Source organism: Arvicanthis niloticus, chromosome 30 (assembly GCF_011762505.2).
Source record: "Arvicanthis niloticus isolate mArvNil1 chromosome 30, mArvNil1.pat.X, whole genome shotgun sequence".
NCBI classification, from domain to species: Eukaryota; Metazoa; Chordata; class Mammalia; order Rodentia; family Muridae; genus Arvicanthis; species Arvicanthis niloticus.
Genome location: NC_133438.1, coordinates 23,237,657 through 23,381,835, shown reverse-complemented (window position 1 = coordinate 23,381,835; position 144,179 = coordinate 23,237,657). Strand labels below are relative to the sequence as shown.

Here is a 144,179-nt window from a genome sequence, read left to right as displayed (position 1 = left end):
ATCTCAAAACCCAGCTATACCACTCCTGGCGATATACCCAAAAGGTATATACCCTACTATACCACAAGGACACTTGCACAGCTATGTTTGTAGCAGCTTTATTCAAAAATAGCCAGAAATGGATAAAGAAAATGTGGTACATCTACACAGCGGAATACTATTCAGTTATTAAAAACAAAGATATTGGGCTGCAGAGATGGCACTGACTGCTTTTCCAGAGGTCCTGAGTTCAATTCTCAACAACCACATGGTGGCTCACAACCATCTGTAATGGGATCCAATGCCCTCTTCTGGTGTGTCTGAGGACTGCTACAGTGTACTCATATAAATGAAATAATCAAATCTTTAAAAAAAAAAAAAAAAAAAAAAAGCAAAGACATTATGAATTTTGTAGGCAAATGGATGGAACTGGAGAATATCATCTGGGTGAGGTAACACATTAACAAAAGGACATACATTGTATGTACTCACTTATACGTGGATAGTAGCTATAAAAGTATAGGATATCAATGATACACTCCACAGACCCAAAAAAGCTAAAGAAGAAGGAAGGCACAAGAAAGGCTTGAATCTCACTTAGAAGGGGGAATAGTCATAAGAGGCAGATGGAAGGAGGGAATTGGGAGGGAGAGGGGGTTGGGAGAGGAATGAGAAGGGCTCTGGATCTGGTATGGTGTGCTTGACCAACATGAATGCAGCCATGATCCAACATAGCATAAATGGTGGCACACTCCCACAATGCATTGTAACTACAACACCCAGGAGGTTGAAGCAGGAAGTATAAGGTTCTTGTCTATATCGTGAGTCCTAGACAGCCTGAGCTACATTCAACTCTAGCTCAACAATGACAAAAGCAAATTTGCGATTTTTTTTCAAAGAACACAAACCACATTTTTAAAAAGATTTATTTATTTACTTATTATTTATGTATGTGCCTATATGCCTTTGGAGGCCATAAGACAGTATTAAAACCACCGAAGATGGAGGTAGAGGTGTTTGTGAGCCACCTGACTTGGAGACTGAGAGCCAAACTCCAGTGCCTAAGATAGAGCAGTGAGTATTCCTAACCGCTGAGCCATCTACCCAAGCCCTTAAATCACGTTTTTCAAAATCATAACCTTAGTCTAAGATGAGCAAATTGCCTTTGACAGCTTTCCCCATTTGTCCCAGTTTTCTATGTTCTTCTCTCCTATGACCTTGAAGATTATGAAGGTATCAGTCTCTACATTTTTATTCCTCTAAGTTTTGTTTACATTTCTAAGAGTTCTCGGGTTAAACTATAGAAAAGAGTCAAGAAGCAAGAGACAAATGAAGTCAGGGTGGAGAAGATGTTGCTGTTTCAGACCGGTCCACGGAATGAAGATCCTGCTGTAGGACTGGTCATTTCTATTACATTGTTCTCATTCCTCCAGTGGGACTCAAGGTCTAACATAAAGCTTTGAAATGGGCATCTCTTTTCTGCTCAGTGGTCATTTTCCATTCTTGGAAGTTTTCTGGTTTTTTGTTTGTTTGTTTTGAGGCAGGTTTCTCTGTGTAGCCCTGGCTGTCTAGAACACAGGAGATGGGTGAGTTTGATGTCATCAGGTCTGCATATCAAGTGCCATTCTAGTCAATTGTACATAGTAAGACCTTGTCTCAAAAACCAAAACAAACGTGTTTGGCATGATGTCCAAGGGCTGTATTTTTAGAATTATATAACAAGATGATTTATAACTTAATATACCTTTTACTTTAATTTGTTAACAGGAGTTTAAGTTACAAGTGATCTTTTTTTTTCCATTGTGGCCATGCTCATATTTTCATATTTTATTTCCATTTTATTGGATATTTAATTTATTTACATTTCAGATGTCATCTCCTTTCCCCATTTCTCCTCCCTAGAAAACCCCCTATTCCATCCCCCCTCCTCCTTTTTGCTTTTATACCATTTTTATTACATGCAAGTATTAAGGTAGTTCTAGATTGAGGAACTAGCAATACAATAGATGCAAATAATCAAGGAACAAGCAGGACAATAAACACAAATAAAGAACAAGCAAGGCAATAAATAAAGTTCCAAGCTTTCTAAGGACTTATCAGGATGACCAAAGTATCTGAGCCAACTTCCCTGTCCTAGCCTAAAGTCATTTTTATGTCTGAAGCCTACTTCCTTGTTCTAGCCTAATATTTAGGTTCCTGCCTGAAATTACTTCTTTGTTCTAGCCTAACGTTACAAGTGATCTTAAAATATCACTGGGTTTCATGAGGTCCCACTTATTAATTTTTGGTCTTAGCGTCTGAGCTATTGGTATTCTGTTTAGGAAGTTGTCCAGTTGTCCCTCGTGCCAATGAGTTCAAGGCAGTTTCCCACTTTCTCTTCTATTAGATTTAGTGAAATCTGGTTTTATGTTGAGGTCTTTGATTCACTTGGACTTGAATTTTGTGCAGGATGGTAGCTATGGGTCTGATTTGCATTCTTCTGCATGCAGATATCCAGGTAGACCAGCACAGTTTGTTGAAAATGCTTTCTTTGTTTCCATTGTATGGTTTTGCCTTTTTTGTCAACTATCAAGTGCCAATAGGTATATGGACTTATTTCTGGGTCTTCAATTCTCCATTGATCACCTGTTTGTTTGTTTGTTTGTTTAGCCAATACCAGGCAGTTTTATTTCTATTGTTCTGTAATATAATATTCTGTAATATAATATTGTTCTGTAATGTTGTTTTTGAAATCAGGGATGGTGATACCTCCAGAAGTTCTTTTATTGTACAGGATTATTTTAGCTATCCTGGGTTTTTTGTTTGTTTGTTTATTTTTGTTTTTTTGTTCTTCCATGTGAAGCTGAGAATTGTTCTTTCAAAGTCTGTAAACGATTGTGTTGAAATTTCGATGGGAATTGTGTTGAATCTGTGGGTTGCTTTTGGTAAGATGGCCATTTTTATTATGTTAATCCCACTGATCCATGATCAGGGGAGGTCTTTTCATCTTTGGATGTCTTCCTCAATTTCTTTCTTCAGAAACTTGAAGTTCTTGTCATACAAATCTTTCACTTCCTTGGTTAGAGTTATACCAAGATATTTTATATTATTTGAGGCTATTGTAAAGGATGTGGAGCAAGGGGTACACTCCTTCATTGTTGATAGGAGTACAAACTTGTTCAGCTACTTTGGGAATCAATTTGGTGTTTTCTCAGAAAGTTAGAGATAGTTCTACCCCAGCTATATCACTCCTGGGCATATACACAAAAGACGCCCGACTATACCACAATTATACTTGCTCAACTATGTTCATAGCAGCTTTATTCACAATAGCCAGCAACTGGAAACAACCCAGATGTCCTTCAACTGAAGAATGGATAAAGAACGTTTGATTCATTTACACAATGGAATACTGGTCAGCTATTAAAAACAAAGATATCATGAAATTTGCAGCCAAATGTATGAAAGTTGAGAATATCATTCTTAATGAGGTAATGCAGACCCAGAAAGACACATATGGCAGGTACTCACTTATAATTGGACATTAGGTATAAAGTGCAGGATAATCGTAACAATCCATAGACCCAAAGAAATTGGGTAAGAAGGAGGGCTCAAGGGAGGGTGTATGAATCTCACTTAGAAGATGAAAACAGAATAGTCATCAAAGGTGGATAGAGAGAGGGAACTGAGTGGGGGAGGGAGTGAGGATCAGGATAGGGATCAGGTGGGCCAGGGGCAGAGGCAGGGGCAGGGTCAGGGGCAGGAGACAAGCCACTATTCTTTGTGTCCCCTGTCCTCCAGTTCTCTCTTCCAGGTCTCCTGATCCCAGTTCAATGCCCCGTGGGACTGGGGCACTTTTTTCTTTCAGTTTTAGTTTTCTATGTAGCCATGGCTGCCCTGGAACTCACTCTCTAGACCAGGCTGGCCTCAAACTCAGAAATCTGCCTCTTCCTCTGGGAGGGCCAGGATTAAGCATACATACAAACAAAAAGAGAACATTCAGGGAAGCTTGAATTTTAAACTGAAAAATCACGGCAATATCATGATCTCTTACTGGAGAAGTAAATTGAGATATCAAGATGTATTGTATTACTATTCAGAACTTTAAAAAAAAGATAAGATTATGTTATGTGCATTGCTGATGGATCTCATAGGAATAATATTGAATGGAAGAAGTCAGATAGAGAGATGGACCTTGGTAGTTGAAGTGTGTGCCACCACCACTTGGAAGTAAAGTATTGTACTTCCTAAAGTCAGTAAAGTACTGACTTCCTAAAAAGCTGTTAGATGATTTACAGGCCAAATGCTATCCCATGCTTCAAACAATTGACAGAGAGATAGCTTAGTTGATTTGTGTGTCCTAATTTACCTTTCCTGTAAAACATTATTTCTGCCTCTGATTGTTTTTTTTTTTTTTTTTTATGGGTACTTCATGTTGTTATTGAAAGAGTTAAAAATTTTTAAACCTTCCACAGATGGAGTCAAGAGTGCAGATCAGCTTGTTCTGCATTCTGGGTCCTAGGAAACTAGCTATCCACAAGACAAAATAGATGATAGATTGAATAGAGTTCAGAGCTGGGAGTTCAAGATAGCGTGACCAAGCGCTATGGGTACCAGAAACTAAAAACTGACCATAAGATAGATTGAATAGGGTTTGAGCTGAGAGTTCAAGTTAGCATGCCCATACACCCTGGATACCAGGAGAGTTTGAGTTGGGAGTTCTCAGCGTGCTCATACATCCTGGATACCAGGAACTTGGCTGAGTACGTATAGGCTCTTAGAGAATAGCCTGTTCCTTGTACCCTGTCACAAACTGAATAATGGGCTGAGACTTTCCACATGTGCTCTCCAATAGCCCTCCCTTACTCCCCCTGGGTTGTGGTTCCCCCCTGAGTTGTGATTTTGGGCTTTAAATTCTCTCTGTCTCCAAAGCCCCAGGGTCATACCCCATTGCCCCTGCGTGGGCTACAGGTCTTGACCTCAGTATACTGATTAAAATATGCCTCTTGCTGATTACATCAAGTTTGGTGTCTTGCAGTTATTGGGGTGGCCGCGAATTCCCGAGGCTTGGGTGAGGTCCTCCATTCGTGGAGGCCTTACAGTATAACCATCAAAAACACTAAGGTTTGAAGTCAATGAAGTTAATTAAAAGCGTATCATAAATGAATCATGGTGGCTTACACCTGTAATCCTAGCACTTGGAAGACAGAGTTTAAAAAATTGCTTTAAGAGTCTGAGCCCTGCTAGGCTGGGCTATAAAGTTAATTCCTGGCCAGCCTGGGCTATAGTTTTTTTTACCTCGTCTCAATCCAACTGTGTTACATTTGATGAAATGATTCTGTGTTTTCTAATAACATATCTGCACCTACAGTTGCCAAGATTTTTGTTTAATGTACAGAAACTGGACTATCCATAGAATAATACAGCTGAAAGGTCCAGCTTAACATTACAAAGCCCATTTTGTTTTCAGACTCCATTTTATGATTATCTTGCCTTTGGAATGAACCCAGCTACGAGAAAAACTCCATCTTGTTCCAGGAACCATGTCACCCTAGCAACAACCACAATTCCCCTAAACAGCCAGTCACTCCATCCCTAGCAACAACTAATCAGTTCTTAGAAGGTACCTAATGTCTCAAAATAGATTAAGCTAGCAGCCATTGTTCATACTAAGCTGAAATCATTACTAGTCATTAGAAATGTGCCAAGCAAATGTCAACCAATCATGTAACTGTCACGTTGGAAAATCCCTTACCTTGCTGCAACAGTGGGAAAAAAAAAAAAAAAGAAAAGAAAAGAAGGCAAGGCTTATACCAGCTTAGCACCTTCCACAGACCTTGAATTAAAGACTCTCTGCCTTTGCATATGGGTTGGATTCCTGGTGGCCTCTGTGATATGTGCATAACATTAGGAAAAATAGTAACTGCCACTTTATCAGCAAAGGGCTATCTGTTACAGATGTGTAATTTAAGGAACTGTTGCTTGCTCCGCTAGGGAGGAACACAGCTTCTAAGCCTACACATTTCAGTCCTGGGCCAGCCATGAATTTGTAGGTTGTGTGACCTTGGACAAACCACTTAACTTTCTCAACCTCATTCTCCTCATCTCTAAAGAAGAAATCATATCCCACAAGAGTGTTAAGAATTGGGAATATTTTTAAATTGTGGGGAAGTCTGCTGTGTAACTGTCAACAAACACATGGTTTTTTTTTTTTGTTTTTTTTTTTTTTGTTTTTTCGAGACAGGGTCTCTCTGTGTAGCCCTGGCTGTCCTGGAACTCACTTTGTAGACCAGGCTGGCCTCGAACTCAGAAATCCACCTGCCTCTGCCTCCCAAGTGCTGGGATTAAAGGCGTGCGCCACCACTGCCCGACAAACACATGGGTTTTTTTTTTTTTTTTCCCCACCTCATTTGAACTGTAGGCCACTAAGACATGGTTCCTTTTCAGGCAGCACACACCATCATTTGCACAGCCAGGCTTACTTCAGATCCTGTGATCAGATCAGACTCACGTGAGTTCCTGCACAGAGTATGTCTCTGCCACATCACTCTTTATGTGAAGTGTCACATGGATTCAACCTGTGTGTACAGCAAAGTGATTAAACCTTTGAAACTAATTTATTGTTTTAGACCTCATTGTTGCATAACTTAGTAGGAAAGGGAAAATGTAGAAATAAAGAAATCTATCTGTAGATAAAGAAGGATGGGTCTTTTAAATAATATACATGAAATAGATAAAAGCCACCTGACCCGTCAAAAGGTGTGACACTAATTTTGAAGAGGTCACCTTTGATTTTGGTAACTCATTCATGAATGAAAAGAAACTGGAGGTTATTTATGAACTTCTAGACACTTATCCTTGTATCTGAAGGCAAAGGGGAAAAGATTTTTTAAAAAAAAAAATTAACATTTACAATCTTTTTAAAATATTTATTTTATGTATTTGAGTATACTGCAGCTGTTTTCAGATAAACCAGCAGAGGGCATTGGATCCCATTACAGATGGTTGTGAGCCACCATGTGGTTGCTGGGAATTTAACTCAGGACCTCTGGAAGAGCAGTCAGTGTTCTTAACCACTGAGCCATCTCTCTGTCTGTCTGTCTGCCTGCCTGCCTGTCTGTCTGTCTGTCTGTCTGTCTATCAATCTACCATCCATCTATCTATCTACCATCTATCTACCTATAATCCATCTGTCTGCTATCTACCTACAGTCAGTATATATATATATATATATATATATATATATATATATATATATATATATTTGTGTGTATGTATGTATGTATATCTTCTATTTATTGTGGGATCACAGGTTTCCTCAACTTTACCTTGAGTCCCATTTAAAAAGATTTATACAGTTTTACTAACTACTTGGTATCCTCAGTGGCCACACCTGACCTTGACTCAGGTTGGTGGTCTTCACTCTCCTTCTGGTCTGCAACACCACTCTCTAGTCTTCTGGCCCTGTAGCAGACTGCACGCAGAGGTCTCTCCTCCCTCCATTCCCTGAGACTCTAAGAAATCCTTCAGAGGACCCAGACTTCCTCTCTCTGCCCAACCCTATGTGTCAGGCACCTAGAACCTGAAAATATTCTGCCCCAGTAGCCACACAGGGAAGAGACTTGGGTGAGTGAATCACACTGTCATCCTGTCTTCCTTTATAATCTCTCCGTTCTCACTCAATGTCCAACGATAATCTGCTTATAGGTGCCCCTTCTTCCACCTCAGCTCCATTCACTGGAAAATCCAGCTGATGTCTGCATGTAGACGAATACAAAAGTTCCTTACTTATCACCGTGCCCAAAACCCACCTCTAAACGGATCAAAAACCTTTACATAAGGCCAGACACACAAACCTGATAGAAAGAAAGTAGAGGACAGTCTTGAACTTCTTCAAGGACACAGGAAAAAACTTTCTGGACAGAACACCAATAGTACAGGCACGAAGATCAACACTTAATAAATGGGACCTCATGAAACTGAAAAGTTTCTGTATGACCATCAGACTACAGGACTAATATGTAAAGTATACATAAGAATAATAATAAAAAAAAAAAAAAAACTCTGGACACCAAGAAAACAAACAACCCAATTTTATTTATTTATTTATTTATTTATTTATTTATTTGTTTTTTTGAGACAGGGTTTCTCTGTGTCCTGCCTGTCCTGGAACTCACTCTGTAGACCAGGCTGGCCTCGAACTCAGAAATCCGCCTGCCTCTGCCTCCCAAGTGCTGGGATTAAAGGCGTGCGCCACCACCGCCCGGCTGCGCCACCACCGCCCGGCCCCAATTTTAAAAGTGGGATACAAAAACTAAAAAGAGAATTCACCAGTTATGAAACATGAATGACTGAGAAACACTTAAAGAAATGTTCAACACCTCTAGTCACCAGGGAAATACAAATCAAAACGACTCTGAGATTTCATCTCCCATGACAGAATGGTTATTAAAGTAAATGACATACTCTTTCCCGGTTGCTTTTGTTTATTTGTTAGTTTGTAGGCTTTGTTTTATTCTGGTTTGTCTGTCTTTTTTTTTTTTTTTTTTCTTGAAAGAGAAAGAAGACCTGGAGTTGGAAGTATGGGGAGCTGGAGGAGACGAGAGGGGGAAACCGTGATCAGAATACATTGTATGAGAATAGCTTTATGTTCAATAAAAATCAAGTTTAAAGCCAGTACAAATATACCGTTAAAGTAATAATAGAATTTCTCAATAAATAATCTACAAATTATTATAGGACTGGTTCTGTTGGGGGAACCCAGCAGGTCCTTCTAACGAGCCCCCTGCCAATGAAAGTTCCCACTGCAGTCTCTTGCTGCGGCTCTCTTGCAGACAAAGGTCACATTCTTTTCTCCCTGGTAGAATAGGGCAACGGCCTAAAAGGGAAATCTAAGAGGATTTGGATGAATTATGTGGACTTCTCCAAGTGCAAGAGCCAAATCCTCTTAGAACAGCTGAATCGTCTCACGGGAATGTTACTACCACATTTCTTACTATAGCTTGTAGGAGGGAGCGGGTGAGTTCTGCAGAGGCCAGGAGCTGAGGGCAGGACACATGGCAAACGCCATGTGTGTTAGAACGAAGCCCTGGAAACATTCCAACAGGGGATGGGCACTCAGGAACAGCTGGATTTAGACGTGTTAAATCACGAGACGTGCGATCTCAGCAGATCGGCTGGCGTTGAAAGCGAAGTGGCACAAATTCCCCTCCGTCTCCCATGGGGTGAGGCCATTCTCTTCACCTCCAGGCAGCACTGCCTCTAACTGGGCATGGCGGTAGCCACCCACGCCCTTTCCATTCTTCTTTCTGCTCCGCCTCAATACAAAACCACACACACATCTCCTTAGCAGTTCATAAATTGATTCCCCAGATAAATGTTTCCAAAGTATGACACTCTTTTAAAAGCCCCTCCCCACCCAGATGTCTGCTCTCCTTACAGGGCAGTAGCACCCCGCACAGACCCCAGTTCACAGGGAACCTCGCACTTCCTCCTGTGAGAGATGAACTTTGCTTTCACAGACTCAGTCTTTCTCCACGTGCTTGTTTGTAGAAAAGTAGCAACAAGTGACGTCAAAACCCCTGCGTTTCTGTCTAGTTGACTGTTCTTCCGCAGAGAAAAGTATTTCAAATGTGGAGGAAAATCCTAACTTTCCATTTGCACCAGAAGGTGGACGTTAGAGTCTCGAGCTTAGAGCCCACAATGATGAGCAGCGCGACTCACGGAGGCCTATCGAGTGTCTCCAAGCTGAGCATTCTGTAGTGGGGTGGCAGCCATCATGCCTGCCTGCTTCTTTGTGCTGTGAATCCTAGGCAGACACTGACAAACGACTTCTCAGGAAGAAGGTGGAAGACAAGCAGCTTCTCTAGACTTCCCTCTCACTAGTGAACTGTGTCTAACTGATCCCCCACAGTCAACCAACGATATGAGTGATTTGTATTTCTCAGACATTCCAGAAACCATCGTAACTGGCTTCAAGAGAATATTAATTTAAAAAAAAAGTCAAAATACACAAACTAAAAGTCATTCCTAAATAGATAGAGTCACCTGAATGTGGCGGCAAATGCCTTGCAATCCCAGTATCTGAGAGGTCGAAGCAGGTAGAGGAGCAAGATTTCAAGGTCATTCTGGACTCCATGGTATTCCTAAGGTAGTCTGGGCTATATAAGTGAGTTCAGGACTATCCTGGGATGCATAAGTGAGTTCCAGACCAGCTTGGGATGCACACACAGGCTCTATCTCAAAAGCAAGCAAACAAACAAAGCAAATAAACAAACAAAACCAAGGTGAGAGAGAAGGCAGGGATGGCCTGGTGGGATGATTTGCTGTGTAGATGGCAGCCCCGTGTGAAGGGCAGTGCTGTCCTTGCAGGGAGGTAGCCCAGCCTGTGTAGGGGATCTGAGTGAAGTGGGAAGTGCACACACATAGGCTTTTCTATGTTGGGTTTTCAGCCACCGGACTTGAAGTGAGCAGTTTGGGCTTTCCTTCCCCTCTGCTTTCTCTCCTTTCCCCTGTAGGGAGCACTAACCAGCTGGCCTTTTGCAGGTCCTTCCACTTTAAGAGGAGTTGTGCATAGTTAGAGACTGGGAGAGCGTCCTGTAGGCAACTCAGAGCCACATAGTGAAAGGCCTCAGATATTGGCTTAGAGGAATCAAGAATAAAAGTGGGTGTCTATATTCATATGATTTAGGAAGCTGAGACATAAATTCTAAGCCAGCCTAGGCTATGCATATTAACAAGCTGTCTCAGGAAAAAAACAATCTATTTGAAAGATGCCTTGCTCCTTTCTCCTCTCGCTTGTGAAATAGTGTTACGCGCACCTCTTCTGTGTCCCCTTCGCCCGCGAATAAGGACACGGAGGCAGTAATCGGGTATCACTACAGACGAGGCTTTACTTCTTGTAACAGCAAAAGCGGAAAAGACGGAAGAAACCGAAAGAGGCTCCCTTAAATACACCCTAGAGTGACGTATTCACTTCTGAATGGCTGCTCGCTCACCACCCAATATTACGCCTCGGGATAGGCCAGTGACCTGGCGCTCTTTCTGCCTGGCAGCTGCGCAGAATGAATGTTTACTGCTGGGGAAACATGCGGCCAGCGCCATCTTGGAAATGCAAATGTGTAGCCACTGAAACAGCGGCTCACTACAAAATAGAAATGAGGATATCACCAGAGACTGTAGCACAGCACCTCAGCAACATGGAAAGAGAAGAAGAAGGTTTTAGGCAGGGTTTCTACCTCACTCCCAGAATAATGCACCAGGACTGGCTCCTTTTGAAAAACTTTATAGCATTTTACTGGTTATGTGACCTCAAAGTCTGTGCCAGGTGGAATGGCAAAAGCACAGTTTTATACACTGCTTGTGTTTTTACTTCACAGTCAAAGCTCTGCCTGGTTTGACCCTCAACTGCCCTAGAGGAAGATGGGTTTAAAGGACATGACATTACGAAATTGAAATAGCTGGGAATGTCAGAAATCCTGTTGGGCTGCAAGAAGAAATAGATGAAAAAGCCAAAAGTAGAGGCTCCAGTGGGGAAAAGACAGGGCCTGTCCACAGCATTTCAAAATCTGCTGGGGGCAGGGGCAGAGCAACGTCTGAACTTAGGAGCCCCGCCCTAGGGAGTTATTCTAAACTCCTTGGACTTTCCACTGCAAGTGAGCTCCAGGTTTGAGTTTGCTTTTCTTTTCTTTTTCCCCCCTTTTCCCCTTCCCTTCTTCCCCGCAAAGTGCACTGTAGCTGTCTTCAGACACCTATATGAGGCCATCAGATCTCACTACAGATGGCTGTGAAACACTTAACCGCTCTTAACTGCTGAGCCATCTCACCAGCCCTCGACTTTGCTTTTCGTCGGCTAAGTGTTACAGATAGCTCTTTGCTGTTTTCTTGTCTAGGATTTTGGGGTGTAGCCAATCCGTTGCCTTGCCACATGCCACAGCACGGGCAGCTTCTAGAAGGACAGCTGTGCATTGCCATGTATTCCTCTGAGGACTTGACCTCCATTGAATCTAGGAATCACCACCCCTTGGCATTAGCACAGATTTGCATCCACAATGATTCCTTTTTGTGACAGGGTGACCCTAAACTTTCCTCTCCTCTCCCCTCTCCCCTCTCCCCTCTCCCCTCTCCCCTCTCCCCTCTCCCCTCTCCCCTCTCCCCTCTCCCCTCTCCCCTCTCCCCTCTCCCCTCTCCCCTCTCCCCTCTCCCCTCTCCCCTCTCCCCTCTCCCCTCTCCCCTCTCCCCTCTCCCCTCTCCCCTCTCCCCTCTCCCCTCTCCCCTCTCCCCTCTCCCCTCTCCCTCCTCCCCCTCCCTCCTCCCCTCTCCCCTTCCCCCTCCCCTCTCCCCCCTCCCCCTCCCCCTCCCCCCTCCTCTCCCCTCTCCCCTCTCCCCTCTCCCCTCTCCCCTCTCCCCTCTCCCCTCTCCCCTCTCCCCTTCCCACTCCCCTCTCCCCTCTCCCTCCTCCCCTCTCCCTCCTCCCCTCTCCCCTTCCCCCTCCCCTCTCCCCCCTCCCCCTCCCCCTCCCCCCTCCTGTCTCCTCTCCTCTCCTCTCCTTTCCTAACTTTTGTTTTTCCAGACAGGGTTTCTCTGTGTAGCCCAGGCTGTCCTTGAACTCACACAGATCTACCTGCCTCTGCCTCCCGAATACTGGGATTAAAGGCATGTACTGCCACCTGGAAACCTCACTGGTCTGACTTTTACTTCGTTCTCCTGATGTAGGAGTTAACAACGGTTGTGCCATGATTGCTCCACATACCTTAGTAGTGATCTCAATGTCTGCTGAGCATTACCCAGGCCAACGAGAGCCCAGCTTGTTTGTTTAAAAACAGGGTTTCATATGTATCCACCGTGGTCTCTAACCAGCTATGTAGCTAAGGTTTGAGATGACCTCCTGAACCCAGGATAACCCCCAGGAGCTAAAATTCCAGGTGTATAGCCTTGCACTTCCAAAGGATACCTGTGGATGTCCTACAGACATGCCTCTTGACCTTGGTTGGGTTTCCAGCACCCACATGATGACTAAATCAGGACAGCTAACAGCTGTCAGTCACAGGGAGTCCCACACCCTGTTCTGGCTTCTGTATGCATGACAGGCAAGCAGCACACAAACATACATTCAGGCAAAATACCCATGCATATAAAATAAATACATTTCTTTTAAATTTTGGCTTTTTTCCAGGTATACAGGTACATGACTTAACTTCAGCACTCAAGAGGTAGAGGCAGTGAAATTCTGTGAGTTCCAGGACAGTCTGATCTGCAGAGAAAGTTCCAGGGCAGCCAGGGCTACACAGTGAAACTCTGTCTCCAAAAACAAAAAGAAAATAAATTTTGGGTAGTGAGGATCACTGAAGTGTGTGCTCCCGCCCCTTTTAATGGCGTTGCCTCATTGTGAACACATGTTCCTGTTTGCTTTGGGGCACAACAGTCAATTTAAGATACATAAGATTTTTGTTGTTGTTGTTTTTTGTTTAAGATCAAGTCTCATGTAGCCCAGACTGGCCTTGCACTCAATATGTAGCCTGAGCTGGGCTTAATGATTCGTGGAACCTTCATTTGTTCTCTGTTCAGAGTGAGATGGTAATTCAACTGTCTTAACTTTCTTACACGCTGTTAATCCCAACTTTCTTAGTAGTGAAGCCAGTTCTCTGGACTTTATTATTTATTTATTTATTTATTTATTTAATTATTTTATTTATTTATTTATTTATTTATTTATTATTTTGGTTTTTCGAGACAGGGTTTCTCTGTGTAGCCCTGGCTGTCCTGGAACTCACTCTGTAGACCAGGCTGGTCTCAGAACTCAGAAATCCATCTGCCTCTGCCTCCCAAGTGCTGGGATTAAAGGCATGCGCCACCACCACTTGGCTTACTCTGGACTTTAAAACTAAATTTATTATTAGCTTTCATATGTTTCATATGCATTATAACTATTCTTGTGTCTATCAATTATCTCTGAGTTCTCAGCTCTGATGTATGACATATTAGAAGTCTTGTTTTCTTTTTAGTTTCAGGTTTTTCACGTCAGGCTCCTGGGAGTTTCTTTGATCTTGACTGGCTGATCAGTAGCTGCATGCACAAGAGTGGTCACCATGCGGTGGTGGCGCATGCCTTTAATCCCAGCACTTGGGAGGCAGAGGCAGGCAGATTTCTGAGTTCGAGACCAGCCTGGTCTACAGAGTGAGTTCCAGGACAGCCAGGACTACACAGAGAAACCCTGTCTCAAAAACAAACAAAACAAAACAAAAAGAATGGTCACCATCGCTGTTGACATTCTGGAGCACAGATGGTTTGGGTGCCTAGAAAGTCTGTAATATGATTGAGGAGTTCACTCATTCAACAACTGTTTTCTCGGAGAACTTGTAGCATGCCAGGCATGTGATGCTAAGAACTAAGGAGAACTGACAGCCAGGCTGTTGTTCCTTCTTGAGAAGAGGCAGCTACTCCGACTGCATTACATGGCAAGAAGTGAGCACGGCAGGGAAAGAGAACTCAGTAAGTAGGCAGTTCCTTCAGTGGAGGGGGGCTCACAGCTTTCCCTCAGAGGAAAATGATGGGGGGGAGCAGCATTTTAGGAAGAGGGAAGAAAGTGAAAACCCCTGAGATTTCAGAGCCTCTGACCAGTGTGTCTTAGGTCCCAAGGCTGAATGGTCTAGTTTGATTTCTGTCTTTTTGTGCTCACTCACTGACTGCCCTAATTAGAGTGTCTATTGCTGTGATGAAACACTGTGACCAAAGCAAGGTGGGGAGGAAAGGGTTTATTCAGCTTACACTTCCACATTGCTGTTCATCACAGAAGGAACTCAGGACAGGAACTCCAACAGGGAAGGAACCTGGAGGCAGGAGCTGATGCAGAGGCCATGGAGGGGGTGCTGCTTACTGCCTTCCTTCCCGTGGCTTGCTAAGCCTGCTTTCTTATAGAACCCAGGACCACCAGCCTAGGGATGGCACCACCCACCATGAGGCTTCCCCCATTGATCACTAATTGAGAAAATGCCCTACAGCTGGATCTCATGGAGGCATTTCCTCAACTGAGGCTCCTTCCTCTCTGATGACTCTAGCTTGTGACAAGTTGATAGGAAAACAGGCAGTACATTTACCTTGGCCCCCAAATAGAGCTCTCTTCCAGAGCCCAGAGGGAAGCCTTCTGGAGCCTAGTTCCCTGGCCTGCTCTCTTCTGGCATATCTGAGGGCAGATAGTCTTTAACAGACCAATAAATTTACATATATTTATTATGTATTTATTTATTTCTCTAGGATGCTCACACACACACACACACACACACACATGCACCATGTCACACATGTACAGGTCAGAGGACAACCTGGGAGAAGAGGTTAAGACATGTCAGCAAGCACCTTTACCCACTGAATCATCTTGCTGTCCCAAGACTTTGATTTTGAAGAGCCCAGAGCCAGGAATCACAAGCTTGGGCAGTCAGGAACATTGGTCTCAGATTCATCTCCACATTGGATCACTAAATCTATGAGCTTAAGTCCCGTATACAATAAGAAAACAGTTGCAGGTAACCTGTGCATGTTTCTCATACACTATGAGCGTCTGTAGGTAGGAGTGTCTAATACAAAACATAGCCTATACAAGCAGTGGTCACTTATTTCTTCAGAAAACTGTTAGAAACACAAATCTATGCATGTTCAATACAGGCACAGAGTTTTTCCAGGGAAATATTTTCAATCCTTGATTGTTAAAGCAGAATCCAAGACTGTGATTCTGGCTGCTGCTGCTTTTGAAGGGGCCCAGTTGCTGTAGGGGCTGCATGCCGGTCCTGCACCGGAGCACCTGAGTGAATGAGCCATGCACTTGGCCCCAGGTGTATGGGTGAGGGGAGCTGTACCTGCCATTCTCCTCCCCCCAGGCTTACTTCTTTCCAGTCTCCTCATGTCACGCAGGCATGGTAGCATAACCAAAACACCATCTGGCAATCAGATCTTCCCTCTAGTGACACGAGCCTCGGTCTAGCTTGCACGTTCCCACTTTCCCTATTTATTAATTAATCCTATTAATAAAGCATCCAGTCCAGGAGGAGCCACCCAGTTGGGCAACGCTGAGAAGTCCTTGGTGTGAGGAGATAGAAGGAAAATGACAAACCCATGCTTCAGTATAGAGAAATATCGGCAAGGGCAGAGTGTACAGTCATTTCCTCGGGGCAGACATGCGCTTAAGGTAACAGACCTGCTTAGATTCTAGGAGTCCTGAGGAGAATCTTAGACTCCTAACTCTCTGTGGGGAAACGAAGGGAAGATATTAGCAGTCTTAGATTATAGGAGGCAAGAGAGAAGAGCTGCATTTGCGACCAGCTGCCCTGCCTTGAGTTCTTAGAACAACCGCTTATCCCTGTTAGTGATATTGTTCTCCAGTTCAACCACCAGATGGCAGCACGAACCTACTCCTCCAGCACATACTGCTTCTGTGCGGCTGAAGCAATGAAGTTCTTTAACCTTGCCCTTCTGGGATATTTTGGGGTGTATGTATAACCTGTATGAGCTTAATGAAAAGATTCTGTTATAGGGACTGTAGGTGTGACTCATTTGGTTAAGTACTTGCTTAGCGTGCGCAAAGCTAAAATCTCCAGGGAGGGTCGAAGGAAGAACAGAACCTCAAAGTCATGCTCAGCTACATAGAAAGTTCAAGGCCATCCTAGGTTACATAAAGCCCTGCTTTAAAAGGCAAAACAAGCTAAAACCAAACATAACACATACTCACATAGCCAGGCATTCATATACAGACTTATACTTGCACAAACATTCACACACAGACTTATACACACTCAAATACACGCTCTCACATACACTCACAGCCACACACACACTCACAATCAACACTCGTCAAAGTTCTCAATCATCCACACCTAGTCACAGATGCTTGCTTACACTCATACTGGCTCATGCATGCTCATATGCACACACACACACATTTGTATACCAATACTCAAATACACACCAGCACACTCTTTCATAACTGGAACAACTTTTGATACATATCCTCTGCTATGAAAGTGTGCACAGGAAGACAGTTGATGAGTGCACGAGTCTGAAGTGACACAGTTAGGCAGTAGTCAACTCTAGTTTCATGTCTCGTACTGAATGATTATGAGGCCCAAGAAAGTGCTAACACGCGTCTTCCTTCACCTGAACAATTAAGTGTAACATCTGCCTTAGCCCAGCTGCTGAAGCTACTGAAAATTTTGTTGTAGGCACAGAGCACCTTTGAAAAGTAAATATTTTGGATACTGGAGAGATGGCTCAGAGGTTAAGAGCACTGACTGCTCTTCCAGAGGTCCTGAGTTCAATTCCCAGCAACCACATGGTGGCTCACAACCCTCTGTAATAGGATCTGATGCCTTCTTCTGGTGTGTCTGAAGACAGCTACAGACATATATAATCACATATATAAAATAAATAATTTTTTTTAAAAAGTGAATATCTTGTTTGTATTTAAAGGCAAGGCTCAGCTCTGGAGATAGTTTGGTGGAGGTCCCAAGTTCGATCTCCAGAACCCACATAAATGTTAGGTGAGTGTCATTGGTAGCCAGCCTGCAATTCTAGCATGGAGAAGGATCTCAGAGCAACTGCCTAGCTAGATTAGTCAATGTGAGTGAGCTCTGGGCTCAACTGGCAGATCCTGCCTCAAAAAAATCAGGTTGAGTACAATTGAGATAGATCTCCAGTGTCAGCTCAGGTCTTCACATACACATGTGTTCATATGTTCTTATGAACATATATCCACATCCATGTAGGCACACACATACATACATGCACAAGAAATCCCCAAATATATACTATGCTCTGAAGATTTTACACTATGTTAATTTTAGTTTTTTAAGTTTTTTATTCATTTTTTACATATTTTGTAATAATTTTTTTTAACTTTTAAGTACATTTTAACTTTTAAGAGGTAAACTAAATATCATGTGGTCTTGGATCACTTAGGAAAAATAGTTACTAATCAGTTAGTACACATGATATGATATAATAGTTATTCATGGTTGTTGCGCCTTAGAAAAGTTACAATATTTACATTTTACAGAATATAGTGATATCAAGGAGAAAATGTGTTAAGTGGCCACAGGCTTCAGACCGGGGTGTTTGGAGTCTGAGCCTCACTGTTTAGCGTGTAAAAGGGCAATGCACAGTGGGGTAGGGGGACCTCTCTCCTCCTCTTGGTGCCGATTTCAACAGAAGAGCTTCCAGTTTTTACAGCATCAGCTGCCCTCAGACACATACTTGCTCACGAGGAAGTTAGACTTCTGCTGAGCTGCAGTAAGTAAAACATTCTCGTTTCCAGAGATTAAACAAGATAAGGACGTATGTGTGGTCACTTGATTGGCACGCCTCTCTCTGACTGGACTGAAGTGTCCCTGAAGGTGAGGTCCACATTCCATTTTACTCGTTACTGTGTTCTTAGCCACAGTGTAGGATCCGACCGTCAAAAGCACTCACTAGATTCATTTTGTATTGATCTGGAAAGAACATGAGAGGGTGAACCACAGCAAAAAGAAGCTTCAAATGTGGGCTCGACAACCTGAATGCCCTAGAAGAAGATCAAGAGGGAAACAGAGATCTTCAAACTGTTAAATGTTAGACGAGCTATAATATTAAACCTACAAATTGAAATTCTGTCTGGGACAGCTGTCTAGGGTAAAGCATTCCGGGTAGAATATGGAATCTTGATCTGAAATTGGCTTTTGCCTTTTTGCTGTGACTTACAAAAAACCCCAACAATTTCCAAAAAAAAAAAATGTGCAAACAATTTTTGGGCATAAAAAGTGCTGACAGAAATATATACAATGTTGTCCATGTTTAGACATGACACGAGAGTCGTCTCTCACTAGGTGGCGCTAAAGACTGACTTGTAACCAACTGAATGCCCCAATGTTATCAAGTTAAAACAGTTATGTTTATTTATTTATTTAAATTCTTATTAGATTCAAATTAAACACTGATTCTTTCTATGTAAAAAAAATGTTATTTCCTTAATTCTGTTTTGTTTCTTGGACTCAGGGTCTCAGTATGATCAGCTAATCGCTAGCTGATCTCAGTATGAGTCCGTGATCAGCAAATCGCTAGCTGGGTGCTCAATGGGTACCTCGAGTGGAGGGGGGATTTCCTGAACATCCAACCTTACCAGGGACTGAGAAAATCCCCCAGGTGAGTCCCATGGTTGCAGCATTGAATTGTGGGAAGAATTTTAGGGAGCATGGAGGAGGCTGTCAAGGAGCTAAGATGATGTCCCCCAACCTGATGATAAGTAGACCAGGCTGGGTTACAGGCTAGTGCTCCGATGGCAACCTCAGTTGATTTTTACAGCAGGCGTGTGTGAAATGTGTGTGTCACTAGCCCTTAAACACAGACCTTGGACACCATTAAACAGTAGAAACCAAGTCTCTGGAGATTTGAGACAAACTTTAACAGGGCTATTCAGTTTGAAATGGCCCTATTTATGCTTGAGCTACATGTTCTAAAGTTAACTGCCGACCTTTGGTTCTTTTCTCCAGTTTCAAGATTCTGCCCCATAAAGAGTCAGTTTCTGTGGCAGGGATTTTAAAATAGTCGGTTGATAGCCTCTGCTCACTGTTCAGAAATGCTTAAAAGGTGCCTTGCCAAAGGAAAGTCTAAGAAACAGGGGATGGTGAATTGGGGGCGGGGGCGGGGGCGGGGGCGGGGGCGGGGGCTGGGCGGGGAATCTCCAAATCTGCCTCCCCTCTTGCTCCATAGCTGTCTCGTGGCTTAGCTTCCAGAGCATGGAAACCCTGTACCCTATTGACTCTCTAATAAGATGATGTATTGATAATCGGCAACACAAAACCTTCTAGATTTACAGGTCATCTCACTTTGTGACCACCTCCCTCATGCCCTCTAAAATCCTTCCCAACATGCAATGCCTTGGGACTTTTCCAGGGAATGTTCCCGGTTCCTGATTCGGGTGGACGTGTACAAAAGTAATCTCTCCTCCAACTTGATGTACCCATGGTGCACCTAACCACCAATTAGCTGATCCCATGATTCCTGATCACTTGATTTCTGATCACGTGACTTAGTGTTCTTGAGCATTTTTTTTTCCTAGTCACATCGCTTTTGACTCTGCATACTTAGGGCTCCAACTATCTAGTGTTTATTTTAAAATGTAAGCATTTTGAAATAGAGATCCAACCGACTAGTCATTACTTTCCAAGATTATTTGGAAAATGACCCACTTATTCAATTGGTTTGGAATCAGACTACTCTCACTGATTGCTTGCTTGATTGACCATGACATCTGATCGTCCTGCTTCTACTGCTTACGTGCTAACACTACAGACCTATGGCGCCACTGCTGGCTTACAGACAATGAAATACATGCAATACTCACGAGTAGTACTCTTTTATAGTACTTGACTATTGGTTTTTGAACCACTTCAAGAATCTATTGAGTTTCCATAGGAAATTTATAGAAACCTATAGAAAATGTTCGAAACCTCTTTGAAAACATCAAAATTTTGAAAGCTTTGGCATCTTATTATATCTTTTTGTTTTATAGATTCTGTTTGTTTATTTACAGAGAAGGTCTCATATAGCCTAGGCTGGCCTCTTGCTACATGGTAGAGAGTGACATGCTCTCCTAATCCTCCTGCCTCCACCTCCAAGTACTGAGAAGATTACAGGCCTGGGCAACCACGCCTGGTTTATGCAGTACTAGGTGTATTCTGGGGTCTAGTGACTGACAGGCAGGTATTTACTAACCAAGTCAACATGCCCAGCCTGGTTTTTATTTACAGAATGTTTGTGTTAGGTTAATCTCTCCCCCCCCCCCCCTTTTTTTTAGGTTAATCTCTTGACACTTTGTATTTCTGATGTATCTATGAACTACATGTTCTCCAATCAACTTCTGATCATATGCTTGTAAACAACTCTAATGAAACTCACTGGGTCTTACACACACACACACACACACACACACACACACAGAGGGAGGGGGAAAGGGGAGGGAGACAGGGGGAGAGAGAGAGAGAGAGAGAGAGAGAGAGAGAGAGAGAATGAGAGAAGAAGAAGAAGAAGAAGAAGAAGAAGAAGAAGAAGAAGAAGAAAATGTGTGAAAATGGCATAATGACCCCATTGTTACACATAACTAACATAGTCCAATGAAAACTGTAAGTTATTTCTTTTTGGTGGGAGACTTACAGTGACCATTGGGTTTGGTGGCAGATGCTGTAGGAGGCTCCCCAGTTAAACCCCTTCATTTAGGTCTTAAATTTTTTGTTTTCTTTTCTTTTTTTTTTTTTGGTTTTTTTTTGTTTGTTTTGTTTTTTTGTTTGTTTGTTTTTTTTGTTTGTTTGTTTTTTGAGACAAGGTTTCTCTGTGTAGCCCTGGCTGTCCTGGAACTCACTCTGTAGACCAGGCTGGCCTCAAACTCAGAAATCCGCCTGCCTCTGCCTCCCAAGTGCTGGGATTAAAGGCGTGCGCTACCACTGCCCAGCTCATTATTTTATATCTTAAGATGTAGTCTCATGAAGTTTAGGATGGTTTGGGGCTGGTTATCTATGTAGCCAAGGGTGACCTTGAACTCCCAACCTGTGCTGGGATTACAGGCACATGCCTTTTGGTCCACCTGGTTTGTTTTCTAATACTGTGTTTCTGTATAAACAAATCACATGACCTGTATTAATGACAAATTTATCTTTACTCACAAAAATTGTATGATCTCCTTGTTTTTCTGAGATCTCAAAAACATAAACGAACCACACACTGTCTGTTTTCCGTTGACAGGAAGGTACGCTTGTCTGTGAGGAAGTGCATTGCCTGTGACTTTGTCTTATTCTGATATGATTCGAAAGCCTGGCTTACGAAGGCATTATTTATAACACCTGGATGGCTAGATCTCTCATTTTGACATTTTATAGTTCCTTGTAATTAAAAAAGACACGATAATTCGAATAGTGAGTGACTCATGGGAATGTAGAAATGTTTTTGAGGAAAAATATCTATCCCTTAATCAGGACACCATCCGGACGGCGTGCCACCATCCGGACGGCGTGCCACACGTACGTCCCAGATAAGTGATAGGGGAGTCACAGTGACGAAAGGCTTCAAAAGCTTGCTGCTCAAAGTCATCTTTTGCATGCTGGAGAATGAGCTTGTGTCTGACTGCAAAGAGCAACCTTGCAAGCCAACAGTCAAGTCTGGGGCATCTACCACTTTTATTTATTTACTTTTTTACAGCAGAAAACCCAACTCGCTGTGCTATGTCTATTCAGCACTAGGTGACAGAAGCTCTGGAGACCATAAAGCTTGTCATTTCTCACCAATGTCATTCATCCAGCTCTTGATCAAAAAGTCAAGTTTGTTTTCTTTCTTTCTCTCTCTCTCCCCCCTCTCTCTCCCTCCCCTTTCTTCCTTCCTTCCTTCCTTCCTTCCTTCCTTCCTTCCTTCCTTCCTTCCTTTCTTCCTTCCTCCCTTCCCTCTTACAGTCCTAGCCTCGGGTTGAGGAGATGGCTTACTGGATGAGAGCACCTGCCTTGCAAACTTGAGGACCAACACTCACATGAATAGACAGGATTTCCATGGATGTTGTGACTCCAGCCTTGTGGGAATGTTGTGGAGACAGAAGGATCAATGGGTTTGCTGGCCATCAACCTAGCTCCAGGTTCAGTGAGAGCGCCTGTCTCAAGGGAGTATGGTGAACAGGGAGAGAATGGGGCACCGTGTTCTCCTCCAGTCTCTGCACAAACCACACATACACAAAACAGACAAACATACAGGAAGATAAAATTCTAGACTTGATTGTATTCAAAAGACTGAGAAACAATCCTTTCACATTCTAATGTAGAGGCACCCAGTTTTGTAAGCCTTTCTGCTAATAAGCACACACCCTGGGAGGAAGATATGCTATGAAGATGGCTGAGGGGGGTGGAGTGGAGGAAGATGTTTATGAAATAAGTAACCAATTTCCATCCACCATGTTGTTATTTAAAGTGGATGTATTGTCTACGCATAAACTTTAAAAATAAAACATCTCATTAACACTCTTTTGTTTTGCTATGTGTTTTTATAATAGCATATAGTTTTGATCTGAAGAAATCCGTTTTCTCTTATTTCCCCAAAAGTGCTATTAGGCAGGTTATAATTTAATTTAAACACGAGATCATTTCTGCTTGTCTCCTTTCTCTTTTTTCTTTCTTTCTTTCTTTCTTTCTTTCTTTCTTTCTTTCTTTTTTATGATCTTTGAGAAGAAAAATCAATGATTGGTTTTCAATTTGGATCCTAAATCATTTTGAGCTTAATTTCAGTTTATCTGATTTACTCAACTGTAACTTGATTCTTGCCCACATGATAGAGTGGTGGTGAGCCAGGTTAGCAACACTGCCACATGCTCAGATATCAGTGCTTTAGCTCAGGTTAGCTCATGACTTTGGACTCTAGAAGTCTATGGTATGAGTCAGAAATGATTAAGAAAAAATAGCAAGAGAACCCATACCTATATGAGGAGCTTCTCACTGTTGGTGGCTGCAGAAGTTACTCTTTTTTGGGGTCATGGCCAATAGCGGGTAGCTCATGGTCATGTTCCATGAGATAGCCACACGGTCAGTCGCATGGGCAGCAGTAACGTATTAATAACAATAAGAAAGAGACCTGGCAATTGGAAGGAAGACAGGATGGGTGACCTCAGGGAAGGTAGAGAGAGGTGGGGTTGGACAGACATAATCAACGTACATTGTACACAGGTATAAGGTTTTCAAAGAATTAATAACATTATTTAAAAGTCAGAAAGGCAACATTTATCAGAAGTCATATTAAAACCCAGACATGATAAACCGACAGGCACTCACCCTTTTGATAAAAATGTGTACATGAAGTGGCCCGCCTCCATGCTGATAACCCTTGCTCTACCCTTCACAGAAGTGCCTGTCTGCATTTATGCCTTCTACTGAACAGACTGTACTTTGTGTGGTCATGATACATCATCTCCTGCTTGCCAGGACAAACCAGGTGGGGCCCAGGACAGAGGACACAGAAGAAAGAAAACACAGAACCCTGCCCATCGGACGCAGTAGTTTCCAGGGTGTCCAAACACACACACAGACATCTGCCTGAACACAAAATAACAGATAAACTCTTAGTAAATACTGACATCACTCCCATTGTGCTAGAGCCCTTCACAGAAATTGAGGTCTCATGCAAGTTAGCCATGTTGCAAAATCCAGTCAACCAACAAAACAAACAAACAATCACACACACAAACAAATGTACATACATGTGCTCAGGTAGGGAATATCACGCCCTACTTTTGACCTCCATAGGCACCGAGCACGCACATGGTACACAGGAATCTATACGGGGGGGAGTCTTATACACATAAAATAACAACAAAAAAGTGCACATGCTGTAGATACACAGCCTGATCTTGACAAAATATCAAAAAGCAAGGTGGTACCCAAAGACTGTCCTCAGCACACATCTTGGCCATTAGATGTTTGCTCCGAGAATAAATTACATCCTTGCTTCCAAATCAGTTCACTATGTGTTTTCCTGCTTGTAAAGTTTATAGAGGCCAAGTCACACGCTTTCATTTTTGTCTGTGAAATTTCTTTCCTGATGCTTTGACGGGTGATTCTTTTTTGTCGTATAGTATTCTACTATATGACAGCCATTAATTTATTCATTCTATTATTACTGTCAGTTTTGGAGTCTTAGAGTATATATATATATATATATATATATATATGTGTGTGTGTGTGTGTGTGTGTGTGTGTGTGTGTGTGTGTGTGTGTAGATATATATGTAAAACACTGCTATGAATATTATTGAGAATTTTTATTTTTTTTCTCTGAAACCAGTGGGTTACCAGTTCCATACGTACTCATCTTGTTCATCCTGCTGAACGTGTTTCTAAGATGGTAGCCTAGTTTATCTCCACAGTGCATGTGGTTCTGCCCCTGTATTTCACCAACCATCAATAGAATAGTATCTACAGAACTTCTCTATACTCTCCAACTCTTTGACCAGTATGATACAAGATGGCACCTTTGCTGGCTTAATTAATTTGGTGAGCTCTCATGGAAATAGCCAACAAGTACCTATCTGTTTGTTTTAGACCTCAGGCAGCATGGACAGGCTTTGTGAATAAAGTGCGGTGATTTGACTTTGGCTCAGAACTGACTGCCTAGCAGATTACTTTCCTACATAGTATCTTGACCTTTGATGTCACTGTATTATTATGAAAGATGAATAAATCAAACATAAAGCTTGCATGGCGTCAGAGCTCAATGGGACTAGCCTATGAACAGTACTGTCTCAGCCAGCAAGCCCACATCCCAGGAAAATTTCCAGAACTTTTGTTGGTTAGTAAGACTCTTAAGGACTTCCCTGTCCCAGAGCTCACAGGGCTTCAGGACGCCCATAGTCCCCCTGATTCCACATCCATCACCTCCCATATGGTTATGGGTAAGCATCATGCTGTGTCTCCTCAAGGACATGGCACATCATTCAAGGAAAATGGCTTAGTCTTCATGGTAGCAGAAGATTAACTCACATTGAAGCTTAGGGGACTAAATCAGCTGAATAAATTGCCCCAAATCCATAGCTGAGCAGACACATAGCTAGGGAGCTGTGAAGATATGAACTGTTCCCTTTCTCTCTTTCCTTCCCTCTGTCTTCCCTTCTTTCTTTCCCTTCCCTTCCTTCCTTCTTTTCCTTCCCTTCCCTTCCTTTCTTTCCTTTCCTTCTCTTTCCTTCCTTCCTCTTCCCCCACTTCCCATTCTCTTTTGAGCCATGGAATCTCTCTATATATAATCCACACTCCACTCTGCTGCCTCCCGAGTGTGAGGGTGAGGAGTGTGTATGTTCTGCCACACCTGAGTCAGTTGTCCCCTTTCCTACCTCAGTGGCTGAGCCTCGGGAAACACGTTGGCAGGGACATGCCCCACTCCTACAGGTAAGGGATACCTTGGCACATGTGGTATTTGGCATCAGAATACTTAGCAAATATTTGCAGTTTGTCTATTGATCTCTTGTTCCTTCTTGACTGCCCTGTTCCTGCCTTGTTCCCTTTCTATACAACTATGCCGATACAATCTCTCATTTGTTTGATAGCACTTGGTCCCATTTCTGGCATCTTTCCATTCTGGGTAAATTCATATCTGTGTGACGTGATTGACTATACCCCCAATAAATCAGACTTCCAACTAAAGAAAAAGAAAGAAAACAAAATAACCAAAGAAACGGGCAAATAAAAGCCTTCAAGTCAGGCATGATGGTACAATACTATAATTCTAGTACTTGCTGGGTAAAAGCAAAAGGATCAGGAGTTCAAGGCCATCTGCAAATACATGGCATGTTTGAGGCCAGCTTGAACTATATGAGATCTCATCTTTCAAAAATCAAAAGAGGCCGGGCAGTGGTGGCACATGCCTTTAATCCCAGCACTTGGGAGGCAGAGGCAGGTGGATTTCTGAGTTCGAGGACAGCCTGGTCTACAGAGTGAGTTCCAGGACAGCCAGGGCTATACAGAGAAACCCTGTCTCGAATCCCCCACCCCCACCCCAAAAAAGCAAAAGAGGCCAGGATTAGTGGAGTGGAGCAAGCCTTTAATTCCAGCACTCAGAGACCTGTATCTCTTGAGTTTGAGGCCAACTTGGCCTATGTAAAAAGTTCCAGAACAGCCAGGGCTACATAGATTTTATCTCAAAATCAAACAAAAAATATAAAGTAAACATCAAAAACAAAATTTTAAAAAAACCCAAACAAAAGATACTTTCTAACTCATAACTGGGTCCTCTGGGAAACCACTGAGATCATAGGCCTTGGCCTCTGAGGACAGTGTAAACTTTTTGTTCAAGGAATGGTTTGTAACTGCTGTTGCCAATGAGAACGTGGGGGAAGGAGCAAGCCCTCTGCCTAAAGCTGGCAACAAGCTTTCCCTGGAAAACAGTCTGGAATTCTTCTAGTTGTTTGGGTTTGGTAAGGAATTTAATATGGAGCTAATGCCTAGTACAACCATATCATGAAATCTGTGACCACTGGGAGCTGGCAGGCTTCTCACTTAACACCACTCCTTCAGTGCATTCCACTAAACAGGATGGATACAGGAAGCCTTGGAGGTCAGGGAGCCCAGGGAGCAGGCAGGGGCTAAGTGGAAGCCTTCAATGAGGCAGAAAGAGGAAAAGATCACAGCTTCCCCTTGGGGGAATACAAATGAGGGGCAGGAACAAATGAAAAGGTGCAGGTAACAGCAGGATCCACTGGGTATTCCTGAAGTGTTAGGTATTTGTCTACAGCTCCAGAGGGTTGGGTTGGAAAGGATCCCCTAACAGTTTTAATTCGAGCAGGACAGATCTTGATGGAAGGCTCTGCAGAATAGACTCACAACCTGGCCCTCGAGATGCTAGCTCCCACTGAAGTAGGCAGGAACTGGTTCCTTTCTCCTGAGCCTGTTCTGGAATAGCTTGTTGGGAACTCGGGCACTTACCACATGAATGTGCCCTCTTTGGTGGCACCCTATACTATCGCCCAGATTACTTTTCCGCAGATAGTGTTCTGAGCCCGCACGAGAGCAATAACCTGTATCATGTCTCCAGCGTTCAGGGAAGAGACCCACCCCAAGGACTCATATTTGTTAAAAGAATTACCTGTCACTTGATAAGCCAAAGGTGAGGACAAGCAGTCCATAGGACCTCACAAGACAATCAACACAGGGAACATGACTGATATGCAGTGCTACTTTATTGCATTGTTTGGATGGATTGACTGGCAGTACAAGTACAGGGTGGGGGGTGGTGGAAGTAGGACATGTTCTCAGTGCTGAAGATCCAACCCAGGGTGCCTTCATGCTAGCCAAAGTCCTCCACTGAGAGTTACAGCCTCAAGTAAACTACCATGTGTGTCAGTGGGCCCTGAAGATCTAACCCTCCCTGAGTAAAGAAGCCACTGAGCAAACTGAGCTTGTCTTATTCTTTTATCCAGGCTGTCCCCAAGCTGTAATCCTCCTGCCTCAGTCTCCCAAGTGATGGAAATGGAAAGTGCATGATACTGTACTGTGCTTACCAAAAGTATGTTCAAATTGATCCATTATTCTCCCATCGTATACCCAGTTTATCAATATATACAAAGTTAACACATGACACAATTTATGCAAATAGTTTTCAAGATTTTATTGCAAACCAAAATTGGTTTTATCACACACAAAAAAAGTTGTGTGGTAAGGAGGAGTTGTACACATTATAACCATGTTAATTACAGTACATTAAAATGATGGTTTACAAATAAGCCTGTAAGTTTAAATATCTAGTGTTATAACCCAATGTACAGACTTTAATCTTTACAAGATACATACAACAATCAGGAATGCAAAAGAAAATGAACACGGGGAAAAAAAAACATAAATAATGCCCATCTTACAGCTGACATTTTAAACAATGAAAACACCAACGGCTTTGACTGACAACTGGGGCATTGGTCCATAAAAACCCTTTCTAAAAATAGAAATATTTGTAGCAGCAATGCTTTCCTTAAGCATCTGGATGCTTGTCATTGCAAGACCGTTTCAATAGGTTTTAGTTATTAACTATATCTTACAAAACAGTCTACATACACATAAATCTTCCAAATGTGGAAGAAACAAACAATGTCCCACATTGTAGTGCCCTGCAAGTGTCACATTGATGCTTACAACAAAACCATCTGTGATCAGGCATAGCACACTCACACTACTGCAAACACGGGAAATCCGCAAGGGGGGAAAAAAAAAACAAAAACAAACAAACAAACAAACTGAACACTCTGCGATAGGAAAAGCTTTGGAGCTAACACGATCTCAGAAAAGGCACATTGCAGAATATTCTTGATCACAGCTCAGACTTGTGGGGGAATTCCTCTTAGACCTGCATCTTCCTCCTGAGACCAAGGTGTCTGTCTCTGGCGGCACTCTCTCGCTCTTTAGAGCTAGCACCACGTTGGAAGGAAGAAATGAAGACCCCACAAGCTCACTGAGGAGGGTGTGCTACAGAAAGCTTCTGGCTCCCTCAAGCTGCGTGTGCCGGGTGGGCGGGGCTGCCAAGCTTCCAGGTGTGCAAATTCTCTTTTAAAATATTCTGTCAGCTGGCAACTCCACCAAAGGCTAACTTTAGAAAACTCGGAGGAAATCCTTCAGAACCATCCTGGGAGCCTTCAGAGGAAGGAGTCCATGGGAGGTGCATAAGAGAAGCCAAGGAAGGCTTCTGCGGCTTCCTTCACACTGGCCGTGACAAGGATGCTGTCAGGGGACCTGCCGATGGAGCTGGGGACGGGCTCCTCAGTAAACTCAGGATCAAAGTGCCGAAGGTCACTGGGCCCACTCTGCAAGAAGGGGAAATGCACTCAGCGTCAAAAAGGGCACAGGGCAAAGGACAGGGAATCCTTAAATCCTATAATCCTCCACTATAAGCTTAATTCTAAGGGCTCCAAAGTTTAGGAGGATATCGCTGATTACAAGGTCTCACTATGTAGCCTAGGCAGGCCTCAAACTCAATCCTGCTTCAGTCCTGAAGTATGTCACTAGGCCTGGAAATTATAAATAAATGCACTCATATTCAGTGAGCTTAGATGGGATAAAAAAAAAAAATAAAACAAAATAACTGTTCTCTGGGATAATGAGTCTTTGGATAGACAGTATCTGCTATTTATTCCTTCAAATTCTGACAGAAAAGAAATCTTCTGGGTCTCACTATTCTTATGACCAGAAACACAGATACTTACCACATTTGGGTTAAACGGGGGTGTAATCTTCTTATTAATGAGATCATCCCAGTTAATTAAAGAGAAGAAAATATGACTCTTAATCTCCATCTGTTGGAAAGAAACAGATTCGTTTAGATGCAGAGAACTCTATAAATGTAAGGTCACGAGGTCAAGGCTCCTCCCCGAGGTCCCATGACAGCAGGATAACACTCACAAAGTCATCCTTGGCACCCAGCCTCTTGGTCCGGTCCTTCTGCAGGAGGCTCTCCAGAAGGTGCCTTGCTGAGTTTGTAATATTTGGTTTCAACTGGAGAGGCTTGTTCAGAATATTGTCATACATCTCTGCGGTGTTCCGGCTATAGAACGGCGGCTGGAAAAGAAAGGGAATTCTTTCAGATTCAGCTGAAGTTTTACCTATTAGATATAAAGTGCTGAGCTTAGTGTATCAAACTAGACTTGAGCTGGTCACTTCCCTGGCTGTCTGTTTTACAACCCCTACTGGAGTGTGTGTGTGTGAGAGAGAGAGAGAGAGAGAGAGAGAGAGAGAGAGAGAGAGAGAGAGAGAGAGGTAAACTGTAGTAAATAAACTGTGCAGAAGAAACCCACGGGAGGGTTGGGGACACTGCTCAATACAATTTCCATTACCCGCCCTAAGATTCAAACTTGACTATTGAAGAAAAAGTCCAGAAGACATTGTTTATAAAATTATAAAATGTAAACCAGTGTCCCCTTTATTAGCTTTTGATAGAGCTACTGATACAGACAAGCCATGGTAGCTAGACCTGCAGGAGTGAATCCACAAATGTCTTACCAAGTGTCATGAGTGTGATTCTGTGTGTTACTCACCAGGCCATAAAGCATCTCATACAAGACAGCCCCGAGGCACCACCAGTCCACTGTCCTGTCATACGGCTGCTTATGGAGAACCTCCGGAGCGAGATACTGAAACGACACACATCAGAGAAGTTAACTCTCAGAACCAGGCAGTCCTCACAGCAAGCAGGAAAAGACCAGAACTAGAGTCAACTCGTGTGTGTGTGTGTGTGTGTGTGTGTGTGTGTGTGTGTGTGTGTGTATTTGGATTGCTTCTTAGTTAAAACCTCTGTACTTTGTGAGGTCAACTGGTCCTGTGTGTATAACAATATATTTAGGGAGCAACTTGGCACCTAGTGGTACCGTGAGGACCTCTTACAACATGTACAGCTTGGTGAGAGAAAAACTAGCAGAAGACCTTGGGAATCCTTAAACAATAAATGGCATCTGACTTGCACTGAGCTGTACTCGGGAATTGCTTAAGTATTTACTCCTCTTTTTGTATTTAAAAGCATTACTGCATGTGTGTCTCTTGGAAACGGGTGGGCAGATCAAGCACTGAGTCAGACCGCCTACCTCGGGCGTGCCGCAGAAGGTGGACGTCGTCCCGTTGTGCTCAATGTTCTCCTTGCAGAGCCCAAAGTCAGTGAGGACAATGTGTCCCTGTGAGTCTAGGAGAATATTCTCTGGTTTTAAGTCTCTGTGGGGGGAAATGAAAAAAAGTGGTTACACAGGTTAATGTGACTCCATGGCCAATCCTCTCTGTAAAAAGATTGCTCAGGGTATTAAGATTGTTAATCCACTTCTGTTCCATAGCCAATCACAGAAAGGAGTCTTTGTTGGGCCGTTCTGGATTACTACGCACCACTCACTCTCTTGGTACTGGGAGTCAAGACAACTCGCATGCTAGGGAAACTTTAGAACTGACCAAGCACACATACATCATAATATCTCATTATTTTAGGACTCCAAAGGCTCTGCCTGGCCTCCCTCTTTCCCAGCAAAATAGCTCTGAATCTTCGACTCACCTATAAACAATGTGTAGGGAGTGCAGATAACCTAAGGCACTGGCTATTTCAGCTGCGTAGAAGCGAGCCCGCGGTTCCAGGAAGCAGCGCTCCCTCTGGAGATGGTAGAACAGCTGCAAGAGACAGAGAAACTGAGGCTGAGTGGGGTCCTTTAATTAGGCCTGATGCAGACACATAAGCCGGAGGGGAAAGCTTACAGGAATGACCTGAAATAGCTTCTTAACTCTTAAGTTGTTAAGTTCATAGAAATGCTAATTCTGATCATTCCTTCCTCAAGTATCTTAAAAGCTCAAACGCAAACCAAGCAAGACAAACAGGGGCAGCCCCACCCCCACCAAAGTGTACTCTCAGCTCACCTCTCCACCATTAATGTAGTCTAGGACAAAGTAGAGTTTGTCAGCAGTCTGGAAAGAGAAGTGAAGCCCCACCAGGAAAGGGTGCTTCACATTCTTCAACAGAACATTACGCTCCGACATAATATGCTTCTCCTAGGAAAGTGATGAGATTCAAAGTCAGATTTCAACAGGGCAGCAAACCACAGGGGGGAAAAAAAAAAAACTTCACCCGGCCTGTGAGCCCGGGGCCACTAGATGTCGCCCTTACCTCCTTCTTCTTCAGGATGGCTTTCTTCTGTAAGACTTTGACGGCATAAAATGCTTCTTCTGCCTTGTGCCTTGCCAGAAGAACCTGAAATATTAACCAGACAGTCACTTTTCTATCCTCACCCACAGAGAATATAAAAAGTGAAAGCATGAAAGAGTCTAGTTGCAAAGTTTTCAGGGTTGAACTTACCTTTCCAAAACTGCCCTTTCCGATCACTTTCAAGAAGTGAAAGTCGGAGGGTTTGGCGTGAGGATTGGAGGACGGACCCAGGTTGATTTGTTGAGAGGGACTTGGCTGGAAAACAAAACATCATCCTTTAATACACAAGCCGCACACAGTCTTACTGTTAATTCATAAAGTACTTTATGAAATGTCTTTCAAAACATCCCAGTGACTCAATACTTAAACACTTTAAGCCACTTGTGATGCTGTGGATAGACAAGCCCGCCTTGATAGTTTTTACAAATACCGCCTTCACTGACCACTACAGAAAAATACGGATGCATTTACAAATTCCTCCACAGACAAGATATACTTACTGGAGGAGAGGGGTTGGCGTTCATAAGCTCAGGCTCCGGAGGAGGTTGGGACATTTTCAAAATGGACTGAACTTCGGCGCTGTAGAGATTAAAGGGCCTTTTTAGTAACTCTTAATTCGCCACCAGAGGGCATACAGACAGACATACAAGTTCTATTTCTGACTCAACCAGTATTTAAACTGAAACCATCTGAATGAATTACTTACAAAAAAAAATGGTAGGTAAGGAAAACAACCCAGTTAAATACAAATTAAGGTTTGTTTAATGAGGGGTCTTGGATTTTGGTAAACATTCATGAGAATTGATGCTAAACCTCTGAGACAACTCCATCCATAAATTAAAAATGTTTAAAATGTTTAAAATAAGCAAAATGCTCAAGAACAGAAGAGATCTACCTCGAAGGAAAGACTTCAGCACCCCTCTACCCCCCATGAACAAGTAGTAATGGTCTTAGCCGCTGGTATATTAAAACGATTCTTTTTTTATTTTCCCCAATAACCCCAAACTTACTGTTTGCATGCATAGGTGTTGCTGGCAATCTTCTGAATAAAATCGTTCAGGCCCATCCTTCTCTGTTTCATGAAAGCTATAATTTAAAGAGAGAAAGAAAGAAGGAGGGGTGGTTAGGTGGCTCTGTAATGTCCAACACCACAAGCTAATCTGATCCTAAACCTTCAGAAAAAAAAAACAAAAAACAAAAAACCGGATTATTTCCACGCCGTCTCTCCTACACAAGTCCGGTGCTTTTCCAGAACTCACCGATGAGAATCGCTACCATTCCCCTCATTCTGGAGTAGGTGAGGGTGCTTCGAGCAGCCTCAGTTTTGACGGTCATCGCCCCGATGCCCAGAAAGTGCCCAAAGAGAGCGAGAGGAACAGAGAGACCGACTCAACCAACAGTAAGCTCCGGCCGCGCGAGTCGCTTTATAACCCCTGCGCTGCGAGGGGCGGGGCCGGTGGGACGAGGAAGCGGCTCGGGCCCCGCCCACCGCGAGGCCCCGCCCACACCAAGGCCCCACCCAGCCCCAGCTGCCTAGCAAGCTGCAGGCGGAGTTGCGGGAAGTTGGGCGACTGGCCGCTGGGTCCCGGGTGAGCCCTGCGACCCGCCCCGGGCAGGACCGAGGCTTCCGCGGGCTGCGCGAGCAGGACCCCGAGCCAGGCTGCACTCGGCCTCTGTCCGCCTGGGCCGGAGGAGGGCACTGGAGGGGTGGAGAGCCCCGGTTATTTTCCATTTCCTCTCCCGTGCTGCCCGAGAGGACACTACACGCAGTGCACGGTCATCGCTGACCTCTCCCCTCCTCGGTGTCCCGACCCCGGCCCGGCGTGCAGCCTCCAGGTTCCTGCGCCGTACCCCGCCCCGACCTCCACGCACCCCAAGTCCGGCGAGCCAGGCGGCCGCACTTACCCAGTCCGCTCAGCAGGACGGACTCGCTCCTTTTCTGTGCCTCCGCCCGCTTTTTGTGGCGGGGCCGGAGCAGGGACTCGAGCCGAGCCCGAGCCAGCGCTCCCTGCATCTCGCCCATGGCTGCGGACCGAGGGGCGCGCAGCGGACGACCGCGACGGGCGAGCACTGACGTTTCCTTGAAGGAGCCGCCGTGACTCAGGCGGGCAAGATTTCCTGCCCCAGTCCCAAAATAAACAAATGGCCCTTGTGCACGGCCGAGTCGCTTCCGAAAACGCCTTTTTTGTGCTTTTGGCCAAAACCAAGCAAGGCTGAAAAATCCCAGAACTTGGAAGAGGAGGAAGGAAGGCGAGGGGGTGGGGGTCAGGAATGTGTAGGGGAGGGGGCGGAAATAAGTCTCCGCGTACAAGAAAAAAAAAAGTACAATCTTCATTTCACTTTTTTTTCAACTAATCTCCGAGAACATTCTGTCCTTTCCGCATAAATTTTGAGCCTTGCAAATTTTAATCCTAGCCATGCCACGAACACGTGAGGAGGTGGCAAGTTAGAGGCAGCAGGGGCTTCTCTGCGGGACCGACCTGGAGTGACCCTTGCGCTGTCAATACCCTTCCTTGCCCGGGGTGCCTGGCCCTCACAAGAAAACTGCAAAGATTGCATCGCACTGCCTTAAACCCCGTCCGTTTTTCCTAATCTCCAGTACTCTCCTTTGAGCTACCTGATGGCTGACCCAGGTAGTCTTAATTATTATATCACCTTGCCTTTTTTTTTTTTTTTTGCAAGTTCACATAACTGAAACCCTTTAACTCTTTGAATATTAGTAAGAGACTCATCTCAAAAACCTGGGATCAGAAGGAGGCTGCTGAAGGCAGCCTGCGTTGGACCGGAGTGAGGTGCCTTGCAGTAACCCCGCCGCTGGGGGATGCCTGGCGCTGCAGCTTAGCCGCCAACATGGGGACGCGGGCCAACGCTGGCTAGGAAGCCCGGAGCCCGAGTCTGGGCCAGGGCCGGGAAAGCGGCTACTCGGGCCAATACCTGGCTGTGCTGTCTGCAGTGACTGCCCTCCCATGACCCCTTGCTGCGAAAGGCCTATCATTTTAGAATTGACACACCACAAAATACCAGTTGTCAGCTTAGGAAAAGCATGAGAAGCGCTTTCCCCTCCGTCTTGGGCGAGTTTGTTTCGTAGCAGCGGCCACCTCCCATCACCTAACGTGATCTCTAGTCTCGGCTGCTTCTGGATTTGCTCACTTCGGACAGCTAGAGACTAGGAGAGCGGAATGCACAGCTCTGAGACGAAATTTTGCTTAGTAGACATACTTCAGAATGCACTTAATATGCCCGAAATTGGCACTCCAAACTAAAACAAGGTGTAGGCGATTCCAAATCATAGCAACCAGCCCATGCTTTTTCCGTGCTTGGATTCTGCATAAACTATTAGTTTGTTATTGCCAGCGAGTGCTTCCAAACCGTGTGGTACCAGTCGTTTGTTTGGCTGAGTCCTGCCCTGCCCCCGCCACACCTGCCCGGTAACTTCCCCTCCAAAAAAACGTTTGCTTTGAAACACCAATCTCCACAAAGATGCTTGCTTACTTGTTTTAAAGCATTAAATCAGGAAGTCTTCCAGAGACCCTTCCTAGTACATCACCTAGCATTTGGAGCTTCCTCCTCTGCCTCTCCCAGGTATCTGTTTATCCATCCCATCCAAAACACGAACTCAAAACACGAACCTTTCCAAGGGGATCTTAAGGCCTCCTCTTTCATTCTTCACAGTGATGCAGAGGTGAAGGCTGGGGTTACTTTATGGAGGTCGCAGGAAGAACTAGTTACAGAAAGAGTTAGCCTCCAGGCTATGTGCTTGGGATGAGACTGGAAGCCCCAGATGACAAGGGAGCTCCAGCCAGAGGCTGCTTGCTATTGCTGTTCTAAGCCCCTTTATATCTAAAGGGAATTTACATACAGGAAGGGAGCAAGCTGCAAAGTCCAACACTCGGCTATTTATTCTGCCATTGCAACATCATCCAGAAAATTACAGTCATCAGCGTCCTAGGCTTATTTCACCAGCAAGACATACAAGAAATGTAACTTAACTGATTATCACCACAAATCAGTCCAGAAAAAAAAATTTCAAAACACGTGCACAGGGTCTGGTCTCTCTGGCATGCTTTCCAAAAGGAACATGGAATTCAAGTCAGAGGCCTCCAAGTGCAATAAAGAGAATGCTCAACCGTATATTTGTGGTTGGAACAGAAAAGGACCGATTTGGATGTACCCCTTCCTCCTCATGCCCGGAATGGTCAGCAATTGGAGACGGATGGTCTGCTAACCTTATCATTTAACAGAGAGGAATCAAGTTGTTGAGACTGGCTTTTCTTCCAACCGGATACCTGATGGGTGGAGCAGGCGCCCCCAGTTCTGTTCCAGCAACCTACTAAGACTTCCGAACAGGAAGGTGACACACGGCAGTGGAGGGAGGAGGGAGTTTGGGAGCATTGTGCGATGGTCTTGTTAACAGAGCACAGGCTTGAGGCTGCCTCGTGGCAGCTATTCAGCCACTTAATTTAGTCTTCCTTCCTGGGTCCAGGTAGTCCTGCTACCAAGAGGTTATCCGGCCGCTTCCCACAACCTCCCTCATGGGTAAGTGGCCCGACTTGCCTGACCTACTCAGTGGATGCGCAGGTTAGAGGGCGTTCGAGTTCTCTGGGAGAAGTCCAGAAGGTCAGATTGCCCTGGAGCTTTAATGTGTCCCAGCAATGATCCTGCAGTTCTTCTGGCAACCAGAAAGCACAGAGCTTTGGTGGGATACTGGCTAACTAACTAGACCAAACTCCGCAAGTCTCACTAGTATGGATCAGTATGGGTTAAAGGACAATCAAAACTCTGATGGTACTGGTTTACCAAGATGTAAACAGAACATATGTGTTACTATTTTAGAAAGCTGCCTAGTTTCTATCGCTGTTGAAAATTAGACTATATAAACACTCAAACATGACAGTTTAATATAACTCATCTAATTCTCTTGATCTCCTTACTCCTCAAGTCTTGAGGATCTAGATAGATATTTCATTGATAACAAGAAAATATCATTTTGCATTGCTCCAGAACACACATGTGCACAGTTTAGCCTCACCCCTCCCCCACCTCCTGCCTTTTATACTCATTGGTGATGTAGGTAAAAAGCTTTCCTTGGGAAATCCTCAAGACACACTGAAACACCAGAAAAACACAATTATTATAGAAAATATATAGAGAAAGCAACTGAATTGATGAGTTTTTGTTGGGTACTGTCATGTCTTTTTATTAAAATAGTAATCCCCCAAGGGAAATTGATGACAAGCAAGTTGATTCATGACAGCTATTATGGACAAGGGGTGGCTAAGTATCTATTTCTGGAGCACAGCTTCTATCATAATTATTACCATCCATATTTGTAACTGTCAAAAGTGACGTGCATAAAGATGAGAGATGCAGGAGAAAACAAGAGAAGTACATATTATCCTTAATAATGTCATTAAGAGTTATTAAAACCCACACTGCTACAGCTCTCTTTATTATGGAGCTCCCCCCTTCCACAAGAAAGGATAACATCGGTGTTCTACAAACATTCTTTCTAGAAAGAGAAGTTTTTAATGTTAATTAGGGGAGAGAGTGGGAGAGGCCAGGATGCTCTTAACTTGGACAGGCAGGTAAGTCTGTGACTCTGAAAAGTCAGCTTGACTCCATCTTTGGAATGTTGCCAGGGCACTGATTTAGCACCATGCAACATCAACAACCTTACCAGCCAGAATACACGTAGAACACTATTTCTGAGTTCGAGGCCAGCTGGGTCTACAGAGTGAGTTCCAGGACAGCCAGAGCTATACAGAGAAACTCTTATCTCAAAAAGCAAAACAAACAACAACAAAAAAGTGTTTTAGAAAGTTCCTTATCTGATGATGAAAAAAAATAATACAATGGTCTGTCTGACTAGAAAAGGAAATTGGGAGACTCTTGGAATCAAAATTAAATACTGTGTATGACCTAACATCAAGAGAGCCTGGCCTCACAGAAAGCCTTATATACTGTTGACATAGCTATATCACTATGCATTTACATTCTAAGTCATCTCATACAAACTAATCTAAACAGTGACCTGGTTAAGGAGCCCACACTCTCTGCCTCCTCCAGCTTCAATTGCTCCAGGGTGAACCCACTGTGAAGCTCAAATCCCAGGAAATCTCAAAACCTCTTCTTGACCATCAAGAACACAGAACCTGGTATTTCTCTGCAGATCCAAGACTTGAAACATGCTTATGCAAATTAGAACCAAGATGGAAGACAGTAAAGGGGCTCTTTTTCACCCTTCCCTATTTACAAAGTGCTCATAGAAAGAAAACCCTTGATTTCTAACAGATCTGTCAAACTAGGGTGAAAGTTAAAAGCCTTAATTGGCTTACAGTCTAAGTAAGTCTCTCCTCAAATCTTTCCCATCCGGATCCTATAATTGTTCTATGAGGAAGCTAGAGCAGTTAAAGCCACCCTTAGGCCACAGTGTCCTACAAACCCTGCCCAGAGAAGGCAGAAAGAAGACAAGATGATAGTAGTATTGGGGGGCTGGAGAATTGCTTGGTGTCTTTTATTGTACACTAACAGTTTTTCATCTTGATCATATATTTTTTTTATGTCACTTGCACAAGCTCAGGAGATCCAGTGACTACAGATGGTGAAAGAGTGCCTGGTCAAATACTTAGCTCTGCTTGAGGCCTGCTATCTGCAAGAATTTATACCTTAATCTCATCTTTTGAGTGAGGCTACTAATATTTCCATCCCATAGATCGTGAAAAATGATGAACATAAAAAATTTATTATATGCCTCTTTCAAGATGGACTTTCGTATGGAAAACATGACTATCTCTGTTGGTGATACACACACCATACAGCTCCATATAAAAGGCCTCAAACAAGGAGGCAAGGTGCCTCACACCTTTAACCCAGCACTTCGGAGGCAGAGGCAGGCGGAACTCTGTAGTTCTGTAGGACCAGGCCAGCTTGATCTACAAATTGAGTCCAGCACAAACAGCCAGAGCTACACAGAGAAACAACAACAAAGGCCTCAAACAATGCAAACCAAATTAGCACACAGGTGTGCAGTGATTAAGCCACAGCCCCTGCATCAGGGTCACCCAAGGCCTGCCCGGTGGTTGGAATTCCATGATAAAGGGCTGAAGGACTGCCACCTTTGTTCTCCAGCTTCCTGCTTTCACCATGTTCCCACCTACAAATGCTCCCAAAGATGTCACCTCCAGGAACTGAATTCCAGGATAATTTACAAAGTGTCTGAAGTAAAGGCTGCTACTGAGAGTCAAAAGCAGTGGAAAGTGAATGTGGGTGGGAGGTTTTAATTGTTCTGCTGTTGTTGAGATAGAAAGGAGGCCATTGTCAGACCAGTTGACAGGGGTGGAGTCTGGAAGGTCAGGGAAGGACTGAGTGTTCCCAAGAGCTTTTCTAGGTCATTCTATTACTAGAAGACTAAAGCAGGGTTGCCTGGCTGCACACAGGAGGCCGGCCATGCACACAAGGAGGCCATCATGGGCTAAGTGTATTAAGTTGACTAACACTTACCCAGAAGCTTAAGAGAAGTTCCAAGTCTAGCTATTTTCCCAAAGACCTAGCTATGCCCTGATGTCACTAAAATATTACCTGGGACACCTCTGATGCTCAGAAGTGTATGTATTTATTCTGCATTCTCATGTAGCCCATTCTGCTTCGAACTTCGTGTTAGCCAAGGATAACTTTGAACTCTGATCCTTCTGCTTCTACTGCCTAAATTCTGAAATTACAAGCATGTACCCTCATGTCTGGCACTGGGGGGAAAAACACACATAATCTGGAGGTAGGACATCTGAAAACGAGATGAAGGGTTTGTCTATACAGGTGGGGAATTTAATGCCCCCACCCCCCAGGCCTCCAGCAAGCAGCACGTAGGACGGTCCCACTCAATCCACCCACACACCATGATACCTCTGGAAACACTCACAATACATCCCAATCCTTTATACATACCCCTTAATTCAGTGATGGTGATACCTACAATTAGCCATCAGAAATCAACCTGTTGTCAATCAAAAACCTACACAGAGCTCTTTAAATCATACTTAATTTCCAAATTGAAAACAGTTAACAAAGTAATGGCTTTACCTAACATGAAATATCCGCTCTATGTAAACCAAAAATGCAGTAATCCTCTTCTCCAAAAGAGATGATCTTTACGCTCCCTGATATCCCATGTCTTAAATAAAATATAAAGTCAATATCTTAGGTTATATGGGAAGCAAATAAAGAGGAATAAGAAGAACATTTGATCAATATACCCACTGTATATTCAGAGGTAATCTTAATAAACTGTGGAGATTACGTCACAGCCGTGACGGCTCTTCTGTAGCTGGTCATGTAAGTGTAGTTGGTGTTAACATCCACTTACATCACTACATTCTATATTCCCCCTTTCCTCAGTAAAATCTATAGTCTTTTGTTCTTTAAACTGGGAGAGTGAGACAGATTTCATTACTGAATGGTCTGAGCCTTTCATATTTCATTCTGGATTGGGTTCCAGTAATTTTCCATTGACTTTCATCAGGAAATAAATCACCGAGAGGTGCCGGGACTACAGAGATAGGCTTTCGTGCCTCTACTCAAGTACTCATCCAGTCTCCCCTTGTTGGGCCCCATCAATACTGAAAACCCCTTCCTAACATGTTGACTTAAGAGACATGAGGGGTTCAAATTGGCCAACCATCTGTTTTAACTCCCAATTCAATAGAAACATTTTTAACTGCCAATTCAATGGAATTTTTTTATTGTGTCTCCTAATAGAAACATTTTCCCTCTGGAAGTAACACATCTAGGCCAAGAGAGCATGAACTTAGAGACGGGAAGTAAAACTTTTAGTGAGTCATTAGGGATGTGATGGGTGGTATAATTTCCACTCTGAACGCTTCATCCTTGGGCTGAATATCATGAGTCCCAGCTATGGAAAACATATGGGAGAAAACACGCAGGATGTCTATTCAGAACACATACAGTGCCTCAATGTTCTATTGCTGTGAGGAGACGCCATGGCCAAGGCAATTTATATAGTAAAACATTGAATTGGAGGGCTGGCCTATAGTTTCAGGGGGCCTAGGCCATGGTCATTATGGCAAGAAGCAGACAGACAGGCGTGACACTGAGACAGCTTTACAGTCTGATCTACAGGGATCAGGTAGAGAGGGAAGGAGGAAAAGGAGGAAGAGGGGAGGGAGGAAGGGGAGGGAGACAGAGAGAACACCATGGGCCTAGCATGGGTTTTTGAAACCTTAAAGCCCACCTCAAGTCACATATCTCCAAGAAGACCACACTTTTTAAGGAAACTTTTTTTAGTTTCCCAAACACTTCCACTAACTGGGACCAAACATTGGAACATGGGCCTGTGGGGACTGTTCTCTTTCTAGCCACCACATACAGCCTTCTGAAGAACCCTGCCCCATCCAGCCTTCTGAGTACTGCCCTTGTAACTAGCGTTCTCTCACTTAGTCATCTGCCTCAGGATATGGGAACCATGGGAAGGCCGATAGATTCCACAGGATCAAGGCCATTGCTGAAGTTCTTCAATGGTGATGAAGTCACATCTGATCTTTGTCAGAGAAGCAGGACCGCGGGTATGGTGTGGAATGTGTAATACTGGAGCTTCAGCAGAAGCATGTGTGAAAGAAAACTTACTCTACATCCAGAATGTCTGTTCCAGCTAAGACAAAATGCAACCTTGTGCATGGTCAGAGTGACAAAATAGAATCAGCTTGCTGGGAAAGTTGACTCCTGGGACTGTGACTCTGGGAAATGGCGCTACACTGGGGATTCGGTTAGCTAACATTCTATCAGCATAGACGTAGAATAGACAGTAGTGGCCAAAGTCAGGGTCTTTGGTGAGTAGAAACTTATGTTAACTCACTGTATAATCTCTTGGTGGTTTTAGTAAGAATTGCCCACATAGGCTCATGTATTTGAATCCTCCATCCCCTATTGGTAGAACTGTTTGGGAAGGGTTAAAAGGTCCTGTTGGTGAGCTGCATAGTGGTGATGCACACCATTAATATCTCTCCTCTCCCCCTCCCCTCTCTCAATGCAAGCTCTCAGCTACTGCTCCAGTACTGCCTGCCTGCCTGCTGCCATGCTCCCTCCATGATGTTAGATAATGGACTCACCCTCTGAAACTTATTTACTTTTCTTTTTTGAGACCCTGTAGTCCTAGCTGGCCTTGAACTTGTGATCCTACTACCACGTTCCATGTGCTGGAACTATGGGTAAATACTGTCAACCCATTTAAGTTTTAAAGGCCTTTCCTGCTGAGACCACCATCTGGTTAGCATTCACACGGGGCAGGAAAATGTCTTCCCATCTTTTGCAAACTCAGAGAGGCTTAGCCCTCATACCTCTCCCCCCCACCATGTCCTTGTCACCCTTTTTCCAAACATGTTTCTTTCAAGTCTCTGCCACTTAACTGAATCAGTGGCCAGAGCCCAAGCCCAAGCATTAATATACAGGAACACTTGTAGACATCATCTAGAAGTACTTTCTAAAGCTCTGCCCACTGAGAAGAGGTCTCTTCACTATTGTCTTTCAGGATATAGTGCTCTGGGGAATATATCCATTACAATTATATATGCATGTGTGTCAGTATCGATAACATGTTACCCACTACACATACAGGCTTTGCATCAGAGATAAGAAAATGCAGTATATCCCTGGTTTCATACTAAGCAATTAAAAGTTGTTGTACCCTGAGACTTGAACATCTCCATTCTTCTGCATACGGTAGACTTTAAGTACAGCTGACTATTTTCATAACTTTTCTTGCCAGGTTTGATCCCATTCTGTGTCCAATAATGTTCAACATTCTTTGCAAGTCTGTGCAAGATGAGCACTGCGGCAATTTATCAAGCAAAAGTTAAAAAAGAAAAGAAAAAGATTATTCCAGTGTCTGTCTATGCATTAAGACTGTCTATCCATTCGATCAATGGGTTTGAAAACGTTGGTGAGAAGTGCAAATGTATCATCTTACACCAGTTCTGTGCCTCGAAAAAAAAAAAAGCATTACCACCAAGCAGAAAGACCACCGCTCTCAGGATGCCAGAAAGCATCAACCTACTTTGCCTCACGACAAAAGAAGCTCTGAAAGGCCATGGCCCCTCCATCCTTTGTAGGAAGTGTTAATTAATGCTTCTGGAATTGGCTGTCTGGTTGCAGGAGACAAGTAGAGCTGCCCATTTCCCTCAGGATTTACTTAAGTTTTGAAATGTATCCCCAACTCTGATGGTTGCCAATGAGCCTTGCTCACCTTGCCTCCCGCCAATTGAACAGGGAGTTTAGGAGTCTGTACATGTTTACATTTTTCTAGCATTTTGAAGCACAAGGAGTGGGGTTATTTTCCGAACCTTTGCACGACTTGCACTAAGCAATGCAACACTGGAGGAGCTAATAAGTGAAATCTCTTCTCTCGAGCCCACCACAATTTCCCCTACTTATCTTTCTCAGTTTCAAAATGCTAAGACAAATTTTAATGGGAATTATTACAAAAGAGATCCTGGAGGCAAACTGTTGTTTTTACCTTTATATCTACGTTCATATCTACGTAAGTTTTTATCATCATCATCAGAACTTCTGTGCTGAAGCATACATAGCTCTGCATATAAGCACATCTGCATAAGGGTTTAAATATCTGGGTTTTCAAATTTTTTAGGTTGATTTGATTTTTAAGACTGGCTGCAACACAGCATAAGCTAGCCCAGAACTCCCCATGTAGCTGAGTCTGACTGCACCATCCAATCGCTGGGATTATAAGCACACAACCTCGAATCTGGCCTTGTTTTTATCATGATGATAAGTAACTCCAGGGCAGAATTGGACACAACAGTGTTTACATAACTCCTACCTCTTCTGACCTCTCCCCCCATTTTCCTACTCCTATGTTCTTAAATTTTTGCATTTTTGGAGATTACAGGTTTCTAAATGTTTGAAATGAACATTATATGAATAATGTCTTCTGGACTATTAGTCCTTTCCATCTCTTTTAAAAATAGCATCATAGTCAGGCAGCGATGGAACAGCATTTAGTCCCAGCACTCAGGAGGCAAAGACTGGTGAATCTCGATGGGTTTGAAACCAGCCTGGTCTACAGAGAGTTCCAGGACAGCCAGAGCTACACAGAGAAACCTTGTCTCAAAAAAAAAAAAAAAAAAAAAAAAAAAAAAAAAAAAAAAAAAAAAAAAAAAAAAAAAAACAATTAAAAAATAAAAAATAATAAAAACATCTCGCTGTGGAAGCTGCAGTGTATCACAGTATGCCTTTTGTCCGAACAGCTTTTCTTGCAAATATTCATTGCCAAGTTCAAGGTTCAAGGCCTCTGGCTTATGACTTAAGCAGGACACCTCTCAGATATTCCTTTGTTGCCCTGTATCGTGAAGATCCTACAGCCTTGGCTCTGTAGAACCAGCCCCTTCACGTGCTCCAGAAGCTCATGGATGGGGTCGATTTGAAGGGGGCCAACTCACCCAGGTGGGCCCTGGATCTGGACCTGGATGGTAGCTGAGTTGGTCAACTCTCCAGCTCTCCCTCACTCAAGCCCCCTGCTTTGCCCACATGAGGGGCAGCGACAGCTCTTCCTAGTGCCACAGCCAGTACAGTAGAGAGGCAGCTGAGTTGGTCATTGTAGAATTATGTTCTCATAAGGCTGTTGTTAATTATAATTCTAGTCATTTGTAAAGGTCTTGCGGAATTTTTCTCATTAAGATTTTTAGTGTGTTGGCCTTTTACCCATGAACCATCTACATGCTTGGTGCCCAAGGAAGCCAGGTGTCAAATCTCCTGGATCTGGAGTTACAGATGGTTATGAGGCACCATGTGGGTGTTAGGACCTAAACCCACATGCTCTGGAAGAGCAGCCAGTGCTCTTAGCCACTAAGCCATCTCTTTAGACACATTTTCTCTGATTTTCCATTATAACAGTTAGCATTTGTTGAATGGCTTTTAGCAAGTTCCAGACATTAAGCAAGTTGGGTTTCAGACCCAGAATAAGCCAGGGAGGTTCCTATTTAACATATCAAAGTAGACCTTGACTTCAAGTTCTCCTAGCATCCCTCAGTCCCAACCAGCTCTAAGGTGTAGCTGACACACCCTACCCTCTACCCAGAACTTCCCAGCCCATGGGCTGGGCATCCCCTTCCCCAGAGGCTATTCCCTTTATAATCCATACATTTTGCTTGCTATGTCTATATCTATCCATATCTATTTTGGCATGCAGCTTGGCAATTCCCCTGGACCCATTCCATGGGAGCAGGGAATCCTCCTGAGAGCTGCCCCCAAATAAATCTGCCTCCTTTTAATTTTGTTTGAGTTGGCTTATTCTTCATTGGAGAAAACCTATTAATACATAACATTCTTTATGCAATTCTAACCCAATTCCCGTGACTGTGAAAACCTGTTCACTGTTCTTTTCTGCAGTTTCAAAGGTATCATTGTGTGGTATAAAAATGATGGAGTTAGAAAGAAGATCTAGGTGCTTCTAATGCTAAAAGCCCTGTTTTAAACCAGTAAACACAGCCTAGTAAACAGAGTCAATGTTTAAAAACAAGTTGAAAGTAATAGTGTGTGTGTGTGTGTGTGTGTGTGTAAGTCTGTAATGGTACTCATGCTGGAAGGTAAGGCATAAGGATCTGGAGCTTCAGGACAGCATAGGATAGCCAGTGAGACCCTATTTCAGACAAAACAAAATGAAACACAAAGCTACTTAACACAACTACCCTATGAACATCTCTGCTGGGTCTACCTTATCGTATACATACTCAGGATACATCATCGTACATTGCGATATCGTGAGAACTATCTACAGCTTGGGTTTACTGGCAAGATTACTTCTCAGTTTGAACTGTCCTTCCTCCAAACACCTGTGTGCACACTGGAGCTAAGTCACAGCTTTGACATCACTGAAGCAGTTAAGGAGAGCGAGCAGAGTTTCCAGGAAATACAACATTCCAGTTCTGCCCTGAATCAGGACCCATCATTAGGCTGAGGAAAGTTCTCACTCGTTCAAACTGTCCTCACAGTTAACAGCCATTTTGCTAACCACAAGGGATGATGGGGAACACGGGGGGGGGGGGGTTGGGAGGGGCAGGGGGACAGTTTGAGAAGTCTACTTATGTCATTTGATGCCCACGAGGGCAGTACAACTTAGCTAGTACCAATGTCGTAATGGCTAAGTAATGGCTATTGCCATGCATTTCTGAAAGGGGGCTGGGTAAAGTTGGGGCACCACAGGGCTCATGGATGCCCATTCCAGTACCCCCATATTCTCTCTGTTCTGTCAGTCTACAGTCTTGTTTTGTTTGGAACTCACTCGGTAGACCAGGCTGGCCTCGAACTCAGAAATCCGCCTACCTCTGCCTCCCAAGTGCTGGGATTAAAGGCGTGTGCCACCACTGCCCAGCCCAGTCTTGTTTTGTATGAACTCTCTACCTTAAAATCGTATTCTCATTTCTAATTTCCTCCATTTACAGGCCTCCATTCCCCGACACTCCTCTCCACCCATTCCATTAAGAAGCTAAATCCACAGCTGGGTGTGGTGGTGCATGCCTTTAATTCCAGTACTGGGATGCCTGAGGCAGGTGGATCTGGGAGTTCAAGGCTACCTTGGTTTACAGAGTGAGTTCCAAGAATGCCAGAGCTACAGAGACCCGTAAACAAACAAAAACCAGAAGCCCTGTCCTCACCTGCCATTCAGCAAACTATCTCCATTCCTGGGATAGCTACCTACTGTTTATTGGCTATATTTACTACATACAGTTTAAAGTTACAAAATAGTTTCTTTAATGTCCAAAGTACAGTTTGCCACATGCCTCATTGCATGTTTGTAATCCCAACACTTTGGAGGTGAGAGCAGAAGGACCAAAAGTTCATAGTTATCCATAGCTACATAGTAAATTCTAAGCCAGCCTGGACTATATAATATCTTCCCTCAAAACCTGTATTTTATTTAAATATAGTCCCGTCATTTAGAACAATAAAAAAAATTGCTTCAACAAATTTATTCTTATATTACCTTATATATTTATGTTTGTAATCTGCATATGTACATACACTGGTACAAGTACATTAATACACATGTGGTGCACAAGTTTTGTATTAAAATACTTTTTACTCAAATGTTCCTTTTATCCAAGATAGCTCTGTCCTTTGAGAGAGTTCCTCAGTGTAGTCCTGACTGGCCTGGAACTTGCTCTATCGATAAGGCTGACCATTGAACTGTCTCCTAAGTGCTGGGATTAAAGGCATGCACCACCACCACAGAGCAACCAATCTCTTTTCTAAAGCTTGTCATTTTGTTTCTCTGAGATCTGGTTCTACTTTATAGTGCAGGGTGGCCTTGAACTTATGACCATTTCCTTCACCTCCCAAATACTGAGTTTATAGGCTTGCCTACCATTCCTAGTCCCGAGTCTCCTTTGATTCTGAAGCCTGGCATAAATTTAGAATCATTTGCTTGACCTGAAACAGGTGAATCTGAGTTTGAGGCCAGCCCAGTCTAGAGACTGGGAGTTCAAGGACAGCCATGGCTACACAGAGAAACTTTATCTTGGGTGGTGGTAGGGTTGGGGCCTACCAACCTTTGCAAAAGAATCCTTTGCTTGAGTAAATTCAAATTTAACTTGTTGAAAGCTTCCCTCTCAACAATTCGTATTAGGCATTATAAACTGTTCTTTTGTAAGAATAAAGAAAGCTACCAGAGGCTTGATATTTCAGCAAATTAATCAGATGCATTAGACCTTAAAAATAAGATTGTAGGCTGGCCTTAGTCATTATTCGGTGCAGGTTGACCTTTAAGTAACTGTGGTGTAGCTGGGGGTGTCCTTGATCTTCTGACCCCTTGTCTCTACCTCCCAAGGGCTGGCTTATGTGGCACTGGGAATGGCGTCCAGGGCTTTGTAGATACCGGATACAGTCTCCACCCACCCAACTGTACCCTCAGCACATTAGCTGCAACTAACATCACTAGATATTCTTGATACATTTTGACACAAGATAGTAAGATGAGGGAAATTAGTTGACAACTTTCCAAAAGCATGAATTACCTTCAATCTACCTACATCTCACATTTTTAAAATGGCAACATGTGTTACTCAGGTTTCTTTAGAACAGGGGTTTTACATCTCTTTGGGAGTCACATATCAGATATTTACATTATGATACATAACAGTTGTAAAGTAGCAACAACAATTTTATGGCGGTGGGTCACCACCACATGAGGAACTTAAGGGTCACAGCATTAGGAAGGTTGAGAACCACTGCTCTAGAGTAACAGAACTTTTAGAAAGAATCTATAAAAACAGAAAGGAGATTTATTAGAATAACTTACAGGCTGCGGTCCAGATAATACAGCAATGGCCGGCTGTGAATGGAAAGTCCAAAAATCCAGGAGTTGCTTATCCACAAGGCTGAATGTCTGGATAAAAGATGTGCCTTCCTGCCTCAAGATATGGATTAAAAGTAGATATTCCTACTTCAAATTAAGCAAAAATTTCTTGATATAATTGTAGCAGTAAGAAAAACTATGAAAATGAAGTGTCTGTCGTCCTGGCACACCGGGAGGCAGAAGCAGAGGCAGGAGCAGAGGCAGAGGAAGAGGTGGAGATAAAGGCAGAGACCGGAAGAGCGTCACAAGTTCAAGGTCAGCTTGCTCTACGCAATGACTTTCAGGCCAGACTATGTATAACTATGTATGACTATTTAAGTCTATGTATGACTGAAAAGTCTAGCTATGTAGCCAGACTAAACGCCAGACCAAAAAAGATTTTGAAAACCAAGGCTTTTACGTGTAAAATGAATTATTTGAATAAAATAGGTGCAAGAAGATAGCCACTGATTTATAACTGTTCAACTTACAAGTTTTAAAAAAACAATCCAGTGTGCCGGAAGTGGTGGCGCACGCCTTTAATCCCAGCACTTGGGAGGCAGAGGCAGGCAGATTTCTGACTTCAAGGCCAGCCTGGTCTACAGAGTGAGTTCCAGGACAGCCAGGACTACACAGAGAAACTCTGTCTTGAAAAAACAAAAACAAAAACAAAACAAAAAAACAATCCAGTGATTTTGTTTACACATTACTTGTCTTGTTTGTCTCTCTCTGTGTGTGCGAGCGCGCTCTCGTGCATGTATCACAGTGTCAATGTGGAGCTCTGAGCACAATCTGAGGAACTTGATTTTCTCCCTTCACCATCTGCTTGGTGGCAGGCACCTTTTACCCACTGAGTCATCTGTGAACACATTAGAGTATTCACCATTAGAGTATTTTAACATATCATGCCAGATTGATATGTCTTCAATAAAAATTACATTTTCTAAAAAAATGTAATGTTATCCTGGCCAGTGATGTATAGACAGATTGTTCCTTGTGATAGTCCACTGTAGGCTAACATAAATGTTCTAAATACCGGTAGAGCAGGTAAACCAAGTTATAGTGTTTGGTAGGTTGTGTGTGCTAAATGCTTCCTAACAGTATGCTTCAGTCTGCACTGTGTTTATTGGGATAAGCATTCATGTAAGTGGAACAGCACCCGTACTGTGTGAAAACATTTTCAGTGAATTTCTCAGGAACAGAAAAAAAAAAAAAAAAAAAAAAAACCACAACAATAACAACAAAAAAACCACAGCCGTTGCACAGCCGTTGCAGAATATGCTAGTTCATCCTTCAGTCAAACAGCAGAAATAACAAGTAATTTTAGACAGAAGAAAGAGGAAGATAGCCGGGTGGTGGTGGCGCATGCCTTTAATTCCAGCACTTGGGAGGCAGAAACAGGCAGATTTCTGAGTTCAAGACCAGCCTGGTCTACAGAGTGAGTTCCAGGACAGCCAGGACTACACAGAGAAACCCTGTCTGGAAAAACAAAACAAAACAAAAACAAAAGAAAGAGGAAGATAAATTTCTGAGCCCCACAAAGGCAGAACAGAGCTTGTTCTATTTGTAAAGCCTCAGAAGGCTGAACCCTTAATTTACTCAATCTGAGGGACCATGAGGGGGCTCCTCCGTGACAAGCTAAACTGGTTCTGAAGTCACACATGCATTTGGCAATGGGGTAGTCATGAGGCTGGGATTTGACAGACTTTAATGCCAAACAACTCAGATGCTACATGATCTTGACTCTCAGCACCTTCCAGTATAGGCGTCTAAAAGGACATACTGTACCCTGGAAGGACATGCACTGTACCCTGGAGGACATGCACTGTACCCTGGAAGGACATGCACTGTACCCTGGAAGGACATGAACTGTACCCTGGAAGGACATGCACTGTACCCTGGAAGGACATGCACTGTACCCTGGAAGGACATGCACTGTACCCTGGAAGGACATGCACTGTACCCTGGAAGGACATGCACTGTACCCTGGAAGGACATGAACTGTACCCTGGAAGGACATGCACTGTACCCTGGAAGGACATGCACTGTACCCTGGAATGGGTAACCCATCCTCAGTTTAGAACTCTCCAAACTGCTGCACATGCCAAAAGAGAGCAAAGTTCTTTCCTGCATTCCAAGTCCTGGCTTTAGAATTCCACTTCTTTGGTTTGGTTTTTCCAGTTGTTTTGAGATAGGGTCTCACACAACACAAGCTGGTCTCAAGCCCACTCTGTAGGTTAAAATGGCCTTGAACTCCAATCTTGCTGCCCCTACCTTCCTAGCACTAGGAAAACATGTACTCACCACCACATGTAGCATAGAATCCAACCCTCTCTATTAAGGATTCTAAGAATGCAAGAAAACGGTGTTGCTGTCTTTCTGGTTGCAGTAGCCAAGGCTACATAGAAGAATATGGAATGACACATACAGAGAATAATGTGGAAGAGGCTGTTTCAGTCCAAAAAAAACCCCTAAAATCTGAGTTTACAACCTTACCTTGCCAATTACTTGTTTAACAGCTTAAAGATTAAAAGCCATAAATAAATAAATAAATAAATAAATAAATAAGTGAGCTATTTTATCTAAATGAGCAGACAGTGCCCAGTGTTATCTCCAGCTGCAGGACTTTGGGCTCAGAGCTCACGAAGGGGTTCGAGTGTGCCTGTATGCATCTCCAGAAAGCCTGTCAATCTTGTGTCTGGGGCCCTAGATAGATAATATGTTTCAATAAATGATGACGCTTTAAATCTCAAGAAAAACAAACACCATTAAAAGTCCTGTAAGGCTCAAAATAGTGAGAGTAGCGATAAAGCAAAACATGGGACTCGTTTACCCCCCCCCCCCCCGCAAACGTAATTGTGTGAATTGCCTTGTAAATGCAGAATTCTTCCTCCAAAAACACACACTGCCCACTAAGAACATGTTACACCATTAACTGTGCTGCATTACCTCCTTGAATGCACTAATTGCTCACAGTCTACTATTATGGTTCCATTCTTGGTGGTGGATGAAATCACCCAGGGGGGGTAGATCATGGCAGGAAGCCACTGAGGCGGAAGCCCACATTCCATGGCAGAGTCAGGAGGTCTTATTCTCTCTCTCTCTCTCTCTCTCTCTCTCTCTCTCTCTCTCTCTCTCTTCTTTTCTCTCTCTCTCTCTCTCTTTTCTTTTTTTTTGTTTTTGTTTTTGTTTTTTGTTTTTGTTTTTGTTTTTCGAGACAGGGTTTCTCTGTGTAGCCCTGGCTGTCCTGGAACTCACTCTGTAGACCAGGCTGGCCTTGAACTCAGAAATCTGCCTGCCTCTGCCTCCCAAATGCTGGGATTAAAGGCGTGCACCACCACTCCCGGCAGGAGGTCTTAGTCTCAAGTTCACCACGTGAACCACAGCAGGCATTGCAGAACTCCGGCTGCTTCCTGTTACTCTGGGCATGGTCCACCCGAAGAGACATGCTTCAGGAAACGGAGCGTGCCCGTGGCCAGCAGTTTCCAAGTGTACAGTGTTATCTGAACATGCTAGCTCATGCCTGGAATGCCAGTACTTAGAAGACTAAGGCTGGAGATTGCCTTGACTTTGGGTCAGTCTGAGACCTTGTCTTAGATACACACATATGCATACATGCACGCGCACGCACGCGCGCGCGCGCGCGCGCGCGCACACACACACACATAGAAAGAAGTAATGAATGTCCATTTTGAAACGTGTGTCCCAGAAGAAGATGGTATAGTAGACAACATGCAAGCGGTAGAACGCACCTTTGTCCTTCTGATGATTTTCTTCAATAAAACCTTCAATGTGGAACACATTCCTCCACCTTAAGTTTTGGTGAGAGCTAGTCATTCGTTTGTCCAACGCATGTTTAATTAAGCCTCTGCCATATGCAAAGGACTTTTAGGAACTAAATGTCCTGGGAATTATTTTAAGGGGTAGTGTGAGATAGCTAAAGACTTAGTGATTCTAACTTCAAACGTCCATTTTTCCTCCCCTCTTTTCATGATGACCCTTTGTTGTACTTGTCAAAGGGAAAGCTCAGCTTGCAAGGAGCCTTTCATTTGTCAGCATAAAAAACACTTCTCCGTGTGATTCATTAAACTAATCAATCAAGACTATCAGCAGCTGTTGTCATATTGAGGTCATCTGTGGTCAAATTTCAACTTCTACAAAGCAAGGTAGTCTGAATCAGAGTTGATAAGAGTTGATTGCGTGGCTGAGGTATTCGACCTCCTGTAACAGGGTGTTGACAGGTCCCAGTGTGTGGAGCTCAGACAGGAAATCACGCCTGCGGTGAGCTCCAGAGTGTCATAGCTATGGCACGCTTGCAAGTCGTTGTTCTACGTTACAACCCACCACACACTTTTCTCTAGATTTCTCATTCCTTCCACCCCACCTTCCAACGGTGTTCCCTGTACCATGAAGGGCATGTTAGAGACAGTGAAGGGCATGTTAGAGACATCCCATTCATGGCTGGGCATTCAACAGTCATTTATATGTGTAGTTTGAGCAGTGATGAATCTTTGCAGTCACCGCTGATCACTGCAGAATGGAACCTCTCAGGTCAAAGCCGATAGCAGTAGCATTCTATGGCCACAAACACAGTTATAGAGAAGGTAATTTGGTGGGCACATCATGTCCACTTAGAAACTATAGAAACGTCCTCACTAGGCCAAATGACTTCACAAGCCAAGGGCTTTCAGCTAGGTTTACAATACAAGAAGTCAATTTCTTCTTATGGACCCAGCACCAAATCCAATCAGAGAGCGATTGGTTATCCCCATAAGGAACTTGACAATGCACCAATAGGCTCACCTTGAACAAGGGGTCCACAGCTGAATAAGACTGAATAATGAGAATTCTCCCCCAGCAGCCTGCATGGCACCTTCTGGAATTCTGAGGGCTGGCCAGCAAGAAGGAAAGTTCCAGTCCCGTTCCAGCTTGAACTTTCTCTGTCCTGTGACCAAGGCATGTGGTGCTTTCATCAATGGGATATTACTGTCTAGTTCTGGTCAGCAAATAGCAGCTTGGACGGTTGCCTGTGTTACTTTGGGCTCTGCAATGTTCTCCCTAGTTTACAGCTTATATAGAGCCAGCCCACATCTGACTCTGAGATTTCCAATTAATAATACATGACATTTATTCATCTATACAAAGTAACTCCATTCACTCTTTTTTAGGAACTTTATTATTTGATTCGATTACTGAGTGTCTTTTCTTCTGTTTTTCCTCACACATCAATCACTACTGTGGATTACATCTCTCTCTACATCCCTCCTCATCCCCATCACCCTGGCTCCCCTTCCCCACATGTTCCTTCCCACCTGGCTGTCCCTCCTTCTACTTTCATGTCACATTTATTCTACAATAAACACTCACCAACACAGACACATACACACACGTACTATCACACATATAAACGCACACACAACCAGACACAGACACACAAATGCAGAAACTACACACACAATTCTGAAAAGTAACAGAGCATTAACTTGTCTCCTCAGGAAAAATTATCCCCAATTTTGACCATGGCTCTGAAATTCCCCTTCAAAGTAATCCAGCTATGCACAGAAGTTCATGTCTATAATCCCAAAGAATGGGACACCAAGGCAGGAGGAGGATTGCTGGGAGTTTGAACCTAGCCTGGATGACACAGCAAGACTCTGTCTCAAATGGTAAACAGATGAGTACTGGAAACTAAATTTAGAGATTTTGACAAATGTAAGGGTTAAAATAACTCATGATAAGCAGACTTGGAGAAATTCAGGAAGAGCTTCAGGGAGCCATTCTCTTACCCGGCAAACAAGTGCCCAGATAAAAGAATGGTCCTCAAGACTATGGTTTAATCACTGGCTTACTATCACCTGGCTTCTCACAGCCAGAGAATGCTGTCAGTGTTGCTAATAATAGCTTGGGGTGGGGTGGGGGTGGGGCGACGGGGACGACGACACATTGTGAAGGTGGAAGGAGATTCATTCTGTGTTGAAATTCTGATTTATAGTATATTCCAGCCCACCACAGGGCCAGCAAACTTAAAACAAATTGTACAAAAAAGCAAATGCCAGGCACAAGTTCCAGTCTTAAGTGACAGCAGAAAGGAACTTGAACTTGTATAGACTTGTTTGCTATGGGCTGAGTGAATTCTGGGAAGGCTTCAGGGACTCCTGCCCCAGAGAAGAGGGTGGACTCCTCTCTTTGCCTCTCTCTCTCTCTCTCTCTCTCTCTCTCTCTCTCTCTCTCTCTCTCTCTCTTCCTCCTTCCCTTCCTTCTTTCTTTCTTCCTGAGGTGATTTGGTCTTACCCTGAGGTCAGGCTGCCCTCAAACTTTGACTGATTGGTCCTCTCGCCTGCTGGGATTACCTATGTGACCTTCAATACATGGCTTTCTTCCTTACACTCCACGTAAAGTATAAAACACTTTCAAATCCTAAACATGAAACTGAGACTAAACATGACGTTTTGTGCCTCTCCGGCAGCTGCATATGGCAGATGAGCATGCCAGTCTTCCTCTCACGAAGAACAATGGATGTGAAAATATTTCTACCAGACTTCTGAGCTGTTCCTCAGAAATTCCTTATTCTTAATAAAATAATATTTGAGTGGGGGTAGTGACACACGCCTTTATTCCTAGTACTTGGGAGGCCAAGACAGGTATATTTCTTGAGTTGGTAGCAACTGTTCTACAGAACAAGTTCCAGGACAGGCAGGGCTACACAGAGAAACCCTGTCTGGGTAACAAATGAGAGACTATGTAATCTATTTAGGCTTATTGTATTTGTGATGACTATTCTTGGTTGCCAACTTGACTATATCTGGAAGGAACTGCAATCCAGAAATGAAGAGCACACCAGTGAAATATTTTTTGCTTGGTCTGAAGTGGTTGGATCCACTTCTTGTCTAGATCTCTGAGGTGGGGAGACACATAAATGCCTTTCATCCAGATCTTGAGGACATGGCAAAGGGAAGCTTTTGCTCGTTGCCTGTTTGCTCCAGTCTTTCTAGGTCCATCCCTTCAATGGCGTTAGAGACTACTTCTTTGGGATGCTGGTGGCTACAGAAGACCAGCTGAGACATCAGCCTAGTGGCATAAGCAACTTCTGAATTCTTGGACTTCCCATTCATTGATTCTGTCTCTGTAGAGAGCCCTAATATAGCACTCAAATCAGGGAAAATCTAATGATTAAAAGGAAGTAGGTGTTCCAGGACAGCCAGGACTACACAGAGAAACCCTGTCTCAAACAAACAAACAAACAAAGTACGTGGGTGAATAAATAAATAAATCTCACTAGGGATATGGTTCTGTGTAAGAACACTTTATTAGCATACACATGGCCCTAGGTTCAGTCCCTAGCTCAAAGGACACATGGGACAGGTGTACATACACAGAGAGAGAGAGAGAGAGAGAGAGAGAGAGAGAGAGACAGAGAGAGAGACACAGAGAGAGAGACACAGAGAGAGAGACAGAGAGAGAGAGAGAGAGAGATTGAACTTTGCTGACTTCTCATTCAGAAGACACAGCCTTACATCTTTAAAACTGATGAAATTCCAAATACCCAGACAGATGTCTACAGGAACACCTTGCAGGAACAAAGTGAGTTAGGTGTGGTTGACAACACCTGAAGTCTCAGCTCTTGGGACGGGGGAGCAGAAAGGTTACTCATGGGTTTGTGGCCATTCTGATCTTCATGGTGAGTTCAAAACCCTTTAGTGAGATCCTGTCCCAGACACACACACACACACACACACACACACACACACACACACCCCAGAGGTAAAGAAAAAGAAAGAAAAGTCAAGCATGGTGTCTCATATCTGTAATCTCAGCTTCCTGGAAGTTATGGCAGGACGATTTCCACCAGTTAGGGACTGGACTCTATTGGAGTTCAAGGTTCAAGGCTAGCCTGGGCTACTGGGTAACTTTTTCATTCTCTTCCTTTCCCTAAAAATAAATAAATGAATAAATAACTAGTAAACAAAAGATGAATAAATCACAGTAGAAAGAACTGTGAAACATATGTGGCGAAGAGTCCGAGGAGAGAGCCCAGCTGGTGAAGCACAGGCGTTGCAAGCATGAAGACTTGTAAGAAGACAAATGTGCTGCTGATGACCTTGCAATCCCATTGATAGGGAGTCAGAGACAGGTGGATGGATCCCCTGGGGCTTGCTGGTTTCTCAGCAGAGGCTCCTTGATGAATTATAGGTCACAGAGAGACCTTGTCTCAAGAAAAAGTTGGATGTTGTCTGAGGAATGAATGACACATTCATCTGACCTCTGAAAGTACCCAAATAGACAAGACATGCAGACATGCAGGTAGATACACATTCTCTCTCTCTCTCTCTCTCTCTCTCTCTCTCTCTCTCTCTAACACACACACTGTGTGTGTGACAAAAACTGACTAAATGAACACTCATAGGACAATTCTACTACCATACATGAAGATTTTTAATGCTCCTGTCTCAGTAACTGCATGAATGAAGTATTCTTGATCATAGTTTCTCCTGTAAGTACCCAAGGTGTCTGTGCCTGTCCCAGAGGAGGCCCCCTCTCCTTACATTCTCTCCACATCACACCAAGAATCATTCACGCTAAGGCTGCCTTTGCTTTGCTTCCTTCATGAATACATGCTGTGGATCTTAGCAGTCTTAGCCGGCTTGTTTATTGTGGTGTTGTTTTGCTAATAGACTAAATGACAGTGCAGACAGGCCAAGCACTGTCATGTTCACTCATTGTCCTTCAAATGGAAAAAAAAAGATACATAAAATGGTAGATAAACAGTCTTCCTAAGTCTTCCTAAGAAAAGAAAGTTTCACACACACACACACACACACACACACACACACACACACACACCCTCCCCAAGTCCCTGGCTTCTGTTATTACATACACTCTTTGTGTTTTCAATTTAATTTAATTTAATTTTTTACTTATTCACTTTACAGCCTGCTCACTGCCCCCTTTCTGGTCACTCCCTACCCCAATCCTTTCCCCCCATGCCTCACATCCCCTTCTCCTCTGAGCAGATGGGTATCCCCCACCACACCCCCTAGAGGCACTTCTGTGGGGATGGATCCCCCTGAGGATCTGTGAGGCTAGGCACTTTCTTTCCCACGGAGGCCAGACAAGGGAACCCAGCTAGAAGATAGCCCAAGTAAAGGCAATAATAGCTTTTGGGGTAGCCCCCCCCTCCTTTTATGAAGAAAAGATTAAAGCCCATAGTTAGCCCCCACTGCTTCTCACCGGAGAGCTGTCTCTCGGCAAGTAGTAGATGGCTGTGTAGCAGCTGGTGCTGGGCTCTGCCCTGCTCCCAGCCTTCAGCTGTTCTGGCCTTGGGCTCTGGATTAGGTATCAGATGTTCTAGCCTATCACCTCCTTTCTAGTCTCCTGGGATTAGATGGCCCCTCCTATTTCACAGGCCTGCTACATACACTGAATTAAATTTTGTGAACACACTTCATAAATGTGTGAGGCATAACATAAATATTAAGGCTCAGCACCGCTTTCCTGTTTCATTAGCCCCTATTTAATTAGGGAAAGCGAAGCTGTTCTCGCTCTCTCAGTTGTTTTAGCTTCTTTCTGTTTCAGCGCTGCTCCCCCCCTTCACTTCCAGTGTCTACTTAGTGCTATTCGGTATCATGGCTCACAGAAAGAAAGTCTTCTCACTTCTAGAACACACTTTACCCTCTGACTGATTTTTTTTCATCCTACACCTTGAACCTAGGCCTGATACCTGCTAGTTAAGCCCCTCTACCACAGAACTTCAATCCCAGCCTAAATCCAAAGACTCTTTTGTTTTCCTTAGTTTTTATTTTATCTGTGGTGCTGGGGATCAAACTTAGGACTGTGTGTATATTAGGTAAGTGTTCTGCCTGTGAGTTCTGTGCCCTGCTGGTCTTGTAGAAGTTGAAGCATAGTGTCTCATCTCACAGAGCAGTGCTCCTCTCATCACACAGAGGAGTGCTCCTCTCATCTCACAGAGGAGTGCTCCTCTCATCTCACAGAGCAGTGCTCCTCTCATCTCACAGAGCAGTGCTCCTCTCATCTCACAGAGGAGTGCTCCTCTCATCTCACAGAGGAGTGCTTCTCTCATCTCACAGAGCAGTGCTCCTCTCATCTCACTCTTATCTCACAGAGTGCTTCCTCATCTCACAGAGCAGTGCTTCCTCTCATCTACACAGAGGCAGTGCTCCTCTCATCTCACAGAGCAGTGCTCCTCTCATCTCACAGAGCAGTGCTCCTCTCATCTCACTCTTATCTCACAGAGCAGTGCTTCCTCTCATCATCACAGAGGAGTGTTCCTCTCATCTCACTAGAAGAGTGCTCCTTTCATCTCACAGAGGAGTGCTCCTCTCATCTCACAGAGCAGTGTTCCTCTCATCTCACAGAGCAGTGCTCCTCTCATCTCACAGAGCAGTGCTCCTCTCATCTCACTCTTATCTCACAGAGGAGTGCTCCTCATCTCACAGAGCAGTGCTCCTCTCATCTCACAGAGCAGTGCTCCTCTCATCTCACAGAGCAGTGCTCCTCTCATCTCACTCTTATCTCACAGAGGAGTGCTCCTCATCTCACAGAGGAGTGCTCCTCTCATCTCACAGAGCAGTGCTCCTCTCATCTCACAGAGCAGTGCTCCTCTCATCTCACAGAGCAGTGCTCCTCTCATCTCACTCTTATCTCACAGAGGAGTGCTCCTCTCATCACACAGAGGAGTGTTCCTCTCATCTCACAGAGGAGTGCTCCTTTCATCTCACAGAGGAGTACTCCTTTCATCTCACAAAGTAGTGCTCCTCTCATCTCACAGAGGAGTGCTCCTCTCATCACACAGAGCAGTGTTCCTCTCATCACACAGAGGAGTGCTCCTCTCATCTCACAGAGCAGTGCTCCTCTCATCTCACAGAGGAGTGCTCCTCTCATCTCACTCTTATCTCACAGAGGAGTGCTCCTCTCATCTCACAGAGCAGTGCTCCTCTCATCTCACAGAGGAGTGCTCCTCTCATCTCACAGAGGAGTGCTCCTCTCATCTCACAGAGCAGTGCTCCTCTCATCTCACTCTTATCTCACAGAGGAGTGCTCCTCTCATCACACAGAGGAGTGCTCCTCTCATCTCACAGAGCAGTGCTCCTCTCATCACACAGAGGAGTGCTCCTCTCATCTCACAGAGGAGTGCTCCTCTCATCTCACAGAGGAGTGCTCCTCTCATCTCACAGAGTAGTGCTCCTCTCATCTCACAGAGGAGTCCTCCTCTTGCTTGGATAGCTTCAGACCATTGACAGCATAGTCATTGTCTGCTCTCCTCTAAGAACTTTAATATTTGATTTATTTTAGGCTTTTAGGTTCTTTGAATACCTTTTCCTTTCTATGTAGCCCAGGCTAGCCTTAAACTCTTGGGCTTGATCCTCTTGACTCAACCTCCTGAGTACTGAGATTAGAAACATGAACCATCATGTCCACTAAAACATGTGTGCTGATGTCTTGCCTATATTATTCCACTGATCTTCCCAATTACTCTAGGAAATACAGCCACTCTTCAGTTCCCCAGCTCTGGAATACAGTTTGCAATCCACAAAGCTATACAGATGGTGCATATACCTCAGATACCGAAGCAGAGAAATATAATGAAGGGATGTTTTGGGGAATACAGTTAATAGTGAACTGTAATTATTCCTTAGGCTAGGCACAAGCATGCAAGCAAATGATACAGTATGTACCCCGCACACTGTAGGACCTGGTACACAGATCTAATAATACCTTGGTCATCATTAGTCCAGAAGGATCTTGGGTCAGGCTTGGTCAGAATGTTGGCATGATTACATGGTTCTTTCATCTGGAAAACATAAAGGGAAAAGAACAGCTGTGAAAATCAAGTCTCCATGTCACTGCTTCTAGGCCTATTATTGTTCTAGGGTAGATGTTCCAGAGTTAAGGCTTGTACAACAGCATACTGGGCCAGAGCTGGGGTGTTTAAGACTCTGCTGACTGTAGCTCCAAAGTCCCAAACGTGGGAAACCCTTTAATCCTTCACAATCTGGGGTTGTTGCTCACCCACGATAGAGTAGCTGTCGGGCTAATAGCCAGATAAGTAATTGGGGACTAATTTTCCCTCTCTCCTCTGTCAGTACTATGTACAATGCACAGACCACACAACTGCTGCAGAGGGCCCCAATGATGACACAAAAGCTGTTTCAGATCTGTCTGTAACAGAAATTGTAACTTTAGTAAATACTGCCTGTGAGAATGTATAGTAATGAGGAGAACTTCAAAAGAAATTCTTCTAGCCGAGCATGGTAGGACATGCTTTTAATCAAATCATTTAGGAGGCAGAAGTAGGAGTCTGAGGGCAGCTTGGTTTACCTAGGGAGTTCCAGGCTAGCCAGGAGCACATGGTGAGACACTGTCTTTAACAATAATAATTTGTAAACAAAAATAAAGTGAAAGAATTCTCCTTTTGTAATTTGAAAAGGCTAACCCCAGTCACCAACTTGATGACTCTAAAATCACCTAGGAGATGAGCTTTTGAACATGCCTGTGAGAGGATATCTCAATTAGGTTCACTGAAGTTGGAAGACACCTCCCCCTCCACCCTCCACTCTGGGCAGCACCATTCCCCTGGCTGCTGGGATTCTAGACTTCTAAAGATGAGAAAGTGAGCTAAGCACAGGACTTCTTTGTCTTTGCTTCTTAGATGGATACAATGTGACCAGTTGCCTCAGGCTCCTGCAGCTGAGGCTTTTCTACCTTGATGGAGAAAGTACTCTCAAACTTTGAGCCTAAATAATCCCTTTCTCTTACCAAACAGCTTTTGTCAGACACTTTCTTGTAGTGACAAAAAAAAAAAAAAAAAAAGAAACTAAGACATAGGTACAGTAGAATCTTTATATTCTTAAGTAATTTATATGGGCATATGTAATACTTGATATTTAATTTAGAAACTCTAGTATGGAGAGTCAATTTATAATCCTAAATTTTTCAAATTCTCATTTGTCGAAACAGAGACTCACTGTACTGCTGAGGCTTGCCTCACCCTTGCAAGTATCCTCCTGCCTCTGTCTTAGGTTGCTTATCATGTTTTCCAAGGAGCTGCAGTGATGATGCATTTTGGGAAGCAACGTCATACTCCCTTGATATATAGATTTCAAATGTGCCTTTACTTAATGGGATATATCTTAATGGTAAAATGGACTTTATACATTTCATAGAAACCTCTTCAACAGGATATTCTGAGATCTGGATCTTTAAATCTTTAGTCACTGATTCCAGTTCACAATTATTTGCTTTGTTTGTTATATCACGGTCTTGCTCAGGCTGGCTTTGAACTCCTGCTCCTACCTCTTTAAAGTGCTGGGATTACAGGTGCACATCACCCACCCTGGAGTTGGCTTCCTTCCAAGGCTTACACAGCATTTTGTGCTTCTTTTTTCTTTATGTAGCAAACACCTCAAGTATTTGAAAATTGTAGGTGTGTCTCATGGTAACCTAACCTTTCCGGGTTGATAGTCCCCCTTCCCTTTAGTCGGTGGTGTTGAGTCTCTTTACTGAGGTCACTGACTTAGAAGGCATCCTTTCTGCAATATGAACTTGCCCTTGAGAGCCCTTGGTCTAGTGCCAAATAGTCCCTGAAATAAGGTACTGATCTTGAAGGACAGCTCCCAGGTGGGACCACCAGCATTCTACATCCGTGAGCAATCAAAATGTCCTAACAAACATATGAACTTAACAAGAAGCAAGATTAGCGAACTGCTGGTGGCTTGGCCCTTAAGGCGCCCGCCTGCAGAGGGTGCACCGTCTCTTGGTGCGAGCGTTCGAATCCCGCGCTTCCGCGTCTTGTGGGGAAAAAAAAAAAAAAAAAAAAAAAAAAAGAAGGAAAGAATAGACTAATTTTTTTTGCCACTTCTTACACCTTTTAACTGCAAAATGTTTTCATTCTTTAAAAACCTATACCAATATGGAAAGTTACCATATGCTAACAGCTGTAACTACCTTGTGCCCCCCCCCCCCCGACCTTTATACAAGAGTGCTGTTCTTGGGGAGCTCATTCGCTTATGAATGATTCCACGTTACTATTTGCTTTCAAAATGTCTTTTATGTGGGAGAGCATTTCCTGTTCATGCTAGAGACATCAAGAATCCCGCGTTCTCTGTATTTGTGGCAGGTGAGAGTATAAACAGGCCATTCTTCATGAATCCCATACAGGGTTGTTTAAGTATGAACCCACGAATCATTATGCCCACTGTCAGGGTTAATTAGCCATGCGCTGTAGCTGTAGATACCCCACAGAAGTGAGAAAATTCATTATTGTAGATCCTGCTGAGTCTTCATGGGATACCTGTCTCTGAAGTCAGGTCGAAACCAAAGAAATACCAAGTGCCTGGAACTTTGCTCCCCTAAGGGATGATTTGGTTCCTTTGCATAAATATTTAAGAAGATTTCTTTAATGAGATTTCCACTCTAAGGGTGACAAAGAAAGAAGTGTAACTATTGTATGGAACTCTTAAATGCGCAAATATATCCCAGGACATTCTTTGTTGTTGTTGTTGTTTGTTTGTTTGTTTTGTTTTGTTTTTGGGGGGTTTTTGTTTTGTTGTTGTTTTGTTTTTTGTTTTTTTGAGACAGGGTTTCTCTGTGTAGCCTTGGCTGTCCTGGAACTCACTCTGTAGACCAGGCTGGCTTCGAACTCAGAAATCCGCCTGCCTCTGCCCCCCCACCCCCACCCCAAGTGCTGGGATTAAAGGCATGCACCACCACTGCCCAGCGAGAGATAGTCTTTTACTATTATTATGTATTATTTATCATCAGTATTATTATCTGTCCAGCCTAGTGTTTATTTTGTTTTCAGGGCTGAGGACTGAGCCATGTTCTGCCTCTAAGCTACAGATTAGTCCCCAGAATCCAAGCCTTGACTGTGTATCTCAAGTTATCACCTGAGAACTATAGTTTCTTAAGACGCAGGTATGTACTCACATTAATTCAGTTGTTTAGGTTCAGTTAATGGAAGGAACATGAGAACAGTACTTGGAGCCACAGCACAAGTGTGGACAGAGGGACAATCCTCACTCTTGTGAATTTATTCCCTGATGCAAGTAGGTGCCAGGGTTAGGCAGTGGGGTGATAAGGGTTTTTTTTGGGGGGGGTGTTTGTTTGTTTCTCTGAAAGCTTATTTCCTTACATACTTGTTTTCAATAGTAATCACGGTAATCAATGATTGCATATCCGTATTTGTAAGTTGTGTCCTGGCAGAAACCAGAAGACAGCTTTTCAAGACATCCAAAATGGGTACTTGGCACCAAGCCAAATCTCCATGTCACCTTCTTAGGTTTCCTATGCAATCCTGCAGGCATTTGCATTTCCAGTTGAGAGTCCAAGATATCCGGACCAAACGTCTGTGTTTTTCCACTCCAAAGCATGTGATTACATTCTTAAGTAAAATTTCCTTGCAGCATGGTGTTTGTAGACTGTGTCCCACTCAGAGAGACAGCGATCAATGTGTGTTTTCGACCAAATCATTGATTTGTTGGGACTCAAAGTGCATTAAAGTTGCTAAAGTTAATGTTATCAGAGAATCTCAGTATCTGTGTCTAGAAAGGATGTCACAGATGATTTACTTGGGTCTTCTCAATCAATAGATGAAGAGAGACTGTAAGGAAAGAAATGACTAGCACTGGAGACACCGGTAGGTGTTTCTCTTACCATGCAGTTTGGTAAGAGAAACTCCATGCATTTCTCTTAGAGCATGGTGAGTAAAAATACATACAACTGGAATGTGTGCTTTGGAATTGTATGGACCAGGTTAAAATTAAGACTGTCTTACACTTAACCATAGGGTTAAGTGTAACACACACACACACACACACACACACACACCAGAAGGTAGAATTGGCAGAGTTATTATCATCCATGTTCAGACCATCAGACATGTCTACAGGTTACTGATGACCAGGAGGCTGGAAGATGTGAGAAAGTAGAAACTTTTAATGAAAGAACTTTGCTGTTAAAAGCTCATGTCTACAATTCATTTCAGCCCTCACAAGACAAGATGGAGGCAGGAGGCTTGGCACAAGAGTTTGAGGCCGTCTTGGCTGTAAAGTGAGTTCCAGGATAGCTTGAGCTAAAGAATAAACTTTGCTGTTTATTAAATAATACACATATAAGGCAGTAAAAAGGCTTCCTTACAGAACTGCATGCACTAATTCTTCACCCTGGACCCTCTTCCCACAGGTATTCAAGCACTTGTCTCTACCTATAAGCTCAGATGTCCTCTTTCTGTCAGTCTTCTCTGTGTGCTCTACGGAGATGGAAGCTTCCTTTCTCTTACCTGCCTATTTTTTCCTGTGTTACTGATTATATACCGAAACACAATTTTCTCACTTGTTTTCTTTGTGGCATTTTATAAACACTGAGTACTTAAAAGGGGTACTTGATACACAGTAGACATCCATAAGTCATCCATAAGTATTTGCTGAATGAAAGAATTATAATATCTAGACTGTTAAAATGAGAGTCAGAGCCAGGCATGGAGGAGAGACACTTGGGAAGCTGAGACAGGAGAAATACCATGAGTTTGAAGCCACTTGAGGCTACTGTATATGATCCTGGCTTAAAACCCAAAATGAGGAACCTAGATCTCATTCAGCTTGAGCTTCTGGAATTAAAGGACATGCCAACCATGCTGGATGTGGTTTACCGTGTGGTTTTTTTTTTTTTTTTTTTCTGTTATGCTAAGCCTCCTAACTTTACAGCAATGAGCATCATGGGATGGGGTTAATTGGGAGGAGTAGACACCTCCATTCTTAATGTCTTTTCCATAAAGGACTGGCAGTGACAGGTGATGCCTCACCTCCAGGAGTCTCCACACTGCAATTCTCTTCTTGTTTGCTTTAGTTTTTCTTCATCTTCTTTGCAAAAACAAAACAAACAAACAAAACCCAAGAAACCCTTAGGTCTTTTCCACTACTAGATACATCAGCACATCTGGCGAGAGCATATTCCAGAGTGTTTTCTATACACAACATACCATGTGTCTGAAAAACCGAAAACAAACAAAGTCCTCAATACCTTGAAAATTATTTGCAGAAGTTCAAGTATAATTTAGTAAATTATTAGCATCTACCTCCCCTCCAAAAAAAAAAAAAAAAAAAACCCGCACCAATATTTCTTTTGCCCCATCTAAAGCATGTTCCTTTCTAATTGATTCTATTCTGGCTTCATTGAGGATGGGCAACCTCATCAAGGTTCCATCCCAAAGGATTGGTGGGGTTAAGATACTGGTATGTTTTGCCTGGCGGTGGTGGCGCACGCCTTTAATCCCAGCACTTGGGAGGCAGAGGCAGGTGGATTTCTGAGCTCAAGGCCAGCCTGGTCTACAGAGTGAGTTCCAGGACAGCCAGGGCTACACAGAGAAACCCTGTCTCAAAAAAACCAAACCAAAAAAAAAAAAAAAAAAAAAAAGATACTGGTATATTTTTAGTTGGTTTTGGCCAACTTGTGCCTGAAGGCTGTAACACTGCTGGAGTAGCCTGTGTTCACTGATATGGGCTACAAAGTAAGTATAGTGGCTTCTCTGAGTCACTGTTCAGCAAAACATACGAGAAATGAATCCAATACTGGGTGAAACCAGAAGCAAATGGCCACTTCTCAGTCTAGGAGAAGAGAAATGTTTTAAATATCTCCTGTTGCAAATGACACTGCATTCTTTGATATTTCCCCCCATGTGTATTTGTCCAAAAAGACAGTTAATAAAGGGAGGGGAGAGGGAACTATGTGGATCTGAGTTTTATGTACTGCTGTAGGAGAGAGTTTTCTGCTTCCCTGCAGGGGAGCTGTGTCAGGTTCAAAGCCAATGTGGTTCTCCGGCTTGCTGCATTCTGTAATTTATCATACTTAGTTTTCTTTTAGGAAAGGAAAAGCCTGGTACTCAATCTTTCATTTTCAGTTTAGCCATAGGGTCTGGCTTGCCAGATGCAAGTGTCAGCAAAGGGGTGATTTTTTTTTCCTTCCTGTGATAAATGGAACTAAATATTTGCTGTTTTTCTCCTGTACTAGTCTAATTGTATAGCACTTGATGGTCTGAAGATCTACAATATTCCTCATATGCCTTGGCTTGCACTAAAAAAAAAAATGCTTCTGCAAAACTGCCTTATAATCTGGCCACCCCACGAGTACAGTATGTTGAGTTAATTTTTCAAAGTGACTCCCAGATGGTCAGGCAGTGTTCACAGAGGGGCCTGCCATTGATTTTTTTTTTTTTTAAATTCCTTTGACCTTTCTTATATTTGATATGAAGCACATGTTAAAGGCAGTACCTGAAAAGCAGAGTAAGCTTTTCTTCATAAAGAGACATACCACAAATGCACCTTTTACAGAGTTTTGAGTAACAGGGATGTAAGCTTTTTGTAACTGGGTTAGCAGTTAGCCAAGTTAGTAATCTATCTCAAGAAGGGTTCTTTATCCAATGTCTCTTTGGTACTCAGTGGCTCAGTCATTGAGCTTGTGAAGAAGTAAGTGGGAGAAACCCACCAAGAGAATGGGAAACATCTGTCAACACTGAGAGAGGTGGGGCACATCACTGAGTACCTGATTTCAAGTTTAAGAGATTATTCGGGTAGTGAGCCCCGTTGGACCACTTCTGCCTTGCTTCTGAGAAGTTAAGGGGAACAGTGTTAGGCTGTGAGCAGGCTTGAAGGGGTCTGCTTCCCTTGCAGGTGTTTCCCATGACTTTTCCAGGTGACTTATTAACTTCATTTTTGCTTTTTGCCTGCATCCCTTTTTAGATTATCCAGTAGAGGCCTCTGGAGAAAACTGATTCACCATTTGTGTCCTTTATTCTTTTCTCTCTCTTTTTTTTTCTTTCCTTTTTTCTTTCTTTCTTTTCGTTTTTTGTTGTTGTTTTTCTTTTTCTTTTCTTTTCTTTCTTTTTTGTTTGTTTGTTTGTTTGTTTTTGTTTTTTCGAGACAGGGTTTCTCTGTGCAGCCCTGGCTGTCCTGGAACTCACTCTGTAGACCAGGCTGGCCTTGAACTCAGAAATCTGCCTGCCTCTGCCTCCCAAGTGCTGGGATTAAAGGCGTGCGCTACCACCGCCCGGCTTGTGTCCTTTATTCTTATAGGAATTTAATTTGTGTCTCTCCCATTCTTTTTGTTCAAAACTGGCTTTAGAAGTCCCATCTTTGTTAAATAAAATTGTAGATCCAGACTCTGGTCAAAGCTGAAATCAGCAATCCAGGTACTTGAGGTCAAGATGCCGCCGCTGAAAATGAATGAAGCTACCTTACGTTCTTGAGCTTCTGAGTCTCGTGCCTCATATTTCTTAGGTGCTAGGATACAAGACCGTGCTTGGAATATACAGGGGTACCGATAGGATCCAGGGCTTTGTGCAGCCCTCTATCAACTGAGCGACCTTCTCAGCCTTCTAACTAATATTTTTATGACACACTCACAAAGAGCTGGACACATTTCTTATCCCATGTTTTCTGTTCATCCTCAGAACAAATGCACACATTCATTTGCCCCATTTTGAGAGAAGGAATCAAGATCAAGTTAACCTTTGAAACCTCACTGAGATAGCCAAGTTGATGAAATGCTAGTGCTGCAAGCATGAGGACCCAGGTTTGATCCCTAGAACCACAAAAGTTAGGTGTGGTGACACATTCTTATAATTCCAGAGCTAGGGAGGTAGAGTAGGGCAGATCCCTGGAGCTCAACGGGCCAGCCAGTGTCATCTACTTGGTGAGCTCTAGTCCTACAAATGCCATTGGATTCCACGGGAATCCTCTGGCCTCTGTGGGCACTGTGCTCATGTACATAACATCACACACACACACACACACACACACACACACACACACACACACATCTTATGGGGAAGTGGTTTGAGCGTGATGGAAACAGCTCTAAGCCCCACCCCTCCTAGGAAACAACAAAGATCGAGCGGACACCTGTAAGGAGCAAATCCGTTAAAATTCTAGAAAATCAGTCAAAGGTTTATAACCACCATGCAGACGCACCCCACCCCAAAGAAAGCATCCTAGACGCGGTAGGAAGGAAGGTTCCACTGAGTTTTCTAACCTGCTTTGTTTGTTATGGCAGGCCTCGCCCTGGTTAATGGCCCCCTCAGGAGAAAGCCCTCATCACCCATCCCAGGTCTGGGCTGCATTTCCCAACCTGTCTGGAAACTATCTGAAGAATGGGCGAAGGCATGTGCTGCTGAGCAAGTGGAAGGCATTTCTAGAAAACCTTGAAAAACAGTGTACTGAAAGCCAAGGAGGAAGATCATGTCGTTCTGAGCCTTACATGGGTTTTTGTTCTGCTGAGACTGTCTCCATGATGATTAAATTATTATTAGATTATTAGTGCTGTTCGGTTTTACTTGAGGAAATCAAGTAACTCTGGAGAAGTAAATGCATTTCACCTTTTTTGTTTTCTTTCCTCCTTCCCGTTTTGGTTTTTGTTGTTGTTGTTTTTTATTTTGTTTTGTTTTGTTTTTTTCGAGACAGGGTTTCTCTGTGTAGCCCTGTCTGTCCTGGAACTCACTCTGTAGACCAGGCTGGCCTCGAACTCAGAGATCTGCCTGCCTCTGCCTCCCAAGTGCTGGGTTGTTTTGTTTTAAAATGGGGTTTCTTCTGCCTTTCTTATTCCCCTCCTTCTTTAAGATTCATTATTGTTTTTATTGTGTTGTTTATTTATGAGGGTTGAACAAGCCTAGGCTATCCATCCATTATTATTATTACTATTATTAAATAAATATTACTATTATTAAATAAATATAATAAATAAAATTATTATTAAATAAATATTAATATTAATTAAATATAAATAAATAGTAATAATATCCATTATTATTACTGTTGTTGTTGTTGTTGTTGTTGTTGTTGCTTTCTGTTTTTAAACATGAGGTCTCTTGCAGTCCAGACTGGCCTCTGGTACTCAATAGCCAAGGACAGCCTCAACTCTTATTTTCCCGTCTTCACCTCCAAAGTGCTGGGATTACAAATGTGTACCACCATGACTGGCTGAAATATGCCATTGTTAGAATAATTTACTTTCTTCCTAGATGCTGTAAAATAGATCGTTTTAATGATCACTTTCTTCTGATGATAAAACAGGACCCCCCCCCCCCACACACACACACAAAACTATGTTTAAAAAATAATGAAGGGCAAGTCTCCATTTCTAGGACATGGAAATAAAAACAGTGGCGGAGAGAAAGAAAGAACTACGTACATCTTGAATAAAACAAAGCATTGTTATTGCTTATTATTTGTCATTTATATGTTGCCAGAGTGTAAGCTGTGCAGAGAGACTGCACCCTGAATTATTCAGAAACCAGTCCCAGTGTCTCAGTTGTCTTGTTGACAAGCCTAATTACCAGAGTTCAAGTCCCCTACATGGTAGAAAAAGAGAAGTATAAATTGTCCTCGGACTTCCACATATGCACACTGTGGTGTACACACAATGCATAAGTAAAAATGTAATCTTAAAAAAATATTTGGAATTTTTATTCATGAGTTAGGCACTTCATTTGTCAATGCTCAATTCCTCAGTTAACACTATTGAAATATCAATATGTGTGTGTGAGAGAGAGAGAGAGAAAGAGAGGGAGAGAGACAGAGAGACCTTCAGGACGTGAGTATGGTGCACATCTGGGGGGGAGGTGGGTACTGACAGGACTGACAGGGTTTGACCGTGCAATAATTAGATGCTGAGAGACTGGAGACCCAAAGCTCAGCACACAGCAGTTTCTGTAATCCTATTGTAGATGAGTCAAGCCCCAGCCCTTGCCACGGTGGAAAATCGGCCTCAGAGATTGCTGATGCAGATCAGAAATTAGTTTGAGGATTCATCACCATGCACCCCAAAACACCAGGTGATAGATACATAGAAAAGCTGAAGGAAAAATGTTTAATCCCTGGATTTCAAATACTGAATAGTTATCTTTCTTTCCCATGTAAAGATATGAGCTAGCAATAGAGATATGTAATTAGACCACATAAATTTGGAAAGAAAATGATCCCCAGACCTAAAGTTTTAAATAGCAACATTTCAATGCAGGCTTGACAAAAGCCAGCATTCTCACAGACTGTTTAACATTACTTTTTAATAGTTTTTGAGTGCCATTATATTTCCAGAGGTTTGAGATGTTCAATAATCTTATCTCATTTTTCTCAGTTTGGGTAATGTGTCCTAAATAAATAATTCATAAATTTAAAAATAATTCATAAATTTAAAAAAAAAATAATTCATAAACTTAGCTGGGCCAAGTGGCACACACCTGTTATCCTAGTACTCAGAAAGCTGAGGCAGGGGAATCAAAGGCTCAAGGCCCCAATTAAAAACAAACAAACAAACAAACAAACAAGCAGCAAGGAGCTGCTGGAGACAACTTGACCTAACACTTACTAGAGAAATGACTGAGTAAACACGGAATAAGTGTTCACATGCTACCTACAAACTGTCATTTCTAAGTTTGAGATGTTTTTAGTTTTGCTTTAAGACATGGTTTCTCTGTATGGCTCTGGCTGTCCTGGAACTCACTCTGTAAAGTGAGCCAGCCTGGAACACACAGATCTGATACCTCTGCCTCCCGAGTGCTGGTGTTAAGGGCCCGTATTACCACTCCTAACCCTTAATGATTTGTTTTGGGATATTATGGCTCTATGTAACCCAGGCTAGCCTTCCATTCCATGTTCACCTGACTCAGCCGCTCATGAACTGAGATTAAAGTTATGGGTCACCACACTTGGCTATGAGGTGATTTTAATAATATGGGGGAGTATTATCCATATCGTGTTAAATAAAAGGAATCGTAATACAAACTTGTGCTTTGAGGAAAACATAAATATTTAAACTAATGCTTATTTAGATCATTTGTATATTTTCCTTTGTTTCCAAGTTTCTCAAATAATTTCTATTTCTATCTGGAAAGACAGAGTCCTATCAAGACAGAGTCCTTGTGCCAAGACTGTTTTTAAACTCATCATGAGACCTTAAACTCTTGATTTCTCTGTCTCCACATCTTAAGCTCTGGGATTTGCAAGCATGCACCAATAGGCCCTAGCACCTCAAGCAAGCAAGCAAGCAAGCAAGCAAGCAAGCAAGCAAGCAAGCAGGGACCTATGAGATGACTCTGCAGGTAAATGGGTATTCAGAGAATCCTCGAAACTTACATTCCATTCCCAGAACCCATGTAAAGGTAGAGAGAAACGATTCCGCAAGACCATCCTAGGCCTCTGTCTGTTTGCACACAACAGCTCACAGGCACACAATTAAAAAAAAACACTTACTATGTACCATCTTTCTAATTTAAAAATTATCTATTACCTGCATTTGTAAATCAGTCTCTCTTCCTCTCCCTTGAGACCGTCGGGTCTCTTCCACTGACTGGCTGTCTTTCTGTCTGTTTTTCATCTTTTATTGAAAACAGAACAGATAGGTATGTTGGACTGGAGAAGTTGGTAACATTGCCTGTCCAGCACTTGTGAATCCTTGGGTACCAGGTAAAACATGCGGAGTCCTACACACCTACAATTCTGGCATTCCTGGGGTAGAGACAGAATCAGAACAAGTCCCAGGTTAGCCTGAATTAAATGAGATCCTATCTCAACAAATTAAAGAAACAAACAAACACACAGGGCCCATCAGGTCTGTTGGTTCTGAGGAGTGGAAAGATGAAAGCTGGCATTGGAAGACGCTGTTATGTAAGTAAGTAGCATTATAGCAAATAAAGTTGAAATGATAAGCCTGACAACTGTTGGGTTACCTTGAATGCAGGCTCATCACGCTCACAATCTTTAATTCTTACTTGGAGCTGTACTTTTTCTGGACTTGTACTCAAATAAGGCTGTGTGGTACTCATTCTTCAGTCCATTCTGTATCGTCAGGAAAAGGGGACAGAGAGCCTCAATATCCCTCTGTGATGATTTCCTTTAAGTCCCCATGGGCTTCAGTCACTACTTTTGTTGGCCAATTTTCTCATGGATTCTTTCCCAAAGTAAACCTGCATGCCAGGGAAGCACTTTCTGAACTTCCCAAAGGCTAACAATTGAGCCAGACATATTACCTTCAGATACTGTTCTAAAGGCCTCAACTCCCAAGACCATGGATGAACCCCAGCTGGCACACTTGGGTGTGTTGTCTTCACTCTCCAGAGATTAAAAAAAAAGAAAGGAAGGAAGGAAGGAAGGAAGGAAGAAAAAAAGAAAGAAAGAAAAAGAAAGAAAGAAAGAAAGAAAGAAAGAAAGAAAGAAAGAAAGAAAGGAAGACCGACCAGGAAGAGAAAGACAATGGACATTGGATTTAAATGTCCTTAACATTCCTAAAACTTTATAATCCCACTATGTCAAGTGAAATTGACATTGAAGCCTTGAACCCTGGGACCCAGGAGTGAGGCACTGACAGATGTTCACCAATGCCTTATCCACAGAGCAGCCATTCATCTACTTAAAATCTAAATGTTTCAAAACCACACACGGTGCTTATTTTGCAGATCAAAATCAGAAATGAACAATGATCAAATACATTAGAAGTGTGCCTACCAATGTTTATGAAGAGCATAAGGGCTGACTCTGCAGGGAGGGAGCTGCCTCCTTCTAACTGTTGAACTACAGACGGGAGCACATCTGGATTCCTAATGATCCCAGGGGCTTTGGGGTTTGGGAGACAGCCATTTGGTACAAAGGAAATCTGGACAGAGTATCCCACCCAACAGAAGCACTGTATTGTGCTGCTATGAAAAACAGTCACTACACTTCCCTCTGATAATACACTGGCCTCTCAGCTGGTAAATGATCCAAAGAAATATATGTGCAAAAATGTTCACTGGCTGACCAAGACTCCAAAACCACCACCGGCCTGCAGATAAGAAACATGAAATCATTTGCTTTCCAAAACAGCCTGGGAATAGCTTGCTGCCTTCATTAGTTCTTTTTATAATTCCTGCTGGCTATGGGCTCCTCTTGAACTCAGGTGTCTGGTTGGTTTTTAATCTAAAATGAAAGGGCTGGACAAATCAAAAAGCTTGAGCTCTTTCTACTCTTTTGTTTTGTTTTGTTTTTTCAAGACAAAGTACAGGGTTTAAATGTGTAGCCCTGGCTGTCTTGGAACTCACTCTGTAGACCAGGCTGGCCTCGAACTCAGAAATTCACCTGCCTCTGCCTCCCAAGTGCTGGGATTAAAGTTGTGCACCACCACTGCCCAGTTTGCCCTTTCTACTCTTAACATCTCTCTATCTCTGTGTAGAACAGATGTTTATAGAATACATTCTGAGGCTTGGGTGACAGCTCCGTAAAGAGCTCTTGCCTTGAAATTATGAGGATCTGAGTTTGGTCCTCTTTAGAACCCATATAAAAGAGTAGGTGTGCTCATGGCTGCTCGTAATTCCAGGGCTAGAGAGACAGAGACTGGTAGATCTTTGGGGCTCAAAGACCGGCCAGCATAGAGTACTTGTGAGTTCTAGGCCATCTAGGCACCCTGTCTCTGAAAGCAAATGAAGAAAAACCACCAAGGTAGACAGCCTAAAGGACCTTCAGTCAAGTTTGTCTATTTATATAAAACACACACACACACACACACACACACACACACACACACACACACACACACACACACACAGAGATTCTCCTGTCTATTTTTTTTTTTTTGAGACAGGTTTCACTGTGCAATTCAGACTAGCCTCAAACTCAGGACCCTACTATCTGAACCCCGAGAATGCTAGATTATAGGTCTACTCCACCACTCCCCACTCAATTCTAGAATCTTTCAAATAAAAATGCTTAAGTGTAATATACACTTGTATGGAAAAAGTCCTTATATTACACAATCCCATATACAATACATTTATACAATGGGAATATAAAAATTAATATGCATGGAAACAATCCTTTTCCATTCCTACTGTTTTATTTTTTAAAGCTTTTGGTCTCTATATATAAATATGGGAAACATGGAATTGATAATGATGGATTAATATACAGTTATGGATTGATGAGAAAATGATAAATGCAACACTTAGAAGGAAAGTTGGTTCAAGGCTAGCCTCAAGGCTATCCTCAGCTACTGACTTCTAGACCTGCCTGAACTACACGAGAGCCCCTCAGCACCCTCTCCAAAATTTTTTTTAAAATATCATTTTTAATGCTCTAAATATTAAGTTTTATTGCTAAATTATCTGGGATGAAGGCATATTAAATAATCAAATTGTAGCTGGAACAATTATGAGACTCGGAAACATTTCATTGTGTCTTATAGTTTTATAGCATGATCCCTACAGAAATCAAATTATCAGTGCTTTTCCCATCTGTACTGTTCATTACTCCTGACCTAATGAAGGATATAAACAGGCTTGTTCCCCGAAAGCTCAGCAAACTTGGGTATGGTGTCAGTCTGTAATTCCAGAATAGGAGCCAGGCAGGAGGATCACCGTTCAAGACAGCCTCTGAATTGGGAGTTCAGGGCAAACCTGGGCTGTATGAAACCCTATTGCAGAACAATAACAAAAAAATCAAAAAAAAATATCTTAAGATAGTCTCATTAACCTATAAGTGACAGTTAATTATCCTAGTGCAGGTTTACCTATACATATGAGTATAAGGGAAAATCATTATTTTCTTTTGTATTTGCTTTTTTTGGCTAGTGTATATTTGGCTAGTTTTATGTCAGCTTGACACACAAACAAGTTATCTGAAAGGAGGGAATCCCAATTAAAAAGATGTCTCCATCAGATTCAGCTGTAAGGCGTTTTCTCAACTAGAGATCAATAAGGGAGGGCCCAGCCCATTGTGGGCAATGCCATCCCTGGGCTGGTGGTCCTGGGATCTATATGAAAGCAGGGTGAGCAAACCATGAGGAGCAAGCCAGTGAGCAGCATTCCTCTGTGACCTCTGCATCAGCTCCTGCCTCCAGGTTTCTGCCCTGATGGAGTTCCTGTCCTGATTACCTTTGATGGTGAACAGTGATGTGGAAGTGTAAGCTAAATAAACCTTTTCTCCTCAACTTACTTTTCAGTCAGGGTGTTTCATCGCAGCAATCGAAACCTTAACTAAAATAAGTTGGTACCAGGATTGTTAGGTATGGCTGAGATAGACCTGACCCTGTCTTAGGGGGAATTTTGGTACTTTAGGCTAGAAAAGGCATTGAGTGTTGAGAGCTCGGTAAGCTGTTCTGTAGGAGCTTGGAGGCTCAAAATGTTGAGGGCAGTGCAGAAGATGGAGGCCTGACTTGTGAAGTTCTTAAAGACTTCATCCCAGCCATTTGCTATTCTGAATTGAGATTCTGTCCTGCTTGTCGGCTGGAGCTGAAGAATCAGTCATAATTAACAAGAGACTGGCAACACTGAAGTGGTTAACTGGAGCTAAGAAGTTAGCAGCAATTGAGAGGAGACAGGCATCACTGAGGTGAAATCTTGTGGGAAGTGTTTGTTCAGGGTTAGTACACACGAGCTGTGTTCTGGAAGCGACCAGGGTTTTTACCTGGTGCAGCAGCCAGACTTGGTACTATGTAAGACTCACTAAGGCGGTACTGGTTCTGAAGGCATGAAGGGGTCATGGAGAGCAGCTGAGGTTTGGCACTGTGAGAAGCCAGGAGAGGCCATTGGTGCAGGCACAGCCTCAGTGAAGTTGAAGGCCTAGGAGTGAAGGAGTCATGCAAAGAAGTTGAAGCTTGGTACCATGAAGAAAGCCTGTGAGAGGCTACTGGTGAAAGTGCAGCCCGGTTGCAGCAGAAGACTGGATTTTGGAGATGCCAGTACCATGGACTGACCACCAAGAACAGCAGCAGCAGAGGAGTGGAGCCAGCCAGAGTCTAGAAAACAATCTGTGTGTGCTATATAGAGGGCAGAGCTGGAGAAGTGACCAAGCTCCTTGGAGGAGCCGAGGAGATCATGAATGAATCATAGATGATTGGACATTGAGTTATTTATACAGTTAGACTTTTGTTGTGTGTAGTTCAGATTCTGACTGTTCCCCGATTCTTCCCTCTTGAAGAAGGTATTTAATTTTGATTTTTACCACAGCTGAAAGACTGAATATTTAAAAGAGATTGTGGATTTTCAGAGAGATTTTTTTTTCAGCAAAAATAAACTTTATTTTCTCACACAGTAAACATCACCCAATACGTGTTCACCTTGCACATCTATGCTCAAGCAACTTCCATGTCACTATGAGTTGGAGAGGTAACAGGTAGTCAAAGATGTCTCTGTTCAGATGCCAAGTGTCTGGATGGCTAGCCTTATACATTCACAGCAGAATCTGCATCCTTAGGTGAGTTACAGACCTTTAAAGCTTTGAAAAAGAGGCTTTACTTTTGCATCTCCTGCTTCTAGGTGAACAGAACACAGTGGTTTCAGCTTGCATTCCAGGGGAAACTTGTCATGTGTTTTCTGGTGCTGGAACCACTTAGCCACATCTGCCAATAGTGAGCAGGCAGATTCACAGGGTCTTGGCAACGTGTCCACAATGGCTTCGGCAGCACCAGGACCACATTGAAAGAGGCTCTCTAACACCATGGTCTTTACGCAACTGATCCCGTTTCCATCCGTTTTTGTAGTCACTGATGCGTTCCGAGAGTCATGAGCACCTTAAACAAGATTGATTACAACATCTGTGTCTTTACATTCTGCGTTGAATGTAAATATGTCTGGTTCTCTGGCAGAGATTTTACACCCTCTAAACCAGGCAACAGTAGCTTCTAAGTAGCCAGAACATCAGAAGCATCGTTATAATTGGCTGTGTCTGGGTCATCTGCATCAATGGCAATGACTTTTCAGTCAGTGCTGCCCCCAGCAATCACAGCCAATATTCCCAGAACTTTCTTTGTGAGCATTTCTCCTCTTGCACACTCTTGCACATACCTGGCTTATAAATTCTCAAGTGTCTGTTGGCTCATTGTCACTGCAACAGCCACAGTGTTTGCCACTGTGTCCTAGGTCTTCCCTTGTCTGACAGATGCAACACAGTTCAGGTGCATTTTTTGTAAGGGAACAAATTTGAAGTGGAATTTTTTTTTTTACTTGCTTAACTGAATTTGAAGGGCTCTGCAGCAATCTCCATTTTTTGCGTTTGAGCAGTGCAGAACCTCAAGCACCATGCAAAATAACACTCTTATCTGTATAAACTGGAATATCACAAAATGCTGAAATATGCTGCCATTTCTCATTTGGGAGAGAGACGTGGTGCTCGAGGGTAAAGGGCACAGCGTGTGCTGGCTGCTGAAGCCGCTCATGGTGTCTGGGGACATGCCACTGCCACTAAACAGCACATAACCAACCACATAGCCCCGATACAGAGCCTTAAGACAAGAGGAGAAAATGAGGGACTAGATATTTTAAACAGATTGAAATTTTAATGTGTTTGAATTTGTAAAGACTGTGGGACTTTTAAAGTTATTTATGTTTTTAATGTGAGATCTTGGGGATGAATAAGAAAGGAAGGGTTGCGGCTTAATAGTGTTCTTGTGACAAGTTGACAGGGGTTGGTTGTACTGGCTGGTTTTATTGACATGAAATGAGTTGTCTGAAAGGAGGGAGCTCCAACTGAGAAGATATAAGTCCAGCTATAAGGCACTTTCTTCATTAATGACTGTGCTTTCCCTGGGATAGTGTTCTTGGGTTCTATAACAAAGGAGGCTGAGCAAACCATGGAGAGAAATCCAGTAAGCAGCATCCCTCCATAGCTTCTGCATCAGCTCCTGCCTCTAGATTCCAGCCCTGTTTGAGCTTCTGTCCTGATTTCCTTTGATGACATGTGTATCTAGAAATAAGAACCTTGATTGGTTAGGAAACAAAAAAATAAAACAAAAACCCTCTCCTGTGTAAATATTGTACAAGCATCAGCTCATTCAGTTATTCAGTTACTTTTCATCTTTCCTTCCTTTTTTTTTTTATTGGATATTTTATTTAAGATTCAGATGTAATCCCCTTTCCCTCCCCTACCCCAGGAATTTCCCTAACCCATTCCCCCTCCTCCTGCTTCTATGAGGATATGCCCTACCCACCTTCCCACTTTCACCTCCCCACCCTCGATTTCCCCCACACTGGGGAGTCCAGCAGTCACTGGACCAAGGACTTCCTCACTGGACCTATGCCTGACATTGTCATCCTCCCCTACATATACAGCTGGAGCCATGGGTCCCTCCCTATGTGCTCTCAGGCTGGTGGTTTAGGCCCTGGGAGCTCTGGTTGGTTGGTATTGTTGCTGAAAGGGGCTGCAAACCCTTTCAGCTCCTTCAGTCTTCTCTCTAACTCCTTCATTGGGAACCCCATGATCAGCTCAATGGTTAGCTATGAGCTTCCGCCTTTGTATAATTCAGGCTCTGGCAGACCTCTAAGGAGACAGCTATATCTCCTGTCTATTTGCACTTCCTGGCATCCACAACAGTGTCTACCTTTGGTGTATGCACAAGGGATGGATACCCAGGGGGAGCAGTCTCTGGACAGCCCCTCCTTCAGTGTCTGTCCCATGCTTTGTCTCCATATTTGCTCCCATGAGTATTTTGTTACTCTTTCTAAGAAGGGCCAAAGCACCCACACTTTGGTTTTCCTTCTTCATGAGCTTCATGTGGTCTGTGAGTTGTATCTTGGATATTGCGAGCTTTTGAGCTAATATCCAATTATCAGTGAGTATATACCATGTGTGTTCTTTTGTGATTGGGTTACCTCACTCAGGATGATATTATCTCGTTTCATCCATTTATGAAAGAATTTCTCGAATTCATTGTTTTTAATAGCTGAGTAATATTCCATTGTATAAATGTACCATATTTTCTGTACCCATTCTCTGCTGACGGACAGACATTTTGGGTTCTTTCCAGCTTCTGGCTATTATAAATAAGGCTGCTATGAACATAGTGGAGCATGTGTCCTTGTTATATGTTGAAGCATCTTCTGGGTATATGCCCAGGAGTGGTATAGCTGGGTCCTCAGGTAATGCTATGTCCAATCTTCTGAGGAACCACCAGACTGATTTCCAGAGTGGTTGTACCAGCTTACAATCCCTCCAACAGTGGAGAAGTGTTCCTCTTTCTCCACATCCTCCCCAGCATCTACTATCACCTGAGTTTTTGATCTTGGCCATTCTGACTGGTGTGAGGTAGAATCTCAGGGATGTTTTGATTTGCATTTCCCTGATGACAGGATATTGAACTTTTCTTTAGGTGCTTCTCTGCCATTTGAGTTTCCTCTATTTAGCCATTTTAAATAGGGTTATTTATTGCCAAGTTTATGTCATACAATTAAATCCAGTATTGTGATTACAGATACTTTCAGCCTGGCACTGTTAAACAGACCCAGACAATTTTAAAAATACATCTATCACTGGTATTTCTGACTCATTTTAATAAATATTGTTATCCATAGTAGCCATAACCCATCCATTAAAGCACTTCATGGCATTCATACATCTTAGACTCAATCTGTGAAATGGGCCCATGACTTCTGCAGCCATCTTTGATAAACAACTAGGGACTGCTAGGATTTCACTAGGAAGGAAATTACAAATTGAGGGTAGCTAGGAGAGTATAAACATATTTGACCTGGATTCAACCCTAGCAACATGCAAAATGGGTGTGCCTGTACTTGCCAGTAATCCTAGCACCTGGAGGTAGAGCCAGAAGGATCAGGAGTTCAAGGACAGCCTTGACTATATAGGAAGTTTGAGGCCAGCCTAGGACACATGAGAACCTTGTCTAAAAAACAAATGAGCTGGACTTGGTGGTGTGCACCTTTGACCCCAGCACTCCAGAGGCAGAGGCAGGTGGATCTCTGTGAGTTCCAAGACAGCCATGGCTACACAGAGAAAAAAAGAAGCGGAAGAAGGGGATGGTGCTGGAGAAATAGCTGATCAGTTAAGAGCATGTACTGTTCTTCCAGAAAACTCATTTCATTCCCAATATCCATGTTAAGTAGCCTCCATACTGTTGCTTATAACTCCAGTTCTAAGAGGAGCCAATGTCTCAAGTTTCTACTGATACCCATGTGTAGCTCTCTCCTCCTCTTCCCTCCTCTTCCCCCTCCCCATCCTTCTCTTTTATAAATGAAATCTTGAGACTGGAGAGATGGTTCAGTGGCTACGAGCACTGACTATTCTTCCAGAGGTTCTGAATTCAATTCCCAGCAACCACATGGAGGCTCACAACCATCTCCAATACTCTTTTCTGGTATGTCTGAAGACAGGGACAGTGTATTCTTTTTTTGTTTTGTTTTGTTTTTGTTTTTGTTTTTCAAGACAGAGTTTTTCTGTGTAGTCCTGACTGTCCTGGAACTCACTCTGTAGACCAGGCTGGCCTTGAACTCAGAAATCTGCCTGCCTCTGCCTCCCAAGTGCTGGGATTAAAGGCGTGTGCCACCACCGCCCGGCCCTAAAAAAGTTGTTATCTGACTTCCATTAAAAAAAAAAAAAGGTCCAGGGGGTTGAAGAGATGGCTCAGTGGTTAAAAACACCAGCTGCTCTTCCAGAGGACCTGGGTTCAATTCCCAGAATCCACATGGCAGCTCACAGTTGTCCACAAGTTCCAGAGGCTGCAACACCCTCACATAGGCACACATGCAGGCAAAACACCAATGCACATGAAATTTAAAACAACAACAACAACAAGTCCCTGGCACAGACATGCCCTACCCCCAGCCCCAGATAAATAAATGTAACTTTAAAAATAGAAGACCATTTCAACATGTCTGTAAAAACAGCCAGAAGTCACCTCTCTTAGGGCTGGAACTGTTGTCTCTCTCTTTCTTAGAACCCACCTTATTGCAATAATTTCCCTGCATACTTATCCTTATGATCAGAGCCATAAACCTTAATTTAAAGCCATCAGTTTCCAGTGGAGGAGCATCAGAAATTCACCTTTCTTGACTATTCTCTACTCCCACCTGTGTGTCACTTCCGTGATCGAATCAAAGTGGACCCTCATTTGCTGAGGATCGATGAATTATGTAAGACGCCTTTCAAAAACCCTCAGTGATCTGAATTCTGTTTTCAACGGAGCTATACCTTGATTGCTCCAGTCACCATATCGTTCCAGACCTCCAGGCCCTGGCTGATGCACCCCTTCTGTGAGGTTGTCTTCTTTACCCTTCTTTAGTTTAGCAACCCCCACTTCTTGGCTTAGATTCCTGTTCTTCTAGGAAAAGTCTGTGGGTTTCTAAACAATAAGAAGCCATACACTCTTTTGTGTCACTGGTGCCTTCCCCTAAATACCACTTACACAGTATATGTGATCACCTGGTCACTGGTCAGTAAACCTTCTTCCTAGGAGGCACTGTGTGGGGCACTTTACTGTCAAGCCCACAACAGAAACTTTCAAGTAGTTTTTAAAAACCTATCAAGGTCTTTTGAAGGGCTAGTGGGGAGACTACATCTCAGTGTCTCACTGCAGTGTATTGTTTAGGGATCTCTCTACCTGAAAGGCCTGGGGGAGTCTCTGCATACCAGTTTCTGGTCACAGTATATTGTGTTCTCTCTACCTGAAACACCTGACTTCATGCTGAGGTCCAATTTCACCTGTTCTAAAAATAACTCGGGGCTGCTGATTCATGTAATTCTAAGCCAAGAAGCAAGCTGTCATCAATTTCTTTCCTATTTTTTTTTCCCTCTGACCCTCCCAAACTGATACATTCAGCTTTTTCTAATCTGCAAAGCCCTCTAATCTGCAAAGCCTCTGTATTCCTCAAGTAGGGAGCCACCTATCCACTGTTTACCTATCTCTCCCAAAGGTGCTGAGTTCTCACGTTCTTCTTCACATAGAAATCTACTGAACCTACTGAAAACATCATTTAAACATCAACCCATAGGAAAACAACTGGAAATACCTATTGGGGGAAAAAAGGCACATGTTTATTCTGACGGACTTGTGTATTTATAGCTGTCGAGGTTCAGGGACATTGGAAAAGTAAACTAGAACTATTGATAACAGGCCATGGAATCTGGCTGGACTTGAAAGGGAGTTCATATAGTCTCATATGGGTGGCTGGAAGTCTAACTCAGTATGGGAATTTGATCTTCATCAAAGAGAGCCTGAGCCTCTTGCAGGACATCAGTGGACTCCTGATTTCAGGTGATGCTTTGAAGATAGCGGTTTTCAACCTGAGGGTCTTGACCCCTTGGGATGTCAAATGACCCTTTCACAGTTCACCTAAAACCATCAGAAAACAGATATTTCCATTAGGATCCATAACAATAGCAACGCTACGGTTATGAAGTAGCCATGACATAAGTTTTTTTGTTTTTGTTTTTTTGTTTTTCGAGACAGGGTTTCTCTGTGTAGTCCTGGCTGTCCTGGAACTCACTCTATAGACCAGGCTGGCCTCGAACTCAGAAATCCACCTGCCTCTGCCTCCCAAGTGCTGGGGTTAAAGGCGTGCGCCACCACCGCCCGGCTGCCATGACATAAGTTTATGATTGAGGGTTGGGGTCATGGCAACATCAGGTGCTGTGTTAAAAGCAGCCTTAGTAAAGTTGAGAACTGGTGTTCTAAGAGACGATGTCTTACAGACTGAGGTGTTCTAGAATCTTGCCTAGAAGCATTTCATTTCATTTACTTACTCAAAAAGACAAAGGGATCTGATATCGGTGACAAATGAAAACTGAAGGATTGACTTAACTCTGGACACTATCAGCTGATAATGCATCTCGGAAAAATTTACGAGTTATCCTAAATTCTTTGTAGAAGCAAAATGAATGGAAAGCCATTGGCTTTCCCATGACTTAGAAGTGGCAAGAAGTCACCTCTAGCCAGCACTTCATACCTGACAGCTCCTTTAAAAGATCTGAGGAAGGATCTTGCCAGGTCTCTAAAGGCGAATTTTAGAATTAACGATTTGACAAAAATATTACTTTAATAAATTATTGCAGCTGGTTGTGATGGCTCATGCCTGTAATTCCAGTACTCAGGAAGCTGCAGCAAGACAGTCTGGGCTGTATTGTGAGTTTCAGGCTCCCAGCTGGTTCCATAGCGAGAGGTCATGTCAACATACACATACATGCATGCATACATATATACATACATACTATGTTTTTCCCCAAATCCCTTTTAATTTTTCTAAAACTTTTCCTCTATAGAACAGTTTCTGGAGAGGTTCCTTGACAAGTTAAATTTTATCACTTTAGTACACAGTCCAAGCAAAAACTATAAACTTTGAGAAAAAGGAGAAACAATGTCTTAAAAAAAAATCAACTAGCATAAAATTACACTCAACTCTATCCCTTAAATTCTTGTACTCTTTTGTAATTTGTAAAATGTCTTCTTTTATAATTTTAATGATCTTAAAATTACTTATTCCTAAGTAATTTTAAATAAACTAAAGCAATATTATTATAGAGGGAAAAAAGCCATGTAGCTTCATGGAATGACTACCCTAAGATGAATAAAGCTCCTCGAAGTCAGAAAGACTGGGTTACACACAAACAAAGGCAGCAAAATCTCAACCCAAGATTAACTGCTAGATGATGAAACAGGGCAGGGGACAGCAGCTAGAGTCTTTATGTCCTGGTCAGTCCAGATAGAGGCTTTAGTTCCAAACTCACTGCTGAGAGCTGGCATGAGGGCTGGATAGAATTTACAGGAGAGATTCATGGGTACAAACTTGAATGTGTCTCACCCCAGTCCTGGCCCTAACATTCTTTTATCTGAGTTGATCATAGTCTGTCCTGTTTGGTTGGTAAAGCAATGGACTGTTTGGTAGTTGAAGAGATAAGACTGACCTGGATTCTGTTCCCTCTTCCTCATTCTTAGAAGAACTGTCTAGATTCTCATCTCGGACCTCTGAGGAAGGGCAGGGCTGGATCTCAAAGAGACGACCTTCAGGGCCCAGAGAAGGGGAACTTGGGATGATTGGCAAACAGAATCCAGTGTCCTGGTTATCTAGTAGCTTACAAAATGTGCCTCTGGGGCATATAGAAAGCCAGCTGGATGAGAATCCTTTTATGTGACTCTCTGGTGTTGGGAACTGGGCTTGCTTGGTCTCTCTATGTGAGAAGCACAATATGCTTAATTTAGCTTCCCACGAATATACATTTCTTCTGTTAGAAAGAGAAAAGAAGTTACAGTTCATCCAGTGAGTTTAATAACCAATACTGATCATAAGAAAAATCTTACCATAGATAAGATTGACAGAAAATTTAGATATCTGTGAAAATTCATTTTACACTGTTAAAAGTGAATACAAAACCCAGTCACATGGAGAAAGAGACTGCTACATGGAATCAAAACACATTTAAAATAAAAAAAAAATTTAAATTTTTGATAATTAAAATGTACAAAGGCAGGTGTAGTGGTTTCACACCTATAACCCCAACACGATTGGGAGACTTAGGCAGGAGGATTGCCATGAATTTGAGGACAGTTTAGGCAATGTAGTGAGTTCTATGCTAGACTGAACATAGAACAATGTTCTGTCTTTTTAAAAAAAAAAAAATTAAATCAAATCAATGGTGAATCATTGACAAAAAAATTAAAACATGCTCTTCAAGGGAGCTGAAGCACTGGTGGGGTAGGTTCATTTCTAGAGTGGGCAGGCTTTTTGCCCTTACCCCCACCCCTTTATTGATTCAGCTCTTTCTAAAATTGGTCTGGAAAGGCTTTTGAATCACCCTTATTATCTTCAAACCGCTAGATTCCTGGGAATTTATACAAAGATTCAATTTATCCTAAGAGTATTCCAAGTGAGAAACACCCCATATTTTAAGCCTATTCAAAAAAGAAAAAAAGAAAGTGCTAATCCTAGGGTCTACGGTTATATAACATAATTGTCTGGTTGAACTGGTAGACTATTGCCCATGATGTTAATCATCAAATTTATATTGTAACATATGACTGTGCCAAAGGTTAAGTGAAGAAAAGGATGAGTTTACATTATACATACACAATAAAAACAGTTGTGTGCAAAATAGACATACACGTGAAATGGGGAGAGAATACATACACAAAAGCTATTAGATTAGTTTTAAAGTTTTCAATAATGTGATTATAAAAAAAAAAACCCTTACACGTGCTTTTTAATCACGGAAAAGGTCAAGAAGAACTGTTATAGTATAAATCAGATAGATGTATATTGAAAGGCATATTAAACCTGGTGGTGGAAACTGGAACTCCCCAGCAGCTCATAGCAAGAGCTCCACATGCAAGGTAATTCTTTTCTGGTTCTTACCCAAAAAGAAGTACTTGAATTGACAGTACATAGGCCATCTCAGGTGACTGTAAATCAAAGGAAAAACCTGCAAAACCTCAGAGAGAGAACAGTAGAGTTTCTACTTTTACATACCTCTTACTGGAATAAATAATCTTTTTAAAAATTTATTATTTATTTTATGTATATGTGTGGAGAGCCACATCACCACCGCGCGCCACTGCGCGCACTAAAGATGGCGCCTGCCGGATGCGCGCCAGAGCTGTACAACTCCTGGCTGGGCGGAGAGATGGGAGGACTTAGCAATCGCCTGACCTGACGTTGCTGGGCCCGAGCCTATGGCTTGCAGTGGCGTGATGTGGGGTGCTGGGACGTCATTTCAGGGATATAAGGCTCACCCTAGGAGGAGGAGGGAGCCATCAGATCGCCCCGGGGCTCACCCATTTCTTTCAAGGCCTGAGTAAATTGCTGTTGGAAGGAACTGTTGTGTGTGTCTTTCTTCCTGCTGTTCGGTTGCGTCACATATATGAATACACTGTAGCTAGCTGACTTCAGACACGACAGGAGAGGTCATTGGATCCCATTACAGATGGCTGGGAGCCACCATGTGGTTGCTGGGGATTGAACTCAGGACCTCTGGAAGAACAGTCAGGTTCTTAACCACTGAACTGTTTCTCCAGTCAAATAAATAATCTTAAAATGCTGCTTTTCTAGAGAAATGTATTGTAAGTCTTTGGGGTTAAATTTTTTTTCTCTAATTTTGTTTATAGCAATTATGTACAAACATCGTTGTGGGCATTTTAAAACTATTTGTCATGGCTTTTCAAAAAGTGTTCCTTATGATGTCCATAGGATTTTAAGTGAAGAGAGCTGGCAGGCTGGCTGTGACATAGATGCCAGGCTGCGTCGATGGCATTCACAAAGCCCTAGGTTTTGTTTCCAGCTCCACATAAAACCTGCCTTGCTGGCCACGCCTGTGTGAGGAACGGTGACAACTGTAGGTGACAAATTTAGAATTTTCCCAACCCCCATTTTCTTGGAGACTCTATTATGTCATATCAAAAGCAGAAAACTTTTCAAAGAGGGCAATTTGAAATGTGTGTGTGTGTTTTAAATCCATACAAGCCTTCATAAAAATATGATATAAATTAAAGGAGACCAAAAACATTCAAAGCCATATGGCTGATTTTAGTGTGTTTTTTATAGTATTTTTTGAAGAAAGATCAGAAAAAACTCATAATGTCATAAAACTCAATCCAAGATGGAATTTTTCCCTTTCAAACTTGCTAGGCTCCTGAGCTTAGTAATTCAGAGACAGAATCTAAGGGACAATTGTGAGCATAGGTATCCTGGAGGAGGGAGAGGAAGCTGAGCAAGTAGCAGTTATTAGACTCCAGCCCTGAACTTTGTGAAGTCTGATTAATTAATTAATTAGTTGATTAAAGACGGTCTTCTGCCAATGCCTCTTAAAAACTCTGAGAAGGAAGAGGCCATGACCTGACACTTAATCTTGTCAAAACTTCAGTGTTAGTTCTTTTGTTTGTAGTGACATGGCAAGGCTCCTTCCAGAGGACTGTGACTTCATTAGACCAAAAAAAGAAAAAAGAAAAAAATGCACATGCAGCAGCCTTGTCTGCTGAGTCAGCACTTTCTAAGCTGCCTTAGTGGAAAGACAGACAGAGGCCTTGGAATCTGAGGAAATCCTCACTCAGCCAAAACTATCCCATATGAGAGGGTGGACTTAATGAGAATCAGCCTGAAACTTTGGCAAGCAGCTGCTGGAATGTAGGAGATTTACAGTCAGCCTGGGCCGCTGAGGGTTTTTGCTTAGCCTCTCCATCTGGTATTAGAAAAGTTTGCACGAGCAGAATTTCAGCTTCAACTAATAAAGGCAAAGAGGTGGCGGGGAGGAGGAACATACTGCATACCAACTGTGTCTCATGTTTGCAAGGCCCTGGAGGACACCAGGGCGTGAGACAATGAATGCCTTGGGTTTCCTGATTTCTAGGACCTCACTGAGACCCAGGGCCAAAGCAAGCCCCTGACAGACTTAGCACAGTGAGGGTGCTGTGGGAGCCGGATTTTCTCCAAAGACTTTCTTTGCAGGGGTAGAAAGGCTTCACGGTGGGAGATCATCTTTGTCTGGTGCCAGACTTCCTCCCAGGATGGTGGAATTGCAACTTTGTCATTCTCCAGGTAGGTTTCCTGGTAGCTGTGCTGTTTACTGCAAACTCACAAGTAATGTATTAATATGGTCCTAGAACTTCAGATAATAGAGGTAAAGCCAAAGTCCTTTTTGACTGACCTCTAAATCCATTTTAACCCCAAGGAGGCAGCTATCACCATAGCAGTTTGAGAGATGGCTTACACTTCCTGTTTATTTATCAGTCTGTAAACATGAAAGTAGCGGAGTGTGCAGGCACACACATACCTTTCCTTTCATCGTGTGGGAGGTGGAGAGAAGAGGACAGGGAGTTGTAACTATCCTTAGCTACACAGTCAGTTCAAGGCCCATCGGGCCCTTGTGTGACTATGTCTCAAACCCATTAACTTATGGAGAGTTAAAACGTTACAGGTCCAAAGCCATAGCTACACTGAGCAACTGTCCCTAGTCTGTTTTCCTGTAACTATGCTAAACATCATGACCAAAAACAACTTCGGGAAGGAAAGGGTTCAGTTAATGCTTCCAGTTAATAGTCTATCCCTAAGGGGAGTCAGGATAGGAACCTGGAGGAGACCCTATGGAAAAAGGCTGCTCACTGACTTGTGTATTGGCTTATGCTAAGCTTCTTTTTCCTTCCTTCCTTCCTTCCTCCCTCCCTTCCTTCCTTCCTTCCTTTCTTTCTTGACCATGTGTGTGTTTTGAGACAAGGTTTCTCAGTGTAGCCCTGGCTGTCCCGGGACTTGCTCTGTAGACCAGACTGGCCTTGAACTCACAAAGATCCTTTGGATTAAAGGCGTGTGCCGAGCCAGGCAGTGGTGGCACACGCCTTTAATCCCAGCACTTGGGAGGGAGAGGCAGGCGGATTTCTGAGTTCGAGGCCAGCCTGGTCTACAGAGTGAGTCCCAGGACAGCCAGGGCTACACAGAGAACACAGAGAAACCCTGCCTCGAAAAACCAAAAAAAAAAAAAAAAAAAAAAAAAAAAAACCCAAAAACCAAAAAAATAAAGGCATGTGCCACCTTCATGGCTTTTTCTTATGTATCTTGTGCCTTCTTGCCTAGGAATGGTGCTACACAGTGGGCAGGATCCTCCCACACTAATCAATCTAGACAGTTTTTCACAGGTCAATCGGATTGAGGCAATTCTTCACCCGACTTGCCCTCTTCCCACATGGCTGCAGGTTGTATCAATCTGACAAAACTAAGCAAGACATCTATTTTAGCCATTTAAACAGCCAAATCTATTACTTTCCCCTGCATGTGATGTATCATTTTTGCTCCAAAACTCAAGAACAATTGAATAGGATTGTCCATTAAGGAGAAGGTCTATAGCAATGCTATTAAGACGACCTTGACTGTCTGCCTTCCTCAGGACCTCCTTGCTCTGATGCCTTTCTATAAGATTAACTCTATCTTTGCTGGGCAGTGGTGGCACACACCTTTAATCCCAGCACTTGGGAGGCAGAGGCAGGCAGATTTCTGAGTTCAAGGACAGCCTGGTCTACAGAGTGAGTTCCAGGACAGCCAGGGCTACACAGAGAAACCCTGTCTCGAAAAAAACAAAACCAACCAAACGGAAACAAGATCAATTCTATCGTAGTCTACCCTTCTCTCAAGGACTCCAATTCAAACCAATTTCAAAATTCTTTCTGACTTATATTTGTGATTATTCTTTTAATAACTGTTCTAGTGACTTTAGATCCATAAATAGACCCTTGCTAATTTGCATGCTAATTCATTTCATTCAGAATACTGTCCACCGTGCTGCTTGGACCCAGTAACATCCCCTAGACACATGAGTATAGTTACCAGGCTGTACCTTGCTCCTACATCCGATTTTATTTGCTTTAGATGGGAAGGCCCCACCCTCATCCTCCACTAATGTAAAAGTTAGACTGAGTGGATGCCACTCTCCTTTGGATCCCTCCTATTCCAGGAAAGCCATTCATCTGTTCTTTTATCACGAATAAACAAGATCTGGACGTGTAGGCATGTAACATTAGAATCCAGCTGTGCTCGGCCAGAATGTGTGCCACAGACTCACCCATCATGCAGATACTGACAGACACTAGAAAACAAAACAAAACAAAACAAAACAGACATCGTCTATGAGTCTCAAGAAAATAGAACTTCAGGTGGCAGGACTTCTCACCTGGGAAAGTGATTTCACATCAGACGATATTGGTGGCCACATAACCTGTTCCCTGCCCCCCTTCCTCCCTCCTGCCTGGGAATCAGAGAACCTGCCTAGAGGCTTATGCTATGAAACTACCCTCAGATGGCTACTGCAGAGAGACCCCTTCCTTACCTCTGATTTTCCTTCAGAGCTCTTACCATGCTGTCTGTTCCTGATGCTAGACCCTGAACTGTTCCCAGACCCCTCCACCATGCTACTGTCTGTCTATCCATGGCCTTAATAACTCTTAATACAAATACACTCTTTACCTGCCCCCCCCCCCACAAAACCCCACCACCACTAATGAATCAAACCTATACAAAGTAATGTATTAGCTAATTTTTCTAGTTCTATATAGACCTGGGGGCACATCAGTCTGTTCCTGCCCCCTCCTACTCCCACCTTCCTTTTGTGACACAGTCTCACATATCTTAGGCTAGATTGAAACTTGCTATATAGCTCAAGAAAATGACTTTAATAAGTCCTGATCTGGGCTGGAGAGATGGCTCAGCATTAAGAGCACTGATTGCTCTTCCAGAGGTCCTGAGTTCAATTCCCAGCAACCACATGGTGGCTCACAACCATCTGTAATGGGATCTGATGCCCTCTTTTGGAGTGCATGAAGACAGCTACAATGTACTCATAAAAATAAATAAATCTTAAAAAAAAAAAAAAAAAAAGTCCTGATCCTTCTGCCCCCAACCTACCCCAAAAGCTGGGATTATGGTTTCTACCCGCCATGCTATGGTCTGCCTTTTCTTGTTTACCTTCTGTGTGTCATCTGCCACAGGGATTTGTCATAACTAATTTTCTACGGGCTAACAATTTTGCTAGCCACTTATATTTCCATTTCTTCCTACCACTTCCACTATTGCACCTGAAACCATTGTCATGTAAGCAAATATTTAGGGTTAATATGGAAATACGATTTATTACATCAGAACAGTGTTACCGTTTTAAATGAAGGAACACTGGCACAGACCTCTTCCGAGAACAATTTTTTTTTCGAATAATATTTTCACCAACATAATATTGTCATGGAATTTTTGATGATACGATGGAGTATAGAAGAATGGGGCAGCTTGGTGGTAGAGTGCTTACCTAACAAGTCTGTCATCACAGGTTCAATCCCCAATACTGCCAGAGATTATTTTTAAAGAGAGAAATGGAAGGCTTCAGAGCACATTTCCTTGGTGGTATTATAACTGCTTAAAATAGTTCTGAATTTCCTGCTCTCCCTATACTCCCAGAGCTGATGGGAAGCACGATTGGCACTTGCAGGTGGGTGAATTGGCTGGAGCTGCTGGTTAGCTTTCATATTGTTCCCAGTTTCTAATTTTATCAAATTGAACGATTCGTGTTTGGAGGAATTTGATGAGCTATGCTTCATGATGTAATTTTTGGCCTGATTTTGGAACTGTTTCATACATGCCTCAAATAAATTTATACTATTGGTTTATTATATACAAACATATGCACATAGGTCTGCATAATCTACATAAGTCACAGCTAACTGTTTTATTATATACTGATTTTGAAACAGGTATTGCATTATAATGCAAGGTGGCTTTGAATTCATGATCCTGCCCCCTCCTCTACCACCACTACCACCATTGCAGGTTTGTTTAATTAACATTCTCTATAACATTCTCTATACGTGTTTTCAGTATTTACATTGTTTTTCAGTCTTGGAGATTGAACCCAAGGCCTCATATACACTGGGCAAGCACACTCTACCATGGAGCTGCCCTTCCAGTCGTCTCCTTGAAGTAGATGTTGCCTGCATAACCTGGCTGTGGTAAGACATCTGGTTGTTTGCACAGCTATTGGTTTTTGTTCTAGATATTTCCATGTCATATTCTGTGCAAATGTTTAATGCCCTTAGTAAATAGTCTTCATCGATATGAAATGTCCTTATTTGATTCTTTCAACTTTTTGTTTGTTTGTTTTTTTGTTTTGTTTTTCGAGACAGGGTTTCTCTGTGTAGTCCTGGCTGTCCTGGAACTCACTCTGTAGACCAGGCTGGCCTCAAACTCAGAAATCCGCCTGCCTCTGCCTCCCAAGTGCTGGGATTAAAGGCGTGCGCCACCACCGCCCGGCCAATCATGTTTTTTTCAACCGCAGATTTTTTCCCCACCCCCAAGCATTCTTTTCTCCCCCTCTGGTGAGGATGCCATAGACACTGAAGGTGACCTGGGAGACATTGAGCAAAGCAGCGCTGGTAAAATGTGTTTCGTGGCATGCTTTCATTGAGAGAACACTTGAATGCCAGTCTTAGTGGCACACGCCTTTACTACCTGGTTTGGAAAGGCAAGGCAGGTGAACCTCTTTAAGTTTGAGGCCAGCCTGTTCTACATAGTGAGTTCCAGGACAGCCAGGGCTACACAGAGAGACCCTGTCTCAAAGCCTGATGTACCCACGCACCTAGCACGCATGAACGGCATCACCACTAACAATACACTTGAGTTTCCACTCTGGGGCTGACGCTGTGGCCAGAATACATTAATTAGTCAGTACCAGCTTCCCCGGTACTGTGTTCCCAGGTAGTCTTCCCCGCCTCATCCCCAGGAAGATGTTTAATTTATAAACAGTTCCCTTTAGATAAGGATTCCAGTGATATCACAGTATTGCTATTCTTGGGTGATTTAGTGGCAATATGAATACTTTAGTATCTTCCATGGGAAAACACAGGTAAAGGCCACCAACTAGACTGTGAGGAGACTTTGCAAAGTGCAGTATGATCAGCCATTGGCCATTAAAGGCAGTGTTTGTTTGTTTGTTTTTGGTTATTCGAGACAGGGTTTCTCTGTGTAGCCCTGGCTGTCCTGGAACTCACTCTGTAGACCAGGCTGGCCTCGAACTCAGAAATCCACCTGTAAAGGCAGTGTTTAGAATTTTTTTTTAAGGTCAGGGAAAAAAAAATCATTACTCATAAAGTAATTTAAAACTATTTTTGCTTTCTTATTTTATTTAAAACATTCCCACCTCCCTTTTCATTTTTTAAATAAATTCATCAACGGAAATCTATTTTTATTTGTAGGTCATTAAATGCCCGGTCTAGAATCTGAGACTTTAAAGGGCTTAGCTTAGACCTAGCGTGCGCTGTTTGGAAGGCTGTCGTTAGACTAAGCTGACCTACTGACCTAGGCCAGAATGAGCATAGAGGATATAGATCCCTATAAAGTTTGCACAGATAAATTTACATTTGCAAAAGAATCTTTTTTTTTAAATCTTATCCCAGTTGGGTGTGGTGATGCAGGCCTTTTTTAATGTGTCAGTACCAAGCAGGCAGAGGCAGGCGGCGATCTGTGAGTTCCACGCCAGCTCTGGAAAGAAGTTCAAAGGCAAGCATGTACTACTTTAGTTTTTACAGGTGAGTGCTGAGCAAGTAAATTAATGATCCCCTTAGGATAGTCCACACAGGAGATGGCAGGAGAATGACTTGTTGACAAGCATCACCTTCTTCACTGCAACCTTCAAAGGTTTTATCTTCCTGCAACACAGCTTCCCTTTGAAAGAAGCAGGGTTGGGCAGGCAAGATGGCTCATCAGGCAAGAGCTGATGGATGACCTGCATGTGATCCCTAGAATCCACATGGTGGAAGGGAAGAAATAACCACTAGGTTGTCCTATCCTCTGACCTCCACATATGCTTGGTGGAATGTATGCACATACAGACATACACACACATCACATACAATGAATGAATAAGAAATATGGCGAAAAATTATAAAGGGCAAAGTTGTGTTTTCAAGGAACTGATTCTCTATTTTATCTCTAAAGAGGTACAAACTATAACTCTTTTTGTTTTGTTTTGTTTTGTTTTTTGCTTTTTGAGACAGGGTTTCTTTGTATAGCCCAGGCTGACCTCGAACTCAGAAATCCTCGGCCTCTGCCTCCCCAGTGCCGGTATTAAAGGCGTGTGCCACCACTGCCCAGCTATAACTCTGTTTTAATTTTTAAAGGTATCTTCTTGGTTGGTAGTGACCTTAAGAAAAAGCCAGCAAGACCTCCTGAGAAGTAGCTGGTGTACTGTAAATTTGAGACTGATGCACCTTCATTCCCAGGCAGAGTGGAAAGACGGAGCACAGTGTTGGCATAAGTTCCTTCCAGTCTTAGTTTACTGTTGCCTCTGATGTGGAAGTTAATCTGTCTCTAGCTCCATCAGTCACGTGGATAGATAGCAGGTTCTGAATCAAATACTTAGAGGCCTTTGCTCCGTAGGATATGTAGCACCCTCTCTTCACACTCTGATGAACTGCTAAACTGCTTCCAAGTCTAGGAACCTACAAACCCTAGCCAGTGGACTGGATGAGATTTTTGGAAATTGAAGTCTGTCAGAACATAGCCAGGCCTGTTATTTCTTGTGTCATCCAATGACAGCTTTCTCTGTGGACAGAACTGCTTCAGCAGCCCACAGACTGTGATGGTAAAACCAAAAACATTCAGTATCAGAAAAAAAAAATCAGCTTTTTGTGGCCAGTCCTGGGTTGAGTCAGATCCTGATTCCTATTACTAGCCAGTTCATAACCCAACGAAGACCAGCACTTACAACCATTGTCCTTTGCATGGAACCTTACAGACTGTGGAGTGGTTCATACATGATTTGTCTTCTGATTTCTTCTCATAAGTGCCCTGGATGACTTCTCCATGAAGACACTGCATGATGTCCCAGGGTCAAGAACTGAGGATCCATGTTTTCAATCTTTAAACATCCTTTATCTCTGGGAAATGCTTATCATCTTCAAAAGAGAGTGAATGTGATTGCTGAAGTAACCCTCTGGTGGTGCACTGGCTTGAATCCACATACTGGAAGATCTGCAATTGTTGTACTTTATAATAATAATGGTGGAGTTTTTAGACTGGTTTATTATTATTATTTATTATTACTATTATCATTACCATTAGACAGGACTTCTCTTTGTGTAGCACTGGCCACCCTGGAACTAGCTCTATAGATCAGCCTGGCCCTGACCTACTTCTGCCTCCCAAGGGCTGGGATTAAACACGTGTACTACCACCACAGGGCTCATTATCATTGTATTGACAGTAAAAAACAGTCTAATCGAAGGGCCGAGTTGGCACAAAACTTTAATCCCAGCACTGTGGGTTCAAGGCCAGCCTGACTGATAACCTGAGTTCTAGGACAGCCAGGGCTACACAAAGAGAAACCCTGTCTCAAAAACAAACAAACAAACAAACAAACAAAACAAATGAACAAAAAAGACAATGAAAGTAACATATAGATTTTATGTAATGTTTTATAAAATATATAAGCCTAATTAAATTACAAGTTAAAAAATATATCTTTACTCTATCCTCCATCTTTAAATAAGTGATGAACAGGGCATCGTTTACTATAGTAATGCTATTCCACAGGATGGCACGTGCCCCTGACTGCACACTATTACACAGTTGCCAAAGCACCAAGGATGAACTAAAGCCGGGTATGGTGGCACCTGGGTATGATCCTAACCGTCCTGTCAGAAGGCTGAGAAAGGAGGATGAGGAACTTAATGCCAACCTAGGATACATAATAAGTCCCTGTCTCAACCCATCAGCAAGGACAAATTAATCCCAACATAAACTACAATGCTGAGTAATGATGATTTGTCTATCCACTGAGGGATATGGATAATGAGGCTATGTACAGGAAGGGAAATGTAAATTACAGAAAATCTTTGTACCTTCTGCATAATACTTCTACAAGCCCCAAACTGCATTAAAGCTTGATTTTTTTAATTAGATAATACAGCAGGAGGTCGGTGAAATGGCTTTGTGGGTTAAGACCCTTTGAACCAAGCCCATTGACCTGAGTCCTCAGGACCCACATAGTGGAGAGTGATACCTATGTAAGTCACCCTCTGACTTCCATATGTGTATCAAGGTACATATGCAAGTACATACATACATACACACACACACACACACGCAAGTATGCACACATGTGGGTATATACACACAAACACACATACATGTACATGTGCACACTTGCACACACAATAAAAAGTATAATTTTTAAGGAGGAAAGCACAACAGGTGTGTGGTGCAGACCTTTAATCTTATCCATGAGGCAGAGGAAGAAAAACTGTAAATTTGAGGCCAGTAAGTTCTAGACCAAACCAACATTACATATTGAGAACCTAGTCAAGAAAAGGAAGAGAAAAAGGAAAAAGAAGAAAAGAAAAAAGGCTAAGGAAATAAAAAGTCTAACAAAACCTATTTCCTCCTTAAAAGCATTATAAATATACATTTTTTTTTTTTTAAATTGGCACCTCTGGCACGAACACAAGAAAAAGATCCTTCCAGAAGAACGGGCACTCAGCAAAATAAAGAACTTACTTCACACTCAGGTTGGATCTCCCAGGAACAGGACTCCTCTGGAGAGAGCATCCCCCTTTGGAAGGCGTGGTCACCAAGACATGATTGACACAGAGCAGACTCAAAGTCTGACTCCCCGGGAGGAAGATGCACCCCGGCAGGACCAGTGTACTTCAGGTTGGGGCTCTGATGCTTGTCCATGCTGACCATGGGGCTCTTGATCCATCTTCGTACCTGAGAGTACAGGAGAGAGTAGAGAGAGGCATTTGCTAAGGTTGTTGTTTACAGCACGCTGCTGGGAGATTTGATGAGACAGAGTAACAATTACAACATTTTCATTGTCCCCTATTGTTATTATTTGTAGCACGGGGAATTGAACGCAGGACCTCGTGCAGGCTAAGCAAACACAACACTACCAAGCTAGGGCCTCAGTCTGAGAATGTTTCTATTTTTATTAACATTAAAATTAATTGCCAGGCAGTGGTAGCGCACGCCTTTAATCCCAGCACTTGGGAGGCAGAGGCAGGCGGATTTCTGAGTTCGAGGCCAGCCTGGTCTACAGAGTGAGTTCCAGGACAGCCAAGAGCTATATAGAAGAAACCCTGTCTCAAAAAGCCGGGGGGGGGGGGGGGGGGGGGGAAGAGGAAGAAAGAAAAACAAACCTCTAACACCTTAAGTTTACTGGGCATGATGATGCACACTGTTAACTCCAGCACTTGGAAAAGAGAAGAATAAGTATATATTTATATTTTTCACTATTATAAAATCTCATCATCCCCCCCCCCCCCCCCCCCCCCGTGAAGTTGTAGACTGGGATGCACCTGAATTGTAGCCTGGCTCATCCCTGCTATCCTTGCTACTTGAGAAACTGAGGCAGGAATACAAAAAGTTCAGAGCCAGTTTGAGCTACTGAGTATGTTCCAGGCCAGTATGGGTAAGTAACATTTGAGCTGGATGTGCAGTCCCTCCACTTGGGGGCCTGAGGCAGGTGGAACCCTTTAAGGCCAGCCTGAGCTACAATGTCTCAATAGCTGGGAGGAGGATGAGACCAGGCATAGGCTCACTTTGGAATTTTACAACTGGGAAGAACAAGTTCAAGGTCAGCCTTTGCTTTACAGGCAGTTCAAGGCTGGGCTACTTGGAAGCCTACCTCAGTGTTCCTCTGTCAAAAGTCTGTAACAGTGAATGCCATCAGTACAAAGTTTCGACTACAATAGACACAGCTGTACTCCCTGGTAGAGTCATGGGTGGTTTTTTTCCCTCCTTTCACAACACACTCTCTTTTATCATTTATTTTTTATAAATGTTACGTTGCATCATAATTGCTGCTCTGGGCTGTGCTTTCTTTTCTTAGGGAATAATTTTATCATTTATAAGGCTCTTAAGCAATTAAAACCATTATTTCTCTATGTGTTTACATTTGTGTTGTTAAATTTTCTTTATTTTCCTTATTGATGTGTCTGTTCTCCTCCCCGCCCCCTTCTCCTCCCCTTCTCTTCCTTTCTCATGCCCCTGAGAGATCTTTCTATATAACCCAAGGTGTCCTCAAACTTGTGACCTTCTTGCTTTAGTTGTCCAAGGACCAGGATTGTAGTGTATCTGACACCACCATACCTGACTGAAAACTCTAGTGCCCCCCTCTCTCTTTTCTCTCTGTCACTGGTTTTTGTCCCTACTTTCCCCCTTTTGCCTTCCCCTCCTGTCCTTCTCATGCCTCTCCCCAAGCTCCCTGCTCTGCTCCTTGAGTGGCTGGTGGGGAAGCAACCCATGACCCTTCCTAGACTAATGTTCCATCACTAAGCTGTACCCCCAGCCCTGTGTTCTTTTCGACATCTGTACAAACTATCATTTTTGGAGTCTTAGCAGTTATTCATGCCTATAATCTCAGTACTTGGGAGGCAGGAGGATCAGAAGTTTAATAAGGGCAACCTTGACTTCATAAATTCAAGTCTCAAGCTGGGCTGTGGTGGTGCACAACCTTTAGTCCCAGCACTTGGGAGGCAAAGGCAGGCAGATTTCTGAGTTCAAGGCCAGCCTGGTCTACAGAGTGAGTTCCAGGACAGCCAGGGCTACACAGAGAAACCCTGTCTAGAGAAACAAAAATGAAACAAAAAAATCATGTCTCAAAAGCGTTTTTTTTTTTTTTTAACCACAAAATAAATAAATACGATTTTGAATTGTGATGTTGAAAAGATGGGTTGTTTCCATGAGTACTTCTCGTATGGCGGGCACTATAAGCATCGTAGTAGCTGTGTTCAAGGCATTCGTTGTGGGTGGGAAAGTGGCTATTGAGGATTGTGAGCCCCCAGATCTCAGGGAAAGCTGGTGGCTGGCATGTGTGTGACCCTAGGGGTTTCAGCAAGCTGAGACTGCAGGACAGAGGATCTCCAGAAGCTGGCCTGCACTAAGCAGCCACAAAGAACAAGAAGAAGCTGTGTCATAAGCAGCGTGAAGAGGATCTGATACCAAAGATGTCCTCTAACAGGGATGCTTTGTCACAGATGTGCCCATACTCACAAAGCATACTCACACACAAGGCACACTCACTCACAAGGCACACCCAAACACACCATACATGCACACACAGAGAGAAATAGAAATGTTTATTTAAGGCTTAGGGTACAGCTAAGTGGGGAGTGCTTACCTTCCTGTGTAAGGTTTGGTTCCTAGCATTATAAAAGAAGTTTGTCTGCATCATGAGTGGAGGTCTAAAACCTAAGGTTCTGAGACCAGAACAGAATCTCTATTCTTGATCTAGTCTCAATTATGTTTTCATGTTGGCGTCTTAGGCCGTAGTAGAGGCTGGATTGACTCTGTGGCCCTTTGAATGCTAGGCAAATGCCCTACCATTTAGCTGTGTCCCCAGCCTTCCAAATGTGTTTCTGATCAATCTAGAAATAACTAAGTTTTATTTCAGATGGAATTTTTTTTTTTTTTTTTTTTTTTGGTTTTTCGAGACAGGGTTTCTCTGTATAGCCCTGGATGTCCTGGAACTCACTCTGTAGACCAGGCTAGCCTCGAACTCTGAAATCCCCCTGCCTCTGCCTCCCAAGTGCTGGGATTAAAGGCATGTGCCACCACTGCCCAGCGGAAAATATTTTTTTATTCTTCTTCTTCAGAGGGCTTTGAGCTTGAAGCTGGTAATGGTTCCTGCTTTATTTCCAAACTTGAATGTGAAATGAATCTTTTTCCTCTGGCTTTCTTCCCATCTCTTTTACTAAGTCGATTTAGCTTTGCAGGGACAAGGAAAAAAAATGCGAACAGATCCATCTTCCATTTTATTCACAAGTCACAGGGCCTGACTACAATTATTCTCAGGTTCTGAAAGTGTAAATCTCCCTTTGCCTCTATGGATGCTCAATTATAACTTGAGGTGTACGTTTATTGATTAGAAGGACATATTATTTCTCCTGTGAAACACATGAAGTTTGGTATGTAAGGCAGAATGTGAAGCAGGGGTTGTGAGTGGGCTCTGCGGGGGCTGAAGGTCCCTATTTCCACCAACCTAAGGAAATCACTGGGCAGTAAAGGCAGAATTGTGGCTATAAGATGTCCCATGAGTGGGCTCATCCCCAGGTCTACATCTCAGGGGAGGAAGCCAGGCCCCAAACACAGTAACTGGACATGGAAAGGCAACCACAGCTTCCAGGGAAGCAAAAGAAGGCAATGGTTTTTGCGGATTTATTTGAGAAGTATGTGTCCTCGATGGCTTTTGCAGATTTACTTGGGAAGTGTCCTCCATTTGCCCAGCATTGGTTTTTTGAATCCACTGCACGTCTTTCTCTGAAGCTAAGCGAAATCTGCGATTTGCGCATGTGCCAAGAGCAGACGTGTCTTGTTTTAAGTCAGTCTGCTGTGGGCTCAGTGAGGATGGGTCCCGGACGCCAAGGCACTCTTGACAAATCAAGCCATTCCAGATCTTAATGAGAATATGGTCGCCTCTCTGCAGAAAGAGTAGCCAGGGAAGGAAGTAATCTATTTGTTCAGGAGTTTCAGAGAAAAACATCACAAAAGCGACATTTTCTAGCAGGAATGGAGATGGTTGAATGCTTTTTCTTCGTTTAGCGTTCACTCTGGTTTTAGTACGTTCTCTGACGATTTTCACTAGCTTTTTAGCTTCACAATGGTTTTTATGGGGCCTTAATTAAGGACAGGGTTTATGGTATTTACTCTAGCCTCAGAAATCCCTAGAGAGTGGCTGGGTTGTGAGATGTGAATACGTGCACAAGCTCCCTCTCCAGCCCTACAGCCTGGGCAAGGTGCCCTCTAAAACTGCTGAGCAGAGAGCTTCCCTCAGGCCCTTAGGGAATTCAAGCAGCAGCCCGCCCCTTGTGCTCCTTGGGGCGGCTGGAGCTGAATCGCTTGGGTGTAGGGAGGGTTGTGAGTCGCTTTGGTAACCCTCAGAGACCAGCCACAATGGCTCTGAGCTGGAGGCAGCTGCGTGTCTTAGAGATGTGAATGGCCTGATACAGAAGCAGCCCTGGCTGTGTGGCCACCTGGGCCTCATTTTATTCAGGGCTCCACAACAGTTGTGAAGAGCATTGTAAACAAACGTAGACCAGACCGGAGGTGGAGTCCATCTAAAACAAAGCAAGAGTTCCTTCACTGGGGGATTGGGGGAGTCTAGTTCCAAATTGAACCGGATTTAGAAGGCAGCTATCTCTGGAGCCTGGAGTTAAAGCTTCAGACCGTAACTAGAATTCTGGGCAGTGCCTAGGTAAAACACTAAACATTATTCTTTGCTAAATCTAGTCTGCCTTGGTTTTTATTAGTTTATTTGAAGGGAGAAAAAAAAAAAAAGCTATCCAGAAGCCACAGTCCCCTCGCAGAGTTGCCAGACACGATTAAGAAGATTGGCCTGCTTTTAGGGATTTTCCACTTGTGGTTCTTTTTCCTATTATGTAATAGTAAACAGATATTACTCTTCATATAAAATGGCTTAGTTGATAATGATATTATCAACTGATGCAGAAAATTGATAGCTCGTCGGCACTTCTGTGTGATCCCAGGCGGTGGATCCTGTCTCCGGATTTCGGGAAGAACTGCCTCTTCCTCAAAAGCCGAGGGAACCAGAGGTAGAAACAACTGTGATTTCAGAGAGGCTCCGTTTTATTGAGGAAAACCTACTGTCTATATACTGCTATGGTAACTTTCAATTCTCCCAAGTTGGGGAGTGCCTGGGATCCCAGCCCTTTAGAGGTTAAGGCAGGAGGACTGGAAGGAGGGTAGGGCTGCCCTGGGCTATTATTATGAGTGCCAGGCCAGCCTGGGGAGCCAGCAAGAGCTTGTATTAAACAAACAAAAACCTAATCAAATTCCTAAATCCCCAACAACAAAACAAAGCAAAGAATAAAAAACAATAAAAACACTTATAAAAGCCTTTTAATCCTGATATAAACCAGTTTTCTAGTGAAAATATTCAGGCAATTGTAAAAGGAAGACACTTTCCCCTCCCCCCCAACCCCCAAGAATTTACCTGCAGACTGGGTACCGGATGGCAGTCAGATTACCGGGAATATATGCTGTCTCTCAGGTCTCCTTAGGAGACTTTTGAGTTTACTCTGACAATTCAGTGATATGAACTTAATCTCCTTACCTCAGTGATAGCTGTTAATCATACACCTTTTTTTTCTCTGAAGATCATCATTGCTTATGTAAAACCATGTGACTTGCTTTTTCTATTTCTTCTGTGTCTGTGCACCATAAGGATGAGATTCACTGCTTGGCCTCTCTTAAGGAATAAGCAATATGGGCTTATAAATAAGATCGTAAGTGGACTATTGTTTTCAATGAAAATTATGCTAGTTTATAGATGTCCACAAGCTTTGCTAAGATCCCCTATCAAGATAAGATACAGGCTGCATTTAGTTCCATCCCTTATATAGCCAGCAGTACCTGCTCTGAACAGGCATCCTGAGAAGACTGAGTGGCCTCTGGAATTCCCCAGCTGTCCATGCCTTTGGGATTTCCCAGTCCTTCCCATGCATCCTGTTCTAGATTCCCAAGGTCTAACCTTAGATTTCTCCAGGCCTGGTCTGGGGGATGGCTGGAGAGGGTCTAGAAGGAAAAGAGCAGATGGAAGGAGAGGGACACATCTCTGTACCACCCTCCATGTTGTAGCTCACAAGAAGCACCACCCTCAGAATCACTACAGTGTGTTGTGAGTGTCACACACAGTCTTAGCCTTGAATGCCAAGCTCAGTAATTTAAGGTCCCTTTCTGACTCCACTAAGATATCACCCCTCCCCCATCAGTGGTAGGCGGAGCTCAGGGACTCATTAATATGAGGGTTTTGAAATGGAGATAAAAGTTCTTATTATTTCTTAAAATTGTAGGACCGATCCTTTCTTTTGAATTAACCTGTCTTGGGCAGAGGAAATGAAGAAGAGAAAGGGGGGAGAAGGTGGAGGGGGAAAAGAAAAGAAAGAAAAGGAAATTACTGTGCCTACAGTCCATAAGGGTCAGCATGTGCTATTTGCTTTGGGAATTAGAAAAGAAGACTCAAGAAGAAAAGAGACGCTGTGCTAATCTCTGAGCAACAACCTAGGCTCCTTCTCAGTAATCCACAAGCTTTCAGAACTTCCTCTCCTATCCCTCCAAGAAATTCCTCTTCCAGTATTTTTAACCTCTTTCTTCCTCTAGGCTATTAACTCTAAACATATTAAATGTGTTGTTTTTGCATATCTCTAAAAGCTAACAAGCTAAAACACAGACCCTTTACACCACAAACTCCACCTTGTTCCAGCATCCCTGTCCTACCACCACCATAACTTTTTTAAATTTTTAGCCAAGTTTCACAGAAAAACAGTCTTCATTTCCTTACCGAAAACTCTCTCATACTAGTGCACATCATTTTGGTATCGGAGTAAACACGAAAATTTAAAGTCTGGCCATTTTAAATTGGGAGCATCTTTCTCTTTCTTGTGTAGCATTTAAAGAATTCAGCAGAACTTGACTTGGTATCTTTGCTCGTCCCAGCACTAAGGGGGCTGAAGCCAAAGGATAAGGAGCTCAAAACAGTCATTGCTACACAAGAATGTTCGGGCTAGCCTGGGGTACATGGACCCCTGAAACAAAAACCCACAACAAAACAAACAGCAACTTTTTAAAGGGGAGGGGGGACATTTCAGTAAAAGCCAGTGACTGTCATGCAGCTGTCCCGAGACAAGGACAGAAAGAAACATGTGTGACCTTTAAAAGAGGATTCTGGCTGCATTTCAGAGGGGACTGAGAGGAGCCGGTGTTTCCTTATGCAGCAAACATTTAACAAATGTACTCCAGAAGAGTCTCTTAGTCGGAAAAGCTTAAAGCCACACCCAGAACTTGTCTCCCACCTTCATAAGACTAAGAAACTCATCTTGGGGCTGTCACAGGGTCGAAGGAGAAGATCATGTCAGCCCAGCACTTTGCCCCAGTGAACACGGTCAGTGGTTGGTACTCACTGCTAAGATTATAGCTTTATTCCATGAGAGTTTTATACTGTATCATGGGATAAATGATAGTAGGTATCTCAGCCCAGTTGGGAGAAACCAGGGAAGGCTTTTTTTTTTTTTTTTTTTTTTGGTTTTTCAAGACAGGGTTTCTCTGTGTAGCCCTGGCTGTCCTGGAGCTCACTCTGTAGACTAGGCTGGCCTCGAACTCAGAAATCCGCCTGCCTCTGCCTCCCAAGTGCTGGGATTAAAGGCGTGCGCCACCACCGCCCGGCAAAGGCTTCTTAAAGTCAATGACCATTAAAGTAAATCTTTAAGGCTAGGTAAACCAAGATGAAAAAAGAAAGGACATTTCCATTTCATTTCCAGGGCCTGTATTTCCAGGACAGGGGTCAGGAGATGGGATCTATATAGGACATTCGAAAGACAAGTCCATGAAAGGAAAGTCAAAACTTAATTTTCTTAATTTTTATGTTACGTTCATTTATTTTGCCGATGTGTGTGGATGTGGTCCTGTCGTGGCAGGCTATGTGGAGGTTGGAGTAGTTGGTTGTTTCCTATGGTGTGGGTCCTGGGAAATTAAACTCAGGCTGTCAGCCTTGGCTATAAGTGCCTGTACCTGCCAAGCTGTCTCTCCTGCCGACTGTTTTTTAAGGAGAGATAGGAAGAGTGAGTCCTGAGGCAACTAGGTATCTCTGAAATGTCTGCAGCAGGAGAACCGGGTCATTAAATAACTATTGATATGGCACAGGCTTCGGGAGAATGTGAGCATCTGAGTCAGAAAAGCTAGAAAAGAGATAAGGCCTGAACAAGAGCCACAGGATGGAAGGCAGTGCAGGTTGGTCATCAAAGCTATCAATTGTCTCTCAAGTCTCTGCCCTTTCCCATCCAGGCACCCAGGCACTTCTCTCATTTTGGTATTCTGTTTCTTCTTGCTTCTTCTTCCTCTTTTTGCTGCTTCTTCTTCCTCTTCTTGCTTCTTCTTCTTCTTCTTCTTCTTCTTCTTCTTCTTCTTCTTCTTCTTCTTCTTCTTCTTCTTCTTCTCCTTCTCCTTCTCCTTCTCCTTCTCCTCCTCCTCCTCCTCCTCCTCCTCCTCCTCCTCCTCCTTCTCCTCTCCTTCCCCTTCCCCTCTTCTTCCTCCTCTTCCTCCTCCTCCTTCTCCTCCCCTCCCCCTCCCCCTTCTCCTCCCCTTCTCCTTCCCCTTCCCCTCTTCTTTCTCCTCTTCCTCCTCCTCCTTCTCCTCCCCTTTTCCTTCCCCTCCTCTTCCTCCTCTTCCTCCTCCTCTTCTTCCTCCTCCTCCTCCTTCTCCTCCCCCCTCCTTCCTCTTCCCCTCCTCTTCCTCCTCTTCCTCCTCCTCCTCCTTCTCCTCCCCTTCTCCTTCCCCTTCCCCTTCCCCTCTTCTTCCTCCTCTTCCTCCTCCTCTTCCTCCTCCTTCTCCTTCCCCTTCTCCTTCCCCTTCCCCTTCCCTTCCCCCCACCCCCTCCCCCTCCTCTTCTTCCTCTTCCTCCTCCTTCTTTTTTTTTTTTGACAGGGTTTCTCTGTGTAGCCCTGGCTATCCTGGAACTCACTCTGTAGACCAGGCTGGCCTCGAACTCAGAAATCCGCCTGCCTCTGCCCCCCAATTCTTCTTGCTTCTTAAAACAAGATGGACATGGCAGCTTAAGCCATTCTGCTTTCTAGAACCATAACACCCATCCAAATGCGACAGGGGGTCTTGCTGGTGAGGGCGGTGCTAATTTTCCCATTTGTTTCAACTCTTGTATGTGTTGTGCACATTCGTGACATGGTGCACGTGTAGAGGTCAAAGGGCAATGTCTCCTGTTGGTCCCCACCTTCTGCCTTATTTGAGACAGAATTTCTTGTTCACTATTGTCTACTCAGGAATGGCTGGCCTGTGAGTTGTGCTTGACTGTGTTCAGCTTTAAGTGCATACAGAGGATCTGAACTCAGGTTCTCTTGCTTGTGTGGCAACCACTTTACCCACCAAGCCATCTGCTCAGTTTCTCAGACCCATTTTATCAGAAATGATGCCCTGTAAGAAAGTCCATGCATTTGTAACCGAAACACTTGCTGCCTACCATGCCAAGTGACTTCTTTCTTCCCTTTGTTTTTAGTATGAAATTCATTGGCATTCCCTACTCAAGTCCCTCTGCTAAAATGTTGATTGCAGTCTGCTGAATTGATGTCATGACTCACTAACAGATGTTACAGGAACAGAAACACCCATGTCAGTGGTAAAACTTGGATATCATAGTTCAGAATGCCAAGCTGTAGAGGATTGGTCTGTTGGTATGTATTGTAATGCTAAATTCTGTATTACAAGGTCTAGTTGTCTCAAGATGAGTGAATTCTCAAATATGCCAGCTTTTGTTATATAAACATTGCTCTTTAATTTAAAACTATTGGTTAATAAAGATGTCTGCAGCCTGTAGCTGGGCAGAAGAGAGGTGATGGCGGCGGGTAGGGGGGGTTGGTTCCCTGGTTTGGGGTCTGAGGCAGAGACCACAAGGAAAGGTACCTTGGGGAGATGGATCATGAGTACAAGGCCATGAGGACCAGCCTGCTGGAGTAGGAGGGGCTTAGGCAGAATACAGCAAGTGAGGTTTCAGGTTACTGACAGGGAAGTAGACAAACTAGCACAGAGGGTTGATATCTACCCAGCCCTAATGCTGTAAGTCTTATTATAAATATAATGGTTGTGTGTCTTTTATTTGGAAACTAAATGACCTAAAGTAGAGTTTACAGATAATACTTACTGTAACACCAAGGATGCTTAGGTTATAAACTCCCAGTGTTTACCCAACCCTTCCCCATGTCCTTTGATCTTCCATCAAACCCTGCTAGAAGTGGAACTCAGTCATACACTAGGACAATCATCCAACCATCTAGCTTCTCATCAACATGTGACTGATTTGAGGGTTTACTTGTTCAAATGGAAAAACCACAGACCCATTGTTCCTTGTCTAGCTCCCTTTTGAGTGGGTGAATTCTGAGAGGATGGCCCCACCGCTGCCTCTCACTGGCAGGATGTTTACAAAGCTCCTTCTATGTGCCTTCTTCCAAGCCTGCTTCCTATCTTCCTTCTTGTTGAGTCACTCACAAGGCAAGAGAGTCATCGTCTGACCAGAGCTTAACTCTGTCTCTAACTCTGGCAGAGGATGGCAGGGGATTTGGAGGATAAAGGCATGCTTTATCCAGGGCGTTATCCAGGCATGGCTGGCCTTGGAGGTGTGCTTGAACTAGAAGACAGAGGTAGGGGGCCACGTTGGCAATGAGGCTGGAACACTGAAACACTGAGCTACTCACCACAGCTGGTTTTGTACTGTGTTCTGCAGGAATTTGAGCAGGCCCTGTTGAGACTTAGGAATGAGCCTTGTCTATGGATAGAGCTTCAGGCTTTTCTTTAGGCTTCCCTTGACATAGACATCCAAAGGCAGGTTTAAAAAAATCAAGTGTGTCTGTGTGGGGACTGTAGTTTAGGTGGTAGAATGCTTGCTTAGCATGTCCCACTTGGGATCTCCAGTACCACATAAATCATCCATGGTGGTACTTACCTGTAATCCTAGCACTTGAGGGGCAGAGACAGGAGGATCAGAAGTTCAAGCCTAGCTTCAACTTTCAAGGCTGGACTGAGAGCTTGTCTCAAAATGACAAGGAAACATTGAGCTGGGTATGTAGCACAGATGTTTAAATCCTAGCAGTAGGTAAGTTGGATCTCTGAATTCAAGACAAGCCTGGTCTACAGAGTGAGTTCCAGGATATCCATGGCTACACAGAGAAATCCTGTCAGAAAATTGAGCAAATAATAACCAAAAAAGCTAAAACCAAACCAAACACACCAAAAACCATGAAACAACCACAGCCAGATATAGGTAAAATAAAATAAAATAAAATAACAACAACAAAAGACTTTCTACAATGATGAACTGAATTAAGAGAACTGAATTTTAGTGGCTGGAGATGCCATGGTTCAGAGCCTGTTCTGCTCTTTCAGAAGATCTATATTTAATTCACAGCACCCACATGGCATCTCTGAATCATCTATAATTCCACTCCTAGGGGATCCCACACCCTCTTTGGAAGATTGCAGTACTAGGTGAATACACACACACACACACACACACACACACACACACACACACACAGTATACAGACATCCATGTGGGTTAAACACCATTCATGCAAAGTCAGAATTAAAAGAGAATCAGACTGTAGCTCTAGCTTTGCAACAGCCTTGAGCAAGACACTTGATGCTTCTGTAATGTTTTCAGTGTAGTTACGCATAGGATGGAGGTCATAGAGTAGGCAAGTCCTTGTAGATCCTCCGGCCATGTCATAGATTTGAGACTATTCACTGGAGCACTGCTCATATGACTTTGATCCTCCTGTGTCTGAGGCATATGGCACTCAGTCCAAATTTATTGAACAAATGCATGATCAAAGGACATTTGCTCTACCCTGAAATCTTCTCCCTGCCTGACTCTTCCACCACACACTTCCACAACTCTGAAATTCCCCCATTAAGCTTACTTTAAATAAATAAATAAATAAAAATCCAAAAGATTATGAAAATCATCTCACCATCTTCATGAGAGTTGACAGAAAAGCCATTTCAGTTGCAAAGCTGAAGGTCGAATGAATGTTTTACTGTTAGAACTGTGTACATTGCTTAATTAAATGGGGAGAGGTGAGCAGGGGAAGATCGGCACACAGAGGGCTAGGTGCGGCCCGGCTGGCTCTGCTTGTCTATGGCATCCTCGTATACAAACTGCATGCACACTCTGTTTCAGTTTTAGACAGAAACAGCTTTCTCCAAATTACCCCTGTGCTGTCTTGGTAATGGTTTCTATTTCTGTATTCTATTTTTTTTCTCTTCACTTCATGTTTTATAAATGAAGAAATGGTGAGGTTTAATTGTTCCCTGAAAGCAAGAACAGAGCCAAAACTAAGAGGGGAAAAAAAAAAAAAAAAAAAAGTAGGGACTGAATACCTACTATGTCCAAGAGTGGTGCTCAGTAGTGGGAGGCAGACAGCAGCAGCCTGCATTTGGATTGGCACAGCTATTTAGAGATATGGAAGTTTCTGAAGTTGGATAATTCTCTGTGCTTAATGGTTACACAGGTTTGTTAGGCTCAGCGAGACACTGATCAGAAGTTCAAGGTCAGGGTTTAGGATATAAGTTGGTTGGTAGAGCTTTTGCCCAGCATGCACGAGGTCCTGGGTTCAATCCTCCTATGCCTTTTTAATACTCCAGACAGTCCATCAGGTGTGGTGGAGCAAGTCTGAGAGATCAGCGTTTGGAAACTGGGGCAGGAAGACCAGAAATTAAAAGTCTCCCTCTCCAAGCCACAGAGGTGTGTGGTTTAGCTGGGGTGTGTAGAGCTGGTTCGATGGCACTAACTCTGACCACAGCTGTATTTCTTAAACAGCCCAGACTAGCATGGCCAGGGAAGCACTGCACACAGTGGGTTGAGCCTTTCTACAATTAGCCATCAAGAAGATGCTCCATGGACATGCTCACAGGCCAATCTGATGGAGACAATCCTTCCATTGAGACTCCCTCACATAACTCTGGGCTGTGTTGTGTTGACAGCTGAAACTGACTATGGGAGGGGATAATGAAAAGAAAAAAAAGTCATCCTTTGCTATGTAGTGACTTTGAGGCCAGCCTGGGATACGTGATTAAAACATAACATGAAACAAAACAAAACAAAACAAAAACAATGACAAAAAAAAAAAAACCGAACAAACAAAACCCCACAACAAAATAAACGAAAGGAAAATGAACACAGTCCAGTCGGAGGAAGAGATTCACAGGCAGAGAACAGAATCAGAGACAGTCCCTGCTCCCACTATCAGGAGACCCACATGGAGACCCAGCTGCACACCTGTTACAAATGTGCAGAAGGCCTATGTCCATCCCATGCATGCACTTTAATTAAAGGGCAATTAAGTCAGAGGGATATGGGGTGCACTTTATCGCTGTTGGGGGTGCTTTCAGGGGAGATGGTGGGCAGGGGTTTACTTGGTGTCCCTGGTGATGGAGAGAGAGTGGCGAGAAGGGTAAACTGAAATCAGTGGTGGTGGTGGGGCATCTCTGGGACAAGCTAGAAACCTAGGATAATGTAAATGCCAGGAATCTATGAAGGTGACCCTAGCTAAGGCTCCTAGTAATGGGGGATATGGAATGACCATCTCCTATAACTAGAAAAGACTTCCACTAGACAGACTGGGTTACATCCACAATGTGTCCTGTCTACAAGATGTGCAAGGGTAAAAGATGGAATGAAATTTGAAGGAAGAGCCAACCAATGACTGGCCCAGCTTAGACCATGCCATGAGAGGAAGCCCACCCTGACACTGTTAATGGTATTCTGTTATACTTGCAGATAGGAGCCTAGCATTAATGTCATTAGAGAGGCTTCACCCAGCAACTGATGGGAACAGATGTAGAGACCCACAGCCAAACATCTGGAGGAGCTTGGGGAATCCTGGGGAAGAGGGAGGAAGGATTGAAGGAGCCAGAGAGGTCAAGGACACCACAAGAAAACTTACAGAATCAACTAACCTGAGCCCATGGGGGCCCATAGAGGCTGAACTGCCAACCAGGGAGCATGCCTGGGAACTGACCTAGGCCCTCTGCACATATGTAACAGGTGTGTAGCTGGGTCTTCACGTGGGACTCCTAACAGCAGGAGCAGCGGATATGTCTGGCTCTGCTGCCTGCCTTTGGATCCCTTTCCTCCGACTGGGCTGCCTTGCCTACTCATGATGGGAAAGATGTTCCTAGTCCTAGTGAATACGCCAAGGTGGGTTGACATCCATGGGAAGCCTCTCCTTTTCAGAGAAGAAAGAGAGGAGAGAAGATGACAGGGAGGGGAAGGGAGACAGAGGGAGGGGAAGATGTGATCTGGAGGTTACATAAATAAGTTAATGAACAAAAATACAAAAAAAAAAAAAAAAAAAAAAAGAAGGCTATGACTGTTAAGATGAGTCTGTGTAAATGGAAAGAGAAAAAAAAAAAAAAAAAAAACAGGAGAGACCTTTCAAGTCAGAGTCATCTAAACAGTTGTAATAATTATAAAATCAAGGAGCCAGAATCAAAGAAAGATTTCCCAGGAGAGACCTTTTTTCCAGATCTGGCCCACTCTGCTAGTGGATATCAATGCTGGGCAGGAGAGAGAGAGAGAGAGAGAGAGAGAGAGAGAGAGAGAGAGAGAGAGAGAGAGAGGAGAGAGAGAGGGAGAGGGAGGAGAGGGAGAGGGGGAGAGGGGGAGAGGGGGAGAGGGGGAGAGGGGGAGAGGGGGAGAGGGGGAGAGGGGGAGAGGGGGAGAGGGGGAGGGAGGGAGAGAGGGAGAGAGGGAGGGAGAGAGGGAGAGAGGGAGAGAGGGAGAGAGGGAGAGAGGGAGAGAGGGAGACAGGGAGAGAGGGAGGGAGGGAGGGAGACAGGGAGAGAGGGAGGGAGACGAGAGGGAGACAGGGAGAGAGGGAGGGAGACGAGAGGGAGACAGGGAGAGAGGGAGGGAGAGAGGGAGAGAGAGAGAGGGAGAGAGGGAGGGAGAGAGAGAGGGAGAGAGGGAGGGAGAGAGAGAGGGAGAAAGGGAGGGAGAGAGAGAGGGAGAGGAGGGAGAGAGAGAGAGAGAGAGAGGGAGGGAGAGGAGGGAGAGAGAATATGAATATAGTGACTATATCATCCCTGAGTATGTATTTAACACAGCACATTTACATGGCCCTACTAAGCCCCAGAAGGAACCAGCCTTTCCATAGGTTAGAAACTGACAGGATGTGTCAGGAGATGGTTTGTGGATGCTCCTGAGCATGAATACTCATCACCTATCCTTTACTACAGAATGAAGTAAGTCAGCTACGGAGGCTACAGAAGTGAGTATTAACAGATGCTTCATCACTGTATGGCAAGCTGGCAAGAAAAATGTAAACACTTGCTTAGCTCTTTGTTGGAAAATTCAGTACTTTGTTTTTTAGCATCTTGGTACCTCCTTCAATCCCTGCACTTACTCTGTAACACAAACACACACAGACACACACACACACACACACACACACAGACACACACACACACACACACCCTATACAGTTATATGCTCGCTCGCTCTCTCCCTCATTACCCCTCCTTCCCCTCCCTCCCTGCCTTAATAAAAACAACGTCTCATTCTGAAACTCAAGACTGACTGCCTCAGCCTCCCAAGTGCTGAGATTCCAGCCACACTCTACCACACTCAGCCTGCTAAAGCAAGACCTCCTCTATGTCCTCCTTTCTGAAGTTGGAAGGGCTCTTCTCAAAGCTGTAACTGGATCAAGGTCAGTACTTGGGACACCTGCCAGCTGGGATGACTGTGTACATCAAGTCACAACGTTCAGGAAATTCTACAGCCTGACACTGGTCATGTTGGTTCATCAGCCTCTCTCTCTCTCTCTCTCTCTCTCTCTCTCTCTCTCTCTCTCTCTCTCTCTGTGTGTGTGTGTGTGTGTGTGTGTGTGTGTGTGTTTGCTACTTGGAGACAGAGTTTCCCTGTGTATCCCAGGCTAGCACTGAACTATTATATTATATTATATTATATTGCATTATATTATTATACAGGACTGGACATATTCACAACCTTGCCCTGGAATTCACAGCAACTTTCCATCTTCCTCACCCTCAGATTGCACGAGTCCACCGCTTAAACTATGGAGATGAACCCCCAGGGATGACAGCAGCTGTATCCTTGATCAAGTGGAAAGGCTTGAGATAAAGGTGTACCTAATAAGAGACAGTGAGAGGCAGAATTCCACTGTGCTCAGATCTAGAGTGTGGGTTTCAAAATGCAAACCTCCATGTTGCTAGGTACAGGAATGAAATTATGTGGGAAGAAAGCCACTTTCAGTTCCAAAGACTTCACAGGGTCGGTAGCAGGGACATTAAACACAGATGTTGGCTATGTAATCCAGGTCTGGCTCTCTCTTTTTTTTTTTCCCTGTTCTTGTCATTTGAACTTTTGTTTGCTTATTTTAGTTTTGGTTTGTTTTAGGGCTTTTGATGTGCCATGTGTCATCTCTTTGGGGGCTCAATGGTGGAGAGTCATTGAGGTGTCCCCTGGGGCCGGCAGGGTCAGCTGGATCTGTGGTGGGCAGGCGCTTAGAGGCACATGGTAGTGGCAGTTTGCTTCCCATTATGGAATTATTTCAATATTTTGAAAGTAGCATGGGCTTGCCGGTGAACCTCAGCCAAACGTTAGCCCTGGTCTAAGTAAAGAGGAGACAGAACTGAAGCTGCTCCACGTGTCTGCGGGAATGACAGTAGTATCCTGTGGCTTGTAAACAGTAACTATGGAATTGTTAGAAGTCATCGTGTGGTTCACTCCCTGTCATCTTGATGGTATCCTCAGTTGGTCACATCTGGGATTTAATCTCTCTTCTATAATCTCATTGTTCATGAGCACGCACTCAGAATCGAAAGGTAACAAGGGTCTTCGTTTTTTGTTTTTAAAACAGGAACTTCTATAACCCAGGCTGGCCTCAAGCTCTATGTGCAGCAGAGAATGACTTTGAACTCCTGACCCTTAGGTTTCTACCTCCCAAGGGCTGGGATTACAAGCATGCGCTCCAGAGGACAAAGGAGTGTTTTAAATCATTTGCCAAGATCTAGTGTAAATAAAACAAGCACCTAAAAAAAATAAAAAGAAACAAACAAACTAAGGGCAAATGATCTGAGTACAGAGAGTATTAACTAATGAGAAGATAAAGAAGAATATTTTGGAAATGTGAAGTAAAATTTCTTGGATGGAGTGGATTTTTACCTGTCGATACTTTGTCTAGTTAAGTCACTAATCAGTAATAGAATAAAAATGAAAATAATACTGAAAGCCAGAGACGTAAATACTGCATGCTTGCCATGAGTACTAAAGAAATGCTCTTACCGTTGCTGGTGGGGCAGTCGTGAACACTAAAGAATTGCTATTGTTATTGGTCCAGCTGCATGGGACCTGTCTGTACCCCTAGCAGGTAGGAGGTAGAGGCAGGAGGATTAGGAATTAAAGGCCAGCCTCAGCAATATAGTGAATTTGTGGCCAGCCTGGGCAACATGAAACCTTGTTTCAGAACAGAACAAGTTTGTTAGTCAGCAAGTGATGGGCTTAGAGGGGCTTCCCTCAGTCCCATGAGATGTTGCTTGGAAACTCGAAGGCACCATCTTAAGTGATGGCTTAACATTCTTGCTCACTGCTTTCTTTCATCCCTTTCCAAGACACTGTCCTCCTTGTTCCCAAACCTACCCTCCCAGGACACAGTTCTGATCCTATTACCTCCTTGCTTCTTATCTTCCAAGGCTTCCCAGTCTACTGAATAGGGCTCAAGTCTCCGTGGTTAGCATTTCATCTTGTCTCAGCTACATTCCATGCTCCTTGGGTGTAGATCAGATCCAGTGTGTTTATGTGCTTATTTAGTGCTGGAGGGGCAGGTGGAACCCAGGGCCTTACTGTTACTACATAGGTATATTGTTTGAGGACATGATTCTCACTGCTACTTTCCAACTCAAGTTGGTCTCAAACTCATCATCCTCTTCCTCAACCTCCTGAGTGCTGGGATCATAGGTGTGTGCCAGCATGCTCAGCTTATAGGATGATTATGATGGGTAGGATGTATATGTGTCAAGTTCACAAGGTCATTGATTGCTGGGAAGGCATGGTGGCTTGATGAGACAGCCCCCACTGGCTCATATTGCTGCATGCTTAGTCCCCAGTTGGTAAACTTTTGGGGAAAGATCAGGAGATCAGGAGGTATGTCACTGGGGTGGGCTTTGAGGTTCCAAAATCCTCTCTCTCTCTCTCTCTCTCTCTCTCTCTCTCTGTCTCTCTCTCTCTCTCTCTCTCTGCCTGTTGCATACAGATGAGGATATAACTCTCAGCTACTGGTCTATATCTTGCCTGCATACCACCATGCTCAGTGCCATGATGACAATGGACAAATCCCCTGAAACTCTAAGGCAGCCTCCAGGTAAATGCTTTCTTTGGTAAGAGTTGCCTTGGTCGTGATGTCTCTTTGCAGCAATCAAACAATAACTAAGACAAAAGGTATCTGTGGAGTAGTTAATATCTATAATCAATATGTTATAATCAATATATAATCAATGATGTTAGACACATTTATCTTTAGTTACCAGGGTGGGCTTCATTCTATTGGTTCAAAGACCTGAAAATCAACACTAAAATATCCTTGAGTAAGAATTCTTCCTCACTATCAGAGAATCAATATCCAGCCTGCCCTGCAGCGTCCAGACTTGATGCCCCACCAGTGACACGGCCATACCCACTCTCTTTATAGCTACTTCCTAACTGTTACAGTTATCCAGAGAACACTTACAGACACAGAGATTGAACAAGAGCAAAGACAAAAAGGAAGTCAGGAGACTAGAGCCACAGGTTTCCAGTATCTGAGCAGCCATGCTGTGGAAAGTGCTGTGGGGGGACAAAGTCCCCAGGAGGAGAATGTGGAGGAAGACCCTAGCCTTCTCGTAAAAAAACGCAGCTGACTTGCAGAGCCCACATCAAAGAGGACGTCTGAGATCATCAACCCTCTGAAGTCTCAACATTGTGCAGTTTTGATTCCAGGCATTAAACAAATCCTTTTCTTACTGCCCCTTTGTAGCTCGTTGGCTTTTATCTGGTCTTGTAATGCTTTTTGCCCAGAACTTTGCCATGGCCGATATAAATATAAAATATAATAACTCAATACAGTCTGCAGAATGTCTCAGACACGTGTGCAGCTGGTACCGCTGCTTACATGGCTCTCAGCCTGCAGACTATAAGGCTGAGGCCAGCCATAGGTGGGTCCTGCCATGCTGTAGCAGATCGGTACTCGGATATGGTTAGCAAACTTGTAAACTTTCTGCTAATGTTTTTCTTTCTTAAGGGTTTTTTTAAAAATTCATTTTATGTGCATGAACGTTTTGCCTCTATGTATGTCTGTGTTACCACATGTATGCCTGGTATCTGTTGGAAGCCAGGAGAGGACGTCAGATCCCCTATTACAGATGGCTGTGAACTTCTGTTTGGGAGCTGGGACTAGAACCTGTGTCCTCTGGGAGAGCATCATGTGCTGTTAATCGCTCAGCCATTTCACTAGACCCCTGCCAATGTTTTTCTTTCCATATTGGCCCAAATCCTACTTAGACAAATGCTTTTAGTCCTGTATGAGTTTCACAAATATTTTCTATGGGACAACACCCAGGAAAACAGGTTCTTTATCACACGCACATACAGGATCTTCCTTGCCCTCTGCTACAGGGACTCCGGTATCACAAACTGGTGATGTACAGTAGAAGAAGACCTTAGATTCCTGACCCTCTTGCTTCCACCTCCCCAGTGCTAAGATGACAGGCCTGGACCATTAAGCTTAGCACGAAATTTTATTTGAGCCAGGATCTCTTTCCAGGCTAACCTGAAATATGTCATCCTTTTGTCTCAGCTGCCTGAGTGCCAGGATGCACTCAGTGTTTGTAGGGATAAACCATCACTCCTAGCTTGAAAAATAGATTTTTAAAACATCCTTGAAATCTACAAACAGTACTAATTATTGTTTCGAGTGCTCCTCACCCCTTACAAAACCATTGAGTGAATCTTAGAAAAATAATTTTAATGCTGAGAGGTGAATTTCTGTGAAATTGGTACTGTACGTGTATGTATGCGCCCCACCCTACATGCCAACAAGCAGGCACACGCTCCTGGGTGGGGCGCCCTCTCCTCTGAGCATTATGGCCTGTAGGACTACTCGCTACAGTTCTTTTCCCCCTACTGTACAGCAACTCTGAGATATGTAGCCGATATAAAGTATAATTACAACATAATAACACTCCCTTGCCATTGGAGATGAAAATAATGGATTTTCTTATTTGAAACGAGACACCTTTTAACTGGAATCATTAATGCTCAGATGGAAATTATCCGCGCTTTAACTCCCTAGGTCTAGTCACCTTGAAGGCTATTGTGTGCGTTCTGGTACTGGTTAACATAATTGTACTCCACTTTCTTTCATTTCATTAAATTATATACAATTATATTAGCTCAGTGAGATGCAGACTCTGAAATGCTTTTTAAAATGAATTTCTAAAATGGGAAAGGTACTGTTTCACATCGTCTGCAGAGGGCTAATAAAGCTTGGTTTAGATATACTTTCATCATTTGTCAGCTCTCAGAATATCTGCAGTGTTCTTAGCTATCTGCTCTTTACCATCTGCCTGGAAATAAGGACATTTTTAACAGACTTATTTAGTATTTTCCAGAGTGACAGTGTTGTAAAAATACTTTTAGCTACTGATTAGAAGGCAAGCTTGTGTGTTTGGAAGTTGAGGTCAACCTAAAATACAAGGTCACTGACATAATCTTCTAGTTAACACGGGTTTCAGATCTTGTTCCACAATTTTCCATAGAATGGCTTACACAAGCATTCATATCTTAAGATTTCTGTCTAAAATAATTAATCCAGGTTAAAATACACAAATAGGCCAGGAAGAAAACACGAACTATTCTTTATACTACATAACAATGTCAATTTCCATAGCCGTTATTCTTGAGACAAGATCTTGATAGGTAGTCTAGACTAGTCTCTAACTCACATCCTCCTGCCTCAGAGTGTTGACCGTATGTGCATGAGCCACTGAGTCCAACTCGAAGACTAGTAGACATCTAAGAGAAACAATGTACTTCTTCCTCAGCATAACAGGAACTATTGGAACTGGGACCCTAACTTGCCTCTGATATTGGAGATAGAGCCAAGAGTACCAACAGAGACCCTAAATGGACACATAACTCCACCCTATTGCCAAGGGCCCAGACCCACTCCAAAATAGCATCCATGGTCAGCATGATTGGATGATCCTTGGAAACTGTCTTGAGACAGTTCCATTTTGAAATCCCAGGGGACACAGGGAGCATGGCTTTAGAGATATGGCCTTTGAGGGGCCATGTTCTGCGGGGCTACTGCTGGAATGAGGCTGATCTTGGCTCCTCATGCATGGTTTATAAGACTGATGGACACCATCATACATAGACGGGGGAAGGAGAAGGAGGCATTGTATAAGTGGAGTCTAGTGGGACTCCTGAGGCTCTGGTCCTATGGACAGTGCCTGTAACAGACTTTCTCCAACTTCTTAGACCACCTTTAGTGCCTTAAGTCTCTCAGGTCACTGGTTCTCAAATACAGGCCTTCTCTGGAGAGACAGCAGTTCGGAGAAAATGAAACAACTGAGCCTTCATTGGGATAACAGAGGAAGCATTCGGAATTGGTTCTGGACCCATAGCTAGAACTTCCAGTTCAGTAGGTGGGGTCAGAGCTTGGAACTGAATTTCTGTGATACTTCCTGGGGAAGGGACCACACCTTTGAAAACCACCAAATAGTCTTTCTTTGGTTCCTGCAGTTTCCCGCTGTGTCTCTGCCCCTCCCTGATCAACTGAAACCCAGCTTTGGTTTGGCTTGTTGTCTTTTAAAGTTCTGATAACCTTTTTTTCCAACTGAACTTCTTTTCTTTCTTTCCCACAGGGCTAAGTTGTCAGGTGACTATTTGCTAATCTGATTAACTGCTTTGAATGTGTCCCAGACCTTACATGCCAACTGGTAAAAGGAGGTCACTTCAAATCCTGCCTGTCAGTTGCCCCATAGATCCCGTGTGGGTATGTATGCATATGCCAGACCAGTTAACCGCTTCTGAGCCTCTTACACCACTTCTGTTAGGTTGCTGTGCACAGCCAGACTTGGCTGGTGACCACTTGGCATCCTTGGGTGCTCTAGGTCAGAGGTTCTCAACCTCCTGGAACCTCATATCAGATATTTACATTATGATTCATAACAGTTGCAAAACTAAGTTATGAAGTAGCAACGAAATAATGTTATGGTTGGGGGAGGCAGGTCACCACAACACGAGAATACTTTGAGAAGAGTTTGGCCATAAGACATTTACCTGAGCCCTTTGACGTTGTCAGCACGGAAGCCAACCAGAGCAAGCAGGGCTGGAGGAAGCAGAAGCTATGTCCTGAGGAAGAAGTCACAGGAAAGGAACCTGGAGAGAAAAGCCATCTAAAACCAAACCCCCCCTTTCCGAAGCAAAACCCACAAGAACCAGATTTGTAAGTGACAAAGAGATGCTTGTAACATTTTGTGGTAAGAACTTTGGCAGTTCACCTTCAAGGTCCCTCAACACAAAAAAAGAGAATGCATGTAAGGAGTCATTGGGGGAAGGGCTAAATGAGCCTTGAGGACAGCCACTAAACCAAGGGGAGGCCATCATAAACTGGGGTGTTGGGAAGCGCTAAGTGCTAAGTAAAAGCTTCATGTATTTGGCACCGTCCATAGAACCTATTTTTGTTTTTTAAGCTATGATTTCTGAACCCTTTCTCCCATTAATTTAGTTTTATGTACTTGTATGCATGTATGCAAACACACACACACACACACACACACACACACACAAAGTGTGCATGTGTAAGTCAGACGACATCTTGCTGGAGTCCGTTCTCTCCGTCTACCACGACAGGCTGAGAGACTGAACTCTGTCATCAGAAGTGACAAGCGCCTTCTCAGCCCGTACCCTTCAGCCCTCTCTCTGGCTCTGTTCTCTGTATTCTATACTTGTCCTTGGTGTCTTGTCATTGAAGCCACCCAAGCCAACACTAGCAAGTTTCCATTAGTAAGAAAACCACAGTTTATTTCCTCACTCACAAACCCTGTTGTCGGTACTAGCTGGAACAACAGAGCCTGCAGTCAGTACAAAGGCCCTTTGAATGTCTCTTTCATTTAAACTTTAACCTCTGAGTTTTTCCACAGACCCCGTGGGAAGCCACAAAGATCCTCTTGTCCTGGGTGACTTTAACAAACTGCAGTAGGAGCTCTTGTTTTGGAAATAGACACCTGCCTGAGCTGGAGGCAGCAGTGACTGAGCCTGTTTCCCAGGCCACTCCACAGGTCCCATGCTCTCAGCCTTCTTGGCCTGGGGAGAAAACTGTTTCTGTGTCTTATTTTCCCCTGTGGAGTTCTGCTACGTGTTTTAGAAGGAAAAAGAGGCAGCATGTTATAATTGCAAAGTACGATTTTAGAAAACTTTCAGAAAATGTCAATGAATTTAAGCAGAACTCAGTCTTTTCCTGTGGACAAAGAAGTATTCCTTGAGGGGCTGGCTAGATGAATAATTGGACACATGTTCACTACTGAAAAGTCCACAGTCTGGCTAGAAGCGTGCTTCCCATAGGTATAACATGTGAAGCCCAGAATCATTTCATATATTCTTCAATGGATAAAATTAAAGGGAAGGTGAAAATAATTAGCTGGGTTTTTTTTGTTTTGTTTTGTTGTTTGAGACACGGTCTCACTATGTAACTCTGGCTGTTCTGGAACTTGATATGTAGACCAGGCTGGCCTCAAATTTACAGAGATCTGCCTGCCTCTACCTTCTGGGTACTAGGATAAAGGTGTGGGCCACTGTGGCCAGCAGAAAATTGATTTCTATAATCTAATCTACTCAACCCAATACTTTCCCAGATTAACTTTCTCAAATATACTCCAGATAAAATTGCTAACAGTTTATGTTAATTTATTTTTTAATAGTTTAGAGTTTAGTACTAAATAAATTATTTATTTTACTTGAATTATGTCTTTACAGCCTGATTTGTATTTTAGACCGGAAGCACACCCCAGGTCAGACTAGCCCTCATGGACTCTGGCCTCATATGGCTAGTGGATGCCACACTGGACCTACAGGTCTAGTATGTTGAAGAGAAAATGACATAAATGACTAAGATACCAGCTCTAGTTGCTTTACAGGGAGGAGGGGATTTTCCATGGGAGAGAAAGCACCAGAAATGGGCATAGTTCAGTGGGAGGGCACTCAGGCAGCAAGTTCAAGCTCCTGTTCAATCCTCAATATTACAAATCAAAAGAGGAGGTGAGACCCGAGTTGGAAGGAGTGGTTGCGACTCAAGCAGACAGACAGACAACGCAGAAGTTCAGGCTAACAGATCTACAGAAGCAACTCTCCAAGGAAGAACAGCAGGCTGATAGATCTCCCCACAATGAAAATCTCACTGTGCTTTGGATATACTACGGAAGCCCACAAGATCACATCTCATTCCTGCTTTGCTCTCTGTACTAGCTTTGTGTGTCAACATGATAATATAACTGAGAGCCATCAGAGAGGAAGGAACATCAGTTGAGGAAATACCTCCATAAGATCCAGCTGTAAGGCATTTTCTCAATTAATGATTAATGAGGGAGGCACCATTATTGTGGGAGGTGCCATCCCTGGGCTGATGGTCCTGGGTTCTATAAGGATGCAGGCTGAACCAGGGGGAGCAAGTCAGTAAGCAGCATCCCTCCATGGCCTCTGCATCAGCTCCTCCAGGATCTTTCCCCTGTTTTGAGTTGCTGTCCTGCATTCCTTTAATAATGAACAGCAATTATGGAAGTGTAAGCCAAAGAAACCCTTTCCTCCTCTACTTGCTCTTTGGTCATGGTGCTTTGCTGCAGCAACAGAAACCCTAAGTAATACACTCTTCAAATGTAGCCTCTAGCTTTGTTCTCTCTACTTTAGATACAAAGTTCTATATGTCGCCTTTCAGACATTACTGATGTCTTCCCACCTGGGGCATGCCCTGTCTAGAACCTGTCTGGGTTGGCCATCATTACATGTAACACCTGGCAGATGATGAACACATAGTTCTCAGTAAGTACAGTATATTTGAATGAATGAATGATTTACCACGGGGAGGAAGAAGAAGAGGAGTTGATAGTGAGCCCATTCCTGAGGATCGTGGGCATCAGACAAAGATTTGTAATGAATTCTGTGAACAGTCTCCATTTATATCTTACATATTAAATATTGACCTGCAGCTTACATGTGTGTGCAGCAGTTGCAGAGAGAAGAAGGCAATGGCGTTCTTAAGTTCCATGAAGAAGTCCAGGCGAGAATAAACTAGCCATTAGAGCTTACACTAAGAACAAACAATTTCGTGGAAATTATTTGGTTTGGGGAGCTCTGTTACTACACATTTGCTGAGCATGTATGAAATCCCGGGCTTGGTCCACAGTACTGTTTAACACAGAGTGCTGTAGCACATGTCTACAGTCCCAGGGAAGTGTACCAGGTCATCTTTAGTTACAGAGTTCAAGTCCAGCCCAAGATACATGAGACCTGACTCAGAACATTAACAAGGACAACAAATTTAAAAAGAGAGAATAGAAAGTGACCTTCTGTTACTTTGTAGACAAAGAGACAGAAAAAAAAACCTTACAGCGGTGATTCTCAACTGGTCTAATGCTGTGATACTTTAATTCATCTCTTCCTATCCTGGTGACCCTGAATCATAAAACTATTTCATTGCTACTTCATAACTGCAACTTTGCTACTGCTATGAATTGCAATGTAAATACCTGTGTTTTCCAATGGTCTTAGGTCCTTCAACCCCCCAAAATGTTGTAACACAGTGTGAAACTGCTGCCTTAAAGAATTCCTTACTTTGCACAACTGGAAGGCATCATAAAAATGAAGCTGCTCTCCCGACCCTGGGAGGGTTTTACATATTCCAGGAGATTCATTTTACAAATGTTAAATCAAGTTAATGTAGAAAAGTAAGAGAAAATGATTTTTTTTAAAAAAAAAACGCAGCATGCATTTGAATAGTTAAAAAAAACAAAGAAGGTCATAAAGGGCAGTTGAAACGGCTCAGTGTTGTCTAATTTACACACACACACACACACAAATTAATAAGCTAATGTAAACTAAATGTAAACATAATTATTAAAAATGGCTGTGAAAAGTTTTGACATTAGATATGACCAGCATAAAACACTTAAGATGGTCACTTCTGTATTCAAATGCTGTGACTTAGTACTCAAATATCCACATTTTAAAAACGATGTTAGAAGTACTTCTTTCTTTTTTCTTTCTTTCTCTTTCTTTCTTTCTTTGTTTTCTTTCTTTCTTTTTTTGTTTTGTTTTGTTTTGTTTTGTTTTTCGAGACAGGGTTTCTCTGTGTTCCTGGCTGTCCTGGAACTCACTCTGTAGACCAGGCTGGCCTCGAACTCAGAAATCTGTCTGCCTCTGCCTCCCAAGTGCTGGGATTAAGGGCGTGCACCACCACCGCCCGGCCTAGAAGTACTTCTGATACAAGGCATGATGTCACACTCCTGTAACCCCAGAATTTAGGAGGTAAAGGCAATAGATCAGGAGTTCAAGGTTATCTTCAGCAATATAGCAGCAAACTTTGCCTACATGTGAGCACATATCCACTTTATCCCCCCAGAAAGAAAGAAAGAAAGAAAGAAAGAAAGAAAGAAAGAAAGAAAGAAAGAAAGCAAGCAAGCAAGCAAGCAAATAGGGAGTGGGAAAATGGGGGGCAGTGGTGGGGAGTTACTAATAACTCTTCACAAAGGTAAAGTGTTAAAGGGCTCCCTTCTAATTGGCTTGGAATTCAGATCGAGACCATGGGAAGCTCATCTCTAAGTCATGCTCCATCCCTAGAGTTGGGCCATTCTCTCATTCTAAGCTGTGTTTTCATCCATCCACCATGGCTTTGTCTGGGTGCCTCAAAAGAATTTGAGTGGAAGGGAAGACTGTGTTTAATTTGGAAACATTAAACTCTAGTAGTCTATGTTTAAGAATCTAGATGTGGCTTATAATTTGGCAGCTTCTAATGAGTGATATGAGTCTGGCTATTACACTGAAGAGGAATTAGTTAAGCATTCGACACCTTCCATTATTTAGGCTGACACTGGAGGGCTTTAGACGGGATATTCCAGGGGCTTTGCCGAAGGCCAGTATATAAATATGGTAAAATCTTTGGGCTACAGCCAATCAGGACAAGAAGACCTCGATTTATTGGACAAACTACTAAAAACACAAATGAATTAGTCTGTATGTGTGCTTGACATTGTCAGGCCAAGTCAGCCATTTTGATACTGTGCAAATCAAACTGTTAAGTCTGCAGATATTAATACACTTACGTAAGAGTTCCTACTCATATGTCAAAGAGAACAGGAGTCAGACCACGTATGCAACATGGCATCCCCGGAATCGACATAAGTCATCTTCTGTGAATGAATAGAAACTAAATAAAGCCAAACTTAAGGAAGCATGGATATTAAAATGATTTATGCAGACGCTGAAAATAGAAGTCAGTTATCGTTGTCTGAGATCTGATAAAATCTGGCCATTGTGCTTCCCCATACAGCCTCATAATTCCCGGATGACAGACTAATGCTTAAACCAAATGTGGACACGGAAAGATAAAGCTAGGCCTGGGTGACAGTTTGAAGATCTCCATATTCCTCTTGAGTCTTTCACTTGTGTGTCTGAGGGCTGGAGACACAAACAGCATCTGGGTCCTAGGAGTTGAACACCACAAGTTACTAAGCTGTGCTATATCATCTACCAAGGGTCCTGTAACAATTCACATCATGCTGATTCTTTGGACTGTGCAATTGTATTTACTGTAGCTCAGTGCTGGAGCAATAGTTCTATGCTGGCTTCTGAGACCTCCAACATCCTTATTCCTCTTGCCAGCTTTATTTTTCTCTGGCATCCGTCTCCCATCTTATTCTACTTTAAATTTCTTGTTGTTTGAGACAGGATGTAACACATTCAAGGATGGCTTCCAACTCCCCATTTTCCTGACTCTGCCTCCCAAGTGCTGGGATTATAAAGGTGAGCCAGCATACCTGGCCCAAACTCAACATTTTAAACAAGCTAAATGAGTGCTGTTCAGTAGAACTAAGCTCCTGCATATCATGCAAACATTACCACCGCCCACTCCCTCCCATACTGAAACTCCAGGTCTGGCCAATGGCAACTCCGCTCTATGCCTACCTCCCTACCCCTGAGTCCTGCTCTAGCACTCTCCCTCCCCCTCCACTTCTTTCTTTTTTTTGCCTTTTTCTTTCTTTTTGAGAGAGAGAGAGTCTCATGTAGCCAAGAATGATTTTGAATTACAGATTTTCCTGATGCCACCTTCCAAGCTCTGGGGTACCCACCACACCAGGCTGACCACCTAACTTTCTGTCTTTGAATCTGAAAATACACATACAAATACACATACACATGTGACTCATGTGAGTGATGGAAAGAGGAAAAAAGTTTCCAAAGTTGTCCTCTGACCTCTATATGTCCTCCCCCGCCTGCCCCCACAAGTGAATAAATACAACAAAGAGAAGATCTCATACACGGACGCTTCTTTTTGCAGTGGGCAGCAGTTACTGCAGAGGTCGTAACTAGTCAAAATAATGAGAATAAATTACTAGTGAGGACATCTGTGTCAAACCTTTGTCCCACAATGCACAGAGAACATTGAAGAAGAGAATACAGAAAGAACATAAGAGCTGTGAGATGGGAGGGATATGGTGAAATCCTCTCTTATGAACATAATCAGCTGTGCTCTCATGAACTCATGGGGCTATAGCTACCTTTACAAGATCAAGTCCGTCATCATCCAGCATGTATGGGAGAAGATCTCATAAAACCCCACCTTTAGCCGAGCTGTTAGCCAATGACAGCTGCTGGGGGAAATATTAGAGGAAGTCTGGAGGAAGTGATAAAGGATTTATGTTGGATATAACCAGGATATGTCCCATACATATATGAAATTGCCAAGGAATAAATAAAAAGTTTTAAAAAGCCTCATGTAAGTAGAAGCAGGTACAAAATGCTTCCATGATTTTATTGTCGTATGTATTGACTAAGTCAGTTCTTGAGAATATTAGCATCCAGGAAAGCTGGTTCTGTCTGTTCTTCTCTGTCATACTCTCATGTTAGGTACAGTTCCTGAGATCCATAGACTCCCGATATTTACATGAATGAATGAATGGTTCAGGATGGGGCACATGGCTATCCTGAGCTAGAGTGACTGAACAGAGGGGTCCTGAGCACTCAGGTGTGGGGCGCTGTGACTATTGAAGTGACAAGGTCCTAGGACCCCCTTAAAGAGCCTAGGTCTATGCCAGACTCATGAGAGGGAAGGTAATGGGGACTATAGTGACATCAGTGATATCACCTTTATATTAATGACATCATCAGTGACATCACCAGTGACATCAATGCCACCAGAGAGAAAGGCCAGAAACAGGACTTTCAAAGGCATACCTTTGAAATTCAAGGGCTGCTTTCTGCACTTTGAACACGTCTGAAAAGTCTGGTGAAGGCTCAGGGTCCCTTCTTAGAATAAGAGTTCAATGAATAAAGTAAATTTCATTAGGAACACAAGACCATGTATTAGATCAAACTACACTTAGCAAAATCCACCTCCCCCCAGCCATGTTTTGTTCCAGTTCTTTTTGATACATGTTATCATGTAGCCTTGAACTCCACATCCCACCATCTGGGATACAGCCTGCTTTCTGTCCCAAGTGCTGAGATCTTAGGCCTTGTGGAAAGTGCTACTACACCCAGCTGACAAAATATTTTTTTTAAAAAATAATCTTAGTACAATATTAGACTCCTTGTTATGTAGATAAGACAGCCTACAGAAAAACACATAATGATCACAAAATTCTCAGTAATAAGAGGCATAAATTAAAGCTTTAAATCTACCTTCAATAACTGTCACATGACATAAAAATACATATAATTTCTCCAAACGGCAAAACTGTAGGTCCTAGCAGGAATGGTACTACGAATCATTGGCTGCGCCCATGACTGGAGAAGACACTAGTTTTCAGTTAGCAAATATACATATATATATGTACATACAAATATACATATATATATATACATATATATATGTATATTTGCTAACTGAAAATATATATGCATATATATGTATATATGTATATATACGTATATATACACATATATGTATATATACATATATATGTATATTTGCTAACTGAAAATATATATGCATATATATGTATATATGTGCGAATATTTAATTTGCCATAATTATACTAATATAACTATATTAGCATATATATATATATATATATATATATATATATATATATACACACACACACACACACACACACACACACATACATATCCTCCATCCCCAGGTAAGTCGTGAATTCCACCCATAGACATCTCCATACCTCCAAGTGGTCCATGAATTCTGGGACAGAAGTGAAAAGCAAGAAGGCTCAGTTCAGGATTCCATGGACTCTAGAATCATGTGTGAATGGCAAGAAGGCTCAAGTAAGCTATTCAGTGGAGTGGAGAATGGAGCTTAACGATCAAAGCAGCAGCAATGAGACGGCAGCTAGAGGAGTGGCAAGGACCCAGCACAGCCTGCTCTGTTGTGCCCAAAGTGGGACGCTAAGATACACAATGGACCTTTGGAATTGTTAAACATGTAAACATTTATTTATTTATTTGTATATTGTGTAGGAGTGTAGGGCGCATCATGGTGTGCACGTGGAGGGCAGAGTCCAACTTGCAGGAATCTGCCCTCCTCTCTTTCTACCATGGCGACTCTAGGGATTAAACTCACATCATCAAGCTTGTAAATGCTTTTACCTCCTAAGCCACCTCACTGGCCCACGTCCATAGATCTTTATTGTTCTAGAGATTGAACCTAAGGCCTCCATCCATGCTCACAGAAATGTTTTAACACAGAGATGCTAAATTCTGACCTATGTTTCTAGAAATGCAGTTTGCTAGATTCCATGGGGTTTAATTGGCAGCAGGAGTCCAGTTAGAAAGTGGCCGCCATTTTGCAGGGAAGAACTGTGATGACGTAATCCAGGGAGATGGCAGTGCAGGCTGTCCGGAAGTGGAAGTGAGGAACAGAAGCTGCTTAGAAGGGTGGATGGACATTAGTGGATGTCCTTCTACTCCTAGATGGAAGAATCTGGCAATGCAGGCAGGAGGACAAAGAGTTTCGTTTCCGTTTTATCACATTCTTAACGTAACAGAGTCCTAGGCAAGGCGGGCACAGCCAGATGGTTCATGCCTTCAGTGCCAGTGTTCAGGAAGCTGAGCCAGAAAAATTGCTTTCCTCCTCCATAACAGTCTGCACTACAATGTGATACTCTTTCTTGAAAACAAACAAACAAAATAAACAAACATCAACAAAACATAAAGAGAAAGGCCAAAGAAGCTCCATGATGTAATGACAAGAGCCTTGCCGTCGGCTGAGTCTTCTAATCTGTGTGACTGTGGGGAGGTTACTGAGTGTCTCCTTGCTGAATCTCCCTGCTGCTACAGCAAGGCCACGGAAACCAGCACTACAGGGTTGTGAACCATGAGGGAGAGAAAAACACCTGACAAATTCTGAATTCATGTTGGCTGATGCTGAGAATATAAAGGAGGAGGAGAAGGAGGAGGAGGAGGAGGAGGAGGAAGAGGAGGAGGAGGAGGAGGAGGAGGAGGAGGGGAGGGGGGAGGGGGAGGGGGAGGGGGAGGGGGAGGAGGGGGAGGAGGAGAAGGAGAAGGAAGGAGGAGGAGGAGGAGGAGGAGGAGGAGGAAGAGGAGGAGGAGGAGGAGGAAGAGGAGGAGGAGGAAGAGGAGGAGGGGGAGGGGGAGGAGGGGGAGGAGGGGGAGGAGGGAGAGGAGGGGGAGGAGGGAGAGGAGGGGGAGGAGGAGAAGAAGGAGGAGAAGGAGAAGGAGGAGAAGGAGGAGGAGAAGGAGAAGGAGGAGAAGGAGGAGGAGAAGGAGAAGGAGAAGCCTTTAAAATATTTTTGAAAGGAGAGGAAATTGGACCCTTCCCTCTTGGGTAAATTCTGAAGCTATCATTTGAGGGTTAGCCCCTTGAGGAAGGGAAACACCAGGATTGTGTATTTCTGGGCTCTTGGCTAACATGTGCAAGGCCCTGAGTCTGATCCCCAGCACCATGGCAAAAGAAATGAAAGACATTTTCATTCCTCTGATTTGTGGAAAGAGTGAAATATATAACATCAGAGGTAACTTCAAGGCTGTATCATTAAAAAAAAAAAAAATTACAGCTCAACATTTCCCATTATCGAGATTAGTTCTGAATTTCAAGCAACAGATTCTACAAATTCACTTTATGCTCGACACCTGATGTGGTTTCCTCTTCAGTGGAGGCCCTTTGAGTAACCATTGGCTAAACAGACAGGTAGATTAGATGTGGCTGCCCTGTCAGAGCTGACACCTATAGCCCTGTGTACAGTGAGTGCCCTGTCCCATCTGTTGCAGGCTAATGTTTAATACTTGAGGTCAAGAGGCTGAGTGGGAAAGGAATATATTAAGTTCATTTACCATTTGCTCTAACTTATTTAGCTGTAACTTTTCAAATGTCAGGGTAGGTACCTCTGAACCAACCAGTTTCATGAGCTTTGTTGTATAGCATTTAACCACACCCCTCCCACTTACCATTCAACTCTTTCAGGGGTCTGGGAGACAGACAGAATTCATTAGCTCTGGGCTGGCTTGGGATTGTGTCTGTAGACCAGATGAGTCTCAAACTCATGAAGATATGTCTGTCTCTGCCTTCCAGGTGCTGAAATTAAAGGCAAAGGCCACCACAACAGCTATATTTTATACAGGCCCCCCCCCCCCCAGTTACTTTCAATTTTCTGTCCTATATGGATGCATTCTAAATACAAGTCAACAGATTTGATGATCTTGGTATTTCCAGAAACTAAAGGTCTTCCACTTAGGTGCTGCCTGACTTCACTCAGACATTTCTGTTCTCTGTTTCTCTGGAGCCTCATTTTGGTGTATCAGGGCTGTGACTTCCTTCCCTTGGCTTGCTATAAATTAATCCTATAGGGAGGGGGAGGAAAGGGGAAGGAGAGAGGGGAGAGGACTGAGGGAGGGGAGGGAGGGATGGGAAGGGAGGGACAGAGAGGAGTGGGGTGGGGAGGAGAAAGGGAGGGGGAGAGGGAGAGAGAAAGAACCAGGCATATTTGAATGAGTGTCTGGCCTAGAAAAGGAAAAGAGGCCAAGGTGACCTCAACACTGGGCTCTTCCCAGGAAGAATGTCCCAACAGGCTCTAGAAAGCAATTAGAATAATATTTGACAGCTTGCGATAGGAAACGGAAGACTCCTGCTCTCTCCATCCTCGAGTTCATTCATCCTGAACATACTTAAGATGCTGCTAAGAAATCGGTGTCAAGAGTCACCAGGCTCCGTGCAATCGTATAAACGGCAGCACCCTGTGGGCCTTCCTGCCTGCTGCCTCTGTGTTCCGCCTCCTTTTCTTTCTCCACAGGCTCCTCTGTCCTCTCTCCCTCTCCTCCTCCTGTCGCAAGGAATGTTTTAGGGACTTGCCAGCATCATGGGGTGCAGTCTGCCATCAGGTCTGGCCACTTACTGACTACACCTGCTCTCAGGCCCAGAAACAAGGTCATCGTGTCCTTATTTCTGGAGTGAAAAGAGGCACTGAGGCTGAGGTCTGAGCAGACTGCTGTCCTGCTGTAGGGAATCTCTAGAAACAAGGAACCTACTGCTTCAGCTAAAGCCCTGCTGGGAAGCTGATTATCCTGTGAGATCCCATCAGGAGAATCCTTTGCTGCTGTGATGAACATATCTACAGTCTAACTTTGGGGTTTTTAACTCACGTGTTTTTAAAATATCGTAGTAAAACACGCTCTAGTGAGCTATCTCATTAGTAATCAGTCATTTAGTTTGGCCTAAATTACATGGTTTCGTGTAGGTCTTGGTGGCCTCCCTGTGGCTATATAGCTGAGGATAGACTTGAATCCCCCATCCTTCTGAGTACTGGGATTATACCCTCAGCTCAAAAACAAAAGCAAACAAACAAACTTTACTTTCTGTTTACATGTGTGTGTTTGAGGGTAGCTGTGTACACAGGGGTGCAGGTAGGTGTTTGTCTATCTCCCCTGGAGCTGGAGTTACAGATGGCTGTGACCCTCCCAATGTGGTTGCTGGGAATGGAACTTGAACTCTCTGCAAAAGCATTACATGCACTTAACTGCTGAGCCATCTCTCCAGGCCCCTTATTGTTTTAAATTATACAAGTGATAGGAAAAGAATGTGCCATGTATAAAGATAGGGCAGAGTGGGCTGGGGTGATGGCTCACTGGTCCTTGCCCCCATTAACTGTAACTATAGCTCTAGGAGGATTTGACACCTCTGGCCTCAGTGGGCACATGTGCTCAGGTGCACATACCCACATGCCGGGGTGTGTGCACACAGACAATTAAAATAATAAAATTAAATATTAAAAAAATTAAATGAAACAATATAGAGCTTCAGGCGACCTACTTTCTCCCCAGATCTTCTGTCTAAGTGAACAATATTCCATTATCAAGATTGCTATCGTTTGATTTTTTTTCTTTCTCTCAGTCCTTTGATTATACTTTGATCATTGTATAGAGAAACTGATAGTGAGTGCTTTATTTTGTGAGACTGACTCATCTGTCCCAGACTCACTGCTAGTGAGGATGACCTTGAATTTTTGGTCTTCCTGCCCTGCTTCCATCTTGCCTCTTCCCACCATCTGACCTTGCAAAGCTCTTTCAACAGGAAGGAGCTCATCTTCTCTCCTCCCCAGTGTGAAACTCGCAGCTACACCATAGCAGTTTCTGAGAATTCTGCTGGTCACAGCCTTTCCAAAGCTCTGCAGCAGTACAAGCCTATCTCAGAACTCTGGGAGTTATCGAGGAGACAGAATCTCCATTTTGTGGACATAGTTCATCATCCACATTCTACAGTACTTGAGGCTAATCCTTCCTCCCCCCAACACACACACACACACACACACACACACACACACACACACACACACACCGACTAATCCATCATCCCTGCTCTGCCTTCCTCCGAACTATGAGCTTTAGGGGTCACTGTGAAAAACATACTTGGAATTTGAGTCCAAATCTTCGCCTTGTCGCTGACTAGCTGTGTATGTCTCAGGGTCAAGAAACAACTTTCTCAATCTGGGAATAGAATAAAACTCTCCTTAGGGCTTTTATTTGTAAGAATTTAAATATGTACTATTCTCAAAACTTTTGGAATAGCGCCCAGCAAGTCTGAAGTGGGATAAAGGATGAGGAAAATCAACCCAGTGTGGTAGCACAGGCTGTGTAATCCCAGTTTGTGGGAGGGAAGCAGGAGCAGGAGGATTTAGGGGCTAATCTGAGCGGCAGTGTGAACCCCATGCCAGCTGCTCATGCAGAGTTGAGATATTGCCTCAGAGAGAGGTGCTGGTGGAAGGGGTTGGGGTTGAGGTAAATGCAGAGGTTACCTGTGGGATAAGGAGGGAAAGAGCTGGCTAGCTAAGAATGAAGGAGAGCTTGGTTCAGGATGGTGGAGTACATCTGTAATCCCAGCACTCAAGACACACGACTGGAAGCAACACTATGAATTTGAGGCAAGCATAGATTGCAGAGTCAGATCCTGGTTTGGGGTCTTTCGTGTGTGTGTGTGTGTGTGTGTGTGTGTGTGTGTGTGTGTGTTGTGAGAGTGTGTTAGTATGTGTTTTTGTCTGTGTGCCTCTCTGTGTATGAGTGTGTGTATTAGTATGTGTTTGTTAGTGTGTGTTTATCTGTCTGTGTATGTGTGTGTGCATGTTACTGTGTGTATATGAGTGCGTTAGTGTCTGTGTATGTTAGTGTGTGTGTGTTGGGAATAGGGCAGGGTTAAGTCAAACTCTCATAAATGAGATTCCTAATCATAATTATAGTCCAAACACAGCCCTTGGTTTCCTGTGCCTTGTCTATAGTAAGAACATTTTTATCCTGTGGTCTGTGTTTATCATACAAGCCTCCAAGCTGTGCAAACCATGTCAAAAATGGCTTCATACTTTTTCTTTTTCTTTTTTTGGTTTTTCGAGACAGGGTTTCTCTGTGTAGCCCTGGCTGTCCTGGAACTCACTCTGTAGACCAGGCTGGCCTCGAACTCAGAAATCCGCCTGCCTGTGCCTCCCAAGTGCTGGGATTAAAGGCGTGCGCCACCACTGCCTGGTCTGGCTTCATACTTTCATCCACTAAAGAAACATTTTTCAGGTAAAAATAAACAACCCCAATTTTTTTACTTAATTCTTTAAGCCCTTTGAATAATGCAACTTCAGAAGCCACCATAATAGTTTCTATAGCTGTTGCTGGTTCACTTATATTAGGCTCTTTTTCTTGAGAGCCCCACTCCCACCCAGGTGTGTGCCTCTCCTAAGTACCTTTCATCCTTTCATATTTGGGTTTAAATCTGTATCAATTGTATTTCCTTTGTTTTCTGAGAGATGGTTTTATGTAGCCCGATGGTTCTTATCTCCCAATTGTCCCACTGCCACAGATTGTGCCCTACAATACCTCTCTCTCTCTCTCTCTCTCTCTCTCTCTCTCTCTCTCTCTCTCTCCCCCTCTCCATCCCTCCCTCCCTCCTTCCTGCCTCCTTCCTTCCTTCCTTCTCCTCTTCTGTTTTGGAGACAGCGTCTACTTTGTCGTTTTGGCTGGCCTGAAACTCTGTGTAGAACACGCTGGCCTCCAGCTCACAGAGATGCCAATGGTATATACCTTGGAGCTCCACAAATAGACCTTTTGTTTGAAACTCCAGTCTCTGATCATAACCTTGAAGGTGCCCAGTCTCATTTAATTGAGGGTGATAGGCATTCGGTTAGCACCCAGATATCAGAAACTCAAACTTTCTCTAGCCATGGTGACTTACTTCATTGCTCTCAGCACTTGGGAAGCTGTGGTAAGAGGTTTGAGGCCAGTCTGGGCTCCATAGTGAGTCCCAGCTTCTCCTAGGGCCACAAAATGAGGTCTTGTCTCAACAAGACAATGAACCAATAAATTGACAAGACCAATACTAAAACTTCACTTAGTACCAATTTATCACAGAATTACTCCTTGCTGTGCTATCAAGAATCTGGGTCTCACCTGGGTTGATGGGCTCTGGAACAGATCTCCTCAGGCTGCTTTGGGAAGGGGTACCACCCAGCATGTTTTGCTGCTTTCTGACAGATCGTTGTCATATAAGTGACAGTTTTTGTAAAAGCTATTGTTACTTCAAAACGATAGAAGGGATTGCTCACATTCATGTAACCATAAAATACTGGGTCAAGACAGAAGCGTTCTGTCAAAGTTGGTGAGCAGTCTGTAAGTGACTCCTGAAGACAAAACAGCAGAACAGTGTTTGTCCCTACCCTGTCAAAAAGGGAAGGAATGAGACAGAACTGGTTTTGTAGCATAACGAAGAAGACATTATTCTAGCTCTGCAAGGAAAGCCTTCAACTGTGAAGCTAGCCTCACCCTATTCTAATCTGAGCAGTTAAAATACTCTGAATTGGTTTTATCATCCTTGATTCACGGAGGTCTATGAAGAGATGCCTGAAAGGGTATTCTTTTCTCACCTGCTTTCCTTAGTGCGTGTGTGTATGTGTGTGTGTGTTCAAGCACACTGGAGTGTGTGTTTTCTTTGAGGCAGGGTCTTACTATGTAGGGGCTACAAGGCAATTCTACCACTTTGGCCTCTAAAATACTAGGACTATAGCTCCTGGCTCTTGGCTCCTGGCTCCAAATCTGAAATTCTATCTGTCAAATGCCTTTGAAATTTGATAAAAACGTAATAAAGGTAATAACGGCAGCATGGCTGTTATCAGGTTTTGTTCACATACTTGGTGTATTTCCATTACAGATTATCAAATTCAAGGCAATATGTTTGGTGTTTTCTGGGTCATTCTGTAGGAATCCAAGTCAGAGCAGGAATCTTTAAAGCCTTGGAAAGGGATAACCTTTATCAGAATTGATATATTCTCCAGCTCTTGGATTTTCACATAAAAACTGAGAATTTTTTTCCATTCATCTTAACTGAATTCTGTAGGCTCTCAGAATAAGATATAACCTGTATATGTCTAGCACCAATTTGTCATTAACACATAGAATGAAAGAAAGTCTTACCTAGTTTAGCTTAGCAATTGTAAATAAGTGAAATTAAGCGTTTAGAACGCCAGAGTGAAAGGCATTAGTCCAGAGGGCTGTGGAAAAAGCATTAGACCTAGCTTTGTTCAGGTGTTGCTCCTCCAGTCAGGGCAGCTGTCTCCAGTGACTGTTGCTACTAAGGAGAGACCTGAGAGCCAGGAGAAGTTTGCCTCCTGAGGCTGGGCTTTGGACATTGGGTAGTGACAGATTTACTTCACATGGGAGTGGAGGAGAGTCTGATATGAAACAAAGGAAAGAATGAGGAGAGGGAGATGATATGAGAAAGAAATCAGACTTGGAACTAGGCATAATGGTACCCCTCCCGGTATAATCTTAGCACATAAGAAGTAGAGTCTCAAGAGGGTGGAAGTTTGAGGCCAGCCTGGACTCAGAAACAACAACAAAAACCACACTTGCTCTTTAGACACACAAACAAATTGACCTTGGGCAATTAGTTGTTCAGTCTTTCTACATAACACTTTGTACGGTTAATCATCTTTGTTCTGTTGGGTTGCTATGCGGATTAATGAAATAATCTGCATAAAGGGCTTGGCCCATGGGATTTAAAACACAGTCAGAACTAGTGTGGCTACAGTAGGCAACCAAGGGGGCACATTAACTATAGTCCCTTCTGGCCGCTCACTGGATTCCCTCTGGATAGCTACGAGATGTAGGAAGCAGCCTTTTAGCCTTTTGCAATCAAAACTTGGGTTCAGGACTCTGTCTCTTTAGTGAGTGTCTGTGCACTACCCGAACCCCCAGAACCCAGTTCTGTTCACACACAGTTCAGTGTGGGCACCAGACAAAGGTTCACTTTGTAGGACTGTCTGGCTGGGCTATAACTGAGAGACTCAGAAACATGTGGAACTTCAATAGAACATAAGGAAATGGATTATTCTTGGCCCAAAACAAAGACTTTACAGAATATGAATTTGTATGTAAGGAACATGGAGAAGTTCAGCAAAGTATCAGCATCCATATGACAACAGTTATTTCTGAGGAGGGAAAGAATAGTTTCAGAAAAGGTGAGCTACACTTCTCTACTGTCTTCAAATTTTATGCATTTTCTTATTACCTGTGTAATAATAATAATAATAATAATAATAATAATAATAATAATAAATTTAAAAACCATGTATGCTGAGGTGTGGCTGTGATCCCAACACCTAGGAGTTAGAGGCCCTCTCTAGCATCAGGAGTTCAAGGTCATCCTCAGCTACATACTGAGTTGTTGGAAGCTAATCTGGGTTAGAAGAAAGAGACCCTGCATCAAACCAATCAAACAAAAACACCCAAACTAGAAAAAGTGAAGGCAAGGTCGTAGTACAAGCAGTGAGCATTTAGGATACAGTACCAAATCGGATGTGTAACAAAACAAAGTAGACAGGAATCAAGGAATTTCTCCCCAGGGCTGTCAGTGATGTGATGCTTGTCTTATTCTACTGGGCTTGCTGTCCTTGAGGGAGGAGGAGAGCAGAGGGGTGGGGGAGGGAGATGTCAGACCCAATCTCCAGCAGGCTGAGCCCAATGAAATGACCTACTGGACCTCATGGTGTAAATCTCTTTCTCTCTGCAGTTTTTGAGAAGACATCTGTACCCTGTCTCACTCTTTCCAAAATCCAAGGTCTGCGGAAGCACCAGCTAAATGCAACCAGATGTCAAGCTAGGATTTCTAGTAGTACATTCTGATGGCAAAGAAAATAAGAAGCCATTAGATAGATAGATAGATAGATAGATAGATAGATAGATAGATAGACAGACAGATAGATAGTAGGAAACAGACACTTGGTTGACTGATAATACCCAGCTGAAAGGGTTCTAAACTCCCCAGGACTGTGAGTGTAGTCTACTGTTTGGGGTTGGGGGGTTGGGGGCGGTGACTTGCATGCTTCAGGCCCAGCACTGTAAAACAAAATACCCTCCACAGCCCTGAATAAACTAATTAAGATAGGCATGATGTCATAAGCCTAAGCCTAGAGTTCTAATACTCAAGAAACTGAGGCAGGAGGATCACTTCAGCCCAGGCACTCAAGACAGCCTGGTAGTCAATGTAGCTAGAAAACAAACAAACAAAAACAAAAACAAAAATCAAACAAAAACCCAGCAAACTTTGGCTAGTTAGTTAGAAGGGAGTACAGAATTTAAGAACTGTATAAGAGGGTTCTTCCCTTGGAAAGGTATCTTTTTTGACTACAGAGGAGACCTAAGTAATGCCGGAAGGATCGAGAAGGTGTGCTGACTTGCTTTTATATAGGTTGCAGACTCTACTGGGGAACGACCTCAGCTCACACTGGCTGCAGGAGTTAGCTTCACTCAGATTCAATGCATATTGTTTGCATTTGGCCACAGACTTTGGGGGTTCTAAACCAGGATGTGAGAGCTGACACTTGCAGGTCGCTTTCTTGCAGACCCGCCTTTCCAGCTTGACCCTTCAGTGCAAGGAGGCAGTCCAGCCCAGCCTGTGACTCATTACATTCTGTTGTCATTTCAGTAGCTGCACACACACAGAAAGGCCTGAATGAAGGGAAGGGTGAATGAATGGAAAGCATCAGGATAGAACCGCCCCGGGCACTAAAGAGGACAGGACAACTCGGGGCTGGAGGAGCCTCCTATTGTTTAAGAAACACTCCCCATAAGAATGTCAATCATAAGTCTTCCAACAACCATTCATTTGTTATCCCCCACTCATGTATACATTTGCAGAACCACAGACCTCCAGTGTGGCCATCCCGATGAACTGAGTTTATCTGTGAAACAGAGAAAGGTCTATCCATGTACAGCCCTGTGACATTACAAACACTATGAATGAAAGAACAAGGAATCTAAACGAATGTATAGCGCAAATGTGTACAGCAGCAGAACTCCCCACCCCCAATCATAGTTCATAGTTCGGGCTATAAAACAGGCTATCTCCCATTCTTTTTGATGACAGCACGTGTGTTAAGCAAAATTGAGGCAACTCGAAATAGAGGGGTTGAAACGCTGGGAGTCCATCATTTCTATAAAAGATCGCTCTGGTCCTTTCCTGTTTATACCAAAGATAGAGATACTGGCAGGATGAATTTGAGGACATAAAGCTGCTTCTAACAATTGAAGATGTAAACGCAGCAGCTCTTGAGAGGGAGGAAAGGTGTGGCAAAGTTGAACCCTTCGAAGATAGGAATGAGGGAGCAACTTAACTAGCCCAGACTAAATTGCTTGCTATTAACTGCACTAGGGCCAGCTCTCTTTGAAACTGCCTTGTAATCCTGGGCACGGCTTTGATTGAGAAATCTCAGTTCCCATCTTAAACCATTTGAAGGCATCTCCGACCAACCCCCTCCTACAATGCAACTCCTCTGAGCGCCCCCCCCCCCCACACACACCCCATCGTCGTCTCCCGCTACCCACCCCCTAACAAATCTGAATCTCGGCAGGGCCAGTGCTCACCTTGACCACTGACACCAGAAGCTCTGCTTTCACGAAGGGCTCAGTAACAAAACCCGAGGCTTACCCTAGGCAAACCTCCAAAAGCGTTTGAGAAAACAAAAGCAACAACCATAACCTGTGCTTACCCGCTTCTTAAAAAATTGGAACGCTGAGCATTTCTTGACTGGGAATCCATTCATGTCTTTGTTTACCATCTTCCACAGAAGGGGCTTCACAGTTATAGATCCAGGGTGGCACCGGCTTGGTTACTGCATCTGTATCCCGATTCGCCTTCCTGGAGATGGTGAAAGAAGACCGAACGGGATGGAGAGGCTAACCGGGCTCAGTTTTTCACTCACTCATTCTGCTGCGGCAGCTACTGCAGTAACTCGCCCCACTTTCACAGGCCACCAGCAGTGGCTTTTCTCTTTCCATCATTGCTTTGAAACGTAAGCATCATTGCAACAGGACCCCGGGGCCTGATGGCGGGATACAGCAAATCTACCCAGAGATGCTCTGGCAGGCGCTCTGGCGGGAGCAGGGTACCGTCCCCGCCCCCGGCTACCTAGCTGCTCCCGGGCTGTGCGGGGAGCGAGCGAGTCGCTCTGCTCCAGGTGATGTGCTTCTGGAGGCTGCTAGAGGAGAGCTGTTTTTGATTCTGTAGGTTCCACTGGGAGCTGTGGTTAGGCAGCTGGGGGAAGGAGTAAGAAAGAGCTGAAGCCGGAGGGAGGGAGGGAACCTCCTCAGAAAGGCAAACGGAAAGAGAAAGCAAGGCAGGAAGGAGCAAGGATGAATGCATACAAATATGAGTAGGAACAGGGGATGGTCAGGAGACACAGAAAGCACAGGAGGGCAGCTGACTCCCTTGGGAGGAGGAAATTGGTTTTTCTTTGCTAAGATTGTGGCAACCAGAGTTTCCTGTAAAACGCAGACCCAATAATGTAATTCTCAATAAAGTTCTTCAGATTCCAGTTCTGGTACCAAACCTCCCAGCAGCAGCAGCAACAACAATAACAAAAGCCATCAAACGTGCTCCTGACCTATGCAAACCTTGAAAACTAAAATAATGTGCCTGCACAGGTGTAACAGTGGATGGTCTCGTATTCCGTAGGGTCTTCTCTGGTGCCCTTCCTTCTGCTGTGATGTTATAAGGAACAACTGAGAAGGTAAATGTGCCTTTTTCAACAGGGACACCAGCAATAAGAAAAAAAAAAATCAATGAACAAAAACAAAGTGTGCAAAACCAATAGGTAGAACCTTGCCCAGACCTTCACCAAAAATTCTCGCTGAATCCATTCAATGCAGAGGAGGTCTTAGTAAGCAAGGGCACATCTTTTTACATTCCCCAGCTTACCCCTGAACCTCTGCATAGTGAATCCATTTAACAAAAGCATTTAATTATGTGTAGCTGGTTTCTACTTATGCTCTTTGATATTGATATTTTATGAGGGTTTTTTTTAATAGTGTTTGTAGCAAAAGGGATTGACTTTGAGTCAGGTACTGCTTGCCTCCCTGTCAGTGTGTGGCTTTGCATCAGCCACTTCACCTCCCGGTGTCCTTTGAATGCTGCCTCATCTATGAAATAGTCATACACAATCGTTCATTCATTCATTCATTCATTCACTCAATCACTCATTTGCCGTCTCATTCCATTCAAAATTCAAATACAGCATTCAAATCCAAATACAGCAAGCGTTCCCTGGTAGGAAATACAATAGAATTATCCTTAAAAATAATTGTTGCCAAGTGCTCGCGTGAAACCATGGGTTTGATCCTCGGCACCACAAAAAAAAAAAACAAAAAAAAACCCCAGACATTGTGGCAACGTGGGACTAGAACCCAGCAGTTGGGAGGTAGAGGTAGGAGGATCAGAAACTCAAGCTCATCCTCAGATAGTTTCAGGCCAGACTAGAATTTATGAGATCCTGGGACAAAACCAATACCAAAACAGAACAATAACAATGACAACACACCTACACTGTTATACCATTCATATGGGAAACATATGGATTGATTGGGGAAGAGGAACCTGAGTTCCTTTTGAGTCTGAGTTTCTGTGAGGTGAGATACGGACTGAGTTCTCTGCGACACAAGGACACATTATGTAATCCTCGGCATCAGCAGGCTGTGGTTTTCCTAAAGGGGCCGTCTAAAAACACCAGAGAGAACTCAAAGGGAATTATTCTAAGAGGAAAGAAATGGTTCCCCATTGGGATTATGGTAACGACTACAGTAAGAACCAAACTTCATAATGAAAAGAAAAAGAATTTGTTTTGCATAGTAAAATTATACCTCAATTATACCTCAATAAGTCTCATTAGAAAACGGTGGTGACTGTTCAACCTTTTTCCTTTTTTTTTTTGTTTGTTTGTTTGTTTGTTTTTCGAGACAGGGTTTCTCTGTGTAGCCCTGGCTGTCCTGGAACTCACTCTGTAGACCAGGCTGGCCTCGAACTCAGAAATCCGCCTGCCTCTGCCTCCCAAGTGCTGGGATTAAAGGCATGCGCCACCACTGCCCGGCTTTTTTTTTTTTTTTTTTTAACCTCTTTCCTGTTCCCTTCCCTACAATGTGTTTTAACAGCCATTTATTAAATATGGGTGTGATATATATATATATATATATATATATATATATATATATATATAGAGAGAGAGAGAGAGAGAGAGAGAGACAGAGAGACAGAGAGACAGAGAGAGAGACAGAGAGAGATGGGGGGCTTTCTGAATAATGCAGGGAAAGGGAGACTCTGGGCCCTCAGTTGGATTTCCTGATGTTCTACTGCGCAGACTTGCTTTAGGCAGACTCTCTGTTGACCTAGGGTGAAGAGGAATGTCTCATAGAGTCTACAAGAGGAGGAGGTAAAGACAAAACCAAAGACTAAGCCATCCTTCTTGTCAGCCAAATGCCACCTCCAGATGCTGACACTGTAAACCAACCTACACTAGACTTTACACAAGGTCCATGAATGCAGTGATGCAAGTTTTGTATCACAGGAGAAATACACAGAGAATGGCTTCCAGAGGCTCATAGAACTGCATATGTATTCCCCGGTGAACTGTTTGGAAAGGATTAGGAGGTGTGGCCTTGTTGGAACAAGTGTGTCACTGGGCGTGTCCTTGGAGGTTTCAAAAACCCGTTCAAGCCCTCCACCTCCCCTCACCCCTCTACCACCTGCAGCTTTCAGGTCAGGATATAAAGCTCTCAGTTACTCCTTCAGCACCTTATCTGCCCCCTGGCACACTCCCTGCCATGATGCTCAACCCTCAGAAACCATGAGCAAGCCCCCAATTAAATGTTTTGCCTTGGTCATTGTGTCTCTTCACGGTAATAAAACAGTGACAAAGATAGCATGTATACATGTGCATAAACATTAGATCCATTCTCATTTGTAGGTGACAGGGTAGGAAGGAAAGGCAGGTGACGGCTAAAGAAGCGTTCCATGAAGGAATGATGATAGTGATAGCCTGGGAGAGTAAGAGGAGGTCAGTCAGATGGAGGGGAAACAGAGAGCAGGGGCTCTGGGCAGGTAGAGGAATCCATAATTTATGGCCATCGTTTGGTCATTACAACAAAAGTGTTTTATCTATACAGTTAGCTCACCAGGGACAGCAGGGTCTGTCTTTCCTCTTGAACTTTCCCTGTGGTCATAACGAAACCATTAGCAGATAGACTGGTGGTTTGTATATGCTCAGCTCAGGGAGTGGCACTGTTGGGAGGTGTGGCCTTGTTGGAGTAGGTGTATCACTGTGGGTGTGGGCTTAAGACCCTCATCCTAGCTGCCTGGAAGCCAGTATTCTGTTAGCAGCCTTCATATGAAGATGTAGAACTCTCAGCCCCTCCTGCACAATGCCTGCCTGGATGCTGCCATGCTTCCACCTTGATGATAATGGACTGAACCTCTGAACCTGTAAGCCAGTGCCAATTAAATGTTGTCCTTATAAGAGTTGCCTTGGTCATGGTGTCTGTTCACAGCTAAGACATAGGCTTACTATCACCCCAATTTACTAAGTGTCTGACTTGGTAGCCTCAAAGCAAATGCTTTAAAAAGAAGAACTGGATCATCCTTGTTCTACTTATATATTTATGCCCCTTTTTGTTATTTCTTGCAGTGTTGGAGACTGCAAGTGATGCTTCATGCACGCCAGGCAAATGCTTTTCTGTCGAGCTATATTTTTCTCCTCCTTCCTTTTCTTTGTTTTGAGGCAGTATCTCACTAGGTTGTCTCTGGCCTTGTAACTTGTTCTGTAATGCAGGCAGGACTTGAATTTGAGATCTTCCTGTCTCAGCCTTCTAGACTGCTGGAATTAATTAACGGCTGTACTACCAGGCCTGGGTGTTTTTTTGCCTTTTGTTTTTAAAGATGTCAGTTTTGCCCAGTGATGATACCATCCTGGCTCCTTGTGCATTCTGAGGCTGGAGGTAACAACATGGCTTCTCTTGTACCATTGCTTAAGGTTTTAGGGCACAGAGTCCTGAGGGAGGGGGATTTATTTATTTATTTATTTATTTAAGCCTCCTGATACTGTTCCTTTCTAATTGAATGTATAATTTGTAGCATCTAATTGTTACAAAGAATACCCGAAACTTTGATCTCTTTCCCCTCTCCCTTTTTGTAGTGTATGTGTGTATACACATGGATGGTAGATATTAGATGTATTTCCTCTATCATTTTTTACCTTATTTTTAATTTTAAAATACCTTCTTCGACAATTTCATGCATATCTACATTGGGTTTTGGTCCTATTCACTCCAACTGTCTCTATCCCTACTGCAGACTCCACCATGTACCTCGCCCTTCTTTGTTTCTGTCCACATTATTATTGTTGTCTTTGCTTTATTATTATTATTCTAAGACAAGGTCTCACTATGTAGCCCTGGCTAGCCTGGAACTTGATGTATAGACGAAGAGATCTCCTAAGGGCTAGGGTTTAATGTGTGCTCTACCACGTGGCTTCTCCAGCCTTATTTTCGAGGCAGAGCATTCGAGGCAGAGCATTTACCTGCAGTGGCTGGTTTTGTGTGTCAGCTTGACACAAGTCACAGTCATCAGAGAGGAAGGAGCCTCAGTTTAGGAAATGCCTCCATAAAATTCAGCTGTAAGGCATTTATTTTTCAATTAGTGATTCATAGGGGATGTGCCAGCCTATGGTGGGTGGTGACATTCCTGGGCAGATGGTCTTGGGTTCTGAGCAAGCCACAGTGAGCAAGCCAGTAAGCAGCATTCTTTCATAGTTTCTGCATCATCTCCTGACTCCACCATCCTTCCTGTTTGCGTTCAAGTCCTTAACTTCCTTCAATAATGAGCAGCAATATGGAAGTGTTAGCCAAATAAACCCTTTCCTCTCCAACTTGTCTTTTGGTCATGGTGTTTCATTGCAGCAACAAAAACCCTAAGACAGTCTCTTACTGAATCTGAAGCTCATCAATTAGGTAGACTGGCTAGGCAGAGAGCCCTCTCCTCATCAGCCCGTCTCTGACTCTCCAGTCCTGAGATTACCCACAAATGGCGTTTTCTGTGGATGCTGGGAATCCACACTCAGGGGCTCAGGTTCACAGAGCACTGTACTCCCTGACCCCTCCCCCAGCTTCCCATTTTGCTTTCTTACAGCTTATCTAGTCTCCCTGCTGGCAATATTATTTAAATTATAACACAAATAATAAATGAGCTTTAATTAATAAAAGCACTGATCACATTATATATCCAGAATTGTATGGACTGTGACAGTCTTTCCTCAGCCACCAAGCCTGTTTTTCTCATCTGTAAAATAGTAGTGAAGTGCTTCACCACCTGCCTTGTAAGGAAACTGTCAGTAGTGAATTATATGTGAAGGGCTTTGTCCCTGTTTGCAAAATTATCAATAAATCTATCCTTTTGATTTTAATCAATATAATATAGAAAATCCTTAAAGACTTAGAGTGTCCGAATGTGATACATTTAAGTTTTGAACGGAATGTTATTTTCCTATGGCACCTGGAAAACAGAAAAGATCATAAGAGAATACCTATTGAGGGACTAATGTCCTACTGTAGAAAGGAATACAAGTAGATTTACTGCATATATATTTGTGTGTATGTATTTACTGTGTGTATATTTATGTGTATGTATTTATTGTGTGTATATTTGTGTATTTACTGTTTGTATGTTTGTGTGTATTTTCTGTGTATATATCTGTGTGTGTATTTACTGTCTATATATTTGTGTGTGTGTATATTTACTGTGTGTATGTTTATGTGTATGTATTTACTGTCTGTATATTTGTGTGTGTATGTGTATTTACTGTG

The 144,179-nt window shown here is 43.4% G+C and overlaps 1 protein-coding gene, 1 long non-coding RNA gene and 1 pseudogene across 5 annotated transcripts; all 3 read right to left on the bottom strand.

Annotated features, from left to right (window-relative positions):
• Nucleotides 1-28,072: 28,072 nt before the first annotated feature.
• On the bottom strand, nt 28,073-138,576 carry Sgk1 (serum/glucocorticoid regulated kinase 1). Of its 4 annotated transcripts, XM_076928105.1 has the most exons (14): nt 138,044-138,576; nt 96,266-96,478; nt 60,235-60,310; nt 33,155-33,230; nt 32,645-32,723; nt 32,295-32,399; nt 32,106-32,189; nt 31,859-31,990; nt 31,503-31,615; nt 31,051-31,174; nt 30,508-30,603; nt 29,876-30,031; nt 29,680-29,769; nt 28,073-29,280 (listed from the first exon to the last, which is right to left on the bottom strand). In XM_076928105.1, exons 1-14 carry the CDS (start codon nt 138,110-138,112, stop codon nt 29,113-29,115), a joined length of 1,581 nt encoding a protein of 526 aa, XP_076784220.1. In that variant the 5' UTR covers nt 138,113-138,576; the 3' UTR covers nt 28,073-29,112. The 4 variants fall into 4 exon arrangements, with proteins under 4 accessions (XP_076784220.1, XP_076784222.1, XP_076784219.1 ...); XM_076928107.1 differs by lacking the exons at nt 60,235-60,310; nt 96,266-96,478; nt 138,044-138,576 and adding an exon at nt 35,774-35,927; XM_076928104.1 differs by lacking the exons at nt 60,235-60,310; nt 96,266-96,478; nt 138,044-138,576 and adding an exon at nt 34,050-34,494.
• Nucleotides 76,565-77,688, bottom strand: LOC143440720 (inorganic pyrophosphatase pseudogene; annotated as a pseudogene).
• On the bottom strand, nt 126,986-132,873 carry LOC143441047 (uncharacterized). Its single transcript, XR_013108305.1, has 3 exons — nt 131,433-132,873; nt 128,979-129,105; nt 126,986-127,680 (listed from the first exon to the last, which is right to left on the bottom strand). It is a non-coding gene; the product is annotated as an uncharacterized LOC143441047 (long non-coding RNA).
• Nucleotides 138,577-144,179: the final 5,603 nt, after the last annotated feature.

What these genes read in the sequence shown, in the direction of transcription:
- Sgk1 (XM_076928104.1), bottom strand. Translation starts at nt 34,479, where the DNA reads ATGAAGATTGTACTTTTTTTTTTCTTGTACGCGGAGACTTATTTCCGC. An exon ending in ACGCCAACCCCTCTCCTCCA is followed by an intron (nt 32,400 to 32,644) that starts GTAAGTATATCT and finishes TTTGTTTTCCAG; the next exon opens with CCAAGTCCCTCTCAACAAAT. An exon ending in ACTACATTAATGGTGGAGAG is followed by an intron (nt 31,616 to 31,858) that starts GTGAGCTGAGAG and finishes TGTCTCTTGCAG; the next exon opens with CTGTTCTACCATCTCCAGAG.